The sequence below is a fragment of the Vitis vinifera genome, chromosome 17 (assembly GCF_030704535.1).
Source record: "Vitis vinifera cultivar Pinot Noir 40024 chromosome 17, ASM3070453v1".
NCBI lineage: Eukaryota > Viridiplantae > Streptophyta > Magnoliopsida > Vitales > Vitaceae > Vitis > Vitis vinifera.
Window position 1 is genome coordinate 16,471,916 of NC_081821.1, and position 135,635 is coordinate 16,607,550.

Genomic DNA, 135,635 nt, shown 5'->3' on the forward strand with positions numbered 1-135,635 from the left:
CTTTGGTAGGCTTTCTATTGCCCACTTGTTCCTTTTTTATGCTTTCTACTGTTCCTTGGATTGCATTGGTCTTGCTTGTTTAGAAAGAAAATGGACATATCACTGTCTAGATTTAGGGTTTCTCAGTTTCTTTACTCATTCTTATTGTTTTGTTTGGGGAGGAAATGGACGTGTTGATGTCCAAATTTTGGGTTTTTCGGTCTCTCCACTTGCTCCTATGTCGTCATTGTATTTATGTCATCGACTCACTCTTTTCACTAGCGTCACGATGGTGCGATGTGAGTGACTTTTCCTCTTTCATTGGCGAAGAAGCTTATTCTACAAGTTTCCGCAGCCAAATCCGTTTAGGCTCAGACCATATTCCATCAAGATTATTTATATATTGATAAGGCAACACCAAATGACAGATGGTTCAAGCGATTGGTTTTGATAACTGCGCTGATTCGCACAGGTTTCCACACGACCCAGATCCACTTAGTTTAATAGAAAGATGATGAGTTACTTTTACTAGCGGAAGGCCTTAGTAAGGTGGATGAAAAAAATACTAGAGTTGGGCCCCTTAGACAGGACCGTCCAACTGGTGTACTGTTTGAGTGGGAATTCCAAGTTGGTGTCCAGTGTTTCCTTGGCTAGCTCTTCCATCTCTGGTACTCAACGAACACTTCGTGCTAAAGGATTTGCCTTTCTACGAGGTTCCTTGTTGGGTGGATTTTGAAGCACGTCAAGCTTGTTTAGAGGAATGAGAGAAAAACCTCAAGAGGGAACATTAAGGTAAGCTCTACTGGTGGTTGTTAGTCTTCTAGCTTCATTGTCCGTCCTCTTACTTAGAAGAAGAAGATTGCAGCTCGTTCTGTCCAAAGGGTGAGAACTCTGTCTCCTAGCTCCTCGTCTTCATCGTCAACTTCATCTTCTTCATTATCTTTGTTCTCTTTGTCTTCCAACAACAAACCAGAAGCATGGGTTGGTTGGCTGGTGCCCCTTATTATTTGTGAGAAAGAGGAAGAGGAAGAGGAGATGGTCTCCAACATGAGCACTAAATTCCACGAGAGGTAGCGTAAGCGCAAGTTTGAGTCCATTGCTATCAATCCCTCTCCTTCAAAGAAAGCTTACCCGACACCTACTTTAAATTCTTTATACAAGCCAACACCATTGACTACTACAACAACCGTCACTTTGGGCCCGGATGAGAAACATTCCTTTGTTGATGACATTTCCTATCACGAGACAAGAAAACCCTTCATCATCTCAAGGAACATCAGTGAGGACTCATTTGAGTGTCAGAATTCTTCTCCTCTCCATCCAAAGTCAGACTATGTCCCCAACCAGGAGGAGGTATCCAAACTTCTAAGCTGAATCCCTTTCTTCATCAAAAGGGACCTCTAGTATAGGACATGGTGATGCTCTTTTCGGCTATACAACGAATCCCAATCGAGGTGGATGAAGATCCTAGCCAATCTTTCATGGCACAATTTCCGTATGGTACTCTGGACACTACCGTTGCCCACATAATTCACATGAAGGACTACACAACTTTTGAAACAGCGAAAGTGATAAGTCGTCTTTTTTTTTTTTTCACTTGTGACTTTTCTAGTTTTTCCTTTAGTTTTTCTTTTTTTTTTTGTCTCATAATGATCTTTGTTGCCTCTAGGTGGTAGCCAAAGTTCGTAACCTCATGCAGCACCGAGCGCACCTCTTCCAATTATTGGAAGCAACCGAAACCATGAGGGCATACATCACCCATACATGGACGAAAATGAGGAACTTCTAGCCGGCTTAAAGACAACAAGGAATGAGACTACTACTACCTGGAAACTGGCTGAGGAAGGTGCCGATCTATTGAGGAAGGCCAAGGAGGAGAAAGAGGCATTTCAGGCTAAAACTCGTCGGTTGGCTAAGGAGAAGGTAGAAGAAGAAGTTACTTGCTTGAGGCAGGAGCTACAAGATCTCCAGGCAGGGTTTGCCACTTAGAAGAAAGATTTGGAGGCAGACTACCAGAAATCGATGGATAACATATTCCTCTATAGCTACCAAAGTTATATGAAGAAGCATGACAGTGCCAATGATACTCCCAGCTTCCTTTTTGATGATGATGAAGATGAGTTTTTGGGTGGCCCTGCCTAAGGAGACGGATATGCTTCAAGAGGAAGACCTTCTACTAGAGATAGTTCCCCTGGTAAGCGGGTTTGATCTCTTTTTTATTTCTTTACTTTGGTCAGTTATGGCCTTGACTTTCATACTTGTAAATACAATGACTGCTCTTTTGAGTTTTTTTCTTCAAAGAGACTGAACTCATGAATTTTTCTTTAAGTGTGTTTGCTTTAGTCGTTTGTTCTTACTACATTATTTTAATAAGCAACTTTTATTGATAATATTGCTTTAATTTGGTTACGTTCCATGGGCGGAGTAGGGGCATGTCGTCTAACGTTTGGAGATGGTATGTCCTTGAGTTTCCTGCCTTAATTACAACATAAGGTCCTTCCCAATTAGCTTGTAGCTTTCCAATTCCTACTTTAGTCATGTTTTCAAAGACTCTTTTGAGGATCAAAGATCCTGACTGAAAAAACCGTGGTCATGCCCTTTTGTTGTAATGAATGATTGCTCTCCGATGGTAAGAAGTTATCTGGATAGTTACATCTTCTCACTTTTTGTCTGCCCAATCCAATTGTCTTATGAGTTCTTCATTGTTTTCCCTTTGATCCTGCATGGTTTTTTTGGCAGTAAGCATGCCAATTTCAGTTGGAATGATGGCTCCCATGCCATAAACAAGGGCAAAGAGAGTGACTCCCATATGTCGTCTGAATGTTGTCCAATAAGCCCATAAGATTCCGGGTAGCTCGTCCACCCATTTTCCTTTTGCTCCTTTCAACATTTTCTTTAATGCATTCAATAAGGTTTTATTTATCGCCTCCGCTTGTCCGTTACTTTGTGGATAGTAGGGTGTTGAGTACAAATTCTCGATGTTTAACTCTGAGCAAAATGTTCGAAAGATTGCGCTATCAAACTGGGGCCCATTATCCGTAACAATTGCTTGTGGAATTCCAAATCAATATACGATGTTTTTCCAAACGAACTTGGAGACATCTTTATTTTCTATACTAGCATACACCCTTATGGAGTTCAACTAGGACATATTTGACCTCTGTCTCGCTAAACACTTTAGGTATGGACCTCAAAATGATTGTTGATAGAATTGATCATTAATTAAAGTGAAGCGTGATGCTTGTATGCAAAGTTTGTGTGCTTGCTTCCCGTCTTATGGAATTTCTCTTGTCCGGACGTATTTTATGATGTCGAGCATTCATCATGAGTTTGCTTGACTGGTATTGCATATTGGCTCAAGAGTGATTAAAGGCGCGACTTTGAGGTAAACGAGCAGCATTATCGTCTTGTTTATAAGGAGAGAGGCAACTATTCTGGCTAGTGCATCGACCCTACCGTTCTCCTCTCGTGGCACTCGTCTAATGATTCACTCATCTAGTTTTTTCAAGCGCTCTTGCACCATGGCAAGGTATTGAGCCATGCATTCATCCTTTGCTTCATATTCTCGTTGAATCTATTTGACAATTAGTTGAGAATCGCTCCTGATTTTCAGCTTGGTTGTGGCTAATATTAGGGCGAAATCTAGCCCAACTAGGACGACTTCATATTCTGCCTCGTTGTTGGAGGCAGAGAAGTTAAGACGAATAGCTTGCTTTATCAGTTCTTTGGTTGGTGATTGTAGGATCAGACCTACTTTGGATCTAGACACTCTGGATGCTTTGTCTACCTAAAGTGTCCACCATTGCTCTCCAGGGTGATTGGATAGATGTGTTTGTTTTTTAGGGAGTTTAGCTATAAAGTCGGCCATAACCTACCCTTTCAAGGATAGTCACATTTGATACTTGATCCCATACTCACTCAACTTGATTGCCCACTTTAAAATTCGTTCAGATAGGTCTAGCTTGTGCAAGGTAACTCAGAGCGACTGTTTTGTAAGTACGGTAACTTGATGAGCCTAGAAGTATGGACGGAGCTATCGAGCGACATTCTTTAGTGCTAGATTAGTCTGTTCTACTTGGGAATACCAAGTCTCGACATTTGCCATTGCTTTGCTCACATAATAGAGATGCCTCTATTCTTTGTCTCGTACATGCCAAAATAGGATGACACTGACAATGTAGTCAGATACAACTTGATACATGTAGAGTTCTTTGCTGGACTTAGGGCTGCTTAGAATGGGAAATTCAGTGAGGTAGTGCTTAACTACTTCAAATGTCTGCTTACACTCGTCTGTCTAGCTGATTGTGCTTGCCCCCTTAGCTTGTCTGTGAAATGAGCTATAAAATGACCCAAAGTTATGAAACAACCTATGAGGCATTACAATTCCTTTTTGTTGTTTGAAGTGGGTGTTTCAACGATGACTTTCATTTAATCCAGATTAACTTCAATTCATATTTGGGTAATCCTAAAAACTTCCCTGCATTGATGCCGAAAGCGCACTTAGCTGGATTGGGCTTCATGTTGTATGCCCACATCAAAAAGAATGCTTCTTCCAGGTGCTAGATGTGCTTAACTCGAGTTTCGCTCTTCACAACAATGTCGTCAATGTAGACTTTCATAGTTTATCCGATTAGGGGCTTGAAGATCTTTGTCATTAGTCTTTGGTAGGTAGTGCTAGCATTCTTAAGTCCAAACAACATGATTGTGTAATAGTACAACCCTTGTGGTGTGACAAAGGCTATTTTCTCATCGTTTGGCTAGAACATAGGGATCTGGTGGTATCTTGAAAAGGTGTTTAGAAAGGAGCGCATCACATGCCCGTCAATGGCATCAATTATCTAATCTATATGGGGCAAGGAAAAGCTATCCTTTGGGCAAGCGTTATTCAGGTTGGTGTAATCAACATAAACTTACCACCTTCCATCTTTCTTTGGGACTACCACCACGTTCGCCAACCAGTCTAGATATTTAGCTTCTCAAATGAATCCAAGCGCCAATAGTTTGTCAATTTCTGTCTGAATGATTTTTTGTCTATTCAAATGAAAATGTCGAACCTTTTGCTAGATAGACCACGAGGTGGGTGAGATGTTGAGCCTATGGGAGGCTATGACCGGATGAATTCTCAGCATATCTGAGTGAGTCTAAGCAAAGATGTCCTCATTGCGTTGAAGAATATTCCCTAACAATTCCAGTTCATCCTTTGTAAGCAGAGAATTGGTGTAGGTGATTGATCTGTGTCATGTGAGAGGCATAGTGGTTGGAGCAGATAAGCCGCTTATGGATCTTTCTCTACTGAGCTTAGTAATTGCTATTACTCCTTTGCATTTGATGGTTCCAGATACGCCTCCTTGCCGGTTGGATGTCCGGGCTCTAACGCCACCTGATAACATTGGTGTGCAGCTAGTTGGCTGTCGAGAAGATCAACTTGTCCTTCTTCCATGAGATAGCTCACCATTTGATGGCACATAGAAGGAATGAATTTCATTCTATAAAACCATGCACGTCCCATAATGGCATTTTATAGAGACAAATCGTCGACCACTAAGAATTGTACGTTCAGTGTGACCAGGCTAGATTGGACGGGCAACACAACATCGCCCAAGGAGGTTGTTGTAGCTCCATTGAATCCGGATAATAGACGTTCAGGGTTTTGTAAGGCGGAAGGCAAGTAGCCATTTGCTTGTAGGCTGACATTTGCAAGAGGTCAGTTGAACTACCTGGGTCAACTAGGATTCTCCTCACATCAAATCAACCTACCCCTACTGTAGAATTAAGGCACCTTCGTGCGGTTGCAACACCCAATTGACATCTACTGGAGGAAATGTGATTGTGTCGTCGACTGGACTCACACTATCTTTTGTGAAGGTGGGCTAAACAAAGTTAATCTATTCTCTTACAGAGGCCACGTGGAGCAACCTTCACCTTTGCTACTTAGAGTTGTGCTTATCGTCTATTGAACCTTCGTGTATGTAGTTAATGATAGCATTAGGAGCTGCTGAAGATGCAGGGGCTAGGACAGCCCCTCTTGTGTCGTCTCTCTTTACCCGTTGGTTGTGCGAACATATTGTTTTAAGTGCTTGACCTTGATAAGTTTCTCCACCAAGTAATGCAGACTCTTGTATTGTTCGGTGGTGTGGCCAGGATCCTTATGATAGGAACACCTTCTATTCTGGTCTCGTCTAGTCGAATCTATCTTGATTGGCTCCAACCATTTGAAGTCGGATAGGTCACAGATCTGCGGGAGGAATCTCTCATAGGACATGCTGAGGGGGGTAACTCTCATTTGCTGCTGTTTCGCCTCTTGTTGGCTTGCCTCGATTGGTTCGAGGGCTTAGAATTCCCTACCTTATCATTCTTGGTCGGATGATTAGTGACCAAGACCTATTGAGAAGCTGCTCGGACATCATATTCGAGCATAGAATATTTGTCCGCTCACCTGAACAGGTCATCCATCCTTGCAAGCAGCTTCTTTGTGAGGAACTTAGAAAATGGTGTGCCTAGCCCAATACTTCGCTTGAAAATCTACAGGATGACGTCCATACTGCAAGATTCAACTTAGAGCACTGCTTGCCTGAACCGCTTCATGAAGTCTCTTAGTGATTCGTTCCCAATTGGTGTCTCAGCTGATTCATGTCCAACTGGTGCTCTTTGATTGAGGGAGTAATCAACAAAATTTATAACCTATATCACCATGCATTAGGATAGCTTTAGCTAATATAGCATAGTGGCTCTAGGATCGTTCTCTGGTAAGGGTTTTCAACTCACAACTAATACCAATTCAAACTTAAATTGGTGCTTTTTCATTTCAAGGTAAGCTTAAGAAATAAAACACAAACTTTGGTTAAACAGGGTTTTGTTTCAAGCTAACTAAAAAGAAAGTAATGGAAATTGCTTATGAAGAAAAACATTCCTTGGAGGTTTGGGTTCACAGGGGAGGTTCCTTATGCAAAAACAGAGCTTTGGTCATTTGGCTCATTTCCTCGCATTAGAGAATTAACATATAGTCAATTCTCTAACCGGTGTTGTACAGATATATCTTTTAAATGGATTTCAGCTCTAATTCCCTCTCACTGATGCAACTTGCAATGGCTCGTGCCTCTCACCTAGCATTTGCCATTCAAGGTGATCTTTAACTTTGGACTTCCCTTCTCAAGCTCGCAAGAGATAACTAATGGATGTCTCCTTGGAGTCCAAAAGCTTACCAAGTGTTGGCAATTCTAGAAAACCCTACCTTCACGTCACTTCCCAAAAGCTCGCAAGAGGTAAACTAGTGTATCTCCATGGACGGAGATCACTTGCCTTACCAAGTGTTGGCTCAAGTGAATTGAAGGTGTTTTAAGTTAACTAAAAAAACATAGAAATCATTAAAGGATCACATTTTCTCTTCATTAATGGCTGAAACCACAAAGCTATAAATTCTTGCACCTAGAACCTTTCCTGGCAACCTTAGCTCCAAGGAACTAAAAGTCTAGCCACTCATTCTCTGAGGAAACTTCCTCAGAGCTTGTTTGGCTAGTAAGAAAAATTAGAAGAATATATACAATCAAAACAAGTAGGTAAGGTAGAGCAAAAACTCTCAATTTTACTTCTTTTCAAAAACTATACAAAGTGTCTGTGTACAAGCCTTGTCTTCCATCCTCCCTCCCCTTTTTCTCTAAGGAAACCTCCAACCTTTAAAAAAATATGGGTTTATTTACCCTTTGTTCTTACTTAAAGACTAAGGAATCCTATGATAGGTGGGTTACAAGGAGACTTTGGGGATTTAGACAACAAATATCTAAAACAAAAAAATCTCAAAATGTCGGTCGCACATATCGGGAAGCTTCAGGAGAACACCGCGACATTGTATACTGAGAGAAAAACTCTCCGGGTAAGCGCTATCATAGGATCCAGACATGTCTAACCGGGGAAGTTGAAACGTCCTCCTCTCCCATCCGGCGTCAGGCGCCGGATGTGAAATATCCGGATAAGGTGGAACGTTGGTCGGACAGAATTCAGGATGTAAGATATCCGGAGAAGGTGGAACGTTGGCCGGACAGAATTCTTCCCAGGTGGAATGAGCTATGCCGCGCGTCGCAAGGGGGACCGTCTGCATGTGCAAGGGAGAGAGAGCCATGTGGCATTTTTTTGGAAGGATCCCACACTCCTTGCATTCCGGATTTGCTTATGGCAAAGGACTTCAAAGCTTTGGTTCTTCATGTTTCTGAGCTTTCCATTACTTTGCCATGGATTCCAAAGAACTCTCCTCAATCTCGAATTGCTTTGGTGATAAAAAAGCTATCAAAACACCAAAACTTAACACAATTTGATTAGAATTGATTGCAAGGGTCCTTAACATGTTAATTGGGTTAAAAGGTGATAACTACTACTCAAAAGTGTTTAAAAGAGTTAATTACAAGTTATCAAATAGCACTTTTTGAGTAGTAATCACTTAGCGACTCATTTTCCTATAACTTGAAGTTTTGTAGGGTGCTTATGTTATACTTTTGGCAAGCGGAATATAGATAGTGGCTGACTCATGCCCAATTGGTGTCTCAGGTGATTTGTGTTCAGCTGGTGCTCCTTGATTGAGGAAGTGATCAACAAAATTTATACCTATAACACCATACACTAGGGTAGCAAATACAAAGCTACTATAGTATAGTGGCTCTAGGATCGTTCACTGGGAATGATGAACAAGCAATCAAGGATACCAATTCCAAGTGAATTGGTCTTGTTTCATTTCACGGTTAGCTTAAGAAGTAAAACACAAAGTTTGATTGGTAAAGGTTTAGACTTAAACTAACTTAACAGAAGTTTGGAATAATTTAGGAAGAAAAGCATTCCTTGGAGATTTAGGTTCACTGGGGTGGTTCCTCATGCAAAAGACATAGCTCCGGTCAGATGGTTCATTTCCTCGCATTAGAGATTCAACTTAGAGTCAATTCTCTAACCGGTGATGTACAAAGACTCCTTCAATTAGATTTCACTTTAATTCTCTCACTGATGCAACTTGCAATGGTTCATGCCTCTCACGAGCACTTACCATTCAAGGTGATCTTTAACCTTGGACTTCCCTTCACAAACTCGCAAGAGATAACTAATGGATGTCTCCTAGGAGTCCAAAAGCTTACCAAGTGTTGGTAATTCCAGAAAATCCTACCTTGAAGTCACCTACCAGAGGCTCGCAAGGGGTAAACTAGTGCATTTCCACGGTTGGAAATCACTTGCCTTACCAAGTGTTGGCCCAGGTGACTCTAAGGTGTTTTAAGTTAACTAAAAACATTGAAATCACTAAAGGATTTCACTTCCTCTTCATTACTAGCTAAAACCACAGAGCTTTGCATTCTTGCACTTGGAACCTTCCCCGGCAACCTTAGCTCCAAGGAATTAGAGGTTTAGTTACTCATTCTCTGGGGAAAACTCCTCAGAGAATTCATAACTTAGTAAGAAAATGAAAATACAAAGTGAGAAGGTAAGGCAGTAGAAAGAAAAGACCTTTACTTGCTTACCAAATGGTTACAGAAGGAACTCCTCTCTGAGAACAGGCTCTCGAGAGGTATATATATCAAACCAATATAAAACTAATTGTTACCAAGATATTTGGTCTTTTTACTAACTTAAAAACTAAGGAATCATGTAATTGGTGGTTTACAAGGAGTATTTTGGGATTTAGACAACAAAAATCTAATGGAAAATATCTCCCAATGTCGGTAGCAAGCTTCGGGAGGCTTCAGGAGCCATTTCGCAGGAGAAAAGTGGTGTTTGCGAAATTTCGCAGACACCCAAGAGGGCTGCGAAATTATTTCGCAAGACCGAGCTATCTTCACAGGGCTGCGAAGTTGGCTTCCATCTTGAGGTTTCCAGCTCCCTTCTCGCGGCATGGTTCGTGCATCGTCAGAAGGAGAAACAGCTTACTGTACAAAAGTGCTGCGAAATTCTCGCAACAAAAGGCTGATTCCGCAACACTTTAGAGTGATTGACTTGTAATGGCTGCAACTTCTTCGTTTCAACTCCGAATCGCGCACCGTTTGAAGCATTGGATTTTTGACTTCCTGAGCTTTGAAATGGTATATAGCTTACATCATTTGGACTTCAGAAAGTGCTCCAAAAGTGGCTACTACGACTGTCATCAAGAATAGGCTTCATGGCAGATTCTCTTTGCTTTTTCTCCTTGCAATCCAGATTCACTCTTGGAAATTGAATTCTAAGCTTTGCCCAAGATTCCTCATAGCTCTCCTCATTCTTGACTTGCTTTGGTGATCAAAATACTAACAAAAACACCAAAACTTGCACAAAGTGATCAAAATTGCTTTAAAGGATCCTTAACATGCCAATTGAGTTAAAAGGCCTAAACTACTACTCAAAAGTGTTAAAAAGGATTAATTAAAGGCTATCAAATAGCACTTTTTGAGTAGTAATCAGTGGCATACAAAGGTTTCTGAGACATCCCGGAAAGTGTTCGCGGAATTCTATGAGAAGCGGTGGAACCAAGAGAGAGCTTGGTCATGTGAGCTGGCCGAAAAGACCTTACACATCAGTGCAGCATTCCCTATGTCAAGGGTCATGAGCTACCTAAAGTACATGATGTGGTCAAATGGGTCGCTTGTTTTGTTGTACATCATGAACTTGGGCACTACGAACCCTCTGGGTGGTTCATAGTTAATGATATAGGGGCCAAATAGTGTAGAGAGCATGTCATCGAACCATCAACTGATAGAGTTGGGCGGGGTTCACGTCATCAGTGCTTCTGCCTGCTGCTGTTGCTTTGGTGGTTGAGAAGGCCATTCAGATGTACTTGTCATGGCTGGCTATCTCAGACATGCCCTCAAGGTCTCTGACATGCGTGGTTGCCCCTCCATGGTTAGTACTTGAGGTCCCAGTCAAGCTCGCATCACGTCAGATAAATGCGACCTTCTGCCACACCTCATCTTTCTTGATGCCCAGGTTGAGCTATTACCTTTGTCCGATTGCATTTAGCGAGCTGCAAAGACTCCTTCTCGGATCATCTTGAGGTTGTTTGTTAGCTCTGAGTGTGCTGGCTTGGAGAGGGGCTCGCTGTTGACATTTGAGCCCATAACTCTTCATTCTCTTCTCTTAGTCATTTCGTTTAGGGGAGCAGAGTCTACATCTAACACTCATTTTCTTGTTGTCATCTCTTCATCCTTTCATGTCAGGAAAGATAGTCTTCATCAACCATAGCTAATGATTAGTTTCTACAGGGTGTTGACATCCTTAGTCGTTCTCATGGATGGTGCCAATGTTGGTGTTATGCCAATTGAATACAGGTCCGTCTAGCTTCATTGGAGTTAGACAAACTTATTCCCTACACAAAAGGATGTCCAAACAGGTGGTCTAGCTACACCCCTCCAAAGCTTAAGTCAGAAATCAACAAGGATGAATCCTACTGTTTCTAATGGCTATGTACAAACGTACCTTTTTCATGCTTCTCGAGGGGTCACAACTGATTGTGCATTCATGTCTTTCTTGCAATTATGATTGCCATTAGGGCAGATTAATTATAAGCCTTAATAAGACAATCAAAGCCTTCATCTTAGCATGGATTGGGCAATCATACCAAGCAAGAGTTGTTGACTTGTGCCATTTGCTGGTTGTCATGCAAAAATCTCGAACCATGTAGTTGACTGTGCATTTATATATGTCAATGTCACTAATCGACACTAATTTTTGGGTGTAAATATCATTTAGTCCGTTGCTCAGGCATCGGGTGTGATTGACCATTCGTTCAATGCCTAGAAACTTCGGTTGGGTTGGTTTGTCTGTTTGGAAGTCCCAATTGGCTTGGTCTGTCCACTCCATTTGGCATTGAGGAACAAGGAAATATCTCACCTTTTGCGCCAAACAGAGCTTATCTTGGTCTAGATGGATTATCTATTTACCTTGAACGACCAAAGGGTCTTGAGTTTGGGAAGGACATGTGGAGGGAAGCTCCCCACAACTTCTCCACATATTCAAAAGATTAATATTTACAATGAAGACTACGTTCTTGCTACTCTCTTTCCTGCTAGTTGCCCTCGCCACCCAAGTTGCACCTGATCCATTGCTTGACACTAATGGAAAAAAGGTCCAATCCGGGTGAATTACTACATCTTGCCAGTTATCCGTGGGAGCGATGGTGGCATCACAACGACCAGTGTCGGGAATGAGACCTGCCCACTTGATGTTGTCCAAGACTAGGTCAAGGCATTAAATGGTCTCCCGTTGACATTCACATCAATGAACCCCAAGAAAGGAGTGATCCGCGTAATGACCGATCATAAGATTAAGTTTTCTACTACCACGACTTGTGTACAATCCACAGTGTGGAAGCTCAATGAGTATGACCAATCTACTAGAAAATTATTTGTTACAACTGGTGGGTTTGAAAGGAACCCAAGTATCCAAAATTTGAGTAATTGGTTTAGGATTGAGAAGTATGAGGATGATTACAAATTGGTGTTCTATCCAACAACTTGTGATTTTTGTAGGCCTATTTGTGGGGACATCGACATTTATATTCAGGATGGATACAAGCGTTTGGCTCTGAGTGATGTGCCACTCAAGGTTATGTTTAAGAGGGCTTTAAGTTGGTTGATTTCCTTCAATGTAATAAAATATAGTAGATAAATAGTGAATTATATGCATGAATTCTAGCCATGTAATAAACCAAGGGATATTTGCCTTGATAATTCAATGATATATAGTTATTATATATTCACATACAAATCTTAATTTTAGGACAAATTCTAGCCAAACTCAACTTTACTTCTCTTTCAGTCTAAAAGTCCACATCATCATTTTAAGACAAATCTTAATTTATTTTTCCCTTTTTAACAAAACCTATCAAAATTTTTAACCATTTAAAAAAAAAATTATAACAAAATCTCAATTTTTTTTTTTAACAAAATTAATAGCCATGTTCTATGCATGTCACATGACTTGTTCAAAGAATAAAAATTATCTATGAATAGAACATAAGTTAAATTTATAAATTTATTATTTTATGTGGCAAGTTAATAGAAAATATAATTCATTTTATTCTGATTTTCAATTTGTATTTAACCTTTGACAATTTATGGCTATTTAGGTATAAAGGTTTTTATGGACTTTATAAAGCAAAGCCTAGATTTAGCTAATATGATTTTCTAAAATACAAATATTGTAAGAAAACTTCGAATTACCTTTTTAAAATGCCCAAGAAAAAAAAATAAAAAAATAGTTGTTTCACCTTTCAATTCTTCGCCTCCAGTAGTGAATAGAACCACATTAAAATAAAAAACAATTTTGTTTCACAGCACAAAAACCTTTTACCTTTTTTCTAAGAGAACTTTTCTTCTCGAGTTTTGTCTATCTTTCCTTTCAGAAAATCACTCTGTTCCACATTTTTTTTTTATTTATTAGGGTGGTTCTAGTCCAACTACCAAAAACTGCTCTTCTGATCTCTTATTTGGTTGGATTGGATTGGGTAAGCCTAACTTGGGCACCCACCCAACTCCAACAAATATAATTATAATATAAATTTTTTACTATGAAAATATTTTTTTTTTATTTCTAGTAATGTAATCATATAAATTTAGTATGTCGATATTTGTCATATATTACAAAAAATATTCAAGTGCAAGTAAAAATAAAAAATATAATTAAAGATCATTGGAGTTTTATTTACTTTTTTTAAAAAAAAAACACTAAGTTTAGCTGATGGAAATTAGTCATTCTTCAAAACTTCGAAAGAATTAAAAATAAATGGTATTTTGAAATTTGACTTGAAAATTATTTGGGAGTTGGCTCCATTTCTATGAAAATATTACTATTGATATATAGCCCCGGACCTGGTCAAATTGTCACCCATTCAAACAAAAACTGTCAAGACTTCCTTGTATATGCAGCTCTAGGGCTACCAAAACTACATAATTATTCCATGATATATATATATATATATATATATATCCACACACATATACAGTCGGTATCACTGATTTTCTACTTTAGCCATTGCTTGACAAATAATCCAATAGCTTGAACATTTAAGATAAGGTTTGGAATGGATGTGTCTCTTTTCTTTCATTAGCATTCTTAATTAGGAGAGTTATCCTATTTCATCAAAATTCCTTTAGCAAAATTCTAAGGTACTGAATTGGGATCATATCCAACTTGCAATCTCAACTCTTGAAGTACGTACGTAGCAAAATATGCATTAACCAAACAAGATCAAGGCACAGAGAAAATCAAGAAAAAATATACAGCATAACCGAAAAGGTGCTTTTCCTCTCATAAAAAAACCTTTTTGTTTTATTTCATTTAAACAGTCTAATGGTTGTATTATCAATTATCAAAAGTAAGAGATTCAAAACAAAGCATGGGACAGACTTTGTAGTGAAAAAGGATATATGACGTGTGAGGATAAGATGTTTTGACTTTGCAATGAAGTACAATTTGAATGCAAATAATTCAACTTCAAACTTCTCTTCTTTCACTGAAGCTAGCTGGAATGATTCAACTAGGGTTTTTGATCATCCATTTATGCATACAAGTTAAGTTAGGTAATAGTGATAAAGAATTGATTTGGGAACATCTAAATCTAGGTACGAAAGTTTCTTCTCTAGTTTTATTAATCTAAATGGTTTTAAAAGTCATGGTTCTACTTAGATTATTTTCTAGAGAAGCCTAGGGTAGATTTGCATGTAACTATATGATCCAAGGTTTAGAAATAAAGAAATCTAGGGTTCCCATCAAGTTAATTAGTATCAAAGCCCTAAGATAAGTTTTTCTTATAAGATCTACTCTAGGGTGTGCTAACTCTATTTTGTAGGGAATTTTTATTTATTTCATGGCCTTAGGGATAATAATAAATCTGTGCATGAATTACTATGATTGATGTTTGTTGAGATTGTTGTTTTTCTTTAGATGGGTTGTAAGCCTCATCAAAAGAAGCATGTGATTTTTCTTGTTTGTAAAAATCTTATTTTTCATATAATGGATGTAAACTTTGATTTAATGAAGTGTAGGTTTTTGTTGTAAAAATTGTTCTTTTGCCATTCTTTGTAACCCTTAGAGCATTTGGAAACAATCTAGATAATCACATCGTGGTAGTGCATGTTGTATTGCAAAAAAGATGTAACTTTTATGGAGAAAATAGTCGAAAAATGGTGTTGCAACAACTTTGGGTGTGCAGGAAAGGGATGTAGTGCTTGAGTGTCAAGCAGTCACTTATAATGCTCGAGCGGTTCGACTAATCGAGTGGTGCTTCAAGTAGTGGAAGTTGCTTCCAATGGTTGTCTTAAATTTTTGGATGCTTAACGGCTCCTTGTAGCATATTGACAATAAAGAAAAGATGCATGGAAGTTTGGGAATCTTTTGTAGTAGAATAAGGTTCCTTTGCAATTGTTTTTACTAAGCCTATTTTGTGTTGCAGGTATAATTTTGGTAAATTTGGATTTTTATCCAAATGGGTTACCAATTTTAAGTAGCAAGATCCCTAAGGCCATGGGAGCAACTGATTTATTTTATTATTTATTTTATATTATATATATTTTTATTGTGTGTTAAATACATAATAAAATAGAAAATGATTTTGGATATTTCAAAAGAAAAATAAATTTTCATGAGAAGCTTTTTCCATTGTCATTTTTCTAAACTAGTTGTTAGTAAAAGTCATATTGCTATTTCTTTAGGACTATCTACTTGGTTTTTAGATAGGTAGTTCTTCAGGCTCCCTCTTTCGTTCCTTTAAAGAGAAGGAGAATGACACCTATGATAGTCCTCCAAGCTTTCCTACCTTGAGAGAAAGAGGAAACCATCAAATCCTTCAGGCTCTCCACTCTAAATATCAAAATGAGGACTTTTGTGGATATGGATAGTCCAAGCATAAAGGAATAAGAGAGCAATTCTTTTAGTATAAAAGTTATAGTTTAAGAAATAAATGCAAATTTGGAAAATCTCATGAGAGATAATTTATTTTAAGAAAGGTTACCAAGATTATTCAAACTCTTTCTTTTCAAAAAGTTTAAGTGAGTGAGGGCCTTAGCAAAGGCCACAACCTTTATTGTTGAACCCATTTTGATTTAGGTTCATTATCACCCCACTTGTGGGTTGGGCCTTAAGAATCGAGGGATATGGACTCTCCATGAAGATGAGACTAGACATGTCTATAGTGAGAGCAACAACCACAATAGTGAGGTTCCTTACTTGGTGATATTCATAGTTCAAGGACAATGGTTATATGCATAACATGTGATATGGAGTGGTCAAATCACCCACTACGGTCCCACTTGCATAGTCCATGAGCCACAAAAAAGGTATGTTGATTTCATCTTTAGATACCTTTATGATTAAGGAAAGGAAATCAATATAAGAGGGTCTCTAACTGGTAATAAGATCATGACCTATCCACCATAGGCTTGATTCTTATGATACTAGGATACCTTATAAAAGGACATATAGTTTGAGCATTACATTTTTGCAAAATTAACAGCCAACTTGTTATGGATGTTCATTATATTAATGCATGCTTTTATTTCTATTACAAATATCATGTCATATAATCCAATTAACCTTATTCTCACCATTAATAAGTTGACTAGACTAAATTGCGGATTGGAAAAGGAATTTAGATATAATACTCACTTCAAAGGAGATAAAGTGAGTAACTTAGGAAATTGCTCCTTCTAGCCCTAATGAACATTTCACTCAAGAGGAGAAGGAAAATTATCATAGTTGGTAGAGGGTGGATCAAAAGACCAAGTGTCTTATACTTAGGTCATTGGATAAGTGTTGTTACATCGACATATGTCTATGCCAACAACTTATGATATTCTTATTAGTTTCTATGAGATGTTTGGTAGAAAGGGCAGGCTAGTTAGGCAAGATGCTCTTAAGATGATTATGAATACTAAGATGTCAAAAAGAACTCTTATTGGAGATCATATGATTTGTATGATTAGACTCTTTAACAAGATGGAGATCCTTAGAGTTGAAATCGATGGGAAAACCTAGGTTGACATGGTTCTTAAGAACTTACTGGATTCTTTCAAGTAGTTCAAGCTCAACTATTTTATGAAGAAAATGGTGATCAGCTTAACCAAATTGATGAGGGAACTCCAGATGACTAAAGAGATTCTCAAGGACTAGAAAGGTATTCATTTGGCAACATTTTCTAGAGCAAGTCTCAAAAATTGGTTTTTGATATTAATTCATAAGAACAATTCTATGTTGGTTTTAGTAATAAATTAAGCTTTGGTTTTTTAGAACTCAATGACCTTGTTCTTTGTGTTTTATAGCAATAGAATATGATTGAGAAGTAAAATTTGTTCCTATAATAACCTTACTCTTCATGTTTCCTAGGTTTCAAAACATTTTACAGACAAATAAGTGGAAAACTAGAAATTTGTTATTTAAAAAATCATCATATTTTAAGAACATATTCTCAAAAAACTATTTTAGTAAAAAAATTACCAAAAAAACTATTTTAAAAGTGGTTGCCAAATGGGCCCATGATATCCTAAAACTCTTTTATCCATGTATATTACACTCAAGCTATTATTCCATCAAACAAAATAATGTATATCGGTGCCTCAATAAGTTGTAATTGATCTCTCTCATGTCAAGAAATTAAAGAATATAGGTTTACTCAAAATATTGTTGAGCTCTAAAACTATCTGCATTGGTTATGAAATGATTGGCTATCATGTATAGGGATAAAGGTCAGAAATGTTAAATATTAGACTGGTATTCAAACTCAAGGAAATACTTAAGCATTCAACAAAGGAACTAGGAAGGTGCATGATACATAAGCAATACCATATATGAACATATCTAGTTTAGAATTGGTCTCAGGTCCATCTTAATCCATTAAGCAAGAGCAACTTTGGAGCATTAATCCATGTTTTCATCATCACTGAACTTCAATTTTATAAGGACATGTTTGGAATATTGGAATAAAAAATGAGAATGAAAAATTAATTCTATCCCCTAGGGCTACCAAACCTACAACCACTTTCAACGTTGGCATTAATTATTCCATGATATAATATATATATATATATATATACACACACATATACAGTCGGTATCACTGATTTTCTACTTTAGCCATTGCTTGACAAATGGATGAATCCTACTGTTTCTAATGGCTATGTACAAACGTACATTTTTCATGCTTCTCAAGGGGTTTTTATAAAGCAAATGGCACCATCGTCACAACTGATTTTGCATTCATGTCTTTCTTGCGATTATGATTGCCATCAGGCAGATTAATTATAAGCCTTAATAAGACAATCAAAGCCTTCATCTTAGCGTGGATTGGGCAATCATACCAAGCAAGAGTTGCTGACTGGTGCCATTTCCTAGTTGTCATGAAAAAATCTCGGACCATGTTGTTGACTGTGCATTTATATATGTCAATGTCACTAATTGACACTGATTTTTGGGTGTAAATATCATTTAGTCCGTTGCTCAAGCATCGGGTGTGATTGACCATTCGTTCAATGCCTGGAAACTTTGGCTGGGTTGGTTTGTCTATTTGGAAGTCTTAATAGGCTTGGTCCGTCCACTCCATTTGGCATTGAGGAAGAAGAAAATCTCTCCCCTCTTGTGCCAAACGGAGCTTATCTTAGTCCAGATGGATTATCCGTTTACCTTGAACAACCAAAGGGTCTTGAGTTTGGGAAGGACACATGAAGGGAAGCTCCCCACAACTTCTCCACATATTCAAAAGATTAATATTTACAATGAAGACTACGTTCTTGCTACTCTCCTTCCTGCTATAAGTTTCCCTCGCCACCCAAGTTGCACCTGATCCATTGCTTGACATTGATGGAAAAAAGCTCCGATCTGGGTGAATTACTACATCTTGCCAATTATATGTGGGAGCGATGGTGGCATCACAATGGCCAGTGTTGGGAATGAGACCTGCCCGCTTGATGTTGTCCAAGACCAGCTCAAGGCATCAAATGGTCTCCCGTTGACATTCACGCCGGTGAACCCTAAGAAATGAGTGATTCGCGCGCTGACCGATCATAACATTAAGTTCTCTACTGCCACGACTTGTGTACAATCTACAGTGTGGAAGCTCAATGAGTAAGACCAATCGACCGGAAAATTGTTTGTTACAACTGGTGGGGTTGAAAGGAACCTGGGTATCCAAAATTTGAGTAATTGGTTTAGGATTGAGAAGTATGAGGATGATTACAAATTGGTGTTCTATCCAACAACTTGTGATTTTTGTAGGCCTATTTGTGGGGACATCGACATTTATATTCAGGATGGATACAGGTGTTTGGCTCTGAGTGATGTGCCACTCAAGGTTATGTTTAAGAGGGCTTGAAGTTGGTTGATTTCCTTCAATGTAATAAAAAAAAGTAGTAGATATATAGCTGAATTCTATGCATGAATTCTAGCCATGTAATAACCAAGGGATATTTGCCTTGATAATTCAATGATATATAGTTATTATATATTCACACACAAATCTTAATTTTAGGACAAATTCTAGCCAAACTCATCTTTACTTCTCTTTCAGTCTAAAAGTCCACATCATCATTTTAGGACAAATCTTAATTTATTTTTCCTTTTTTAACAAAACCTCTCAAAATTTTTAACCATTTAAAAAAAAATTACAACAAAATCTCAAAAAAAAAAATTTTTAACAAAATTAATAGGCATGTTCTATGCATGGCACATGACTTGTTCAAAGAAAAAAAAATTATCTATGAATAGAACATAAGTTAAATTTATAAATTTATTATTTTATGTGACAAGTTAATAGAAAATATAATTCATTTTATTCTGATTTTCAATTTGTATTTAACCTTTGACAATTTATGGTTATTTAGGTATAAAGGTTTTTATGGACTTTATAAAGCAAAGCCTAGATTTAGCTAATATGATTTTCTAAAATACAAATATTGTAAGAAAACTTCGAATTACATTTTTAAAATGCCCAAGATAAAAAATAAAAAAAAAAAGAGTTGCTTCACCATTCAATTCTTCACCCCTAGTAGTGAATAGAACCACATTAAAATAAAAAACAATTTTGTTTCACAGCACAAAAACCTTTTACCTATTTTCTAAGAGAACTTTTCTTCCCGAGTTCTGTCTATCTTTCCTTTCAGAAAATCACTCTGTTCCACATTTGTTTTATTTATTAGGGTGGTTCTAGGAAGTTTTTGGTAGTTCCAACTCCCAAAAACTGCTCTTCCGATCTCTTATTTGGTTGGATAGGATTGGGTCAGCCTAACTTGGGCACCCACCCAACTCCAACAAATATAATTATAATATAAATTTTTTACTATGAAAATATTTTTTTATTTATTTCTAGTAATGTAATCATATAAATTTAGTATGTCGATATTTGTCATATATTACAAAAAATATTCAAGTGCAAGTAATAATAAAAAATATAATTAAAGATCATTGGAGTTTTATTTTTTATTTTTTATTTAAAAACGCTAAGTTTAGTTGATGGAAATTAGTCATTCTTCAAAACTTCAAAAGAAATAAAAATAAATGGTATTTTGAAATTTGACTTGAAAATTATTTGGGAGTTGGCTCCATTTCTATGAAAATATTGCTATTGATATATAGCCCCGGACCTGGTCAAATTGTCACCCATTCAAACAAAAACTGTCAAGACTTCCTTGTATATGCAGCTCTAGGGCTACCAAAACTACAACCACTTTCAGCGTTGGCATCAATTATTCCATGATATATATATATATAGTCGGTATCACTGATTTTCTACTTTAGCCATTGCTTGACAAATGATCCAATAGCTTGAACATTTAAGATAAGGTTTGGAATGGATGTGTCTCTTTTCTTTCATTAGCATTCTTAATTAGGAGAGTTATCCTGTTTCATCAAAAGTCCTTTAGCAAAATTCTAAGGTACTGAATTGGGATCATATCCAACTTGCAATCTCAACTCTTGAAGTACGTACGTAGCAAAATATGCATTGATCAAGGCACAAAGAAAATCAAGAAAAAATATACAACATAACCCAAAAGGTACTTTTCCTCTCATAAAAAACCTTTTTGTTTTATTTCATTTAAACAGTCTAATGGCTGTATTATCAATTATCAAAACAAAGCATGGACAGACTTTGTAGTGAAAAAGGATATATGACGTGTGAGGATAAGATGATTTGACTTTGCAATGAATGCAAATAATTCAACTTCAAACTTCTCTCCTTTCACTGAAGCTAGCTGGAATGATTCAACTAGGGTTTTTGATCATCCATTTATGCATACAAGTTAAGTTAGGTAATAGCGATAAAGATTACAATGAAATACTACGAGTGCTCAAACTCAAAAGGATTACTCAACCCACATGAGAGCTCTATAAATACACGCTCTTTCTCCATTCTCTTCTCATCATCATAAGATATATCTTCTAAAAGATCAACAACAATGAAGACCACATCGTTGCTTTTCTCCTTGCTGCTCATTGCCCTTGCTGTGAAGCCTTTTTCTGTGGCTGCTGAATCTGCTCCTGACCCTGTGCTTGATACTGAGGGAAAGAAGCTCCGGTCCGGAGTTGATTACTACATCCTGCCAGTTTTCCGTGGGAGAGGCGGTGGCCTCACCCTGGCCAGCACTGGGAACGAGACCTGCCCTCTTGATGTTGTCCAAGAACAGCAAGAGGTATCAAACGGTCTCCCATTGACGTTTACGCCGGTGAACCCCAAAAAAGGCGTGATTCGTGTGTCCACCGATCATAACATCAAGTTCTCTGCTTCCACAATCTGTGTACAATCCACTTTGTGGAAGCTTGAGTATGATGAATCGTCTGGACAACGGTTTGTCACAACTGGTGGGGTGGAAGGCAATCCAGGTCGTGAAACTCTGGATAATTGGTTCAAGATTGAGAAATATGAAGATGACTACAAGCTGGTCTTCTGTCCAACAGTGTGTGATTTCTGCAAGCCTGTTTGTGGGGACATCGGTATTTATATCCAGAATGGATACAGGCGTTTGGCTCTGAGTGATGTGCCCTTCAAGGTTATGTTCAAGAAGGCTTGAAGATCTGCTGATCACAACATCAATATTTGGCTGGCAGTTTATATGACTTCTGTGTTGAATATTAATAATCATATATGCATGTAATAAGTTCAAGGAGTACTTTTCTCCTATATTTCAATAATAGTTGAAGCTTTTCTTAACAGAAAATCAATGTTCAAACTTCCTCTTTGCATGCAGTTTGTATCATTACAGATATAAATTTGTCATTTTCAGTACGTATATAATTTATAGAGTACTTATAGTTATGAGGAAGTAATTTGAAAAAAAATATATATATCTTGCGAAATTATTAAAACCATCTCAATATTTTTTTACTGGTATCTCAATTTATCCTTAATTTTTTTTCGTTTTGGTAAAATTAACCTCTCATAATTTATCTTGAAATAATTTAACAAATAGTGGCATTATTTTTTTTGACCTTTAATTTGCACTCACTGCACTACTTTCAAAAAATATTCTTCCTACATGCCCTTGTAAAACCTTTGTCCCTCTCACAAGCGTCATTTCAAAATTGCCCTCTTCACTCGTATGAACTTATCCACTTTCCTAAATTTACCAAAAATATAATAATTTTTAAATTTTCATTAAAAATATTTCCAGTTTCAAACAATTATTAATAATGAATTTCTTTTGTTAAAAGTGAGTTATTGTTATAAAATATATATGATAACTTGTTACATTGTCAAAATTTGTGAATAATCATTTATATTAATGTAAATCTCTTTGTGACTTTCGAGGAGACATTTAATAATGAAATATGCATTTAACTTCTTTCTTTAACAATCTATTTTATCCTTCTCTTTCCACTTTATTTTCTACAACACATTATCAATACAAGCATACCACAGGAGCACAAGACTATAGCAAAGTCCAAAATCTCATATATTTTCAATGATTCCACAAGATAAGATGGATTAATCCCCCTAACTTGACTAATTGCATAACACATCATGAAGATGTATGTCTTGCTGACTGTGCAACAACACATACAATTCTTGGAGATAAAAAATATTTCTCGAACTTAGCATTTGCATTAGTCAATGTTAACACAATATCAAGTTCGGTAAACCTAATTCAAGGCTATGAAAGAGTCATTATTACTTGTTGAAACAAAATTTAATATTGAATATGCGTTATATTCTACCAAATAATCCCAAAGGAATTTGTTTAGTTTTAAAAATATTCACCGAAATAGATATCATATTAAAAGTACTATGAATAAAGGTAATATAGAATATCTCTACATTACTTTAGTTACTTTGGACAAAAGCATCTATTAGAGAAACTCTCTGCCTTTTCTTGTAGGTTGTATCACACAACCATTTAATCCATTGAAGCATATATTATAATGAACCAAAGGTTCTATGACCCAAATACCTCTATGCTTTGGCATGAACGACTTAGTCACCTAGGTTCATATATGATGTGCATCATATCACCAATAATTCTCATGAGCACCCTTTAAAGAACCACAAGATTCTTTTGTCCAAGAATTAATATAGTTGTGATATTTTTTTACAAGGTAAAATGATTATTAATGTTAATGTTACCAAAGTGTTGTCTCAGAATCTCCAACCTTTTAAAAAAGAATTCATGGGGATATACATACCCTCGTACTATTTTGGTATTTTATGGTCTCAATAAATACCTCTACTAAATGGTCACATTTTGCCTTCTTTCTACTCACAATGTCACCTTACTTGCTCAAATAATTCGTTTAAGAACACAATTTCTAGATTATCCTATTAAGAAAATTCATCTTGATAATACTAATGAATTTTCATCTCAATCATTAATTGACCATTATATGTCAATTGGTATTAACATTAAACATCTTATTTCTCATATCCATACCCAAAATGGTTTAGTTGAATCCCTTATCAAAAGACTTGAATTGATTCCTTGACCATTATTTCTTACAACCAGGGTTTAAAAAATCATAATTTTTTTTCTCCAAAATTTGGTGAAAAATAACCCAAAAATCAACGATTTCAGCAATATTTCAATGAATTCCTGATAATCGATTGAGACTAGAGAGCACGAATGGATGGGGAATGACATTGTAAAAAATTTGACGATTTTTTTGGTAATTTTTTTCACAAATCCCTTTTAAAAAAACATTATCTATAATCTTTAATTAAATTTCCCAATTTATCTTTTATTTTAAATTTATATCACCCTTTTATTTTATATTGTCCTTTTATTTTATTATTTTTCACATTTATCTCATTAATCCTATTTTTTAAAATTACTATCACTTCACTTTAATTTTTTTTTATATTTATCCTTCTAATTTTATTTAATTTTAAATGTTTTTATTTTAAAATATTAAAAATATAAATTTATTAAAAAATTGGCAAAAAATAAAAAAATTAATAAAGTTCTAAAATTTCTATAAATTAAAAATAATTTGATAAAATAAATTATTAATAATTTTTTTAATAATTTTAATTATTTAAATAAATTAATGCTAATAGAAAAAATTTATCACAACAAATTTGTAACAAAATTTTAGAAGTTAAATCTCAAATAAATATTTTTTTGTAAATGAAATTATTATTTTTTTTTAAATATAATAAAACATGTTTTAATAAAAATAGTTTTAAAATTTTAAAATAAATGAATATAAATATATTAAAAGAAATTAAGTTAATATTTTCTTTAAAAATTTGATAAACATTATCTTTGATAGTACCTATGTCAATTACACTTACAAAATAACTTTAATATATGTATTCTTGTTTATTTTATCATTTTTTTTAAAGTTTTTTCTAAGCATTTTCATGAATATTTAATAATTTTCATCCCACCAATATTTTTGTAAAAATATCCACTGATATTTTATCGATATTTTTGTAAAAGTCAAATACCGATATATTTGTATTTATCAATATTTCAAACCTTGCTTAGAACTAAACTACCTTTTTTTTTATTTGTGGTCATGCTACCTTTCACTCATCACAATCTTTCACCTTTATAACTTGTACTTAATAATAAAATGTTTCTCACTTACAATTTTTTAATGGAGCTATCCATGTCCCTGTTACTCTTTCTCAGATGATTAAGATGGATCCCCAAAGACATTTTGGCATTTATGCTAATTTTGATTTCGAATATTTGAAAACTCAAATAAGTGAAGTTTTTATGACATATTTTATCTATTACCATTTTGATGAGACAATTTTCTCATCATGAAAGTTATTTGCAACAGAACAACATGAAAATAATTAGGGAAACTTGTGCTTTGGAGTTGCTATTTGGGAATTATATGGTTTTCGGAACCCAACAATGGGAAAAATGAGAATTAGCTTTTAATATGAAAAGTATTATCGTTTTTGTGCACTCTGAGCTGGCTCCATCTTCTGTGCCCAAATTGACACTCCATTTCTCCATCTCAGCATCCTTAGCATCATCCCAACCTTCATGTCACTATGACCATTGAAATTAAGAAAAAAACACTAAATTCTGAATCTTTAACTTCTCAAAAAAAAAAAACACCCGACCCAATGACCCAATCTAAATGTTTTCCTCTCTCATTTGGAAACTTTCTCTCATCTTTCTTCATTCTCGACAACACAATACTTCTCTCATTTCAGTTCAAAAACCAAAATCCAAAACTCTAAGGCGGCGTTAAAACACACCTTTTGGCGTGCCTTTGGTTAAGACACCTCAATTGGGCGCTTACCTTAAGCCCTAGTCGCATTTGACTCTCGTCTAGGAGCCATGGGAGTCTAAGAGAATTCGGTAAAAATGAAATGGAGCTCAGGTGGAGAGAGTAGGTACCCAAAAACCAAAACCCTATCCTCCAAATGCGTCCTAGACTCGCAAATCCATGTCCAAGTAGCTCTATCAACAAGAAATGGCACCAAACATCTCTCTTAGACCATTGAATCGATGAAGCCCTTGAAGAACTAGAGGAAACAGTGCAGAAAATGAAGTGTGGGAGACTCCTAAAGTATTGGGTCCCGACAAACTGGTCGACTGGTCCTCGACCGATACTTAATTAGGGAGAAAACGATATTGGAAAACAAAGAATGTTTGTTCCCCTTTGGTATTTTGGTGACTGTACGTTAGGTACTACCTTAATAACCCTTAGGCACTACCTTAATCTACTTTAGGTACTACATTAATCAACCTTAGGTACTACCTTAGTTAAATTTGTGTACTACTTGTGTGAAGGGTCAAAACTTCATTTGTGGATATTACTTACTTCATTTGTGACCCTTAGAGCATGCCATTTTGTGATTAATTAGTGTGGTCAATTGGTTCACCTATGTTATTTTGATGATTGTACCTTAGGTACTACCTTAATAGCCCTTAGGTACTACGTTAATCTACTTTAGGTACTACTTTAACCGACCTTAAGTACTATCTTAGTTAAACTTGCGTACTACCTATGTGAAGGCTCGAAACTTCATTTGTGGATATTACTTACTTCATTTGTGACCCTTAGAGCATGTCATTATGTGATTAATTAGTGTGGTCAATTGGTTCACCTTTGGTATTTTGGTGACTACCTTAGGTACTACCTTAATCTACCTTAGATACTATCTTAACCAACCTTAGGTACTATCTTAGTTAAACTTGACATAAGAACTATTATTATCCTAAAATGTGCTATACATGTGTGAATTATATACGTTTTGTACTATCTTTTACAATAGTAATTCATAATAGCAACTATGGCAACTACAATGCTAGCTATTTACCCCATTTGCTCAAATTTGACATCCTTCAACCTGAGTTATGCTTTAGAGACTCATGGAACTGACCTAATAAAGCTAATCCGCCACTACAAAAAACTTCAACGATTGTGGGTACTAACTTTTAGCCTAACTATCATCTCTAAAAATCAATATTCTTCCTTTATTGGGATGTATGACAAGTTCCTATGATTTATGCAAATATTGGATTGCATTGGAGACAAGGGACTAGGAGTTGTAGCTTCTACTTCTGTGGACTTTGTAGATGCATTCTAACCTTCAAATTTTTATTGTTTTCTAGTAGTTGTACTTTGTTTAGGTGAATTGATTATTCTATTTTTAGTTAATGCAAATTTAGGGATATGTTGTTTAATTTACCAAAGATCTCTTGTTTGTAATTCTCATTATCATATATAGATCTTGGTTAAGATTTGCCTATTTCCTCAGCAATAATAATATCAGTTACCAATGGAATGAATCTTGTGTGACCTGTAACATCATTTTTGTGTAACCTTATAAATAATACTTTTGAGACCAAGAAAAATTATTATTTTAATAGGGTTATTGATTTATTGATAAATGAATATTTATTAATTTATAAAAAGTATTATATTTTTATTTTATAATATTTATACATATGTATGACTTATAAATAAGGTATTCTAATTACAATAATAATAATAAAAAATTAGATACCTCAAAGATAGGTAGACTCATCAATGGACCCTCTATCCTCTTATTTTCCATCTAATTTTTCATGTCCGTCATAGAATAATAAGATGGCTAATTATTCATTATTTTTTCAATCCAATTGCTCTTTTGATTTTGGAAAAAAAAATTATCTTTATCAATATTAATTTGACCAGAATGAAGACAAATTTACCTAAGCATAGCATTATGACCAAAATATAAAAATAATAATAGAAATAAAAACCCTCGTATGATTTGAAGCATCTAGTTACCCATTATTAAAACCCATGAAGTCTAGGTAGCAAATGAAGGAACTAAATCCTACAATAGAGATGATATTGATCCTTCAAATGATTCACATACATGAATAAATTCAGGTTGGTGTAAGAGGCAATAGTTATTTCATCGTGGACACAGTTTCTATTATTTGCCCTTCTATGCTTTCATGATTTAGCCACAGATGTCATTTTCTCTTTTCTCCCCACTTTCAGTTTTAGCTCATTCAACTGTCTAGGAGCGAGTTGGTGTCCTTTTTAGTTTTAGACATAAAACTGGTCGACTCGTTACCTCTTCCCAGATGGGGTCCGATCGAGAGATGCAAAACATCTTCTCTCTCTTCCAATAGCATTAATCACAAAATGGCATGCTCTAAAGGTCACAAATGAAGTAAATAATATCCATAAATGAAGTTTCAAGCCTTCACATAGGTAGTACGCAAGTTTAACTACGCTAATACCTAAGGTCGGTTAAGGTAGTACCTAAAGTAGATTAAGATACTACCTAAGGGCTATTAAGGTAGTACCTAAGGTACAATCATTAAAATACCAAGGTGAACCAACTGACCACACTAATTAATCACAAAATGGCATGCTTTAGGGGTCACAAATGAAGTAAGCAATATACACAAATAAAGTTTCAAGCCTTCACACAGGTAGTACGCAAATTTAACAAAAGGTAGTACCTAAACTAGATTAAGGAAGTACTTAAGGTACAATCACCAAAATACCAAAGGGGAACAAACATTCTCTCTCTTCCAGTATACTTTTCTTCCTGGTCAAGGACCGGTCGACCGGTTCGTTGAGACCCAATACTTTATGAGTCTCTCGCACTTCATTTTCTACATCGTTTCCTCTGGTTCTTCAAGGATTTTACCGATTCAATGGTTGGTGCTATTTCTTGCTGATAGAGCTATCCTAGACACAAATTTGTGAGTTTAGGACGCATTTGGAGGTTAGGGTTTTGATTTTTAGGTACCTACTCTCTTTACCCGAGCTCCATTTCATTTTTTTCGGATTCTCCTAGACTCTCATGGCTCCTAGATGAGAGTTATTTGTGGCTAGGGCTCAGGGCAAGTGCCCAACTGAGGTGTCTCAACCAAAGGCATGCCGAAAGTCGCGTTTTGATGTTGCCTTGGAGTTTTGGATTTGGGTTTTTGAACTGAAATGAGAGAAATTTTAGGTTGTCGGGAGTGAAGAAAGATGATATAAAGCTTCTAAATGAGAGAGCAAAACATTTAGATTGGGTAGTCGGGTCGAGTTAAGTCCTGCTAACATAGAGGTTGGGATTATGCTAAGGATGCTAAGTTGGAGAAACGGAGGGGCAATTTGGGCACAGAAGATGGAGCCGACTCAAAGTGCACAAAAACGATAATACTTTTTATATTAAAAGTTGATTCTCATATTTCCCATTGTTGGGTTCCCAAAACACAAGTTTCCCAAATAGCAGCTCCAAAACACAAGTTTCCCAAATAATTAAAGATAGAAAACATCCGTTGTCTAATTTTGTGGTCAAAGCTATTGATTGAGATATATATATTGATTCGTCCCCATTGCATTCATGCCATTTGATTTTGGCTCAGACGAGTGTTATCAACAAAATTTATAAAACCTAAATCACCTTACACTAGGGTAGCATAGCTAACATAACATAGTGGCTCTAGGATCGTCCATAGGGATGGGTTTTCATCGTACAATTGACTTAAGTGAAGGAGATAAAATGGTGCTTTTCCTTATAAAAATTAGCTTTTAAAGAAAATGGAATTGTGGTTGCAAAGATTGATTTTAAGTTAAGCAAAAATAATAAGTGAAGTTAACTATAAAGAAAAGGTCTCTTGGAGCTTTAGGTTACTAGGATCAGGTTCCTTAGGCAAATGGGGAGATTCCGGATCTTCTCCTCACTTTGGGGACAATAACATAAAGGATAGTTATCTCCCTAATCGGTTTTGTATTTAGCAATTAAGATCTGACCCAAAGGGTTCATGGAAAATGGTAATTGCTTCCCACTAATGGCTTCAAACACTAAAGACCCTCACCTTGAACCACCTTCCAATGGCTCGTAAATGATAACTAATAGACATCCATGGATCTAGCAATAAACATCCATAGAATCCGAAAAGCTTACCAAGTATTAGCCATTCAAGGTGATTTCAAGGGATTTAAGGTTAAACCTTGAAATAAAAACCATTGATGGTTAACAACTACTGTCATTTAAAGCAATGACAACTCCCACCTTTGCATTCAGGTCCTTCACCTAGCTTCCATCACTCCAAGAAATGTAAAACCTAGCCACTCATCCCCTGAGAAATCATCCTCAGAGGTTGTTTGGCTAGAAAGAAGAGTGAAAACAAAAATGAAAAGGAAAGGCAGAGCAAAAGCTCTGTATATTTCTTACTACGGGAAATTTACAAGTGTTTTATGAAAAACAACTTTTTCTCTCCCTTTGTCTCTCTCCTTATATATGATGTTACCTAAAAAAATATACAAAAAGATATAAAATAAAATATCTAGGTTGGTTACAAAGAGAAAATAGGAAATTACACAAAATATCTGGAGATAAAAATCTAACGGAGTCGGTGCACAGGAAGATTTCGCATACCATGCGAAATTTGGCATGGTGTGCGAAATCCTTTGGCTGCCTCAAGTGGTTTCACATAGTGTGCAAAATTTCGTACAACCATGCGAAAATGTTGGTTGTTGGATTTCTTCCTCTGGTTTTCTTCCTTGCATCTTTGAGTGGCTTGACAAAGCGCTATGAAGTGCTCCAAAGCTTGGATTCTTCATGTATTTGAGCTTTAACTTGCATTGCCATGGATTTCACCAAATTCTCCCTCATTCTTAGCTTGTTTCAATGATAAAAAAGCTACCAAAAACACCAAAACTGATTAGTAACCCTTGCTAGGTTCCTTAATGTGCCAATTGAGTTAAAATGTATTAACTACTACTCAAAAGTGTTTAAAACAGTTAGTTTCAAGCTATAAAAAGAGTACTTTTCACTACAAGAAAATTGACTTTCAACAATAAAATATTTTGTCACTGAAAGTCTAAATTTCGTCTACAAAAACATTCCCCAACAAAAATTCTTTCGTGCCTTGTTCGTCGCCCTAGACCCGTCACTAAAAGTTTTGTGACAAAAATCTTATTTCATCGCCCAAAGTTTTCCTTGATGAAATAAAATTTTGTCACTGAAGGTGTTTTCCAACGAAATATTTCATCGACAAAAGTAAGAATTTTTGTCACGACAAAAATAAAATGTGTCCCAAAAGTCGTCAATATTTAATGCCGATGAATTTTATTTTTGTTGCCAAATATTTTTGGTAACAAATTAATTTCGTCGGTAATAGCCTATCGTCTCTGTTAGTTGACTTGGCCATGCCCCAAGCCTTCGCCATTCACCCACAGTGTTAGCTCACTGGTCAAACATGTGACTAGTGGGTCACCCATCCTAAGATATCTTTGGTCGCAACACGCTTAACCATCGAGTATTTTATGACAAGGCCCCCATTTGTTCTAAAAACCAATTGGTGATTAGAACAGGGACCTTATATTATTTAAGTTCACTCTCCATAGTCCATTAGGGTGGTCGTTGGCCCCCCCATAAGGCCAATACTATTTATTTATTAAATAAGGTATGCAAGTCGACATGAATTTGACTTGAACTCAATTATACTCAACCCAAAATCATGAAAGTGTGTTAGATTCAAGCCATATTGACAAGTCATATCAAATTTTGTCACCTCTAAACAAACCTAATGTTGAATGAGAACAAATTAGAGAACTATAGTTTATTAATAGCTAGAATAAATTCAATTCTAGACTTATGGATTAAAGTGATAAATTTGAAATATAAAATAAAAGTACAATTGAAAGACAATGTTAGGAGAATGCCAAAGTGTAATACTCATATTGACATTAATAAAATAATGATCAAAATGAAATTAGGATTCTACATCATTTTTTTTTCTTTCCCTTTCTCATCTATTCCAAACAAAAATATCAAACATAATGAAACACTATAAATATAAATCATATAATAATTTATGATATATTTCAATTATTTTTATAACTATACTTATTTTAAATATTTGATTAAAAATGCATACAAGTATAAAAACTCCTTTACAAGTTAGTAGCCATAGAAGTTACTATTTTGCAGTATAATTTAAGATTTTATTCTTAATAACTAATCACTTTTGATAAATTAGTAATTGATAATTAAAAATAATAAATATATAATTGATGAATAAAAAATAAAGTAACCAATTATTAATAAAGATGTGGTTGAAAACTTTTTTAAAAAAAACTTTAAATTTATATAGAATTTCACATGTGCTATATATATTAGACATTTTTTGTTTTGTAAATATGAAAATAGAGCTAGGCATATAGTACTTGCAATATATTATATCATATAATATTTAACTTATACTTATTTATTTATTAATAATATATGATATCTTCATACACATAAATAATATTTGGAATTTTATGTAGGTAGAATGTTTTAATAGACACTAGACAATTTATTTGAGAAATTTAATTCTGACCAATTATTTAAAAACCAAGTAATAATTAAAAAAAAAATCTATAAATTTAAACTAGGTAACTAAATGTTAGTATAAATTTACTTCTTGAGTGGATAAGGTATAATTTTGAATGAGAACAAATTAGAGGACTATAACTTATTCATAGCTAACATAAATTTAATACTACTTTGGACTTGTATGGATAACTTTTACCTAATATAATAAAAATCATTTAGTAGTATTTATGTATGTGTAGCACCATAAAATAATATTGAAATTTAAATAAATTTATATCATAGGATGTAATCTTACATATCTTGGATTATTTATTGTTATTATTTATATATATATAAAAATATAAATAACATATTGCACTATAAATATTAATTGCTTAAATAATTTACATTTTTGTTATTTCATAACAATACTATTATTACATAATAGAACATTTAAATTTAAATAAATCTACATTCTAGTATTTAATTTTATGGATCCTTAATTTTTATTGTTATTTATATAAATAAAATATTATAGTATAAATATTAAGAGTCAACAAATATATATTATATTATTTCATAGTATAAATCATCTACTTATTTATTAATATTCTTTATTAATATCACAATTTAATAACATTATTTGGTGACAAAATTACTCAATTTGTCAGGAAAAAATATAATTACCTATGAAACCATTTTGTAAGCAAAAATAGATAAAAAGTTGTAATTTTTAGTGAGGAAATTATTTTCATCACCAAAAATTATAATTAGTGATAAATATTTTCGTAGGGAAATAGTTTATTTTTGTCACAAAAGTGTTTGTGCTAAAAAAAAAAGCACCAAATTTTCCCGCCACATCTTTCAACAACAAAAATTTCAAATTCGTTAGGAAAAGTTTGTAGAAATTTGGCATTATTGACAACATCTAAATTTTCATGGGTAAAAGTTACTTTTAGCGATCAAAGTAGAATTCGCCCCTAAATTTTTGTCACAAAAAGTACATTTTCTTGTAGTGTTTTGAGTAGTAATCATATATCAACATATATACTTAGGCAAAAAGGATATATGACGTGTGAGGATAAGTTGTTTTAACTTTGTAATGAAGGACAGTTTGAATACAAATAATTCAACTTCAAACTTCTCTCCTGTATTAATTTCTTCATTGATCGAGGCTACCTGATATGATTCAACTAGGGTTTTAGATAATCCATTTATATATAGAAGTTAAGTTAGGTAACAGTGATAAAGAATACAATGAAACACTACAAGTGCTCAAACTCACAAGGATTACTCAACCTACATGATAGCTCTATAAATACAATCTGTTTCTGCATTCTTTTCTCATCATCATAAGATATATCTTCTAAAAGGTTAACAACAATAAAGACTATATCGTTACTTTTATCCTTGCTGCTCATTGCCCTTGCTTTGAAGCCTTTTCCTGTGGCTGCTGAAGCTGCTCCTGACCCAGTACTTGACATCGAGGGAAAGAAGCTCCGGTCCGAGGTTGATTGCTACATCCTGCCAGTCATCCGTAGGAGAGGCGGTGGTGGCCTCACCCTGGCCAGCACTGGGAAAGAGACTTGCCCTCTTGATGTTGTCCAAGAACAACATGAGGTATCAAACGGTCTCCCATTGATGTTTATACCAGTGAACCCCAAGAAAGGCGTGATTCGTGTGTCTACTGATCATAACATCGAGTTCTCTGCTGCCACAATCTGCATACAATCCACTGTGTGGAAGCTTGAGTATGATGAATCATCCGGACAACAGTTTGTCACAACTGGTGGGGTTGAAGGGAACCCGGGGCGTGGAACTTTGAGCAACTGGTTCAAGATCGAGAAATATGAAGATGACAACAATCTGGTCTTCTGTCCAACAGTGTGTGATTTCTGTAAGCCTGTTTGTGGGGACATTGTCATTTATATCCAGGATGGATACAGGCGCCTGGCTCTGAGTGATGTGCCCTTCAAGGTTATGTTCAAGAAGGCTTGAAGATTTGCTGATGACAACATCAATACTGGCTAGCAGTTTATTATGACATGTGTGCTGAATACTAATTAACCATGTATGCATTTAATCAATTAAGGAGTACTTTTCTCCTCTATATATTTGAATAATAGTTGTTGCTTATATTGTCATATATAGGAAGAGTTAAATCTTTTCTTAACAGAAAAATCAATGTCCAACTTCCTCTTTGCTTGCGGTTTGTATCATTGCAAATATAAATTCATTATGTCATTTTCAGTTTGTAATAAAGGGCCACGAGAGTATATCAAAGGACTAGTGCCTTTTCACAGAAGCATACTTGGAGGTCGAGTTATATTTATAAAGAGTAGTACTTATAGTTACGAGGAAGTAATTTTTTTTAAAAAAAAATCTTGGGAAATTATCAAAAACACCGCAATATTTTTCACTAGCATCTCAATTCATCCTTGTTTGCGTTTTTCTTTTTTGTGTCGTGTTTCGTACATGGAAATGGAAATGCAAATGGGCAATGAGAATGAATGTTTTGTTTTCATTCTCATTTCTTCTTGAATAAGAATGAATTTAATAATTTCAATTCTTATATTTAGATGATCAAGAATGCAAAGTTGGAATCATTATTTGTTTCCATATTAATGTTAGGTAATAATGAAAATAAGAATGGAGGAAGAAATATATATATAAACATAAATTCATTTTATAATTTTTCTATAGAATCAAAACAAAAAAATTATTTCTAAAAACATATTTTCCAAACAAGGTTTTGGTTTTCCATTTTTTTTTTTTTTTGAAAACAACTTGTACTGAAGATCAAAATGTCTCCTATTAGAGATGAATTGAAATCTTGCTTAGGTGAGATTTTATTCACATTTGAAATTATTTTTTATTTCATTATTGTCTTTAGTTGAGTTATCCAAAAATAAAAATAAATAAGAAAATGGATAAAATGACTATTCCTACTCTTCATTTTTGTGTTCGAAAAATTCCTTTTGAAAAATTAACGTCTCATATATTACTTTGAAAGAGTTTAACAAATGGTGGCACTATTGTTTTACCTTCAATAAGCTTTGTCCCTCTCGCACGCATCATTTCAAAACTGTCATCTTCACTTGTATGAACTTATCCATTTTACTAAATTGACCAAAAAAATATTCATTTTTTAACTTTCATTAAAAATACTTCTAATTTTCACTTTTCAAATAAATATTAATACGACATTTCTTTTGTTAAAAATGAATGACAATATTTTAAAAATTTAGTAATGAATTATGATATTTTAAAATTGATAGAAACGTCCTAAATTTATTTTAAAACAAATATTGATACTATACAAATTACACTAGATAAATATGAAATGAATGGATAATGATTTTCTTGAATAAATAATACAATTATAATTTTTGAAAATATAAATAATAAATAATAAATAATAATGTATCCTTTTTATTAAAAAGTAATCATAGATATTTTGGTAGATAATATAAAATAGCAATATTAATACTTTAATTATATTTCTTATTCAAAATGAGCAATTAATAATATTTTAGAAAATGATAATGATTTATAATATTTTATTTAAAATAAACTATAAATAAATAACCCAATTAAATTTTTTTGTTCAACATGAAACAAACCAAGTTGTTTTTATAGGTATACATTTACTATATAGTATATAAGTAGTGATAAAGTGTATTTTCGACCAATTTGGTTGATAGAAATCTAGCATCAATTTTTGAGTTAATTTTTTAATTTCAAATTATTTTTAAAAGTATTAAATCATTCACATAGGCTGCACACACGAGAACCGCACAGGATGCGCACAAGCTGCATGCACGAGAAGCGCACAAGCCGCATGCATGAGAAGTGTACGCAATGTGCATAGGCCATGTGCATGGGAATCGCATGGGACACACACGTGGGTAGCAACATGAGGAGAGATTCTCTAATTTTTCTAGGCATGTTCTTCATCGCAAGGAATTGATTTGGGAACATCTAGATCTAGGTATGAGCATTTTTTTTTGGATATTTATTTTATAATGGTTTTTTAAGCCATTATTTTTCGTTGCATTAGATCTAGAGAGCCCTAAGGATAGATGCATGCACCCTATGAGATCCAAGACATGGGAACAAAGTAATCTAGGGTTCCCAACAAGCTTTTCCATACACTGCTCTATATAAAGACATTTTAAGGTTAGTCTTATATGTAATTCGATATGCTTAAAAAGCATCTACTAACTTAGTAGCTCAATACTTTTTGCTTATGTTGACCACCTTCACTAGAATCCCTTGTATCTCTCTATTTACTAGTTCAAATTGTCCATTTGCCTATGGATGGTATGAAGAAGTAACTCTATGTCTATCTCCACACATTTTTAGCAAGGATGCTAAGGTTTATCTCCATCTCTTGGTTTTAAGCATTAAGGTATGGTAAACAATTGTTAGACAACATCTAGCAATTATATGTTCACCTTCTCTTGCTTTAGCACCTCAAAAACTTCCAAGTAGTTGTTATGAACTTTATTCCCCTTCAAAACTTAAGGAAATGGAGTAGTAATTCTCTTATCTTTTCTTTCAGATTTCTCAGCTTTACCTTGATCTATCTTTCTTTTTTCCAAGAATTATAGTATTTTTCAATTCCTTTTTCAACCTTATTTTCAATTTTCTTTCATTCATCAATGTAGTTAAGGACTTTTGCACTTCTCAGTGGCACAACAACTACCACCTCTTGTTAATCTCTAGAAGAACTCTAACCTCCTCCTAATTCACAAATGGCTTTTGAATTTTAGAGAGTTGGAAATTTTCCTTTCTCCCCATTTTCTTGCATATTAAATTTATTCAAGGTAGTTTGATTGTTAGTGATAGCTTATGATGTTTGAGAATTGAATTTTCTTTCTTCTTCATTCCACTTTTTGTACTTAGCTACCGATTTCTTAAACTCCTCATTAAACCTTCCTTGTTATTCAATGAATACTTACATCATAGTTTCTAATGAAGATGATGATGATCTAGAGGGTTGATTGTTCTAGAATTGAGTTGAATATGGTTGATTGAGTTGATTAAAAAAACTTCTGAGAAAGAGAGAAAGAAAGAAAGACTTGTGTATTAGAAATAAGAGGAAAATGAGTTTTTAGAAAGAAATGTGAGGAATATTCATGTCCAAAAAGGGTCATGTCTCCTAAAGAATGACCGAGAGGGGTCATTTTTCTAATTTTATAATAATTTTGGCCCTTATGTCCTATATATATATATAGATAGTTTATGCATGTGGATTAGACACTAGGTCATGTTCCAATGATGATATTTGATTTGTTAGGATAGAGCCCTTAAAAGCATAACATGATGTAATAAATTTGGAATTCATTATTTATTTAATGATGTTCTAGTTTCACTTTTATCTATCCTTATTCCATGTATTATACTTTATGAGCATTCTTGTCTACTTCTTTTGCATTATACATGACTTAGGTGCATTAGCAGTTGTACAAAAGATCTAAGTCATAGGTTCCTTACAAATAGATGACTTGTTCACAACCGGTTCATGGGTTTAGCTAACCCATTAGAAATTGTAGTGCACCACCTCTTAATTATAAGGATGGTTGGTCTTGGCTATCAAGATGGGTTTCCCATGGTGAGTGTACTAGTGTGAATGGTTACACATTAAACAAGACCTATGGTGAGTCATGACTTAAGGCTGTCAAGTAGTCATGACCTCACCAAGTTGCTTCATTGTGTTGTCTCTCAACCTTGAGAGAATATTGAGTTTGTGTTAAAGTTAGCAGTGGCTTTAACCTACAAGTGAGATCGTAAGCTGATCATATATTCCCTATGGATTGGGTCACTATTGATAGAAACCGATAGCAATATGTATTCTCAATAAAGTCACCATGATATCTCATGGAATTGAGACAATGTGTCTCTTGGGTGATCCTAAGGAGGTGTGCTCATGAAAACTATAGTCATAGTAGTTCCTTAAGTGGAACTTGACATAGGCTCTTTAAAAGCTAAGACATGTCAGTTGAATACATAAAATGAGGATTTGTAACTGATCAAGGATAGTAAAGATTGTCTTGAAAGGCTGATAGCTTTCGCCTTGTTAGATTATGGACACTAGCTCATAGGAAGACTGAACACAATGGATAGTAGGTCACGAACTTGAGCACATTGTGTCTTGTTGTTATTTACATAGGATATTGGAGTTCAATTGATTCTCTATAGTGGAATGTTGAATCAACTTCAAAATTGGATTATGAGGGAGCCAATACTTCTATAAGTCTCAGTGGTCCCCACTCTAAACTCATATACTTTGTTGGCATGGATTATGAGGGTTGAATTGGCTATAGGTTCACTTTTATTCATAAGGATGTTTTGGTAATTACACAAGGTTGCACAGGGATAAGTGAACAAGGTCTCTAAATTGAGCTAATTGATTAAATTATTAGGCCTTATTGAGTTAATTAATCAATTAGGAACCATTTTGGGCTAAATTAAGTGACCCGAGCCCATGTGCACTCAAGTCACTTAAACCCAGTTAAGAACCCTATAAATGACCCCTAGGGGTTTAGGTTTCTATAACATTTATCTTCCGCCATCCAAAGAGAAAGAGAGTCATAGCCTCCACCCTCCTCCCCCTCCCCCCTCCCCCATTGGAAGTGTGCCAAGAACAAGGTTGAGTCATCAAGCTGAAGATCATGGGTTTATGAGACTTCCAACAACTTCAAAATCGTCTTCAACACTTGGAATTTAAGGTTTGGGAATATCCAAACCTAAAGATTAGTACTTAAACCTAAAAGATTAATTTTAAAAAAATTGGTATTGCTTCATTGCTTAGATCTAAGATGCCAAGATGATTCTTACTCACATTAAGCTTCCACATTATATCAGTTTACTTGACTTCAAGTCAAGTTGGGACTCTTCAATACCACCCTTGATCAACTTGCTACTCTAAGCAAAATTAAGACACCAACTCGAAGCTCCAGTTTAAATTAAACTCTTCCAAAGACTCACTACACAGTATGCAACATAAAAAAGAGGTTCATTTGAGGGAAAAATTATTATTCCCAATTTTTATTTTTATTTAAAAAAACAATTTATTAAATTTTCGCATAATGGAACTAAAATTGCCACCCTCTTATAGATTCTCTAGGGTTACCAAAGTTTCTAAGACATTCAACTCTAGTATTAATTATCATTGAATACTAATCATATTCCTACAAGCACTAAATATAGGGTGGTGATTCATGTTGGTAGGTCGTGTTCATGTAATATCAAAGGCTAGATACTTGACTAAAAGACAACCAATTATTAAACATGTAGCATATCATATAACCCGTTTAACCTATTTTGTAATCTTTAACCAATAATTGATTTATTTAAAATTTGATTGTGAATAAGATAAGTCAATTGAGTCATAAACATGTCAAGTTTGGAGGTAAATAATATAGACTTATATAAGACTTATAATCAAGTCCATTGACATAATTGTTAAATAAGTAAATTTGAATCAAACACAATTATACTCAATTGGAACCTATGAAAAACATGTTGAATTTGAATCATATTAGCGAATTATATCAAATTTTGTCACCCTTCATAAGAACTTAGAGTTCATTTGAGAGTGATTAATAAAAATGTTTTTAGTATACAATATTTTTGTCTAGTGCTTTTAGTGTGTAACATTTATTTTTCTATTTTGTAGCACTTATAATATAAATACTTTTATGGAGAACAAGTTCATTTATAAACCAAAAAAGTATTTTTGATGGTACTTTTATTAATCATTTTTATATAACAAAAAAGTGATTTTTGCAAAAGCCATATGTCAAATGCTATTAAAATCACTTCTAAGTATTTTTTAAAAGTGAGTTTTGAGACCTTCACAAACTTTTAATTGTTAGGAACCTTGGATTTCTCCATTCCTTGACCTTAGATCTCATAAGGTCCATGTAAACTATCCTAGATTTCTCTAAATCTATCGTAATGGAAACATATAGTTATAAAAACAATATTAGGATAAAAATCTAAAGATATAGTGCTCATACTTGGGTCTAGATGTTCACAGATCAATTCCTCTCGATGAAGAACATTCCTAAAGGTCTTGTAGCTTGGTGAATTATGAAAATTGATAGCCTTGTATTATGATTTACCATAGGTCTTGTCCAATGTGCATCACATATACTATTGCACTCATCATGAAAAACTCATCCTGACGGGCAAGACAAGTCATCCCTCCAATTAAAAGGTGGTATACTACAGTCTCTATTAGATTGCTCAAATCTATGAACCGATTATGGACAACTTATGTACTTACAAGGAGCCTATGACTTGTATCTTCTATGAAACTCATAATACACCTAAGTTATATACAATGTAAGAGACATGGGTTGAATGCTCAAATCAATGTCAATACATCAAAGAGATAGTAAGGAGACAGTTAAGTCTTAACTTTGTTACATCATGTCTTGTTTTTAAGGGCTCAATCCCAACACTTGTTTTTATAAGGAAAACACTTTCAAGTATTAAGAAACACTTTTATCCCTTTTAAAATCACTTAAATAGGATTTTACTACAATGTCATGTAATTTACTCTAGTTCAAAACAAATATAAGCTAAATCTCCAATCAGGTTCCATGTCATAAGTATTAGTTTCTATTCTTGTCTTGCCTATTAGCTAATCAATCAGTTCCTGCTCTTAAATTTAACTGATGACTCATGTGCCATGAAAATGTGTGACTTTTGGACCTTGCCCTGCAACTATGGTTCGATCATGAAGCCAGGTAGTTTGGCTTTATATATGTTTTAGGGTTATCAATGATGTCTTAAAATCAATCCTATTTTGAATTAGTATTTAACTTTTGCATTTAACACTAAAAGAAGCAAAAGTAAAAATAATTTATATTGTGATGCCGGATTAAATTTTATGTTTAGAAATTGTATTTTAAAAATGATTTTATTAAAAATAACAATAGTTATAATATTTTTTTAAATATTTTAATTGAATAAAATTTTATTTTGATTGAATTTAAGGAAAAACATGATTTTTCTTACTCTAAAATTTAAATAAAGAATATTGAGAAGCATAAAGTGTGAGATCCATGGTTACGAGCGAGAACTATTCAAATATTCTAAAAAATTGTATTTAACCATCAACTGTTACTTTACTATTTGAGAAGCTCTTTCAAACAAGACTATAAGATATCAGGGTCATCCTATAGTTCAAAAGGAGCACTATAAAATCATTTTTTGGAATTTGAAAAATAAGCATATCATCATCACTGTATAAGAATTGGAAGGTGGAGAGTGAAACCGCCCCACATGATCTTGATCTTGTTGTACAACACATAGAAAAATGTACATTTCTTCACGAAAAAGAAATGTATGATGTGCAAGTAGTAGATGAGGATGAGGGGCTTTGACTTTGGAACAAACCATTCAAACATGTATGATGAAACTTCCTAAGCATGCAGGAATGGTTGAATGAACTGAGTTTTTTTATTAAAGTAATCGAACTTGCACGGAGCATTTATTCATAAAAGTTCAATTTTGGGATTGTGAGAAACATTGAAAATTATGTCTAAAACGGAAAACCTAAATGCTTCCAAAGTCAAAATTACGGGTCTTGTATAACCTTAGACTTTTGTAGACTGAATGTATTTTGCTTGTACAGCAACTGGATATGCATTTCCCTTGCTTTTGAGGGTACTTCTTTTGAATTTTGTACCAAACTACCAATCAACTTTTGACTTTTACTCTACCTCTAAAAATTAATCTAAATATGATGATAAATGAGAAATTGACTGCAACCCATTTCTACTCTCTATCCAAGTGCTGGTTTAAAATATTGTCCATTAGACATAATTTCCCTACCAAAGACAAATGTTGCTTTTTGCTAACAACTCATAACTCTATTGTGTTACTCAACCCATCTCAAAACTCTACAAATACAAGTCATCTCTGCTTTCACTTCTCCACATCTCCCAGAAGATTAATATTTACAATGAAGACTACGCTTGTGCTACTCTTCTTCCTCCTCTTTTCCCTACTGCCCAAGCTGCACCTGATCCAGTGCTTGACACTGATATAAAGAAGCTCCAATCTGGGGTGAATTACTACACCCTGCCAGTTATCCGTGGTCGGGAATGAGACCTGCTCGCTTGATTTTGTGCAAGACTAGGTCGAGGCATCAAATGGTCTCCCATTGACCTTCACACCGTTGAACCCTAAGAAAGGAGTGATCCATTGCTAACAGATCATAACATAAAGTCATCTGCTGCCACTTGTATACAATCCACAGTGTGGAAGCTTGATGAGTATGATGAATCGATTAGAAAATTGTTTGTTACAACTGGTGGGGTTGAAGGGAACCTGAGTATTCAAACTTTGAGTAATTGGTTCAGGATTGAGAAGTATGACGATGATTACAAACTGGTCTTCTGTTCAACAGTTTTCTATTTCTGCAGGCCTATTTGTGGGGACATCGATCGACATTTATATCCAGGATGGATATAGGCATTTGGCTCTGAGTGATGTGCCACTCAAGGCTATGTTGAAGAGGGCTTGAAGTACATTGATTTCCTTCAATGCAACTGTTTTGCCAGCAGAAGGTTTAATGCAAACAATGTTAGATCAAGAACATAAAAATAAAATAATCACAATAATGGTACAAGAGGTTTTAACGTGATTCGGTTAACCATGCCTACATCCATGGATGAGAGAATCTTTCCATTATACCACAGAGAATATTACAAAGTACAAAACTAGATACAACTATCGGGTTTTCAAAACATTCCATATTTTCCCTTTCCTTGTATTCACACCTTAAATCACAAACCCCTCACTCCACTAGGTATTTCTTGTTCTTCCTCATATCTCTATCCACTTCATATAATCTCTACAAGCCTATCTCCATCTCATAACTTTTTTCCATCATGACCTAAAATATTTATAAAGATATTTCCAATAACTTTCCTTATTCTATAAGGAAATATAATATTACAATAACAAATCAACTTAGAAAATCTTCTATACAATATTCTTTCCAAAAATGAACTTTACTAATTAGGAATTTGAGACACTTTCCAACAATCTCTACCTTGGAGAAAATTCCATTAAGTCAATTTTTCATCTCTCTATGATAATCTCTTTTTGTATCACATCCCGACGAGAGAAAAATCAACTCCATCTTCAATTGAAATTCCTTTTGTCTTCATCTTATGTGTTCTATTCTCTTTGACTCTTCTACAGATCTTCAATCCAGAGCTGTAATACTAGTTTGTTATGAAAAAACCATGACAAAGAATAATAATAGAGAGAAAAGAATAAGAAAACAAAAAAAAAATACACAATGATTTATGTGGTTCAACTTTAAGCCTATATCCACAGGCGAAGACAAAGAAGAACTTCCACTATTGTCGAAGGAGATTACAACCTTCGAGTTCTCAAATCCCAAAGCCCCAATTTATACTAAAAAAAAACAGCTCTCACTATTTTGGTCAAAATCTCTTTTTTTTTTTTTTTTCTAATTACAAAGGAAAATTCCATATAGGAAACTAAGTTTATAATTGTCAAAAATATCTTTTCCTAAAAGAAGATCTCATAATAGGATATTTTATTTATAATAATAGAAAACCCATTTACAAGAATATTTTCTATTAAGAAACTATCAATAACTTTCTGATTGACTCAAAATACAATTTGTAACACTTTCCAACAATCTTTACCTTGGCTCAAATTCCTAAGATTTAAACAAACTTGAAAGTCTTCCAAGTTACTTTGCTCTCACAGCCTAAAGGGGCCTTCCGATATTACTAACACTAATTAAATCCAAATAATTTTTGAATTTAACTGTAGGGACAAGCTTAGTCATCATATATGTGGGATTGTCCACTGTAAGGATTTTTTCACTACAATAGCACCTTGTTCAATCACATCTCTAATAAAATATATTATGACATCAATATGTTTGATCTTCTCATGGTACATTTGATTTCTAGTCAAATGCATGACACTTTGGCTATCACAATACACAATAGTCAATTCCTGTTGTAAGCCTAAATCACTAACCAAACCCTTAAGCTAAATGGCTTCTTTAACTGCTTCTATGGCTACCATTTATTTTGCTTCAGTGGTTGACAATGTTGCTATAGATTACAAAGTTGCTTTTCAACTAATAACACTACCACATAAAGTGAATACATACCTTGTTAGAGATTTTCTATCTAAATCTCCCGCAAAATCAAAATCAACATAACCAACAATTTCCCTAGAGATGTCTCTACTTTTATCATATACTAAGCCGACATGTGATATTCCTCTTAAGTATCAAGGTATCCATTTCATTGCTTGCTAATGAATCTTTTGAGGGCAATTTATATATCTACTCACCATACTAATTGCATATGAAATATCTGGCCTAGTGCAAACCATGACATACATAATGCTCTCAAATTCACTAGCATAAGGAACATGTGACATGTACTCTCTCTCTTCTTCGATTGTGATGATAAAGCACTTGAAAGTTTAAAGTGAGTTGTTAATAGAGTACTCACTAGTTCTGACCCATGTATTCCAAAGCGTTCCAACACTTTTTCAATGTAATTTTTATGTGATAAGTATAATTTCCTCATTTCTCAATCTCTATGAATCTCCATATCCAATATTTTATTTGTTGCTCTAAGGTATTTCATTCCAAACTCTCCTTGACTTTGAGTTTTCAACCAGTTGATCACAAACATATTTTTGTAGGCAATTAACATGTCATCAACATATAATAATAAATAAATGAAAGAACCATCAAACAATTTTTTGTGATAAACACAATTATCATACTCAATCCTATGTGTTATGACATTGAGTCTTGTTTATATGTTAGCAATTTTGTTCCAATTTATGTTTGACCATAGAAGTCCTTTTAGATTGTAACTTGCTCTCCATTGAAGATTAAGGGTTGTTATTCATCAAATCGGGAAGTCACAATGACATTTAAAAGGGTTTAACTGGTGGCATATAAAGGCTTATTTGAGGTATAAAGGAATTGGTATCATTTTTTACCTTAAAATGTTTTTCAAAAACCAGGGATCGCTTCCCACTCAAGTGGTTAAAGAGCTCAAGCAATCATGATAGTCTTGCCAAGTTTAGAAATGTATTTTGAATGAATTTCAATCCAACTCTAATTTGGAAACTTGAGATACCAAAATCCTTATGGCTTTTGCCTATAAATACCTCCCTTGTAACCCTTTGAGGGTTAGAGTTTCAGGTTGGAGATTTGGGCTAAGAGATTAATGATCATAGAGATCTAATTGTTAAAGACCTCTCATTCTTTAAAGTTATTCTTTGGTGAGAAAAGCCTTATTGTCACACAATTCTCATTTTCTCATTGAAAGATCCAATTCTTTGAATTGTTGGTTGAAGACAATAATCCCTTTGGAGTGATCGACGGATTTACTAGGGAGCAACAAATAGTTATTGTGTCGTGGACGTATATCAAGTTGTAGGTATTGGAGAGTAAGTTTTTAGAGTAAAGTGGTCAGGTAAATATGTGTGACTTGATTTCGAATTGTGGATTTCGATTGATAAGTCCTAGACCTCGTGGTTTTTAATTTTCATGATTTGTGGGGGTTTTCCAGGTAAAAATCTTATGCCTCATTATCTATCTCTTTATATTTGGTATTACATTTGCATTGCCTAGAATAGGTTAATTTGTTTTGACGTAATATCTTGCAGGGCTATTCTAAAAAGTCTATATTTATTCTTGCATATATTTTGGTTAAAGATATCGAATATATTGAATAGATTGGTTAATTGGTTATTGAATTTGTTGAATTGGTTATCTAATGTTGGTTATACCTATAACCAATTATTGATTAGTTAGAAATTTTGTTAAGTTTGTTAGGTTGGTTATTCTTGTGGTTATTATTATCCCTAACATACTTCAACATATATTGTTAATCTTTGGATATAAAATAACCATAAAAATCAATTTTTTGTTGGGTTGAAATCCTTTCTGAATATCCAGACTATCCTTATAATATCTCAGGATAAGAAAAAGTTATTATAATTCATAAATATTGATTTAATTTTTTAAATCACCCATTCACACACCTCTCCCCCCTTTTTCCCCTTTGTGTGTTCCCTGTGGGACTTTCGGTTACTCAAGGGGTGTATTCAGAGCAATACCCATATTTTTTCAATTCGTATCAGAGCAAGATAAAAAAAAAACCGATTCTTATCCTATTGATTAAAAATTCAATTTTTATTGATTATATTGTTTAAAAATAAATTTTTATTAATCATATAGGATAAAAATCAAATTTTTATTGATCCTATAAGTTCGTTATGGAATAATCAAAAAGTGGTGCTTCTTTGAATAGTCCACCCTATTTTGATGGGAATAACTATTCCCATTGGAAAGCACGAATAATGTTTTTCCTCAAAATGCAATATAAGGCCATAGAACGTTTGAAGTGCTTAGTTGATAGAATACAAGGGGAAATTAGTCATCCAATTCTAAGGATTAGGATTGATAAGAGGAGAAAGTTTGACAATGTGAATGTTGACCTCTTTTGCTAGTCAAAATGAATTAAACATAAGTTTTCGGCCCTGATAACTCCTCAATAGAATAGAGTAGTTGAAAGAAATAATAGAGTGCTACAAGAGATTGCTAAGGTGATGATTCACATGCATAATACCCCTATGAAATGTTAGTTAGAAGCTATTAATATTGTTTGTTATACTGCCAATAGGATTTTTTTAGACCGTGAACAAATAAGACATCTGATGAATTATGGACTAGAAGAAAACCTAACCTTAACTATTTTAGGACTTTTGACAATGAGTGCTACATTCTTAGGGCTAGGGAAAACCTTGGAAAGTTTGATGTTAAATCTCATTTAGTTATCTTCATAGGTTATTCTACTTCTAGTAAAGCCTATAGGGTTTATAATTAAAATTCACAAGTCATCTAGGAATCTTCCAATGTAATTATTAATGACACTATCAATGATGTGTGATATTTAGTCCTTAAGCCTAATTATAAAAAAATCATAGGTAAAAAAAAATGGATATTCAAGAACAAACAAGATGAAAATGGGGTCATTATGAGAAACAGAGCAACACTAGTTGCCTAAGAATACTCACAAATAGAGGGGATTGATTATGAAGATACATTGCACCCATAGCAAGATTAGAATCAATTAGGATACTTTTGGAAATAGCATGCTCCTTAAGGATAAAGCTTTACCAAATGGATGTCATGAGTCATTTTCTTAATGGAATTTTGAGCAAAGAATTCTATGTTGATACCTAAGGGTTTGGAGGATCCTAAATTCCCCAATTATGTTTATAGGTTAAAGAAAGCCCTTTATGGATTAAAACAGACTCCTAGAGGTTGGTATGAGAGGCTCACAACCTATCTTTTGGAAAAAAAGTTTGAAAGAGGGAGAGTTGACAAAACCTTGTTTATAAATAGGTCCAATGATGAGTTGTCAATAGCTTAGATTTATGTTGATGATATTGTTTTTGGATCTATCTCTAATGACATTGCTCTTAGTTTTATAGAAGAGATGAAGACAAAATTCGACATGAGCATGGGAAGTGTCACACACACAATTCTGGGTCTAAGTTTTTGTGTCTATGCGGCGCCTGGACATGCTATAAGCCAACATAATGAGAAAAACTCGAATCTCTCCATTTCCCAAGCCCGGATCAGGTTAGGAACATGCATAACTATCAAAGGCTTTTTCTAAATCCTATGCACAATGAAAAAAAAAATCATTTTTAAACTTTAAAGGGATTCAAAAAGTGCTAATGAAAACTATACCTCATATTCAAATGTTCTTGAATCAAATCTACATGGTGAAGATGAAGAATGAATCGCAAAAGTCTCGTAAACTCGAAGTTTTTCATCCGATGACTCGAACCTTGATCTTGACACACTTCCTATTGAGATGGAAGAAATTGTGGAGGCAATAACTCTCTCTTTCTCTAGAGATGGAAGACAACTTTCTAGAAAAGTTATGGGAACCCTAATCCGTAGAATTATTTATAGGGCTTCCTACTAGGCTTAAGTGAATTGAGCTCACTAAGGGCTTGGGTCACTTAATCTAGCCCAAAAAAGTTTCTAATTAATTAGTTAACCCAAAAGGGCCTACTAATTAATCAATTAGTCAAATTTAGAGGCCTTGTTCACTTACCCTTGTGCAACTTTACATAATTACCAAAACACCCTTATGCATAAAAGTGAACCTAGAGCCAATTCAACCCTCATAACCCGTACCAACAAGGTATATGAGCTTAGAGCGAGGACTACTGGGACCCGTAGGAAGACTGGCTCCCTCATAATCCAATTTTGAAGTTGATTCAACATCCCACTATAAAGAATCAACTGAACTCCAGTATCCTATGTAAATAACAACGAGACACCAAGTGCTCGAGTCCATGACCTGCTATCTATTGTGTTCAGTCTTCCCATGAATTGGTGTCCATAGTCTAACAAGATGAAAGCTATCAGCCTTTCAAGACTACCTCTATCATCCTTGAGTTATAGATTCTCATATTTGTGTTCAATTGACATATTTTAACTCTCAAAGAGCTTATGTCAAGTTCCACTTAAGAAACTACTATAGCCATAGTTTTCATGAACACATCTCCTTAAAATCACCCAATAGGACACATTATCTCAATCTCAAGAGATATCATGGTGCCTCTATTGAGAATACCTATTGCTACCAACTTCCATAAATAATGACATAATCCATAGGGAATATATGATCAGTTTACGATCTCACTCGTAGGTTAAAGCCACTGCTAACTTCAACACAAGCTCAATATTCTCTCAAGGTTGAGAGACAACACAATGAAACAACTTGGTGAAGTTATGACTACTTGATAACCATAAGTTATAACTCATTATAGGTCAAATCCAATGCGCAACCATACACACTAGAGTACTCACCATGGAAAACTCATCCCAATAGCCAAGACGAGTCATCTCTCCAATTAGGAGGTGGTGCACTACAACCTCTAATGGGTTGCCTAGACCCATGAACCAACTGTGAACAAGTCACCTATTTGCAAGGAACCCATGACTTGGATCTTCTATGAAACTTCTAATGCACCTAAGTCACATACAATGCAAAAGATGTAGGCTAAAATACTTACAAGATATAATGCATGAAAAAATGATAGATAAAAGTGAATTGGAACTTTATTAAATAAATAATAAAAACCAATAGTGTATTACATCATATCATGTTTTTAAAGGCTCTATCCTAACACAATGTTCCTCCAAGCCATAAGGTACAAACTCCGATTGCGAAGCTCTTCCCAACTCATATTTTATTTATCTCCAATAGAGTACAAGAGGTTCTCTATAAGGACTCCCACATTAAGCTCCAAGTAGTTCACTTGCTTTTTGAAGGCACGTAAGCCTTCTTTTTATATAGACTACACCAAGCAGTCTAATCCTATTAGGGAACTAACTTTTGACTCCTAGTCCAACTTTGACTCAAACTCAATAGATGCCACATTGAGTAGGACTCTAAGTTCTACTCAATCTCAAATTCTCATCCATAGATCTTTGCCTCCTTGTCCATGGAAACTTAGTTTCTCATCCCAATTAGGAGTCTTTGCGTGTTAGGAGTCCCTCTCCTCCTGCATCATGCCTCAATATTCTAGTTTAACTAAAAGTCTTATGTGATAAAAGCCTTGCTCATGCAATGCATCAGCTCACTATGCTTCTTGTCGTAGAAGACTACACCTTGCTCAGGCTCATCCTGATGCCAAGAAGTGTCTAACTCAAGTCTACCTGCACATGACTTGTGCTACTACATCTGTGCATGCTAGACTCATGCATCAAGGCCCTTGCTACTAAAGCTATGCTCATCCCTATTGTAGTGTGGCTCCTTTGTCCTAGGCATCCCATCCAAGTTCCCACAATCCTCATGTCATTGTGCCCAAGGGTTGTGCCACATGAAGGCACCTCGCCTGTGCATGTGTATGAGTTTTAAGATGTTATCGTTCTAGCATGCTTATGTGTTGTTACCACCCATGTGTGCCAACAACTTGCACACCATTTTGAGGTATCTATCCCACATGTTGCACCTTGCATTACTCACAGGTTGCTCATGGGGCCAAGGTGTTGCCTATATGAGACCACAATGTCAACATGCTTAGTTTGAGGGGTTGATAAACACCCCTTCCTCTCCCCTTTACTTGAACCCTTTGACATCCTTGTCGACTTGGCTTGTAGGTACTCTTGTATTTTATCTTCAAACTATGATAGGGTGGTACCCTTTTCCCATCTTGCTTCATTTTCGGACGTCCCCCTCTAGTGAATCAAGAACTTGGTCCACTTAACCTTCCAATTTCCCATCTTCCTATCCTTTAGGATGCTCGCTATGTCCCTACTAAACTCCTAGATGTTAGGAGGTGGCCTCTTCACTTGCATTATATCTAGATCAAGATCCTCATGATAGGGTTTCAGGAAGCTTGCATGGAATGAAAGGTAAAGTTGTAGTCTATTTGGAAGCTTCAGTTTGTAAGTGACAACACCAATCTTCTTCACAATCCCAAAGGGACCATCATATCTCAAAATCAAACCCTTCTGATAATGTCTATTTTTTTATTTTTTTCCAAATCTGGGAAGTAAACTTAAGCATCACTTTATTTCCCACTTGGTACTCCAATGGTCTCTTCCCTTTATTAGCATACTTTTTCATCCGTCGGTTTGCCTTCTTTAAGCTTTCTCAGGCTTCATCAAGTAATTCCTATTAGGTCTTAGCAAACTGGTATGCTGCAAGACTCACACTCTATCCTGATTGAAAAGTAGCCAATCCATTGATATGCATATGTGGTTAGAACCCAATTGCCACCTCAAATGGGCTCTTCCTATTTGGAAAAATTTAATGCAGGTTGTAAAACAATTAGGCTACATCTATGAGCTCCAACCAATTCTGTTGCATAGTCGATACATAGTGCCTTAGGTATTCTTCCAACAAAGCATTCACCTTCTCAATCTACCCATCCATCTAAGGGTGATTGGTGGTGGAGAACTTGCATTATGTTCCCATCATCTTGAACAACTCCACCCAAAACTTGCATATAAACTGTGAGCCTCGATCACTCACAATATCCTTAGGTATCCCAAAGTATTTCACCACATTCCTAAAGAAGAGTGTCGTAGCTTCCTCAATAGGGCATTCATGTTGCGCTAGGATGAACATTGCATACTTCAAGAATCTGTCAACTACCACGATGATAAACCAATATCCTTACACCTTAGGAAATCCAGTATTGAAAGACATTGACATGGTCTTTTAGGGATAGGTAGAGGATGCAGCCAACCTGCTTCCTTCTTTCACTCTATCTTGTCCATTTGACCCACCAAACATGATTTCACATAAGCCTCCACGTCATTCTTCATATTGGGCTAATGAAAGGATTCTGAAATCAAAGGAAATGTCCTTTCTTTTTCGAGGTAACCAACCCACTTTGTATTGTGTGTTTCCTTTAGCAACTCCCATCTTAATTTGATAGAGGGAACATATAGCTTCCTACCCACATAATATAGTAGTCCATCATCCAATCGATAACGTCTAGTGTTGTCTTCCTTCACATGTTCCACTAGTTTGTTGTATGTAGATTCTTGTAGAGCTTTTTGCCTCAGTCTAGCAATGAAATTTGCCACAACTCTGGATAGGGATCCATCAAATTCTGTTACCTCCTGCCAACTTAGGGCATCTACAACCTAGTTGTGCCTATCTTCTCTATGTATCCGCATAAAGTCGAAGTTTGCCAAGAACTCTTACCATTGAGCTTGCTTAGCATCAGCTTCTTCTGAGTCATAAAGAATGTGTTAGCCACATTGTTATACTATGAACTTGGTACCCATCAAGTAATGCTTCCAAGTCTCAAGGCAATGGATGACCGCAGTCATCTCTTTCTCATGTGTGGAGTACCTCTGCTCTACTACATCTAACTTTTAACTCTCAAATGCCATCGAGTGCCCTTCTTACACCACTACACCCCTTAAATTCTTGTTTGAGGCATTAATCTATACCTCGAAATGAAGCTCAAGGTCAAGTAGTCTCAATATTGGCTCTAAGGTTATAACGTATTTGAGCCTTTATAAGGTAGTCTAACACTCCAGTTCCCACTTCCATTCCCTCTTCTTCTTCAACAAGTTAGTAAGAAGAATGGCTATCTTAGAGTAGCCCTTAATAAACCACTTGTAATAGTTAGCTAACTCGAGGAAAGAACATAGTTATGTTACTTTCATAAAGGCAGGCCAATCCTAGATTGCTGCCACTTTAGATCGATCCATCTATATTTGCTTCTTAGACACCAAGTGCCTTAAAAACTTGATCTCTGTTTGTGCGAACTCGCATTTCTCCTTCTTCACATACAACAAATTCTCCCTTAGTCTATGAAATACTTTCCCAAGGTAGACTAGGTGATCTTGTACATTCTGGTTGTAGATTATGATATCATCCAGGTAAACCACCATGAATGAGTCTAAGAAGTCAAATAAGACATTATTCATGAAGTTACAAAATGTGGCAAGAGCATTAGTTAGGTCGAAAGGCATAACTAAGAACTCATAACTCCTATATTGCATCACATAAGAAGTCATAGACTCATTTCCCTTAGCAATGCAAACTTGCTAATATCCCAATCACAAATACAACTTTGTGAAGTATTCAACCTTAGTCAACCTATCAAACAAGTCTATAACCAACGATATTGGATACTTGTTCTTGATAGTGACTTTATTTAGTGCACAATAGTCAACACACATCTGCAACAACCCATCTTGTGTCTTCTGAAAGATCACCAATGCCCCATATGGTGTCCTTGATGGTTGGATCAACCTTGCATACAACAACTCAGGTAATTTTTTCCTCAATTCCTCTAGTTCCGAAGGAGTCATGAGATAAGGGACTTGTACAGGGGCTTGGCCCTTAGCACTAGCTCAATCTGATGGTTAGTGGACCTCTTTAGTGGAAACTTCTTGGGCAACTCCAGAGGCATCATGTTTGCATACTCTTGTAGAATTGACACAATCTCATTAATAACTTCCACCATCTTTTCTAGCTTAATTTTTATCAAGGCAATGACATAAGTAAGTTTTCCATTCCTTAGACCCTTTTCCACCTGTAGGGTAGAGATAGTCTCTTCCTTAGATGACTTCTTAGGTGGCTTGTTCAATCCATGCACATAGCAAGGTTGTGTCTCATCCATTATGAACATTCTATTCAGATGTGGCAGTAGTGTTACCTTTGCCCTCTGGAAAAACTCATTGCCCAATATGAAGTCAAAATCATCCAATGACACACTTAGGAAGCTAAGGGTGCCTTTCTAGTTCCTCAATTATACCATCACATTCTTTTCTAAGTCGTGGGGCTCCTATGCTTGGCTATTTACAACTTTTAGCTTGCTATCATCCTTGTTAAGCTTTAAACCCAGCTTGGCTATTTTCTATGTTGAAACAAAATTGTGGGTTGCCCCACTATCTCCTAAAGCCATAACTTTTTGTCCGCCCATAGCCATCTCGACATGCCTTTATGGGTCTTTACTCATATTGCATTTAGAAATTGAATAGGGTTAACTCTCATGGGGGTCTCCAACTCACTGTTGTCTTCTTTAGCATCAATAACAATATTCAGCTTCTCTTTCTTTAGGCAGTCCCTCGTGATGCGGCTCGTCGCATATAAAAAAATTAGATGGCTTGGTTGTTTGTGAGGAATTTTCCTTCTCTCCCACTTTAGCCTAAGAAGACCTAGACTTTTTGTTTGTTTTTCCATCATTCTTCTTGGAAGGCTTGGACTCCCCCTTTTTACCCAACTGTTCATGTTGGTTCTTCCCTTTCTAAGCCGTAGTAGAGGAAGAACTTAACTCATTGTCTACCAAGTAATCAGTAGCTATCACAGCCGAAGGTAAGTCTCACACACCTTGCCTCCTCAATTTCATTTGAGCCTATCCCTACAGTTTAGACATGAAGTTGGATCTTGTCAACTCCAGACATGTCTTTAATGTAAAGGATCAATGAGCTAAATTCCTTGATATAGTCTCTAACAAAACCTATTTGATGAAGTTTCTTTAGAGGCTCCTAGGCCACTCACACCTTGTTTATGTGTCAAAACTGATCCTTCAGTCCCTTTTTCAACATCTCCTAAGTGTTGATCCTTGGTCTCCCATTCGCAACATCATCACTAGTTCTCGTGCGCCACCAAAGCTTTGCATCTTCAAAGAGATACATAGATGTGATCATTACTTGTTCATTCGCAAGGATATAGGCAGCATTGAAATATTGCTCCATGTCCCAAAGGAAATTCTCCAAATCCTTGGCATTCTAGGCACCACCAAAGGGTTTGGACTCAAGCAATCGCACATTTGTAGGGGCTAGTTTTGAAATGGATGGCGTGCCCTACAACATCACCTGCTTTAACAACATGATCTCATCCTCAAGAGATCTAAGGTGCCCCCAAAATTCCTCTATTGGCCACTTGATCATGGTTGTGAGGAAATCTATTTGTTTCTCGACATATTTAGCCCAACTTTCTGTGAGTACATGTTGTACTCCGAGTTCCTCAGTTTCTTTCACCACTCTTGCAAATAGAAGGGAGCCTGAATTGCAACCACTAACAACCGCTTCCAACCAAGCAACTTGCTCATGTAGTGCCTCTAAGACGTTACTCTTCGAAGCCATGGGCTCTGATAGCAACTGTCACACATGTAATTTTGGGTCTAAGTTTTTGCATCTGTGTAGCACCTAGACACACTCTAGGCTAACCTTCCTCTAAGATTTAAGGTACACACTCTAATTACAAGGCTCTCCCCAACTCGTATTTTATTGATCTCCTATAAAATATAAGAGGTTCTCTATAAGGATTCCTATATTAAGCACCGGGTAATTCACTTGCTTTTTGAAGGCACACAAACCCTCTTTTTATTTAGGCTGCACTAAGTAGTATGATCTTATTAAGGAACTGACTTTTGAGTCCTAGTCCAACTCTGACTCAAGCTTAACAGATGCCATATTGAGTAGGACTCCGACTCCTACTAAATCTCAAATTTTCGTGCCACATATCTCTACCTCCTTGTGCATGGAGACTCAATTTCCCACCCTGATTAGGATTATTTGCATGTTAGAGTCCCTCTCCTCCTACATCATGCCTTAGTCTCCTAGTTTGTCTAGGAGTCTCATGCGATAGGAGTCTTGCTCATGTGATGCATCAATTCATTGTGCTTCCTACTACAAAAAACCAAACCTTGCTTAGGCTCATCCCAATGCCAAGATGTGTTTAACTCAAGTCTGTCTACACATGACTAATGTTGCTGCATCTGTGCATGCTGGGCTCACACATCAAGGCCCTTGTTGTTGAGGCTCTACTCATTCCTGTTGCAATGTGGCTTTTTTATCCAAGGCATCCCATCCAAGTTCCCACAATCCCCATGTCATTGTGCCCAAGGTTGCACCACATGAAGGCATCGAGCTTGTGCATGTGTGTGGCTTTAAGCATGCTGGCACACCAGCATTCCTATGTGTTGTTGCTACCCATGTGTGCCAATAGCTCACCATTCTAAGGCGTCCATCCCACACGTTGTACCTTGCATTGCTCACAAGTTGCTCATGGGGCCAAGGTGCAACCTACATGAGACCACAATGTTGACATGCTTAGTTTGAGGGGCTGATAGTAGGTGAATTAACTTTTTTCCTAAGATTGCAAATAAGACAACTAAAATATGAAATATTTTTTTCTCAATCCAAGTATGCTAGGGAAGTTGTTAAGAAATTCGATCTAGAATCTTCTAAACACTTTAGGACATCAATGAGCACTACCACTAAGCTAAGCAAGGATGCATCTGGAATAGATCTTGAGCAAAAACTCTACAGAAGTATGATAGGAAGCTTACTTTACCTCACTGTGAGCAAGGAAGAAAATGTCGCGATATTTCGGCGATATATCGCCGAAATATCATGTCGTGTATCGAAGGGTTTTGACACGATATTTCATGAAGAAATATCGGTCCGGCGATATTTAGAGATTAATCTCGAGAAATCGGGAGTCAAACACGCTACAGTGGTACTACAGTGTCCTCCCATTTACTTGCTGTCGAGAGGATTTGAACCCTAAACCAAAAGGTTTGGGGTTCACCCACTTACCACTTGGGCTAACTTGCCCTTTGATATATAATATGCAATAAATTTATATATACTTAAACTCATTATATAAAGAAAATATAAGAATATTTTAAAGAGTAAATTAATTATAATTATTTTATAATTAAATGCAAAGTATTTTAATTAATTACCAAAAATATAAAAATTATATAATTTTCTTCATAGTTTTTTTCAATATCATTAATAATTAATTAAATATTAAAAAATATATATATATCATAATTTATTTTATATTGTTTAATACAATTGAATTAAATGGATCATATTTTAATACTAATATATATTTTAAAATTAGACATATTATAATCAAATATCATAATATTAGGTGTAATTTAATAATAAATGTACACTTATAAAATTCATATTTTTATCGATGCATACGATATTATTATCAAATATGATAAATCATGTTATACATATATCAAAATTTTGAATAAAATAACTTTAAAATGTCTATTATACTTCTAATTATATTATTATGAGGTTTTCCTTACATTTTCATGAGTTTTTAACAATTTTAAGCTTACCGATATTTTTTTCCAAAATATCCGCTGATATATCCATAAAATCGAAGTACCGATATATCCGTGATTACCGATATTTTCATCCTTGACTGTGAGTCATCTTGACATATCTTTTAGTGTTGAAGCTTGTGTTAGATATTAAGTAAACCCCAAAGAGTCACACTTAATGTTTGTTAAAAGAATTATTCATTATATAAATGGAACTCTTGATTATGGTTTGTGGTATCCGATGATTCTTCTCTTATGATTGTTGGATATCCGATGTTGACTGGCCAGAAACGTTGAAGATAGAAATAACACATTTGGTGCTTGTTTTTTTTATTGGAGATTGTCTTGTGGCTTAGCTTAGTAAGAAACAAAATTCTATATCTGTATCTATTGCCGAAGTTGAGAATATTGTTGTTAGGAGTTGTCATACGCAACTCCTATGGATGAAGCAAAGGCTTAAAGACTATGGAATTGAACAAGAAACCATGAACATAGACTATAACAACTCTAGTGCTATAAATATCTCAAAGAATCATGTTTTTCATTCCTATACTAAGCACATTGAAATTCATCATCATTTTATTAGGGATCTTATTGAAGGAAAGGTCGTTTCTCTAGAGTATGTCCCTATTGAACTTCAATTTGTAGAGGTTCCTTACAAAAGGTCAAAAGACCTCTAAAAAAATGGCTACGATGAGGACACATGTCCTCATTCTAAGCCAAGGTTGCTGAGGGACCTCTAATAATCATGCTCAAACCCATAATAATCCTCTAATGGTCTCCAAAATATAGCTTAAAAGTCAATAATGAGCCAAGTAAACATGAACCAATAAGAGACAATGAAAAATTGAGCAAAAAGAGGTCCTAAACACACACTTAAAAAATAAAAATAAAAATAAAAATAAAAAAAGCTAAGATGAAAGAAAAAATAATAAAAAAATTTATGTGCTAGTGGAAAAAATGAAGGGTTTATAAGAATATATGCATTATTTGTTTATTTTTGGGTACTCTATATAAGATGAGTGGGTTAAATTAGTACATCATTCACTTTCATCATGCACCCTTAATTTGTTTATTTATTTTGTAATTACGAGGTATGTTTAATTCCTTTAATGATTGTTGGCTCCCACACCTTAATTTTTTTTAACCAAACTACATCTCTCACTTGGCATTTGTTTTCTAACATAAAGTAAAAAGGCCTCAATATTTGGTGTAAAAATGTAATTTGTATTTCTTTTTTAAATAAAAATAAAAAAATTAAAACTTTATCTAGAATATAAGTTCAATAAAAATTTCCCATCACTAATTCAAAACTATTTATTTTAGGTAAGAAAACCAAATGCATATATTAATTATTTGAATAAAAAGCTGCAGTGTTTTAGCTTCCATCGTGCAATTCATTTAAAATCTTACATCTTCACATCTCAAGAAATGAAGAAAGTAAGCACTAGATGAAAGCATTAAATTGTCCATGGTGAGCCATAATGAGGACAAGGAGATGCACAATTACAAAATAAAAAATTGAGATATCAACGATACTTCTTTCATATATTTTTTAAGAGTTGGATCCATTTCTATGAAAATATTGCTATTCATATAGCCCAAAGCCTAGTCAAATGATCACCCATTGAAACCAAAATTGTCAAGACTTCCTTGTATATAAAGCTCTAGGGTTACCGAGCCTACCACCACTTTCGGCTTTGGCATTAATTATTCCATGATATTTTTATACATCACACAGAAATACATGCAGTCGGTATCACTGGTTTTCTACAATAGCCTTTTGCTTGAAAAATCTCCATAGTTATAGTTATATATATATATATAGCACAAACTTGGATTCTTTGTTGCATCAATAATAGAAAATCAATGGTAATATGGCTCAAATTGTTCATGTTTTTTGTTGGGCTACCCATTATGCATTGAACAAATATAAATTACCAGGCTACCAACTACGACTGGCCAGGAATGATCCAATAGTGTGAACATTTAAGATAAGGTTTTGAATGGATGTGTCTCTTTTCTTTCATTAACATTCTTAATTAGACAGAGAGTTATCGTGTTCCATTAAAAGTCCTTCAGGAAATTCATGTAGGAAGAGTGTAAATAATTTTTTATTTTATTTTATTCTATTAATCTTATATTTTTGGGAAGAATCGTTTTGGGAATTATTTTTATTTTATTTTATTTTATTTTATTTTTATTAGTCTTATATTTTTTGGAAGAGTCCTATTGGGATTGTGCTAGTGGAGTCCCATTCCATTTATAAGTAGAATCATCTTCCACTTTGAGTCATATTCTAATTATAAGTAGAGTCCCATTGGGACTGTGTTAGCAATCTATAAAAGCAGGTCAACCGTCACTCTCTAAATACGAATACCAATTTTTCATAGAATTTTTCAAAGGATTTTTCAAAGGATTTTTCAAAGAGTTTTTTTAGAGAGTCTCACTATACGAAAAAAAGGCTAATAATGACGCTTTTTAGGCATCAATAAATGTATACGATGACGCTTCTCGAAAGCGTCCTTTTCGCCTCTATCAAGGAATGGGTGCAGGCAACCATGTCGCTTCTAGACAGCGTCATTGTTGATTGGTTTATATTAACACGTTAAAAAACATCATTATTGATCTACCTATGTTAACACTTACACTAGCGCCAAGGAATGGCCAAAATATCATTTGTCTATTTCGACACTAAAAAAAGTGTCATCTTATGTGGATAATAATATTGAAAATCCCCCTATTGAAATGATATATTTTGTATGTCTTGTTATATATAATTTTGGCTACATGATTATTTATAAAGTACTAAACAATAACTTCAATATTAATAACTACATCTTCCAAAAGAAATTGAATAAATTTGGGAATAATATAATGATAAAGAACTAATGTCTACATAGTTAATTAATACGCAAATTTGTAAATGTATCAAAATATTTACAAGCATATTTTCCAACTTCAACATATATAAAACAAGTACACATGTACCAAAAAACAAGGTCTCCAAATTCCTTATCAAAAATAATATTACAAGAAGAATAAGAAGAAGCCAAAAGTATTTATAGCCAAAAGTATTTTTGTTGGTTGCATATCCACTCCCGAACTTGAAATCTTTTACCTGTATACATTTAAAAAAAAATTAATAGAAGAAACAAATTATGTTTAGTTAATATACATGCAATGAAAGTTAAATCTAAATCTATAAATGGTCCATGAAAGAAGTGCAAATGAGAATAACTTGGTATTTAATGAGATGTTATGCTTCAATGAAGATGAAAAATTGTTTAATTTGATACTTGTTTATAAAATATTAAAATACTTTTTTAGTTCATTATTAAGTTAGAGGAAACAAGTTAGGCTTTCAATGGTATAAATTCTACAATATGGAATGTAATATAATATTTTCTTATCTATGTCTAACATATCAAACTCATTTCTCACAAATAAATATATGAATATACCAATAGGTATGGTTTATAATTAGTTTCAATCATAAATCATCATATCTAGTAATATAAGACATTTAATATTAACCATTTGCAAATGCCTTAATTTCTTCTTACAACTTTCCTATATTACCAAATTTAGTTAACTAATAACATTCCATAAGGAAAAAAAGAGTATTAAACTAAAAATTAAAAGAGCATAACCAAGGCAATAGAAACCTACAAATCATTGGTTAAATGTCATAATAACAACCATTCTAAAACTTGCCTTTATTTTCAATTCCAAAATTATAACCCAAATATAATAATTAACCCTACACAAAAAAAAAAAGCTCTCTACCATCCCTCCATCCAACAACAACCTGTTGATGCAACAACAACCTTTCCAACAACAATAACTTCTCCATACAACAATAACAATTTCTCCATACAACAATAACAATTTCTCCATGTAACAACAACAACAACAATAACAATAACAATAACATTGATGATCGATGGTGATAATTATATTAGTAATAATTTGATTTGTTTAGTCCAAACATATAACAATAACAACTTCTCTATGCAACAACAACAATAATAATGACAACATTGATGATCATGATATAATAATTTGATTTATTGAGTTCACAAATTATATGCTTCTTCTCCATACAACAATAACAAAAATAACTTCTCCATGTAACAACATTGGTGATGATGTAATAATTTGATTTGTTATATTGAAATAGTTTATGTATAAAACTATTATATTCTATCACTATGGAGGAAAAAATTACTTATCATGAGGTGAGAACTTATGAGAATCATCAAAATGTGATCTACAACTCTTACTGGATTGAAATGAGGGCATCTGCATACATAAGATGGTAAATTAAAAAAATTAGTCCATTCAAGACTTTATTAATAATGAAAATCAAGCATTATAGATGTTAATTTATACCTTCAGGCATGGGTAAGAATCAATTGAGTTGCCAACATAACCCACTCAAATCGTACTTCATTAAGCTCAACTTCACTATACGATTTTTTCCCTTTAAACTAATAATTAATTGTACATACATGATGATTAGTTAAGTTAACAAAAAATTACTAAAGTATAGAAACTAATAAAATTTATTAATGAGTATATACCTTTGTGGATAGGAGGCTTGGATCAACAATTATATCTTTCATGTATCTCATCACATAATAACCACACTCCACACTTCCTAGTTGTCTTGGGCACTATAGGCACACATATGAATTATGGTACCATAAAAACATTAATATCATGATGTTTTATGTCATTATTATCTAAGTGACAAAACATAAAACCATATTCAAATTTTAGGGTTGATATAAGTGGTCATATGATATATCTTACTCTAACCAAGTAACTTACCACTACTTTTACCTATGTCGGCTCCCACTTTGATGATCTTTGTTTCTTTGGTGGATGAATTCGTAGTGCCCTACATGGAAAAGAAAATTAACATTTTAGATACTATGTACTATATTCAAGTATGGAAATGAAGACGCTTACATGTTAACAATTTCCTTAAGATCATCACATGGTTGCTTTTGCATCGGATCAAGGTAGTACGCAGTCATTGTCCTCATATCCAATGCCACCAAGACCCAGTGGAAACTACAATAGTACATTAGATATTATTTAGTAATTAGCATTGATTAAGCTATTTAACATTAAAAAAAAAACTTAATATTTTTCATAACTTACTCAGGGTTATATGGAATAAAAATGTAGTCAGCACGCTTTGCATGCATTAAACGATTTGCAATCAACCTTGACCTATTTTCCTTTGTTGTCTCACCCATTCCAGCTTTAGAGACTAAAGCTAGATTGATAAAAGCAAATCGTTCGGTGAGCCTTGCATCACTTAGCTTTTTCTGTAGGTGCCTGTTTAAATTCCACATACCTTGATAAGAAATGACCATTTTACTTATATATATATATATAAATTAACACACATTAGCAAGTTATAAAATTATTTACCATATATAATATATGACACAATTAGCTGACACTTCCTTAAATGAAATTATCATATCCATGTCTTCTTTCATAAGGAAGGTCTTAAAACTCTCACCAAATACATCATTTGGGACCTCCACACCTTGTGCTTTCCCCTCATTTAGCATAAGACCTACTAATGCATCAAAATTGTTGATATCTTGAGGGTTTTCACCAATTTTCAAGTCATTTTTTGTTGTTTCTTGTCTTTTCCCTTTGTGAGATCCCTATAAAAGAAAGCACCATGTTTTCAAATGATATACATATCTTTATAAACTATTGCAAATGAAAATAACACACCTTAATGAATTTAGTACTCAAATTGACTAAATGGGTTGGCCATAAAACTTGGTAGCCCACTGCCGCTCCAACTGTTGTAGCTTGTCTAGGAATGGGAATAGGAAGTGGTGTATTTGACTCATAGGGAGCATCCAAAACAACTAGGTAGTTGGGACCACAATCCATTACAATTGTTCCACCAGCCACTATATTTTCTCTGGTCCCTACTGCCAACTCACATTTTCTTGCCTTCAAAAGTAAATTAAATTGTTAATTTCAATATAAAAAAATAATCAATAAATGAAGTTTAAAGTGCATTGACTATGTTAGGGCTATATTTAAGACATAAAGTTACATATTTTATAAGTAATAGTTGTAGTGGAATAGAATATTACTAGTAGTAATTATACTGTAATAGAATCTACCTAAAATGTAAGTATTAATCTAACAAAAATAGAAGCAATTGGAATAAATTATTTATGAAAATTATCTAGGAATTTGTGACAATTACGTCATTGAACTAGGAAATGTAAACTAAAAATAACACACCTTCATGTGTGGTTCTATTTTCACAGGTAAGGTGTCCTCCTCAACTTTACGAATTGGTTTCTCCACTACTTCTGGTAGAAGCAACAGTTTTGATTTCATGTTGGAACTACTCACATCAGATTGTGGTGTAGCAACTCCTATCTGAGATAGTCTCGCTAACACATCAGCCTCAAACTTAACTTGATGTTCTTGAGTTGCTTTTAAAATATCCCTCACAACACGTTCTGACATACTATTGAAATATCGTCCAGGCATGTAGTGCTTCCCTTTAGCTCGAACCCGACCAATATACTCAGGAGTACCTAGTGCTTGAGAAAGTATGTCATTGCTCCCACTATAGCTTATGCCACTCTCTTGAGACTCTTTCATCAATTCATCCTAAAAAAAAAGGAAGTTATGAAGTTAACTTTCAAATAGGTAAAACCAAATAAGGTGTTTAAAGATGTGATTTTTGGGTACAAAATGTCTACTTACTATTTTTTCCACTACCGGTAGGATCACATCATCATAGTTGCCATCTTTTTTTTGCATTGCCTTCTTCCAAAGTAAACTTCTATCAATGCTTTCTGTGGAGCCAGCTTCAATCATCTAATAGAAATGGAAAATTAAAGATAGTTATTAGATGACACATGTGGTTTTATTTCTATTTTTTTGTCATAAAAGAAACAATTAAGAAACCTATTTAAAATATTCCTTCATTACTTATACAATCATATAAAATTAAACCACAATAAGAACTAACAAAAACTTACCATCTCTTCTTCAAGTCCAGCATACCCTTTTCTACTTAGATGATGATTATATATATGCTTCTTTCTTCTCTGTTTTTGTACTTCCCTATATTCCTACAAATTAAAATGGATGCTTAGTATATATATGTGGATGCATGTAGTATGTTTAATGTTAATTGTATTTTTACCTGGAATTTTTCAGACAACCTATTTTTCACAAAAATATTCCAATCTTCATCATCGATAAAATGATATTCAACTGGTGGTTTCTTAAGAAGCTCTGGCTCATCTTTGAAAGGAAGAATATGTTTCACAGTCAACATGTTCTTAAAAGATTGAAAACATTTTCCCAATGTAAGCATACAATTCCTTCTGCTTTTCTTGTCTAATGTAAAAGCAATCTACAAATTATAAAGTCATTAGTTTCTCAAAATTTGAAAGAAATATAGAGATTGTAGAAAACTTATTTATGTTAAAAAAAAAAAGTAACCTCAATAGAGTCCCACAACTTATCCTTCAATTGTTCAAGGACATCTCGCCATGTGTTATATTTGATTGGTACCATCGTACGTGCCAATACACCTAAGTAGCTTGTTAGGTGCACAGAAGATTCTCCTACATAGATACCATCAACATTGTACTTTATGACCAACTTTATCCCTCTATTTTCCTATTCCTTATAATCATGGATTTCCTTGTTGCCCCTCTATATTTTTTTTGTGAAGGGGTTTTCTCTTCCTTTGAATCCATGCCTATAACACATCAATGAGAAATGATAAGTATACCCATTAATTGCAAGTAAAATTGAATTTTTTATAACATGAACTCATATTAGTAACATGAACATACTAGGAACATTTTACATGCTAGATAACAATATTCACATGTTGTCATGAAATATTTAAAAATAATAATAATAAAAACTTACTAGAAGATCCTCACCAAACATTTTTCTTATGGAACTAGAAATCATAAGCTTTGAGATGAGACAAATTGATATCCTTGTATTACCCTTTAGATCACTCTGAGATATGTGTATAATAATAATCATGAAATAGGGAATCAATAAATTTAGAGACATGATGAATTTAATCCACTTAGAAAATAAATAAACTATTTATGAAATGCAGAATTTCAATATTAACAAGTTAATGGGATAGTTACAACCTTCACAACAAAACAACAAGGTCATAAATTTAGTTACATAGAAGATTTGTTATCAATCCAGAATCCCTCACAGTCTCCTCGAATGCAAATGACATCAGAGTCATCCATTGTATCAAATGATTCAACTTGTGCCAAGGTGGTAATGAGAGGATGGTGTTCAATAGAATTATCCATGAAGTCATCATAATCCTTTGCTGAAAATGAGAAGTCCCTTTCAGGAGTTGACAAAACAACTGACCATCTTGGATCAAGTTGGTCTTGTACATAGAATACTTGCTTGGCTTGGGAGGCTAAAATAAATGGATCTGATTTATGAGCCATCTTAGTGAAGTCAACTAATGTCAGCCCAAACTCATCAACTTTGATGCCGCTCTTATTATCAACCCAATTGCATTTGAAAACTGGAATCCTAAACATGGTATAATCAAGATCCCATATCTCAGTAATAATACCATAGAAACATAGCTCACCAAATACTGGATTCTTATCCTTGGCACTAGAAATTTGCATTGTTGTTGCTACAATGCTAACTCCACTATTCTGGGTAACTCCTAACTCATCACGGTCTTTTGTATTGTACTGACACCCATTTATAACATAGCCATGATACTTGGCCACGTAGTGGGTAGGACCATGTGCCATCCATCTTAAGGTTTTAGATATAGGTTCTTTGTCAGCAATGGCAACTTCTACCTGTTTGAATGGACCATAGTTATTAATATTTTTTATGATTAGTGCTAAGAATGGTGCAATTTTTAGAATAAATTCAATACCTTTTTTCGCAACCAATGAGTGAATGTTCGCATGTGTTCTTCTTGTAGCCACTTTTGTCTCTTAGATTGACGAGAATTGTTCAATTTCAACCATTTCATGTGTTCTCTATAAGATATGTATAAGAAAGTAACAATAAGTTTCCAAAATTAGTTTAAGTAATCGACACATAAAATAAAAATAGTTGACCCTTACTCGATATAAGGTTGGATGATAGTTGTATTTTCCAACACATAATAATGTGCTTGCAACAACAAATTACAATCAACTTCAGTGATATGACCTCCAGGAATAGGCGCCCCAACTTTATGGTCAACATTAGTGCTACTAGGAACTCCAATTGCTTCCACATTTGATAAGTACTCTGTACAAAATTCAATAGCTTCCTCTGCAATGTAGCATTCAACAATGCAACCTTCAGGGTGGTTACAGTTTCGCACATAACCCTTTAATACTTTCATGAACCTTTCAAATGGGTACATCCATCTAAAATAAATTGGTCCACAAAGTCTCACCTCTCTAACAAGATGAACCGTTAAATGAATCATGATATCAAAGAAGGATGGCGGAAAGTACTTTTCAAGCAAGCACAATGTCACAACAAGTTCATTTTGTAACTTATCCAATGTAGACACATCAACCACCTTCTTACATAAAGCATTGAAAAAAAGGCTCAATCTAGCAATAGCATGTTGTACATGCTTTGGCAAAAGTGATCGCAATGCCACTGGTAACAATTGTTGCATCAGTGTATGATAATCATGGGACTTCAGGCCATAAAGCTTCAAATCAAATCTTTCATTGACATAAGATTTCTAAAGTTTGAGCAATACCCTTCAGGAACCTTTAGCTCAGCTAAAGTTTGACAAAATACTTTCTTCTCCTTTCCAGACAATGTATAACATGCAAGCGGAAGGTAAGTTCGATTCGATTCAAACCTTGGTGCCAGTTCACACCTTAAGCCCATGTCCATAAGGTCTAGACGAGAATTGAGTCCATCTTTTGTCTTCCCTGGGATGTTAAGTAATGTACCAATGATGCTTTCACAAACATTTTTCTCAATGTGCATTACATCCAAATTATGACGAACATGCAAATATCTCCAATACTCAAGTTCAAAGAATATAGATTTTTCTTCCAACAATTGGTATAAGTCACATTGGATTTTTCATGTCTTCCCCTTTTTTTCCCCCATGAATTACAAATGGCATTCATTTTCAATAGTATTTCCTCTCCACTTAATGGTTGTGGAGGTGATCGAAACTCCTGCTCACCATTGAATGCCTTTCTATGTTTTCTAAAAGGATGATTGCATGGAAGAAAACGTATATGGCCTGTAAATGAGTTCTTTCTCCCATGCTTCAACCTATGTGAATAGGTTTTCGGTCCACATATTGGACAAGCAAAATATCCTTTGACTGTGCAACCAGATAAGTTTCCATATGTAGGAAAGTCATTTATTATCCATAATAGAATAGCCCTTAATGTAAAGACCTCTCTTTGATATGCATCATAAGCTTCTACCCCTATCTCCCACAAGGTTTTAAGGTCCTCAATCAATGGTGCTAAATAGATATCTATGTCATTTCCAGGTTGTTGTGGACCCGATATTAACAAAGATAATATCATAAATTTTCTCTTCATGCACAACCAAGGTGGAAGGTTATAAGTGATCATGACAATTGGCCAACAACTATACCTGCTACTCAAAGAACTATGGGGATTTATGCCATCTGCTAAAATGGCAAGTCTAAGGTTTCTAGGTTCTACAACAAAATCAGGCCATCTATGGTCAATTACCTTCCATGATGGCGATTCGAATGGATGACGCATTTTTCCATCAAATTCTCCACCTTCTGCATGCCATATGAGGTCTTTTGCAATTTTTGAGGACTGAAACATTCTTTTAAATCGTGGGATAGGTGAAAAATACCACATCACTTTAGCAGGAACTCCTTTACTCTTTTTGCTTCCTCTTCTATTCACCTTCCACCTTGAAGCTCCACATGTAGGACATGAAGATGCATCTTTTAACTCATTCCTAAAAAGTATGCAATCATTGGGACATGCATATATTTTTTCATATTCCATTCCCAATACATTCAATGTTTTTTTTGCTTCATACATAGACAATGGCAACTCATTGTTTACAGGCAACATATCACCAAGTAAGCTTAATAGCTCGGAGAAGCTTTTATCAGACCACCCATATCTTCCTTTCAGATTGTATAATTTAACTAAATCAGATAATTTGGTGAAGTTTTTGCAATCGGGATACAAAGGATTTTCAGCATCTTCAAGCAACCTTTCAAATAATTTTGGATTAGCCTTACAATCATCTTATGCAGCTTCAACCATTTCTACTGTATGATCCACATTACCAATATGAATTCTATCAAAACATTCAACCCTTATAGTTGGGGGTCCACTACTTAGAGCTGCCTCTCCATGCCAAAACCAAGTATGGTAACTTTGGTCAATTCCATAAAAGAATAGGTGTTCTCTAATCTTTTAAGGAGTATTGAAGATCAAATTTCCACACTATAGACATGGGCATTTGATGGAGTTTTGATTTGCAGAATTTTGAACTGCAAATGAAATAAAATTTTCAACCCCATCCTCATAGTCTTTTGATCTTCTATCTTTTGACATCTAGGAACGATTCATTTGCCTATAATAGTTGAACTCAATTCCTATACAGCAAACATAAGCAAACAATGGAAATGGAATAGACTTAGAAAAGTTACCTTTAGAAAACACTCAAAACTTTCAGTTTCTCATTTGTGACATCCAAAATTTCTTTTAAACTTTCTATGGACAAACAATTAGGATTCAAGTGCAATAAAAAATTTGAACCTCATCCTCAATAAAAAAAAAAGGATTAACAATATGATAATAGAACCTTTTGATGCATGTTTTTATGCCTTTTAACATGTCCATCATCCAAAATCAGGTAGTTGTTCCTATCCCATGTAGGAATACATAATCCTTATGTGTTAATTGCCAATATACTCAATTTCATTTTAAAGAAATTTTGGCAGCATTTCCCCATAGTTCTCCAAGTACACAAAATGAACAAGGTATAATATGTGACCTTGTTCAAATATGCACCCAGAGAACAAGAGGAAATACTACCAAAATTTCTAAAAAGTGAATTAAGCACAAGCAATTAACTTCATAGATATTATGTTTTCCTACACTGTCTAATCGGACAATTCAAACATCATTGCAAAAAAAATATCTTTATCACATTCTAGACATTTTAAAAGTTGTCAACTTGAAAGTGGCTTAGATAAAACCTTTTTCAACTTTGACAACTTAAATGTCTTTAGTATGTAATAAGAGAAACTTTTATCTTACAATGATAGTTGAATGGGAACTCTAAGGTTTCATGCATGCATGTTTGATTAAAATTAAAACACAATTACTTATTGAATAATCTAATAATTATAAAACACCTAAAGTTGTTCCATAATTATTGCTATATTTCATCATTAAATAAGATTATTATAAGAAAGCATACGTATGGCCCATGATTTGCGAATCAAGTCACACTAGTCTATGTCATAGCCTTGGGTCAAAATTTGGGCCTTGGTATCAAACTAAGCTGGGGAATAACTCGTACAATTCAGGTACTCAATAAGATTTAAACAAAATTTAAAATAACGCTTCCATTATATTCTTCTAACCACCCAAAGTAAAAATGGTATTATAATTAAAATATGTTGGTTTGTATAAGGAAAAATAGTGTACCTTCCTCACTCTGTCTTTGTCTCGAGTCTTGCATCACACACCTCTCGTAGTCCAATGTAGGTCACTGTCTCTTAAAATATGTATATGCAAAACAAATAATAAATAAAGATATAAAATAAATCCATTAGTAGATATTAACAAATAAATACAAAATAAATTAAAATAAGAAATAAACTAAGAAGAAAAAACATATAAGTAAGAAAAAAAAGATTTTCACATGTGCAACAATGGTTAGATATTTTTAAAAATTATTAAAATTATTAAAATCAAACTATTTTAGTTATTATTTTTTTTAAAATGGTAATTAATACTCATATAAAATAAAATATATGCATGATGAGAAAGGTAAGAAGATTATTCCTTGTGCCCCTTTTCATTTAAGATTATGACTTTTGGTGATGACCTAATGGTGGGTGAACCGTGAACCACACTATCTGACCCGGGTCAAGTCCTTAGGGCAAGAAAGATGACTGTAAGATGGGTAGAACTTAAACGAATGAGATAGAAAAGTCTGGTCTAAATTAAGGTGGCTTAACAATCCGTAATCATCTTGGTTAGGTTGTATCATATTGTGATAGAGAAGTTACAGGCTAGGTCTTCAGCATCCAGCAATTCCACCCTTTGATTTTTCCAACAAGTTGCACCATCTAATAATAATACCTATGATCCTATACCTTAGTTTTCATTCCTTATGTATACAAAGTATATATGGTTACACTACATTAAAGTTTTTTTTTTTCTCTAAAAAGTAATTAGTGTAAATTTTAAAAGTAGGCTAATATTCATTTTTTTTTCACTTCTTATTTTTTGTTTTGAAAATAGAAAATAGTAACAACTCTTATACAAAATATTTTACTATTTTTTGTTTTTAAAATAGAAAGTTAGAAATTGCATTTTAAAAGCAATATTCTATTTCAATCCACACAAATGATACAAGTTTTGAAATATTCCATTACCATATTTTGAGTAATATTTTTAAAGGGTTAATTTAATTCATTTCCCCTCAAGATTTGACTAAATATAATGGCACCCGATAATATGAAATTTGAAGAAGTCCATAGACTCTTCAAGTCTATAATTAGAAGTTCCTAGTAAGTTGTCACCCATACTAATGAAATTTCTTGAGTCAACATTAATCTCGAACCTTTTTGCTACCTTCATTACCTATTTTGCCCCTTGACCACCTACTTAGTCCTCTTTACTTTGACCATGTGTGTTTCTCTTACTTGCCCTTCTACTTTTATGAAAGAAGCATATAGAAGAAGCCCATTCAAGTTTTTAATTTTTCTTTGTTTGGATCATTCCTTGAAACCTTCTAAAATTTCCCTTGTACTTAGCCTCAACATTATAGGGTCCAATAAAACTCTTATAAATAAAATTAAAAGTGTAATAAATATTATAAAATTATTTTATTAAAAAAATTAATATATATATATATATATATATATATATATTATAATTATTAAATTATATAAAATCTTATTCAATAATAATATTGTGATATTTAATTATAATATGTTTAATTTTAAAATATATTTAATATTAAAATTATGATATATTTAATTAATATATTAATGATATTAAAAACTTTTTACAATTTAATTAAATAAAATAATTATTTACATATAAAATAATTATAATTAATTCATTGTTTAAAGGATTATTTTAATATTTTGTGTATATAAAAACTTTTAATATATATATATATATATATAATCATAAGGGTTTTGATTTCAACAAGGTATATTTTATTAAGTAAAGAAAGAAGGGCAGCTTCCTTGAACTTTCAATCCCAACTTGCAGATTTTACACATTCGGCATCACAGGTATATTGAGGAGGACAAGGAAAAGTGCCATCAACGTATCCTAAGAGGTCGTTGCTAATTAAAACAGGGAGAAATTTATCTTTCCAAAGAAGATAGTTGGTGGAATCAAGTTTGATTGGTAATATTCGGTGCAACAAGTAGAGTGGAAGAAGGCAGTGAATTCGAAATAGAAAACTGATAAGAATGTGACAAAGAAGAAGGAAGAACAGAAGGATATGATGGTGTAGAGAAATAAGAAGAAGAAAAGAATAAGGTGAAGGAATTTATTTGAGGAGAATAGGAGATGACAAAGTTGATACCTGAGTCAAGAAGGGAGGAAGAGCAGTGGTGGAGATGACAAATGGAGGTCCGGCAAGAGTGCTAGGAGGCAAGGACTTAAAATCTTGGGTCAACGATGATGCCACTAAGGACGAAACCTAGCTGGGAATATCAATATGTGCAGCAGACAACAGAAAAGATGATGTTTCAATGGATGAGGAAATTTCAGCAGTGGAAGATGGTGTCGCAGCTATGGCAGAGGAGATTGAGAGAGGATGCAGTAGGAAAGAAATTGCTAGAACAATGACAGCGGCAGGTTTAGAATCCTTTCAACGCACCAAATTTAGAGTCAGACTTAATAGCCTTTCAAAGACGCGGAGGCATAGAATATTCCTGATTAAAATATGTGAGAGCCTTTCAAAGACACAACCCTAGCTTTCTTTGAAACTTTCCACGACACCGTGTGTCTTCGGAAAAAGCTTCAACCATACTAAGACCTTCACCTACCAAACCAGGGTTTACATGGAAAACTGGGGCCATTCTCATCAGAAACAAATTATAAATTGCCTTTGAAATCATGCCATGGCACTCTTTCAACAATCAAGTCTTCCGTAGTTGATGTTATCTGCTAGCCATCCTTGGCCATCTCTGTTCCCTGTCATCCTCTTCACTACCAATACCAAGAAGCTACTAACAATGAAACCTAGCGAGAGAGTTGAGAGGAAGAGGTCAGTGCTCATAGTTTTCATCCCCTTGGGTGATTGGGTAATGACGAAATTGAGCTGACCAGTGTATATGAAGGCTTCTCCAGAACCCACCAAGAAGAACTGTGGAATCAGCAAGAAGACGCTAATGGGAAGAGTAGCAGTGTTGTCACCCACGACTTTTGCCACAGTTTTTGACTCGTGTTGCTAACAAAGTTTTCCACACCTACCAATTCCCACAATGAAAATGGGATTTCTCTATGCCTCCCTCCTCTCTCAACCCATGGCAATGTCTCTCCTCTTTATAGCACTAGCGTTGTCATTTCTTCCCCACACACAATCCAAGCTCAACGCCGCTTACTAGTACAAAACATGCCCTCTGTTCAAACCCATCATGCGGGAGATCATAAGCACCAAGGAAATAAACGACCCCACCACAGCTACTACCACTTTCCGCCTCTTCTTCCATGACTGCATGGTTGAAGGCTACGACACCTCAGTCCTCATCTCCTCTAACTCCTTCAACACTGCCCAGCATGACGCCGACATTAACCTCTCCCTCCCAGGCAATACTGTATCAATACATCCAAATTGTACGAGTCTTGCCTCTCCAGTCATCAGTCATCATTCATGACTTTGTAGGAGGGATGAGGTGGACCAAACAAGGCCTTCGGATGGGCCCAAATCCAACCACATCCAAGGTCCAAATTCCTATCCCCTAAAGTAAAATTTAAATTATTATTATTATTTACATTCTGTAGAAGTTTCTTCTTTAAATGGATTTTATTTTTGAGAAAACTTGCTATGGAAAGTCTGCATCTTGATTTCAACCGAGCCAAGCCCATATCTTTTGGACCTGGTGCCTCCCCCAATCCTTGACTGCCCAACAACTAAAATTCAAAACCAAGCCCACCAAAGAAAATTTTAAAACACACCATGTGTTTGCCAGTTGTTCCCTTCTCAATACCATTTAAAAATCCCCCATTCTGTAGCTTTCTCAACTGTTGCAGCCGAACCTGTCTTCTCCTTGGTGTACGAACACGGCATGTCCATACCTACAGGCGGCAGAGACTACACCTCCTTTCCCACGCCCTTGTGCTGGTGCGTGAGCCACCCACCACATTACCCTCAACCTCCATCCCGATCACCATGCTGGCTGCTACATCTCCATGGCATTACACTAGGCAAAAACAAGGTGGCACTTCCCACCACAACTAAAAGGAGAACCTGGAACTATACCTATTACAACTTGCAGCGTACCATACAATAACAAAAACAAAAAATGCATTGTATTTATTTGGGATACCATTACCCTGATTTTCTCCTCCCAAAATAATTTCCCCATCTATGAAACAATAATATTAGATTTTTGGAACAATGAAAACCCTTCCATTTGTCTTCATTTGTACTAATCCATTCAAGTTTGAGGAAAACAACATTACTTGAGAAAGAGATTTACCTGTAACTATGATACTCTGTAGTAGATTTTGACAATGGTAACCTCCCATGCATGGAAGTTAGACATGGCCATTCCAACGGATTAGGGCATTTTAGTGGTGGACTTTGCAAGAGGAATGGATTTTGGCAATTGATGTGGAGTCAAATGACTTTGCAAGGGGAATGGATTAGGGCATTTTAGTGGTGGACTTAGTGAGAGCTATAGGGTTTCGGGTTTCTTCAGTTGTGAAATTGTGGAGGGAATGTCTAGCGGGTACTCGTAGAAAGGGAAAAGCATTTAATTAATATATATTTAGAACATATATATATATATACTATTATTTAATGTCACCTAATATAAGCGCCATGAAATATCACAACTATGACACTACTATAAAGTGTCATGGAATAACCAGTTATTCTTATAAGTGCCACAGCAAGTAATGATACTTTAAATAAGCGCCATGAAATAAAAAAAAAACTAATATAAAAAATGACCCTTTTGAAAAAACGCCATTGTATATCCAAATATAATGATACTTTATGAAAGCGCCAAGGATTAAAGCGTCATAATTTTCTATTTTTGTAGTAGTGTCTTTTTATACATCTATCTTGAGGAATTTTTTTTAAACCCGAGTTGTACACATCTTGCTTACAGAGTGCACCCAAGGCGAGATCTGACTGTTGAATCCTGGAGGTAGACCAATAGTACCCTAGTGCATCAAGTTCGTCTTCGAGGAGAGTGGATCTATTTCAAAGACAGTGTTTGTCACGCCTCAATCGATAAGTTTTTCTTCTTATTAATTATGTTCTTTGTTTGTGTCTTTTGGGCTAGTCATTTGTTTCCATACCCTTAAATCCAACAATATTGAAATATATTCAAATGGAAGCTTCCCTAGTTCACACCCATCCTGACACCTCTAAAATTGATCCCTTTAATGGGATATTCTTTAAGAGATGGCAGGAAAGGGTTTTCTCTACAATTGATGTAGTGAACTTGGGACACATTTTGATTGAGTCAAAATTAGAAGATGGTTCTCATTTGTTACCAACCTGGGAAACTGGAAATAAACAAGTTAGGCATGCTATTCTGAGTACCCTTTCTAATGAACTTTTTGATATTTATTGTCAATTTAAATTTGCAAAAGAAATTTGGGATTCAATGAATAAAAAATATGTTTTGGAAGATGTAGGAACTCAGAAATATGCCATAGAGAATTTTAGAAATTTCCAAATGACCGAGGATAGAGATGTATCATCTCAAATCCATGACTACCACTTGTTGATTAATGAATTAGCTATCAAAGACATTAAATTACCCGAACCCTTTGTGGTTTTTTATTTAGTAGAGACTTTTCTAGAGTCTTGGAAAGATTATAAAAATAACATGAAACATAAAAGGAAACAGATGTCCCTAGAGGATGTCATAATCCATATTAGGATTGATGAACAAAATCGAAATAGGGACAATGTTGAGAAAGCTAAGAAATTGTCTTCTAAGGCTAATGTAGTAGAAGAAAAACCTAAACCCAAAAACAATAGGTCTAGGAAACAAAACTCTAGGACCAAGCCCAATGCATCAAACGAGGTCCAAAACTTAACTATTAAAAAAAAGGGTAATCTTCTCAATGTCTATGGCAAGTCTGGACACCATGCAGCTCAATGTTGCCATAGGAAGAGAATTGAGAAGTCCAATTCAAAGGCAAATTTGGCAGAGGCAGAGGTGATCACAACAGCAATATCCTCTGAGGTGAGCATGGTCACCAATATGAAGAACTAGGTGGTAGACTCTGGGGCTACCAGGCATATCTATGGGAATAGAAGTGCATCTACTTCCTATACCACTGTAAAGGAAGGAGAGAAACAAGTGTTCATAGGTGATTCTAGATCTACTCCAGTGATTGGAAAAGGGAAAGTTCTCCTTAAGCTAACCTCTGGAAAAGTGCTTGCCCTCAGTCATGTTCTTCATGTACCAGATATCCGTTAGAACCTGGTGTCATTATCTCTGCTTGGAAAAGCAAGAGTGAGGATCATATTTGACTTTGATAAAATAGGTTTAACCAAGAATGATGCATTTGTGGGAAAGGGCTATTGTAATCAAGGTTTATTTATGTTGAATGTTTATGATATTATCAATAATAATGCATCTTCTTCTTTTGCTTACATAGTTGATTCTTGTGATATTTGGCATGGTAGACTAGGATATGTGAACTTTTCATATATGAACAAAATGGTTGAATTAAGTTTAATTCCTAAATTGTCCTTAGAAAACCATGGAAAATGTGAATCTTGTGTAGAATTTAAAACCACAAAGAAATCTTTCAAATCTATGAAAGAGAATCAAATCTACTAATTTTAATACACAATGACTTAGGAGACCTAAAAAATACAATGACTATAGGTGGTAAACGATTCTACATGACTTTCATAGATGACTACTCAAGGTATACAAGGGTATATCTTTTGAGAAACAAAGATGAAGCAAGAAATGCTTTCATCAAGTATAAAAATGAAGTGGAAAATCAACTAAGTAAGAAAATTAAAAGGCTTATAACTGATAGGGGAGGAGAGTATGAGTCCAACCCCTTTAATTATTTTTGTGAAGATCATGAGATCATTCAAGAAACTACTCCTCCTTATTCCATTGAGTCTAATGGAGTAGCAAAAAGGAAAAATAGGACCTTAAAACAATGATGAATGTAATGTTGGTAAGTTCAGGAGCACCCTTGAACTTGTGGGAGGAAGCTATCCTATCCGCATGTCATATTCAAAATAAAATACCTTACAAGAAAACTGGTAAAAATCCTTATGAGTTGTGGAAGGGTTATGCACCTAATATAGCATACCTAAAAGTGTGGGGGTGTTTAGCTAAAGTTCTTCTCCTTGAACCTAAAAAATAAAAACTAGGTCCTAAAACCTTTGATCCAATGTTCATTGGCTATGCTGAGAATAGTACGACATATTGGTTTCCTGTTACTAAGTCAAAAAACAATCTTGTAGATGTCAATACTCTAATAGAAATAAAGAATGTAGATTTCTTTTAAAACATCTTTCCTATTAAACTAAATGGGGAACAACAAGTTTAGAAAACAAGTAGAGACAAGTCTATTGAACCTTCTGAATTTGAACCTAAAAGGAGTAAAAGATATAGGAAACAAACAAACCTTGGAGATGGTTTCTACACCTTCATAATAGATGAGGACCCTAGATCCTACAAAGAAGCTATAACTTCTCTTGATGCACCATTCTGGAAAGAGGCCATTAACAGTGAAATTGAATCAATCATGTATAACCGTACATGGGAGTTAGTAGATTTACCCCCTGGTGCAAAGACTATTGGTTGTAAGTGGATCTTTAAAAGAAAGTTAAAACAAGATGGGTCCATAGAGAAGTATAAAGCTCACTCAGTTGCCAAAGGCTTTAAACAAAGGAATGATGTAGATTACTTTGACACCTTTGCCCCTGTGACTAGAATAGCATCAATTAGAGTATTGTTCACTCTAACTTCCTTTCATAATTTGGTGATACACCAAATGGATGTCAAGACTGCATTCTTGAATGGGGATTTGGAAGAGAAAATTTATACTGATCAACCTGAGGGTTGTGTAGTTCCAGGGAAAGAGAAAAGGGTGTGTAAGTTGGTTAAATCACTATATGGGTTAAAATAATCTCCCAAACAGTGGCATAATAAGTTTGATCATGTATTAATAACTAATGGATATTCCATTAATGATGCTGACAAGTGTATCTACAGCAAGTATGAAGATAACACATGTGTAGTCACCTTCCTTTATGTTGATGACATGCTGATCTTTAGAACTAGCCTAGAGGTTGTGTGTGAGACCAAGAAATTCCTAGGTTCTAAGTTTGATATGAAAGACCTATGAGAGGTAGAGGTGATTCTAGGAATTAAAATAACTAAAACACCTAATGGACTTAAACTTTCTCAAGAGCACTATGTTGAAAAGATCCTAAGGAAGTTTGAACACCTTGATAATAAAAAAGTGTCAACTCCCTATGATCTCAGCTCATAGTTGAAGAAAAATAGAGAACATAGTGTTGCCCAAATAGAGTATGCTCAGATCATAGGGAGCCTAATGTACTTAATAAACTATACTAGACTTGACATTTCTTATGCAGTAGGTAGATTAAGTCGGTACACCCAAAGTCCTAATTAAGACCATTAGACTGCTATTCGTAGAGTCCTTAAGTATTTGAGAGGCACCATTAACTATGGTTTGTGCTTTAATGGATTTCCAAGTGTCCTTGAAGGATTTAGTGATGCAAATTGGATCTCAGATTCAGATGAGATGAAATCCACTAATGGATATGTTTTCATACTTGGTGGAAGTGCAATTTCTTAGAAGTCTGCCAAGCAAACTTGCATTACTTGGTCTAGTATGAAGGCTGAGCTTATTGCCTTAGAAAAGACAAGTTTTGAGGATGAGTGCCTTAGAAACCTCTTAGCAGATATCCCTTTATGGACGAGACCAACCCCGTCTGTGTCTATGCGTTGTGATAGCCAAGCTGCAATTGCTAAGGCTAAGAGTTAAATATTTAATGGGAAGAACAGACATATACGCCTAAGGCACAATATTGTGTTGTAACTGCTTGAAACAGAGGTTATATTTCTAGAATTTGTGAGGTCAGAGTTGAAATTGGTCGATCCTTTGACCAAACCACTAAATAAAAAACTAGTGGAAGAAACATCAAGTGGGATGGGGCTTATGCCTATTACAGAAGTCAAGAGTGGTGGTAACCCAACCTATTAGAATGGAAATTCCATGAAGTAGGTTCATAAGGGTAATAACAAATCACTTGTTGACTTGAGGTGCTCTATTAACTCTAATTGTTAAATCCTAGAGGTAGACCACTGGTATTTTAGTGCACCGAGTTCATTTTCAAGGAGGGTCGATCTATTTCAATGACAATGTTTATCACGCCTCAACCAAAAAGTTTTTCTTCTTATTAATTTTGTTCTTTGTTTGTGTCTTTTGGGCTAGTCATTTGTTTTCATACCCTTAAATCCAACAATTCGAAGGCACTGAATTGGGATCACATCCAACTTGCAATCTCAACTCTTGAAGTATGTAACAAAATATGCACTATGTCATAAAGCTATGATAATGAGATTGAATACAAAGAAAATCAAGGAAAAATATAGAACATCAAAAAGTTTGCCACATGACCTTCTTTATCGGCCACCATTTTTTTGTATGGTACCAAAAAGGTGCTTTTCCTATCATAGAAAACCATTTTGTACTTCTGTTTCATTTAAACAGTCTAATGGCTATATTATCATAAGAGATTCAAAATTTTGTATTATTTATTTTCTTTTATTTTCTTTTTTCTACCAAAAACAAAGTATGGACAGACTTTATTGGGCTGGAACGGTTCTTCTGCTAAAATTTAGTGACCTACTTTTGGAAAACCAACATTTTATATATCTTATACTCACCCAATGTGATTATAGCCCTTTGGGATTGGGTTTAACTAGTACTACTTCTGCATTCTGCATTAAAAAAAGTAGAAGCACCACTATGCAAATGAATTTTATAATTTATGAAGAAAAAAAATGTGGGGCCATGATTGAAAGATGTAATTAAATATTTTTAAATTTGATAAACTCTCCCCGAACAATACTAATTAAAGACAGAAAACGTCTAGCTGTATTGATTGAGCTAGGTCGATAAACAAACGTACTTAATTAGGCAAAAAGGACATATGACGTGTGAGGATAAGCTGTTTTGACTTTGTAATAAAGTACAGTTTGAACTTCAAACTTCTCTGCTGTAGTAATTTCTTCATTGAGGCTAGCTGGAATGATTCAAGTACAGTTTGATCATCCATTTATACGTAGAAGTTAAGTTAGGTAATAGTGATAAAGATTACAATGAAACACTACAAGTGCTCAAACTCAAAAGGATTACTCAACCCACATGAGAGCTCTATAAATACAAGCTGTTTCTGCATTCTCTTCACATCATCATAAGAATATTTTCTAAAAGGTTGACAACAATGAAGACTACATTGTTTCTTTTCTCGTTGCTGCTCATTGCCCTTGCTGTGAAGCCTTTTCCTGTGGCTGCCGAATCTTCTCCTGACCCTGTACTTGACACTGAGGGAAAGCAGCTCTGGTCCGGAGTTGATTACTACATCCTGCCAGTTATCCGTGGGAGAGGCGGTGGTCTCACCCTGGCCAGCACTGGGAACGAGAACTGCCCACTTGATGTTGTCCAGGAACAACATGAGGTATCAAACGGTCTCCCATTGACGTTTACGCCGGTGAACCCCAAGAAAGGCGTGATTCGTGTGTCCACCGATCATAACATCAAGTTCTCTGCTTCCACAATCTGTGTACAATCCACTTTGTGGAAGCTTGAGTATGATGAATCGTCCGGACAACGGTTTGTCACAACTGGAGGGGTGGAAGGCAATCCAGGTCATGAAACTCTGGATAATTGGTTCAAGATTGAGAAATATGAAGATGACTACAAGCTGGTCTTCTGTCCAACAGTGTGTGATTTCTGCAAGCCTGTTTGTGGGGACATCGGCATTTATATCCAGAATGGATACAGGCGTTTGGCTCTGAGTGATGTGCCCTTCAAGGTTATGTTCAAGAAGGCTTGAAGATTTGCCCACCACAACATCAATATTTGGCTGGCAGTTTAATGACTTCTGTGTTGAATACTAATTAACTATTTATATGCATGTAATAAATCAAGGAGTACTTTTCTCTTATATGTATTTGAATAATAGTGGTTGCTTGTATTCACATATATAGAAAGAGTTGAAGCTTTTTCTCAACAGAAAATTAATCTCCAAACTTCCTCTTTGCATGCGATTTATATCATTACAAATATAAAATCATTGTCATTTTCAGTTATATACTAAAAGGGCCACAAGTGTGTATCAAAGGATAGTGTGCCTTTTCACATAAGCACATTTGGAGGTCGACTTATAATTTATATTAAGTAGTTATTATAGTTATGAGGAACTAATTTTTATTTTTATTTTTAAAAAAAAAAAAAATCTTGAGGAATTGTCAAAGCCACAGCAATATTTTTCACTAGTATCTGAATTTATCCTCTTTTTTATTATTAATATTTTAGCAATGGTACATTAAAATGGGGAATAGAAATAAATATTTTGTTTTCATTCCTATTTTTCTTTGAACAATGCAAAGTTGAAATGATTATTTATTTCCATATTAATGTAAGGTAATAATGGGAATGAGAATAAAAAATAAATAAAATTAACAATGATATTTGTACATACAATCTAATTTTTTTTTTTTTTAAATGTCTTTCAGATTTTTTCTTTTTTCTTTTTTGGCTAAATAATAAAAGTTTGTTTGGAAGTGTAATTTAAAAGTTATTCTCTATGTTTAAAAACAAAAAAATATATATTTATAGAAATTTCCAACAATGTTTGATTGTTGTTCTCTAAAAATAGTTTTTAAGAACAAATAAAGAGATGTTTTTAGAAAATAAAGAGATGTTTTTAGAAAACAAGTAAAAGTTATTTTCATTGATTTCTAAAAATAAAAAGAAAATATAAAGAAATAAAAAAAATTCTCAAAAAGCAAATAAGATAGAACATGGCATATTTCTTCTTTCATTCTCTCTCTACCACCTAATATTAATACAAAGAAATCTTCAAATATGATATTCCTTTGAATTATATGAGTTTTTGTGATTTTTTTTTTAATTTCTCTAATTTTTTTTTATTAAACAAATAGATTCCAAATCAAACAACACTTAATTAAAAAATTTATTAATTTTTAAAAATAATTTAAAACTAAAAAACTAATTCAATTAATATTAGAAAGTTGTGAAACTTAGAATTGATCAAATTAACACTAGAAAGTTGTAGACCTATATTCATTTTGAATGACTTTGCTAGTTTTGTCTTTACATATAATCATAATTTTGTGAAATTTTTCACTAGGTAAATACATACTCTAAATTAAACAAAACTTAATATGTTGGATTCACTAATGATTTAGTTATTTTTTAAAATATTTAAAAATTTAAATAGTGGTCTAAAAATATGAGAAGTTTATGGACAAAAATGGGTCTAGAATAACTATATATATATATATATATATATATATATATATATATATATATAGAAACATATTTAAAAAAAAAATTAGAAATGAATTTTAAATTAAGCAAGACTTCATATTGAATTTATTAATAAGTTTAATAATTATTAAAAATAATTTGAAACTCAAAAATATATATACAATAACTACGACTACAAAATAATAGATCAAAACTAATACATTATGAGTCATAATTTACTATTTCTCCTATTCTCACATCTATAGTTTCTAAATTTTCTAATTAAGTTTGTAGCACCCCAAATTAATTTTTGGGGTAATATAGTAAATTAAATAAATTTAATAAGGGTAGAAAGACCTTTTCACATTTAAAAGTCCTAGGTATAAATTAGATTTTTCTTATCTTCCTTATTCAGAAAACCCTTTTATACGGAAGTCAAAAAGATTAGAAAGTGTAGGACAATGTGGGGCTAAAGATTTGGAGCTTTAGGGTTGAATATCAATTTTTTAGGTAAAATTCTAACCCATAAATTAATATTTTAGATTTGTTAATTAAGTCTGAACACATTAGATATTTTATGAAAAATCTTAATCTAGATTAAGGTTTGTTTATTTAACTTTTAGATGAAAGGTTTGGAAATTTGTGAATAGGAGTTGATTTATTGATAAAGATTGGAAATTTTGAATGTTTATTGAGTATATCAAAATAAAATAATAATAATAATAATAATAATAAATGGATAAAAATAAATATTGAATCTTGAAAGAAAAAAATATCATTATATGTGGGCTTAGGGTATTGGAATATATATGTGTAAACCCTCATTTTGGGTATGGAGAGTTTGGATATTTCGGAGGCCACCTTTTAGGAGACTTTGGTAAGAGCATAAAAATAAAGTAGGTTTGCTAGGTTATTTTTGGGGTGGTGAGTTGTCAAGGCACTGGGTAGGAAGAGGTTTTGGCAGCAGGTTGGTTATGGATAGTGGGTTGGTAGGGACACCTTTCGAAAGGGTGATACATTTTGAGGGATTCTCATTTTAGGAAGGAAGAAAGCCATTTTTTGGTGAGAGTGAGGGAGAACAGAAAAACAAAGAGAGGATCAGGCTAGGAAAGAATCGGATGGGGGCCATTTTTGAGGAAGGTGAACAGGTTGTGAGTGGGTTTTAGAGGGAGGAGAGAGAAAGTGTCTTGGGGGAAAGCAAGAAATTTTTACTAAGGAAAGTAAGAGTGAGGCCATGGAAGAGAGATCGGACATGAGACATTAAGAGAAGAGAGGATTCTATTTCTTTGAGGGGTTGAGCTTTTGAAAGATTTAGAGCAAAACAGAGAACTAAAGAGGAGGAAACAAGGAACACAAGAGAGGGATTGCAGTTTGTTGGAAGCCAAGCAACATTGCTCAAGGGAAAATTGCTCAGGTATGACCATTTTACAATTTGGGTTCACCATTTTTTTTTACTTTGTCATACTATGCTTCTTACTGATATTTGGATTTTGTTTTGATGCTTGAATGTGTTAAGTCTGTTTCTCATTCTGTTCATTTGGTCTCTGTTTCATTTGTGTGTGTTGCATGATAGTCATGCCATTATTCATGTTTTAAGATCACTCAAACCTTTCCACCTGCTCCTAGCTCTTTATCAATCTATGAAACAGAGCTAAGATTCATTGATGTTTGGTTTATTTGTTCGTTTATGCTCTACCCCTGTTTTTGTTTTTCCCTGTATTCCTCTGTTTCTGGTATCTCTAGGTGAGGATACAATAGCTATGGTTAGGAAACCATTGAGAAGTCTACGTACTCCTGGTATCCATCACCATTCGGTTGGCATGTCGGAGAAGTATTGTCACGCCCCAAATTCTAGGCAACCCAAAACTCGACTTGTGACCCTAGGTCAAAGGTTTGACCTTAAAGGTTACTCTTATCCACGTTGGCAATCAATCAAAACACCCTGAAATTTTATTTATTTTTTCAATAAAGCATATAATCCTAAATAAATTTATTAAGCTAAGATTTACTGTAACATATTATTATTATTATTTTTCAAAACCAACCATCACACTATCTCCCAATCATAATTATAATAAAACCACCAGTCATATTCCTACCCAAAAGCTCAAATATTTACAATAATCTCTAAGTCCAAAAAGAATATTTCTAAAATGTTTTACAAACTAAAAAAAAAATATAATTTAACTTACAAAAGCCCATATAACTCAAATTAGTACATGTTAAAAGGGTAATATAAATTTAAAAACAACCATTATTATGGTTCTTTTGTTTTCTGGAACACTTCTTGATCTTCTTGTGGTCCCTCAAAAACTATATCTGCATCTAAAAATTTTAGAAAATAAAAGGGTGAGCATTTCCATGTTGCTAAGTAGAGTGTGTTACACCCAAATGGGTTAGAAATTCTAGGTCAATAAAACACAATCATATGCCAAAATATAATATTACCTTTACATATATACACGAAAATAAACCCCAACTATACAAATTTAAACCAATCAAAATTATCATTTTCCTTATTCAATCATATGTAGTATATCAACAATTCTAAATTTACAAAATAAACAAGTCATTTTAGTCTTGAATAAAATATTCAAACACACACTTGATAAATAATACAAATCCTTCTTCCAAATGCAACCATGATGCAAATGCTTATATGCACTCACACAATGCACTGTCATTCTCATGCTTTCACCAAAGGATATGCGTCCGTACCAAAATACACTCCCCATTCGGAGTCTTCCCGGGGTAAACTTTTGGATCTTTCACCCTAAGGATTTCACTCCCTTCTTAATTTGCCCTCTCTAAGGTCATTTCATTTTCTTTTTTCTTTTCATTTTTTCCCTCTCTAGGGTCTTTTCTTTCTCATTTCCATTTCACATAACCATTTCTTTAATTTTTCTTTTTCTTCACACAATCATGATGCATATGAAGTGCAATCACATCATATTTCAACATTCATAATTTTCCAAGTCATAACTCTATTTACTCCAATTATGTTTCATAATTTCCAATAATCCACACAACGATTTTTCTTCACTTTAATCACCACAAATATCAAAGAAAATTCACAATTAATTGTATAGCATCAACACATAGTTTTAAACCTTAGCCATATAAATTATTTTTTTATTTCCTGACATACTTAATAATTTTCCAACAACCAACATAACCAATATTTTTTCTTCAATTAAATAACCACACATATCCAAGAAAATTCTCACTAATACAAATATCAACAAAGACGCAATGGATGTCATAATTTATTTATCTCCAATAATCTCAATAAAATTAACACCCAATACAACAATTTTTCACAATTACACCACCACAACATTTGGGAAATATTTTTCCAATAATTCAAATATTAACAGAAACCCAATTTATATCATCAATTTATTTATTTCTAATAATATTCATAATTTTAAAATAATCATTTTAAACATATTTCAATACTCAAAATTTTCAACAAATAATTTTCATTATTTTCAACACTAATATATCACCAATAAATTTATATAATTTCTAACATAACAACAATCATTAAAATATATTAACCAATATTCCAATAAAAAGAATTTTCACAACCACAACAATCCATTAAATCCTATCACAAGAACAACAATTAAATATCAGTAATTCTAATATTATTATCCTGCATTAAACTTTCATTCACTTCCCATTTAACATTTTCAAAACAAAACCAAATCATTTTACATGTTTAGGGTTTCCAAAAACAACCTAATTGAAAACTATATGACTATTTACTACAACCCAACAACTCACCCATTTCCATGGAGTTTTATGAAAATAATTAAAAGTAAAATGAAAAGCCCAAAAAAGGTCGAGAGAGAAATTTAGGAAAAACACACTTCTACCTGTACAGAAAAATCCAACTATGGGATCGAAAATCCAACTTTGTAGAAGTGTTCACCACGTTGAAGACTATCACCTTCTGAAATGTCGTCACAATTAGAGGTTGTTTCACCGTCGAATCGACGAAGGCACGCGACAAAGAACCTCCCCTGCATCTCCCCTACGTCTCCCTCTCCCTTCATTTCTTTCTTTTCTTTTTTTCTTTTGCCTCATACACCCAACAAGCCACTTATAATATATATATATATATTATACAAATTTGAAAATGTCATGTACGTTCTTTTGTTTTAATAAAATAAACTATTACTCTTTATTTCACATTCCACAATTATAAATTATACCCGACTTATGATTTTCCACCACACAAAAAATACTATTGTATTCGTAATTTAATTTACTACAAGTCCGCTCTTCAAAAAGTATAATTTGACTATAATTACTTGAAGTTTTTTTTTTTTTTTTTTTTACTCTGAAATTCACTTCAAACATGATATAATTAACTATTAACAAAATTCAATTCCATAAAAATATTAAAAACATAAAATAATTTTTTCGGCAACCAAGAAGTTGAAATTGGTAATAACCCTTAGCCCGTTAATTTTACCAATATTTATTTACCAACAAAAATTTAAGTGATATTCTAAAACTTAATTTCATAAATTAATTAGTAATTCAATTTATACAAATCAAATTCTCAACCCTTTGGTAGAACTTTTATTTAATTTACTTCATTTGTCAAATTATTTAATCGCATCAAAATTTCAAAAGTTAAATTCATAAAATTCACATTTAATTAATTTACCCCTTTTGTATATCTTTTCTAAATTCACATATCATAATTTAATCTTAATTTTATTTCAATTCAACTCTGTTTAATGCTTTGTAATTCTATAAAGTTTAATTCCAATTATAAGAATTAAATTGATTCGTTATAAAATTAAATTCAATTTCTTTTTAACTATCCATTATAACAATTTGATATAATATAAATTTTTACCAAGTTTTTCATACTATGATTTTTTGATAAATACCCGATAATAATTAAATTAATTCTCGTAACATACTTAATATTCAAATTTTTGAAACCTAATTTCAATTATTTGATGGCTAAATTTTTCATCAAATCTAAATTTAATTTTTGAAATTCCCACTCCTTATATTTGACATGGCAAATTTTTCAAGTTATTGACTTTTGACCAACTTTTCCAAAATCTCTCTCAATTAAATACTAACACATAGATCTTTACCACTTTTTTTTACCATTCGACCTACAATTTTATAAAAGACTTTATGCTCCTAGAATCTAATGTGTCCTTGAAAACCATTACATCCTCTCCTCCTAAAAAAAAATTCATCCTTGAAATTCAACTGTTGCTAGCTTAATAGTTGTCCCTTGTGAATTACTAAAAGCCTTTGAATCCATTCTAACTCCAATTTTCCTATAATTCACTAGACAAGATCATAATATAGTCCAAACATTTGCTAATCTCTTATTGCATTCAGATTTCATGGAACTGAGATTTCACTATGTAAACTTTATAATTGCAGACCTAGGTTGACTTTGAATTATTTTCTAGACACTCTTTAGGATTTTATTCATTGTGATTATTCTTTTTAATCATATAATATTGCATTTTCATTCGTACACCTCAAATATTTTAATGTGTATCACTCTTTATCTTATTTCATCTCTTCAAGCTAATCTATTTCTAAGTGAATTTTTTAACGTGTGCATGTTTTGTCATTAATTTCATACCATAATAGCAGTTCCTCACTTCTACCATTAAGAAATTATATCTTGCATTAGCTAGTCTTTGATTTCTTTCATTATTGTTTTGTTTACCCCAGTTTGAACTTTCCAATCTTATCGCACATGGTAATTAAGAGTTAGGCAACTCTTCACATCATATACAAACGTGCTTCATGATTAATACAAAATACATGTCGCTTTTGAATTCAACAACTATTAACCAAATAAACATTACTAAAATTGTAACAACTGGAAGTTGGATCATGCAAAAACATCTATATAAGCAATTACGATACTACTCATAATGGAAAACTCCCAAATCATACAAATGTTATGAGATACAATTCTACCTTTTTTTTTTTCTCACATCATATCACCTCATCTAAGTCTCTAGGACATCCCAATCCCTTGTTCGAATATTTCACTTACTTTATTCATTCAACTTAAACATTTCAACCAATCTATCACAATATAATCAAAATTACAATAAGGCATAACAACATGATTAGAATTTAATATCAACAAGTAATAACAACAAGAAGTCATACTCTATTCAATCATTATCAATAAAATTAATTACAAGCAATCTATGCACCCATTACATGTAATTTGCACGCTTAAGCTATTTTCAATACTTATTCCAATACTATTTCTTAAACACATAAATTGAAATCCACTTACAACTAATATGACATATCAAAGTATCAAAGAAGGAAAACATAAGAAAGTAAGTACACATAACAAACAAGCTTAGGTATTATCACAACATTGAGCTTTGATACCACGCTGTCACACCCCAAATTCTGGGCAAACCAGAACTTGACTCATGACCCCAGGTCAAAGGTTTAACCCTAAGGGTTACTCCTATCCACACTGACGATCAATCAAAACACACGGATTTTTTTTTCTTTTTCAATAAAGCGTCTAATCCTAAATAAATTTATTAAGCTAAGATTTACTTAAACATATTTTTTTTCATTCAAAACCAACCATCACACTATCTCCTGATCACAATTATAATAAAACCACCAGCCATCTTCCTACCCAAAAGCTCAAATATTTACAATAATCTCTAAGTCCAAAAAGAATATTTCCAAAAATGTTTTACAAACTAACAAAATATAATTTAACTTACAAAATCCCATATAACTCAAATTGGTACATGTCAAAAGGGTAATATAAATTTAAAAACAACCATTATTATGGTTCTTTTACTGTCTGGAACACTTCTTGATCTTCCTGTGGTCCCTCAAAAACTATATTTGCATCTAAAGATTTTAGAAAATGAAGGGCTGAGCATTTCCATGTTGCTTAGTAGGGTGTGTTACACCCAAATGGGTTAGAAATTCTAGGTCAATGAAACACAACCATATGCCAAAATATAATATTACCTTTACATATACACCCTAAAAGAAACCCCAACCATACAAATTTTAACCAATCAAAATTATCATTTTCCTTATTCAATCATATGTCTAGTCTATCAACAATTCTAAATTTACAAAATAAACAAGTCATTTTAGTCTTGAATAAAATATTCAAACAAACACTTGATAAATAATACAAATCCTTTTTCCAAATGCAACCATGATGCAAATGCTTATACGTAATCACACAATGCACTATCGTTCATATGCTTTCACCAAAGGATACGCGTCTGTACCCAAATACACTCCCCATTCAGAGTCTTCTCAGGGTAAAATTTTGGGTCTTTCACTTTAAGGATCTCACTCCCTTCTTAATTCGCCCTCTCTAGGGTAATTTCATTTTTTTTTTCTCTTCATTTTTGCCATCTCCGAGGTCTTTTCTTTTTCATTTCCATTTCATTCAACCATTTCTTTAATTTTTCTTTTTCTTCACACAACCATGATGGATATGAAGTGCAATCACATCATATTTCAACATCCCTAATTTTCCAAGATATAATTCTATTTACTCCCATTATATATCATAATTTCCAATAATCCACACAAATTTTTCTTCACTTTAATCACCACAAACATCAAAGAAAATTTACAATTAATTGTATAGCATCAACACATAGTTTTAAACCTTAGCCACATAAAATGCTTTTTTTTTTTCCGACATACTTAATAATTTCCAATAACCAACATAACCTTTTTTTTTTCTTCAATTAAACAATCAAACATATCCAAGAAAATTCCCACTAATACAAATATCAACAAAAATGTAATTTATGTCATAATTTATTTATCTCCAATAATCTCAATAATATTAACACCCAATACAACAATTTTCCACAATTACACCACCACAACATTTGCAAAATGTTTTTCCAATAATTCAAATATTAATAGAAACCCAATTTATATCATCAATTTATTTATTTCTAATAATATTAATAATTTTAAAACAATCATTTTAAACATATTTTAATACTCAAAATTTTCAACAAATAATTTCCATTATTTTCAATACCAATATATCACCGATAAATTTATATAATTTCTAACATAACAACAATCATTAAAATATATTAAGCAATATTCCAATAAAAAGAATTTTCACAACCACAACAATCCGTTAAATCCTATCACAGGAACAATAATTAAATACCAACAATTCTAATATTTTTATCTTGCATTAAACTTTCATTCACTTCCCATTTAACATTTTCAATGCAAAACCAAATCATTTTACACATTTAGGGTTTCCAAAAACAACCTAATTGAAAACTATATGACAATCTACTACAACCCAACAACTCATCCATTTCCATGGAGTTTTCTGAAAGTAATTAAAAGCAAAATGAAAAGCCCAAAAAAAGTCAAGAAAGAAATTTAGGAAAAACACACCCCTACCTTTACAGAAAAATCCAACAGTGGGATCGAAAATCCGACTTTGTAGAAGTGTTCACCACATGGAAGACTATCACCTTCTGAAATTTTATCACGATCGGAGGTGTATTCACCGTCGGATCGACAAAGGCACGCAACGGAGAACATCTCTTGCATCTCCCCTGCGTTTCCATTTCCCTTCATTTCTTTTTTTTCTTTTTTTTTTTCTTTTGCCTCCCACAACCAACAAGCCACTTATATATGTATTATACAAATTTGAAAATGTCACGCATGTCCTTTTGTTTTTAAAAAATAAACTAGTACTCTTTATTTCACATTCCACAATTATAGATTATACCCGACTTATGATTTTCCATCGTACAAAAAATACTACCGTATTCGTAATTTAATTTACTACAAGCCTACTCTTCAAAAAGTAAAATTTTACTATAATTACCTAAAGCATTTTTTTTACATGATATAATTAATTATTAACAAAATTCAATTCCATAAAATATTAAAAACATAAAATAATTTTTTCGACAACCAAGAAATTGAAATTTGTAATAACCCTTAACCCGTTAATTTTACCAATATTTATTTACCAACAAAAATTTAAGTGATATTCTAAAAATTAATTCCATAAATTAATTAGTCATTCAATTTATAAAAATCAAATTCTCAACCCTTTGGTAGAACTTTTATTTAATTTACTTCATTTGTCAAATTATTTAATCTCATCAAAATTTCAAAAGTTAAATTCATAAAATTCACATTTAATTAATTTACCCCTTTTGTATATCTTTCTAAATTCACATATCATAATTTAATCTTAATTTTATTTCAATTCAACTATGTTTAATGCTTTGTAATTCTATAAAGTTTAATTCCAATTATAAGAATTAAATTATTTATTTATAAAATTAAATTCAATTTCTTTTTAACTATCCATTATAATAATTTGATATAATATAAATTTTTACGAAGTTTTTTCTTACTACGATTTTTTTATAATTACCCGATAATAATTAAATTAATTCTTGTAACATACTTAATGTTCAAACTATTGACTTTTTACTAACTTTTCCAAAATCTCTCCCGATTAAATACTAACACGTAGATCTTTACCACTCTTTTTGACCATTTGACCTACAATTTTATAAAAGACTTTATGCTCCTAGAATCTAGTGTGTCCTTAAAAACCCAGGTATTATAAGTATTGCATAGGACCAGCAAGAGATGGTAAGAAATTTCTAGTTTTAGAGTGATATCTTTGCTTTCTTGTTGAGTACCAGAGCTAGTGGACTAGGAATTTGATCACTAGCAAGAATAGTGAGCATTTTGGGTTGAATAAGGGTCGTTCGAGAATCTACAGATGATGGCCACTTGTTGTTGAAGTTGAGGATGTGGGTGTTATAAATCTTCATAAATGCATGGAAGTGAAGCCCAAAAATTGGCTTCTTAGTGGAAAAATTGGTTCTAGAGAGTATATTATTTAGCAATGCAATGAAAATAAAATCGAGGGAATGGGTTATAGTATGGAAGGAAAGTCGAAATGGGGAGCAAAGTTCAAACCATGAAATATAGAAGGCGTTGACGTAGTTGTGAGAAATGCTCAAGGGAGTTCCAACTCTGCCATTATTGCTACAAGCAATGAAGTTATAAGAGGAATGGTTCTGCCTTTCCAACTCTTTTCACTTGCATTCAATCATGTGAATTACTATGTGGGTATGCTTGCAAAAATGAAGAACCATGAGCCTCATGTGAACAATCACTATGACCTAAAGGCATTTCTAGCTATTCAAGGGATCAATTACGAAAAAATATGCAGCTGCATCCACTTTTTAGAAGCAATCGTGGATTTCGAATCATCATGAGAATGTTTCACTTCAGCATTGTTAACTAAAGATCTCATTCTGAAGGCTAACACTAAGTTTCCAAGTGAACCACACATATTGCATGCCTCATAAGGTTTTCAAATTCTAGTGCATTCTTTTAGGCTAGAGACAAACCATGGCCTTTCATAAATTAAAAGAAAAAACAATCATCTTATGGAAGAGCTATACAAAGTTGATGTTCAAAAGATGTAAAAGAGTGGGTTTGGCATTGATCTACCAAGAACTTGGATGTTGATGAAAGATAACAAGATATTTTTTATTGGGCTAGGGACTATGCTTATAAAATCAAGTATTAGAAGTGTGAAACGAAAACCTGGAGCTTCCTAAAGCTCATCTTCATGATTTGGAGCCTCTCAATTCTCTCTCAATTGAGTTTCTTTCCACCTCGTGCCCTCATGCATGTAATTTGCATGGCCATCTTTCCTCCTTTTGGAGTAAGATTCCAAGTTGCTTCAACCAAAGCCCTCCATCTAATTTGAATCCCAAGCCGAAAAACTCCATGTAGAAAGCCTCAGGACAAGCTCACCACCTTCCCATCCTTCATACCCAACCAAACTCCATCTTTTCCATCTAATATAGGCCCTCGAACACCACCCAGCTTTGGTCCCCCAACACTACCAATATCCTCCATCTGCTTCCTGATCACTCCACCACATAACCCGTCTTTAGCTCTTTTCCTTCCATTTTCCCATGTGCATGCAATTTTGGCCATGCATGGCCATATTTTCCAAGACAGTCAACATACCCAGTTTCCAACTAATGTTCTACACCATCAGTCTCTGAAAGCCGATAGAGAAGCAACCCAATGCAATGGTCTATGATAGATGAGGGCCAGTAGGTCGGTGACTTGTCAAATGGAAATGGTCAATAAGTGGAAGCTAAATTTGAAAGGCTCCGCACCTTGAACAAGTTAAGTGATGTTAGTATATGGGAAAGGAAAATAATAAAAGGTCAAGTTAAAACTCAAAAAGTGATCATTTATTTAATGGAGTTGTATTTACATTGACTATCCAAGAAAGTCTTGCAATAACTGAATTTGAAGCTCAATTTTCTATTGAGCCAACACCGGATCAAAAACTGGCTTTCATAGATGCTGAGAATGACTTAAACAAATAGAGAAACTCCAATAGGTAGATTAGTTTGTGGGGATTAAAGTTGGAGATGCCCAAAAGTACAAGTCTGATGTAGCATCTGTCTTAGGCAAGCTGAATAGTTTATCAGTGTCATCCGACCATTTTAGTTGCCATAATGATTTTCAACTTGATATAAGATTGAAGTAGAAAGTGAACTAGAACTAAATCTAGCCAAGAAACAGAGATAGGTTAGCGAAAATCTCCTAAACGTAAGGTTTGGGGAGAAGATAGATGACTATGATGTTGTTAATAGAGAAAATGGTGTGTTAATATAGCAGTCACCTTGACACCCCTAGGCCCAATTTTGTACCCATGCATGGCCACCTTCAGTATGTAATCTCAAAGACCACTTGTTCTTATCTTCTTAATTCTTCACCTTTGCTTTCAAAAATTGATTTTTTAAAATACCAGTTTTCAAATAATTTTAATTCTTAATTTCTTTTTCTTTTTTTTAAATTCACCCTTAGACATCTTTAGGACTCCAAAGTCATTTCAATAAATTATTTGTTGCCATTTTCTCTCCAACAAGCATCTTTCACTACTTTCCTTACTTCATAAATGTTTTTAATAAGCATGAATATAAATCTATAATTCCAAATAATGGAATTTATGAAATTAACTCGTGCTAAAAATAAATTGGGCTTTGGTAGGGCCCAACATCTGTGACACTCTTAGCTCCAAGTGCTATACCTAATTGATACATATTGATATTGCCTTATTACATGATATATTTTGTACTAGTTGTTATGCACTAACCTTGTCTCTTATGATAGCACTCAACTTGCAGCTAAGGTACACCTCATACCCGATCATATTTATTTATTTATTTATTCATTATCATGCATGACTTGCTTTTATTCTTTGATCATTGTTTGGTACCTATGATTAATTGATCAGTTGCCACACTTGCCATAACTGATTAGTAGAAATGCATTTTTAGGGGCTTAAAGGGGTGCTACAGCTTATCACTGTACCACTCAATGGTAATCTAAAGTGCACAGTGAACGGTGTGGGTGCATCTAAAAATCCTATCAAAATAAGAAGAAAACACATTGGCCACACAAATATCCTAAAATCTAGCTTTGGGCTATACAAGTCTTCAAAGTTGGACTTTAATCAACATCAATCTATCGGCTTCCTCTAAAATGCTCCCAAACATAGATATAACCCATCACTAGACTTTACTCCAAGTCACTAGCTCAATCAAAGAGCAAACAAAGTAACAAGTCTCATATGGAATACAAGATCAAGGGAAACAAGTTTGACCAAGACTAGGAAACGGGAGATAAGGGGATAAGCGTGTGTCCCACGCTAACAAGCAACACATGCATCATGCAAAAGGAGAGCAGACATGCAAAACTAGTATATATCATCCAAATCTACACACAAACTAAGTAGGAAACATGATAGATAAGATAAGTATCCAACAAAAATGAATAGCATGCTCAAAGGTTATCTAGATAGTATATAGCAAAGAAAATCAAGATATCATGATGAGTGAGATATGCAACAATAATAATATACGAGTCAGAGTGAGCAAAGTAATCATACAACAAGGAGAGTCAATATGTGAGGACAATCAAGAGGATCAAACAATATAATCAATATGTCCATGCCTCAAATGAACACAATAGTTGAACATGCAACAAGGATAATCATATCAAAGCTCTCAATGTGCTATCAAAACTCAAGCATACATAAGCACAAAGAGAGAGAGGTACCAATTGATAAACCAATCAAACACCACATTTGCCTCAACCTAAGTTCAAGCTTGACCTTTTAGTGATCCCTAGTGGAGTCGCCATTTTGTGGACCTCGCATTTATCGCATGCATTCTCCACTTGAATTGTGAGACTCGCTTTTTATTTTGAAAATTGATTTTTGAAAAGTTTTTGGAGTCGCCTCTTATTTTTGTTTTATTTTTAAAGGGAAAAACAAAATAAGAAAGAAAAACCCTAAATGTGACTCCTTAAGAAAAAACAAGTTTGTGAAAAACCAAGTCTGGGTTCAAGAGTCAAGTTACCTATTGGAAAGCCGGAAGATGCAAGAGCCTTCACCATTAGGAAACCCCTTAGTATGCGAGGTAGTGTATGTGTGGAAATGATGACCACCTTGTATGGAAGCGTCTCATCTCTTTAGAGGCATGCAGAAGGTTGCGTACCACCGGAGAGTACGATCGCTTATATTAAGGACCCTTTAAAGACTACCCTTTTATTTTTAAAGCCACCTTGACCTTGTAGGATGATCTTCTTTTATTAGGATTTCTTCCTCACACGTGGGTGCACTTGAGAGCCTCTAAGATCGCCTTAGTCACCACCTAAACCTAGTACTCTTTCCTTTGGTCTCCAGTTAAGAGTGTTTAGAGATCAGTATGAGTTTCAGTATCAGTTGGATCACCTCTTACCTTGTTGCGTTAGATTCTTTCTTTCGTTTGTTGAGTTTAGCATGCTTTCTCCCTAAGGTTCCCATCTCATTTTCATGGTTTGGCACATCCTTTCACTTTGTTGTCACTAATGCTTTGGAATATGTTCATTGATCATGATCATTTTTTCTTACACCACACACCTATCATGGGTTCAATGCCCCATTCGTTGTTTGATCCTTTATTCAATTTTCAACTTGAGGCTCACATTTTCATTATGGAAAGGTGAAAGGCACGTTTTCATGTTTGCACATTCACACTTTTTTCAAGAGATTCACTTTGATCACCTTATCTTTTCTCTTTATGGAGGTCAAGTTGAAGGTTGAGTCAAGGATATGTGGTTACAAATGGAATGTCGATCTCATGATAGTGTGTTTCTCATACCTCTTTTATCATGGATTATTGATACAAATTCGCTAGTCACATTTGTAGCCATCTCATAGTGGACACATTTATGACTCTAGAGTTCCTATCATACATCCATATTTCGGGTTGCCACCTCAGGACCATGTGCTTGCATGTTATACGATTGTCTTTTAGGGTCTTATCTTGTGTCATTCATCCATTTTGTTTGCATTGTATGGAGTTAGTTTAAGATTTGGTTGAGTTTGGAGTTGCATTCTTTGAGGAGAGTTGGAGGTCGATTGATCATATCAAATTCATATCAGAGTTTAGATAGTTAAGTTGAGATGTCAGACAAGCTAGCTTCCATACTTGCTTCTATTCAGGAGTTCATGGCCGAGATGAGCAGACGCTTGGATCAGATAGAGAGTTCTCGCCATGATCCTCATCCAATTGGCATGGTCAATAATGAGATAGTTCCTCATGCATCTCAAACAACACAGGCTCTCTCACCTGAAGCTCCACATGGTATTCCATTCCATCTGGAAGATCATTATGAGACCATTCCACTACCTATTGTCCCGGTGCCACCTCCCATTGTTGCTACTACTGATGATACTAAATTGGCCGAGTAGGAGGCCAAGGTTGAGAGACTTGAGTCTAGGATGAGACAAATCAGATTGTAGGATGGAGGTTTGAATTAGGATGATAAGGATGGCATATCGATGACTAACTTGCCCGCCAAATTTCGCATGCCAGACATTAAGCGTTATAATGGGATTAGTTGTCCCAAGATCCACTTGAGATTATACAACACAATCATGAGAGCACACGAGATAGATAATGCACCGTTAGTAACTCTCTTCCCTATGTCACTTAGTGGGGCAGCTTAGAGATGGTTTGCCTCAATTGAGCCCTCGAGACTTCGCACCTAGGAGGATATGGCTTATGAGTTCTTGACTTAATTTGTTTTCAGTGTCGACATTGATGTATCTAGACGAGAGTTAGAGGCCACTAGATAGAGGCCAGACAAGTCTATTTCTTCTTTTGTCATTTGTTGGAGGGCAAAGTGGTTGGTATGGTAGACCGACCTAAGAAGTAAGATCAAATTGATATGGTTCTCCAGAACCTACGACCAAATTTTTCTAGAACCTCGTGGGCATTCCATTTCAAGATCTTAGGGGTTTGGTTCAGCTAGTTTTTAGTATTGAATAGGCTATTGCTCGAGGATTATGGATAGATATTGCTCATTCCCCTAACAATAAGAGGAAAAAACCAGTTGGATCATCTAGTAGATCTGGAGAGGTTATCAGTATTAGCTATCAGCATTAGAGGCCCTCACATCACTCACCTTACAAACTCCCTATAGTCAAAGCTCATTTCTCTCATTCGCAGTATCATTATCAGCTAGTTTATGTTCTGCAACCTTACATAGCTCGGACCAATTTGCAACCACGACCACCACACCTAAGAGCCACTACTCCTCTGCCGCCTAGACCATATGCACAGAAGCTTGCTAGACAGTTCACTTCATTGGGCATGACTTTGGTTAAAGCTTTTGAGAAGCTTAGAGACGTTGGCTTGATTGTCCATTTGTCACCACATCCCTTGCCACATCCTATTCCTCCTCATTTCCACTTACATGAGCATTGCTTATATCATCAGATTCACGGGCATGATACTGAGCGTTGTGTGGTACTTCATCATGTGATACAAGACTTGATTGATTCAGGGATGATCAAATTGTCTAGGCCAATTGTGACCATCAACCCCCTGCTTACACATTCCACACACGTAGTTCCCCCTCCTCCTAGTCTTTAGTAGATTGATTTAGATGTTGATGATACTGATGGTCATATGGTATTTTGAGATATTTCGGGTTGAGGACTTGGTTCAATTGACATGGGTACATCATTTTACAGCAGTTTAGCTTAGAGCACTTTTCATTTTGATTATAGTCGTCATCAGAGTCATTTCCATTTTGTTGAGTCTAGTTTTTAGTTCGTTAGAGTTATTTTTGTTTTGTTGAGTCCAATTTTGCTTTAGAGTCGTTGTTTATAATTCATGTTGAAAGTCTAGTCATTTGTAGTCCTTTATTTTTCACACATGATGTACTCATTGGTTCATTTAGTGATATGATCGTTTTATTATGAGTATGTGTCTTTCTGTTTCTCATGAGTATGCTTTACATATTTCGTGTTGATGTGTGTTATGCTTTCAACATGAGACATCTTTCACTTGTACATCATGATCACTTGGTCCTGACCTGTGATGGAGGATATTGAGCCTATTAACCTAGGATTAGGAGATCAACCTAGGGAGCTTGAGACTATGACCCATCTCACTTTCTTATCAGAGCAGTTCCATATCCACATCCATACCTTGACTTTTTGGACTTGATAACTCGTTCATGATGAGTTTTGTACAATATTACACTCTTGACACCATTGCACGACCCTTCCTTCATTACATGTCCTAGCCTAGTGCATCCCTTCTTTAATCTAACCAAGTAGAGCTTGAGATGATTTGACCTATGGTCAGATTTGCATTATGATGGAGGGGTTATGATGAGAGATAGATTTGATTGATCTATGAGATTGTTGACTGCTCTATGGATGGGAGGAGCATCTTTGTGGTTGTTACACGACATCTAGATTGAGCCATTACACATGACTTAGGGGTTTTAGTATTACCAGATAGATTGATTTCATAAGATGACGATGAGTGGTTTGTGATGATAGAGTTAGTTGATTGTTAAATGGCATTAATTATTATCACAGAGCATCCGGAGTGGGAGCTTTCCCACGATATCAAAGGGGTTTACATGGCTATGTTTGATGGATGCCAATCTTTAGTATTAACCATGTGAGATCTTGAAAGCATGATGTTCGAGGTTGTGGTCAAAGAATGGGTGGCCATCATTTCATGAGCTTATTTACCCTATCACCCTTACATATAGAGATACCCATTGCTAGCCCTTCGAGCCTCACACGAGCGCCATAGCCTTTTCTTTCATCACCTTATTTATCTATTACATTGGGTTGGGGACCTTATAGTGCTTGCATGCTTTGATTAAATACCTCATGAGTTCTAGACCTGACAAACATATTCAAGTCTCATCTCTCACTCTTCATTGTAATATTTTCCACTTTGACATCATCTCATCACTTTTTTCGACATCACATTTCACCACTTATGACATTCATCTTCTTTTTCTTTCTCTCATCATTGCCTACTTGGCAATTTCTTCACCTAGAGTAGTAGTTTTCTGCACATTATTGCATGAAGGATGGTCACATTCTTCCCCCAATTCACCTCATGGGTAGTGGTTCAGAGATCTTATTTTGAGGGGTGGTCTTGTCAGTGAGGATTCATGTTACATCAGTATGTGGGGAGAGTTTACTCATATGATTGTATTTTCAAGGGAGGTCATTCATTATTGATTAGAGTATGTGCAAAAATAATAATAATAATAACGCATTATTCATTGAACCATCGGCCATGTGTAAGGACGTGTTAGTTTACTTCATTGGGTTCATGTGTAGGAAAGAGTTCGTATGAGAGCTCTCAAAGACTTTCCTTTTACTCAATTCTATCTTGTATCTTCATATGTATTTCTGGTTAAGAGTATGAGTTGCCTATTTGATTTTTGTGAGAGAAACGAGTGACCTTTCTTTAAGATTTCTGGATCCCTGCCTTATTCGTCATTACATCCATTTTTATGTGACTTATCTCCATGCTTTGATACAAGTTGACCATCACTCACTTTCCTATCTTTTTACCTTCTTTTATCCTTATTCCATTACTCTTTTTTGCTCTACCTCATTTGATTTCTTTCTTTTATCATCCCACTTGATGTTTGACTTGGGTTCAACGTCCATTTATTATTCTTGCTTATTTGATATGTTCATTCCTTTATCATCATTTTTCATGTGGGAACCCCCAGGTCCATGACTCGTGAGGTTTTCTATGCATTGCATCTCATGCATGAGGGGTATGGGGATTATATCATTGGGATTATTGAGCTTAGTTTCCTCTTTGTTTCTTTTACCTTATTACCTTAGCCAAAGTTATGTTTTGTGTCTTAAGACCATTTTAAGGCCATGACTTCACACATTGTGTTTGACAACTCACACATGGGCTATCACTTAAGATTGGTGGGAGATTATTGCTTGGAGCATGATGGATGAGGACCTATGATATGATCTACACTAGGGCATACCTCACTCATCGATGAAAGATTTTTTAAGATGATACCTTACACTAGGGCATAGCTAGTTCGCCTCTTCACTTGGATTATGATGGATTAAGAGTTATGGGATGAACCTACACTGGGGCACAACCATTTCAAAGAGCATCTTTATTGGAGATACAATCATTATACTTGATATTTTGCATTGAGACACACTCCTCTCATCAATGGTTGATTTTTTAGATGACGGTTTATTTTTAAACACAATTGCTTCAAAGATTATGCATGGAAGACATAGCCACTCTATTATTTCTTATAGAGCATGAGGTGATTAGGGTATGTTGAGATTATATTGGTATATTCATAATTGAGGGATGAGATTGACCTTGTTCTAATGACACATACTAAGACATAGCCCACTCATCGACGATGGAGTTTGATTTGTCTTAGAGCATAGCCACTTCAAACAATTTATACTAAAGTCGACTACTTCATTCATTCTTATGAAGCATGTGGATTAGGAGTCTATGGATCATGTTGAGATGTTTTCATTTTCAACAATGAGAGTTGAGATTGATTGATTTGTTGACATACACTAGGGCATGGTCCCTCTCAACAGTTGTTGATTTGGATGCACTACTTTATATTAGGGTATTGTTGTAATGGAGAGTAGTTCTCATTGGAGCACAACCACCCTATTAGATGCTTTACACTGGGGCATAGCCACCTTGTTGGATGTTTTGACATCAAGACTTGACTTTCTGTTTATGATTGCTTTTTTCGATGGATTATGGAGTTATTGACACCTTGGGTTTAGTCTTCTCAGCATACTTGGATGATCTCGGATACATACCTACCTTTCATTTCATACTCAAACATTTCACCCTTGATACTTTCATGCTTTCTATTTTACCAGAGCTTAATCATTACCTTCTTTTAGCCTACACATTTCACCATGACACATGACCTTACACGTCACTCTCTAGATTAAGGGAAGATGTAAATCAATCCTCAAATTTCTTAGTCAAGTTTTCATGTACCTTTTGGAATTTAGGTTTAGCATCTTCCATGATGGTAAGGCCTGGTATATTATTGATTCATTAGTGATATTCTTTCATTTTGATAGCATATGTTAAGTTTTGATTTGCTTACACTTTGCATTTCGAGCATTGGTCATCATTTTTTTTTATCCATTTGTTAATTTTGTTTTACCAGCATGGTATCACAATACATGGTCTTGTTTGACATTTCCTATTCGAGGTTAGACTTTTTGATTGCATGATTGTTGAGCATATTCCAAAGTATAGCAGTTTAAATGGCATGTTATTTCATAGTTTGTTCACCATCACATACTGGGGCATAACCCCTTCTTTAAGTTCATCAGACCTTTCACATGCTTCACTTCCTCTTGACCTAGTTGTTGACCTTACGGGTTGCATACTAGGGCATACCCTACTCTTTGAGATCATCAGACCTTCAGTAGATTGCATCACCTTTTGACCTAGTTGTTGATCCTTATGAGTTATCATACTAGGGCATATCCCCTCCTATCGAGTTTGCTTGCATCATTATTTCAGTTATCATTTGGTTTTAAGCCACCTGATCAGATCATCATCATGTCAGTTCAATCTTTTTTTGGCCATAGACTACGCCTATATTGATCAATCATTTTCTTGTCAGTTTGAGTTTGGGACTACACTTATATCAATTGGTCATCTTCCATGTCAGTTTGAATATTCAGAGTCACACCTATATTGATCAGTCATTTGTCTTGTCAGTTTCAGTTAAGGTTTCATCTTTATCAATCGGTCATCTTCCTATCAGCTTGTGTTCAGTTTGAGTTCGGACCACACTTATATCGATCAGTCATTTTCTATGCCAGTTTGAGTTTTCAAGATCGTACCTATATCGATCGATCATTATCATGTTAGTTGAGTTTCAATTGTGGCTAATCTTGGTCATTTTCTATGTCAGTTTGAGTTTTTGGGACCGTACCTATATCAATCGGTCATTGTCTTATTAGTTGAGTTTCAATTGGAGTTGCACCTATATCGATTGGCCATTTTCGTGTCAGTTTGTGTTCAATTTGAGTTGGGACCACACCTATATTGATCGGTCATTTTCTATGTCAATTGAGTTTTCGAGACCGCACCCATATCAATTGGTCATTGTCTTGTCAATTGAGTTTCAGTTAGGACCACACCTATATTTGTCCATTATTATTTTATATCCTTATCATAAATTATGAGTGATATGTGGATGTTGGGTCAATTTTCACGCCCATCTCACCTCAAAGTACAATTCTCTCTTTAACAAATGTTGGCATTATTAATTACCTTTAATATGCAGTTACACTACTTCCAAGAAATATTCTTCATACATGCCCTTGTGTTATAACCTTTGTCCCTCTCATAGGCATCATTTCAAAATTGTCTTTTTTACTCATATAAACTTATCCACTTTACTAAATTGACCAAAAAACAATTAATTTTTTCACTTTCACTAAAAATATTTCTAATTTTCACATTTTAAATAAATAAATATTAATACCAAATTTCTTTTGTTAAAAATGAATGACAATATTTTAAAAAATTTAGTAATGTGTTAGGATATTTTGATATTGATATAGAATCGATACTATAAAAATTATACTGGCTAAATATAAAATGAATGCATAATAATTTTTTAAATAAAAATTGCAATGATAATTTTCTAAAATATAAATATTAAATAATAATATTTTAGTAGATAACATAAATAGCGATATTCAAATTTTAATTATAAATTTGGTTGAAAATAAGTAATAACATTTTAGAAAATGAAAATGATTAATAATATTTTATTTAAAATAAATTGTAAAAAACAACACAATTTTATTGTTTGTTCAAAACAAACCAACTTTTCTTTATTAGGTATACATTACTATATAACTAATGATAGAGGATTTTGGATCAATTTGGTTGGAAGAAACCTACATCAATTTTTTAGTCAAATTTTTGGTTTCAAATTACTTTTAAAAAATATCGAATCATTCATGAATGTAATGCATTAACTTTCAATTGATTTGAAGTCTGTTTGCTTAGTGAGAAAATTCAAAAAATTATAGTTATAAGCATAGATATTTCATACCAATTTTACTTTATGAATTTGTAGTACTAATTGACTCAATTTTTTAGTTTCAAATTATCTTAAAAATGACTAAGCGCATTAATAAATTCAACATAAAAAATTTTCAAAAAAGCCCATTAATTTCATTTTTTTAGTTTCAAAAAATTCTTTAGTTCCAAATAATCTTTCATTTTAATTTTTTTTTTTTAAAAACACTAACACTAAAATAATTTTTCATTTTCATTAAAAAAAAAACAAGATTAAGAGCTTTTTTGCTAAATAAGCCTATTTGAGCTTGTAATTTAAAAATAAAATTATTTTAAAAAATTAACGCTACGGGCTGTTTGTTGTTCTTGAGAATTTTTATAAACAAAGTACTAAGTTTAATCATTTTTAAAAATAGTATTATTATTCACATTGTATTAAAAAATATTTTTAGATTAATTTTTTATTACAAATTTATCTCACTTATAAATGAGATTTCATTTCCTTTGAAATCATTCTTCATTTCATTCTCATTGTCATTTAAGTTATCCAAATATGAAAAAAGATGAGAAAATCAATGAGATGTTCACTCCCACTTCGCATTCCATTATACTAAGTTTAGCAAATTTAAAATTAATTTCAAACTCAAAAACTAATCCAACGATACCAAAATTTCTGGCATGAAAACTAGTCCAAAATTGCTAGATAAATCTAATACTAGGATTAATATTATCTAGTTTGGTCCAGAAATTTTTAAAATTAATTAGCTCATTTTTTTAGTTTCAAATTATTTTTGAAAAAAAAATTAAATTAATTAAAAAAAAAACTCCAACAATTTAAACATCACTTGATTGGGAGTTTTGTATACTTACTGGGAAAATTAAATTTTTTTGATAAAGAAAATTAGTATATAAAGAAAAAAACTAATGAAGTCATTTTATTGGAAAATTGTGATATTGTTTTATGCCATTGTTGGATTCTAAATAATTAAATAATTTTTAATTATTTTGATGAAATTTGTAATATATATTAAATAATATAATTCTTTTTTAACAAAAAATACATGATTTTTGTTTTTTACTATTTAGCATTCATATTTTAGGAAAATTGTGATTAATATGTTCCTTCAAAAAAATTATTTATCTATCTATTTTGTATTTATTCCTATTAATATTCATTTCAAAATAAATTAAATATTTAAAATGTTATAATTTAATATTGTTATTCAATTTTAATGAAAAATGCAATCATCCACTGATGAGTTGTAAGTTGTTTTAGCCCCCAAGAAAGGTTGTACCACATTTTCTATAAAGCTTCAGAGGGAGAAATCCGGATAATTTGACGAGGCCATGAAAGCAGAATTTGTTAATGGAATAAGGTGTGGAGATACAATTCCAGAGAAGAAATTGTTGAGAAAATTTCAAGGAGTTCAGCTGCAGCCCTTGAAGAATAAAAGAATCTGAATCTCCCTTAGGCTACTGTGTATGAACTAATATATATATTCTGCTGAACCAGACAACAGAAAAATGAGTAGATTTATGGAACTTTGTTGATTACTATATCAAGCTGGTTGTCCATGGGAGCGGTCATCAGGAATCCACTGATCTCATCATCAAGTTCTCTGGTGGCTGCTTCCACAATCTGTGCACAATTCACTGTGTGGAAGCTTGACAACAATGGCGGAGGGACAGGACTATTTGCAGAGACAGGCATTTATCTCCGAGGTAAATGTGTTTGAGAAGGCTTGAACTCTTTCTGATCACAACACACAAGCCCTTTAGGATTGCAAGCTTACCATCCTTTTTTCTCTTTTATGCTAACTCCTACTTTCCCATACTTCCCTCTATGCCAAAAGACAGACTTTCTTATAGATGCTCTTGCATGCTAAAACCGACCAAGGCTTGTTAACAAGTTCGGCTCCTGTAGATTGTGTGGATTTTTCTTTGTAGATTAAGCAACAACAAAATTGTTAAAAAGACTAATGGATTCACCTAACCTCATTCATCTCAAATCAGACCTTCTTGATGCTTCAATGAACTAGTCTTATTTGTCCAAATCCTTCATCTGCTCTGTGATCGCTTCAAGAACAGTATAAACGTCTGCACGGATGCAATGAACTGCGTCTTCTGCAAGGAATTCATGAACAACACCATTCACCTCAACCCAACTACATCCGGGTTTTTTCTTAACCCTTCGGTCCCTCATCGCCTTTCTTGCCTTCAGTGCATCCTCCCACCTACTTGCAGAACAATAGATATTCCATAGAAGTATATACACCCCATCATCATCTGGTTCTAATTCAATTATCATTTTCCCTGCCATTTCAGCCAATGCCAAATTTCCATGAACTAAACAAGCACTAAGCAGCGATCTCCAGATCACAGAATCGGGTTTAATGGGCATATGCTCAATTAACTCTTTTGCTTCTCTCAAAAGCCCTGCTCGGCCAAGAAGATCCACCATACACCCATAGTGCTGAATCTTGGGCTTAATTCCATGGCACTGAACCATCTTCTGGAACAAGCTCCGGCCCTCGACAACCAGTCCTGCATGGCTACAAGCTGATAGAACCGACAAAAGTGTAACCTCATTAGGCACAACGCCTGACTTTGACATGTCTGAAAAAGCCTCAAGTGCATGCGTCCCTTTCCCATGAAGGGCAAGCCCAGAAATCATGGTAGTCCATGAAAACACATCCCTTTTAGGCATCTCCTGGAAGATCTTCAGAGCCAACACAAGGGCACCACTCTTTGCGTACATATCCATCAGAGCATTGTTCACAGTGACATCCAAATCTAGATTGGTTTTGTTAACATAACCATGAACAGAGCTTCCAAGATCAAATGCCCCAATATCAGCACAACCCGAAAGAACAGCCACTATGGTGATCACAGTAGGCCAATCCTTCCCTTCTGCTCTCATTTCCTGAAACAGTTCCAACCCTGGAATCGGGACCTCACCCTGAACGTACCCGGTGATCATTGCAGTCCAAGAAACCGAGTTCCTCATCGGCATTTCATCGAATATTCGACGAGCAGCCTCAATATCATTGCACTTGATAAACCCATTAAGCAAACTGGTCCAAGAAGACACATCCTTAATTTCCATGGTCTTGAACACTGAACAGGCCACCTCAATTGCACCACTTCTGCTATACATATCAATCAACGCATTGCCCACAATGGGGTCTGAACCCAACTCAAATCTAAAAACCATCCCATGAACTATTCTTCCATTACTCAGATCTTTCCTATGGCCGCAAGCAGATACAGCTCCGACAACACAGAAGCTATCAGGCCTGAGGCCACTGTGAAACAAGTGGGAGAAGATAGAGAAGGCTTTGCATGGCTGAGAAGTGTGCAAATAGAGAGAAATTAGACATGTCCATGAGACTATATCTGGGTTTTGAATGTGGTTGAAAACCTTCTGGGCATCGACTGGGCTGCCCAGTTGGGTGTAGGTGTTGAGTAATTTGCAGGCCAAGTGCTGGCGTTTGCTGCAGAGTAATCCTAAAGTTACTGCCTTTCCATGGATTTGCTTCAGCTTCTCAAGGCTCCCACATTTTTGTAGCAGGAAATAGAAGGTTTGAGTGTTCATGTGTGCATTCCTGTTTGTGTAGCTTGCGAATTTTTTAGCGCTCGGCCACCTCTCCGTGCTCTAACTCTGCATTAATCTCAATATATTCTTTGTCATTGGTAGGAATCTTGTTTGGATGTTGAGAAAAATGAAGGAATACAAGGGTACTAGTAAGTTCGGTTGTTAGAAAAAAAATCGACTGAATAAAGCCTAGCATTTGGATTAGGGCATTTTCCTTTGTGACCAAAAATCCCGTGCTAAACTTAAGTCCATGACAAGTGCTCAACTAGAAAGTAAAGCAAAAGACTTGGCACACACATTTAAAAAAATAAAAATTAAAAATTTAAATTTAATATATTTATCTAAAGCTAATTAGAATTTTGTTTTTTGAAAAAAATACTTTTATTGATTTATTTAAGATATTGATCAAACAAATCATCAATCGGAGGAAAAGGATACTTGTTCCTCATTGTCACCTTATTAAACTCTCTATAATCAATATAAAGTCTCATTGATCCATCCTTCTTCACAAACAGAACAAGAGCTCCCTAAGATGAAACATTAGCCCTAATAAAACCCTTATTTAACAACTCTTGAAGCTCCATAGGTAACCATCCTATATGAAGTCTTAAAGATAGGAATTGTTCCTAGTACCAAATCAATGGAAAACTCCACCTCATCTAAAAAGACATTAGGATTATCCCTTACAATGGGTATGTCTTCCAACTTTAAATCATTTTCATCACTCACCACATAAGACAAAAAGTCTTGACAACCCTTCCTGAGCAAAGAACTAGCTCATAAGGTTGAAATCATACGTAGTGGTTTTCCCACATGCTTCCCCTTAAAACTAAATTCAAGCTTACCAAGAATACTAAACATCACCTTTTTCCCTAAACAATCAACAGAGGCATTGTAGGAAGCTAACCAATCCATCCCCAAAATCACATCAAATTCCTGAAAGTCAAGGAGTACTAAGTTAACTAACATTTTTCTATAATAAATCATCATAAGACAATCTCTAAGCATACTACTAGCCACAACAGAATCTCCCATAAGAGTAGCAACAATCAAATCAAAGTTCAAGCTAGCAACAAGCATACCCAACAAACCAGTCAAAGATACTGAAATAAAAAAGTGTGTTGAGCTTAGATCAATTAAGGCTTTAGCAAATAAAGTGTGGATTCAAATAGTACTTATCACCACATCGGAAGTGGATTGAGCATATCAATAAGTCATTGCAAACACCTACCCTTAGGCCCTAGGCTTCTGTTTATCCTCCTTATTCTCCTTCTTAAGCTTCCTAGTGATAAACTTCTTATTCTTGGGACAATCCTGAATCATATGTCCCTACTTCTCGCAACCAAAGCAAGCTTCAGTCTCTTTGTAGCATGGCTTACCCCTATGTTTCTTAGCACAAGTAGGACAAATCACATTTGAAATTTGTGTTCTCTTCTCTTTATTCTTATTTCTAGTGGAAGCAAACCTTTTTTGTGCTTGGTTGCCATGAAGACCATCACTCGTAGTCTTCTTCGTCTGTTGTTCCTTGTATTGATGAAGCTCTTTATTATTCTTCTCTATAATAAGAGATCTATCCACATAATAAGAGATCTAAATAAACACTAAGCTTCAAAATAGATATTTTGTTCTTCATATAAGGCTTCAACCCATCCTAAAACTTTAATGCATTTTTCTCCTCTATATCAATAAATTGTGGGGCAAAACATGACAACTCTGTATATTTACCCTTATAATAGGCCATAATCATATCCCTCTATTCCAAATGAACAAAATCTCCAACCTTTTGTTGTCTAAGACTATCAAGGAAGTACTTCTTGTAGAAAGCCTCCTTAAACTGTCTTCAAACTATAGGTCCCTTATCCTCTAAAAGTCTTTTGGTCATATGCCACTAGTGATCTACCTCTTTGTCCAACATAAATGTTGCATAAGACGCTTTTTACTCCTCAGAGCAATCTATGACATCAAAGAGTTTCTCCATCTTAAGAATCCAAGCCTCTACCTCCATTGGATTTGAAGTACTAGAAAAGTAAGGAGGACCCAACTTCTTAAAGTCATAAAAGGAGCTACCCCTAGAAAATGAAGATTGTCCCTATACTTGAGTTTTAGTAGCTCTAGCTTAACGCTAAACCAAACTAGCCAAAGTCCCAAGATACCTATAAAGACCTTATGCATTCATGGGAGGCAAAACCTCAAGTGGAGGAGGTACATCATCATTAGTCTAACTATTTTGGGAAGATGTTGGTTTTCTTGGTGGCATGAGGTCCTATAAAGCATAAGGTATAGCTAAACTAGTCACTAAGAAACTAATTAAACAATTTAGAATTATAAGGAATAAAGGGAATTATACTAGATGAAGCTAAAACTTAAACTAATACGTAACTCATCTATCTCTAAAGTAAACTAAAATAAGTTCCCAACAAGATCATAACCTAGTGATTTAATTCCACTTTGTCACACCCTAAGACCCACTCCAAGGGCATGACAACCATTTCACACCTCAAGCCTAAAGGCTCAAAGTGTAAATTGACACAATCATTTATCTTGTACTTGGAAGTTATCAATTACCAAATTCCTATTCAGATTAGTAGAACCAAAACTCTATAACTTTCAAATCTCAACTTTAAACTAACAAATCAACCAAGATATTTTTGTCCAAACAAGTTCAAACTTAAATAATAGCTAACAATAATTTAATTCTAATATTTAACAACATCCAAAAAGAAAGTTTAAACAAATGTCCTAAACATGTAACTAAACATGTAGCACCAACTAATGGAGGAGAGTCATATCACAAAGGAAAGCACGAGTACCAATTCGAATCGATGGCTACGACCCTTCTAAGCCAAAGTTTGACAATCAACTTTCCACTTATCAAAAAGTGATTACATAAAAGTCAACATCCTCTTAGATTTCTTTTAAAGCTGAGACAAGCCCTCGCCTACAAAAGCCCTCTTCCTCAGAGCAAACACCAAAATGGCTTAACAACTCTAATAAATTAATAATATGGTGAAAAACCTAAGATCCATTAGGTTAACAACCAAAGGGGGTGAATGAGAGTATTTCAAAGATTTTAATACAAGAATTGAAATTTTATATTCAATTAATCCTTTAAGAGATTAAAATAACTAACAACAATCATCCACAAGTGAGATAAAGGATTTTATGTGGAAAACCCTTGTATAAAATGTGGAGATAAAAGACCATGGGGTCTAAGACTTCAAATCAATAATCCACTATATGAGATTGTAATACACAGTTTTACTTGATAGATGCTACCTAAGACTTACTCTCTAATAGCTATATCATGATCCATGTCTACGATGCAATACCTTGAGTGCTCTAATAGATTTTTCCCCAGATTTTAAGGGGATACAAGTTTTTCTAATAACATAGATTCATTCAACGAATCTTTAAGATCTTTTTAGGAATGTTAAGGCAAGTTATGATTTTTAGAATGAGAGCATCAAACCCTAAGACGCATTTAGGTAGGGTATATATAGGCCTTCGAGACTAAGGAATTAGATATCAACTTCATCCTAAAAATAAAATCTCAATTTTCTAAAATGTGGACTGCTAGAATCTGAAAAATCCAAGATTGTGTGCTCGAGTGCACTTAACCACCACTTGAGCACTTCGAGCACTTAAATAAGCCTTTGAGAGTTGGCTTCAATGCTCTAACGCTTTTGCCAATGCTTGAGCACTCTTACAAGTTTTCAAAAAGTATTTAAACCAATTTTGCTCAACTGTAACCTTCTAATCCAACCTATACCTTTTCAAAAACTAATTTACCTTTACCCAAACATTTTCAAACTTATTTGTGACATTCTAGTTGAATAATCAGCACCTTGAATCCTTAATGGAGAAAAAACCACTTTTTAAAAATATCCTACATTGAAATGAAAGGAACAACATTGTCAACTAATAAATAACAATGCATAATGCCTTAACATAAGGGTATTCTTATCTCTTAATGGTGTACCCTTATTGAAATGAATCACAAAATCATCAAATGAGTAAGGGAGAATGGCACCTAAGCAAAAGCCCTGTAATCAGTAAAGGACACACCATGAATGACCCTCATTGGCACTTGCTCCTAAGAATATGGTGATAAGCTAACTTTGTTAAACCAAGGTGACTTAAAAATAATTGTGTAATAAGAACACCAAAGTTTACAGCTCTAACCACTTTATGGTAACACTCCTATAATAAATGGGTCGCCTGGTACCCTCTTAGATTCTACACAAAATATAATGTCACAAAAACCCAAATGGATAACATAAATAACATAGTAGAAGAAGAGGGGTAAACATACCTAGTCCATAAGGAGCAATGGAGGAACATTCTCTTGTACATTCAACATCTTCCATTCTCCACCAACCAAATTAAAGCTCCAATCCTCCCACTTTTTCCTAGAGTTCGGAATTCCAAAAAACAAACTCTTTGGCTCGTTGTTTGGCAAGATATACTACATACCAATATTATGATGAATCACATGGTATAAGAACATTAACTCACCAAACCAATCCTATAGTTAGGAGTGCGGTTCATGAGAGTTATTATCATCAGAACACTCAAAGTATTAAATGGTGCATAGACACCTTAATAAAATAAAATAATGTTATCGAAGCGACAATAGAGGAAGACAAAGACCAACCTTCAAATGCTCAATAGTAATTAAGCACTCTTGACTTAAGAGGTCTAAGCTCATCTTTCCAAAGAAAGAATAAATGTTCAAACAAGGCAAGATACTATAACACTCCCTAATAACCCTTAGATCACCGTTTACTTTGAGCAAAAAAGATTGGCAAAAGAAGAGAAGACTAGAAAATTGTTTTAGAAAGAAAAATTGTAAGAAAATAAAAAATTGTTTATAAAGTATTAATGACGTTGGCTTACCATGACACTCCAAGAAGACAAAATGTCTTTAACTTAAAAAACATGTGTCCTTAACACTTAGATTTCCCCGCTCTTTTATTAAAAAATGTCTTAGAAAATATGGGGAAGACATAGAGCAAGATGAACCACTAGCACGTGGAGTGTATGGAAAAATGTACAAGTGGTTAGCAACCTAAACACTCGCTTGCCACATTATCACCATGAGCCCTACCCCATAACAATGTAATAAATACAAATTAAACACCATCATCATTACCTTGGTGTGGCATTCCTTACTATGGTAATAGTGACTCTCATCCAGGTAGGAAAGAAGCTCAACACTTCTAAAGATGACCCCTTAATAAAAATAAAACATCCAAATTCATTAGTGCACAACAATCATTACTTAAATGCAACGAAGACAATTAAAGTCACTTGATTATTTTCCAAGTAACTGTGGAACTATAATCAGTGCACCTGAACCCGACTCTTTACGAAACATAAGATTTCCATAAAGAAATAAAAAATAAAAAATAAAAGGGTTATTTGATTAAAAGGGTTATTGAAAATCTAAATTTGAAAATTTAATCCTCCGTTATTTTTTTGTTTCATTTTAACAAAAATACCTTCAATTTTTTTTTTATAAAAATAACCCTTTCTTTAAAACATAGATGTTAATACTTGAAATAATTAAGAGTATTTATGTCAAAAATAGGTTACCTTTCACATAAAAATATGAAAAAAGTGAAATTTAAAAAAATAGAAATTATTTCATCTCTTTTAACCAATTAATTCATAACAAAGTGGAAGTTAACACACAATGCTAAGTAAACAATCATTCTCTTTCTATCGAATCTTGTTGCTCAAAACTATGATTACGATGAAAATAAACAAGTTAGGGGTAGGTTTGAGTTTGAATTTTTTATTGGGAGAATAATGTAAATATGCAACAATGAGGCATAATTAACAAAATCAAAACCCAAAAAGGTCTTTTTCAAGTAAACTACCTTTTGACCCCAAATAATGCCCATTTAATGCACTATAACAATGCACCCCCCTTAATGGTCAAAAATGCTCATTGATGGGTTGTTTGGCTTCTACCCACAACAACCATTGCTCCAATGTGGTAGCCACGTCACCTTCTCCACAAGCACAAAGTTAAGTGCTGAATGAAACCTAATGATATGAGATTACAAAACCCAAACATCATTCTTGAAAAAACCCAACCCACATAAACACATCGTTTCTTTAAAACATAATAAATTGAAAGAAATATTCCTTGAAACCCCAAGCTACCGGACCAATCTGGTGAAGCCCTAAGGCAAGGAGAAGTAGTCAATAATGGAGGCCCAACAATGATATGGAGACAGTGCCAAAGGTCAACCCTCCCCTTCTTCAAATTTGTGCAGTTTCTTTCGCGAGAATTCGTTGTCGTACACCACACCTTGGTAGAAGGTATCATCTTTTTTTCCTTATGCTCTGTGTTTATATCTTTGTTCAATGTTGAATCCATGGCATTAAACGCTTTGTTGGTTGTTTTGAGTTGTCGATAAGGGAGAAATTGTTTTGACATTTTTCCATCATTTGGAAGTATCCATGGTTCAATGGTGGGACATCCATGAGTTTGTTTAGAATTAGTGCACCACAGTGGCCATCTAAAATGTATATTGTTTTTTTGGGTATTTGTTAGGGTTTTCATCAAATAAGAAACAAAGCCACGCATTTGGGAACTCTGTAATGGATTACAATGTTCATGTTTGAGTGAGGTTTTTTTGGTTAAGATTTTAGATGAAAGGCAAAGGAAACTTTGTATTGGGAACTTATTTTCATAGATTTGTTTGGAAAAGTTAATACTTTTTTATTTCCTTTTTTGTCAATGGGTTTTCATTTACATGGTTAAGAACATACTATAGCGGTGTTTATTTATTTTATACATATTACTGAGATGTAATTGTTTTGTAATTTAAAATCCATGCTATTTGTATTGCACATATTTCCAAACTTTCAATTTTAGACCATATACATGTATATTATAATTTAATTTTGTATTGTCTATCATGCATCTATGTTTTTCTTACATAGCAGGTGTTTTTCAGAGCATTGTCGAATTTTGGAGTACCTCCATGGCAATCTAAATGTAACAGTGTTTATGACCTAAAGTCCAACATCTGGTGAAATAATGTACCATGTAGTTGTTAGCCATGTTTAGGATGATTACATGCACACCCAATCCTTTATTGTACACGTAACATTGTTTTTAGCTTTCCATGCCTAGTGTATTGTTCACTTGGTTTTGGTGATTGTTTGTATGTTATTGTGTTACCCTCATTCTTGGGATTGTTCATTCAATCCCACTCTTATTGTGATTTAAAATCCATATAAATTTAATTGCACATATTGTCTTAATCAAATTAAACTAGGATATAAATTCTTTTTACTCCTGACATCCACCTATACACCAATTTCATGTATATTATAAGTTAATCCTTTATTGTTCGTCATGTATCTATGTGCTGCTTATATAGCAGCCCTGAGTAGACCGTAGCCAAATTTTAGAGTACTAGCATGATAATGTACATGTAATAGTGTTTATGGCCTAGAGTCCCATCTCTAATCAAATGATGTATTGTTAACCTGGGTTTTGTGAGTGCTTATGATTTAAAATCCATACAAATTTGATTGGACATATTGCCTTAATCAAATTGAATTACGATATAAATTCTCTTCACTCCTAACATCCACCTACACACCAATTTCATGTATATTATAAGTTAATCCTCTATTGTCTGTCATGCATCTATGTGCTGCTTACATAACAACCCTAAGTAGACCATAGCCAAATTTTAGAGTACCAACATGGCAATGTAAATGTAACAGTGTTTATGGCCTAGAGTTCCACATCTAGTTAAATGATGTACCATGTGGTGAAATGATGTATTGTTAACCCGGTTTTCATGAGTATTTGTGATTTAAAATCCACGCAAATTTGATTGTATATATTTGCCTTAATCAAATCCAACTGCGATATAAATTCTCTTCACTCCTAACATCCACCTATACACCAATTTCATGTATATTATAAGTTAATGCTCTACTATTCGTCATGCATCTATGTGTTGCTTACATAGCATTCCTGAGTAGACTATTACCAAATTTTAGAGTACCAACATGGCAATGTAAATGTAACAATGTTTATGGCCTAGAGTCCCACTTCTAGTCAAATAATGTACCATGTGGTGAAATGATGTATAGTTAACCTGGTTTTCATGAGTGTTTGTGATTTAAAATCCATGCAAATTTGATTACACATATTGTCTTAATCAAATTCAACTGCGATATAAATTCTCTTCACTCCTAACATTCACCTATACACCAATTTCATGTACATTATAAGTTAATCCTCTATTGTTTGTCATACAAATATGTGCTACTTTCATAGCAGCCTTGAGTAGACCATAGCCAAATTTTAGAGTACCAGCATGGCAATGTAAATGTAATAGTGTTTATGACCTAAAGTCTTACCTTTGGTCAAATGATGTACCAGGTGGTGAAATGATGTATTGTTAACCTAGTTTTCGTGAGTGTTTGTGATTTAAAATCCATGCAAATTTGATTACACAAATTGCCTTAATCAATTCAACTGTGATATAAATTATCTTCACTCTTGGCATCTACCTATACACCAATTTCATGTATATTATAAGTTAATCCTCTACTGTTTGTCATGCATTTATGTCCTGCTTACATAGCAACCCTAAATAGACCATAGCCAAATTTTAGAGTACCAACATGGCAATATAAATGTAATAGTGTTTATGGCCTAGAGTCCCACTACTAGTTAAATGATGTACCATGTGGTGAAATGATGTATTGTTAACCTGGTTTTCGTGAGTGTTTATGATTTAAAATCCATGAAAATTTGATTATACATATTGTCTTAATCAAATTCAACTGCGATATAAATTATCTTTACTCTTGACATCCACCTATACACCAATTTTTTGTATATTATAAGTTAATCCTCTACTGTCCGTCATGCATCTATGTCTTGCTTAGGTTTGGGATTGAATGCACACCCAGCCCAAAGATTAACATTGTTTTGAGCTCCCATGGCCAGTGTATTGTTTACTTGGTTTTGGTGACATGCACCATCTTAGAAAGGGTATACATATATTTTTTTTTTTAATATACAAACTATAATGGTCTGTTCACCTCGTACGTTATTTGCGTAAGCATCATTGTGTGTTTTATTTGAATAGAATTGTAAGTTATAGTTACAACATATTCTTCAGCGCACGCAACTTTGATTATAGTCATATTGTGCTTTTGTTTCCTATGTCAGCTAATAACATTAACTTTAACTTGTATGTGTATTAATATAATGGCACCTCGGTCAAGATGTTCACCCCAACGATTTCTAGCAGTCATGTAGCGGGTATCCGATGAGAGAAAGGAAATGATCCACGATATTGGGTTCGATGGGCTGTTGAAGATTGGTTGTAAGCAGATGAATATGTCATTCTATATGTAGCTCATACAGAAGATTAATGTGGCTTACTGCCAGTTACAGATCGAAGGAGGTGTCGTCTTTCCCATCACCTGCACACATGTAGAACAAGTATTTGGAATCCCCCCTAGTTGAAGGAAACTAGTCCTGGACACCTACCGTCATCGTGATGGTCGTGTTCCATCCATTCAAAAGATTGAACGTTTGATGGTGGAGACAAAGAATGCCAAAGAATTTCGTCAGCTTTTTATTATTTTCGTGTGTGCTACAGTTTTGGCCCCAACCTTGTTCTTGGAGGGTCACCATGCATTATGGCATGCCACTCCCAAAGTAGTAATAGGACAATTGCTTCTTAAGGAACTTATGCATGGGGTACATGATTACCGGCACAACAGAGGCACTAAATTAAGGGTTGCTTGTTGTTCCTACAGGTTCATTCTTCCCAAAAAAACCACATCTTATACCAACTTCACTTGTCATTTTCATGTCACCATACAATTCGCTAATACTTTGTTTCATTAATAACACTTCTACATTCATTTCTCCAACTTCCCACCAATGCATATTGGTAGTGCAGTACCTCATTGTGTCCATTGGAATGAAAATTTGATCAAGAAACGGTTTCAGATGGGGATGGTAATGCTGAGACAGTCGGGCCACGTACAGGTGGTACCCATACTCTATAAGTATCCTCATTTCATATTATTTACATTATTGTCGATCAACTAATTGTCAATTCAACTAGTTGCATTGTCCTATAGTTCATGGTTGCACCAATTGAATAATCGACGCCTAAGAATAACACCCTCCCCCCCCTCCTCCCCTCCACCCGATGTTGACCCCTACGCCAACAATGCTCCTACCTCCCTACAAGTACCTATGAGATATCGAGATTATGTTATTGAATGTATTCCACTTTCCATTAGTGTGGTTATGTTCTATTACCAAAAAAATATGTAAGGTAGTATAATTTTTCATTATTGTAGTAATTAATTGCTCGCATGGAGGTGAGGCAACAAGAAATATAGGCAGCACAACTATGCATGAACTTACTAATCTCTCTCCATCTTGAAGATATTAAATCTCTAACAAGGTTCCAAGCAGGCCCCTCCACTGAAAACCATGATTTGCTTAACCCTAATAATGCTTCAAAAGCAGCAGATGGTGTTGATGCAACATTTAGTTCAAAACCATACATCCCTGAAGCTCCAATTTCTTATTTAACCCTTGAATGATTGACTAGCAACCATTCAGATGTAGTCACAACTGGGCCTTCAGCTACAGATGACACAAATCCATTATGATCAACGTCGTCATCTTCAAAGACTGCACCTTCCAACACCATCGCTCCAGTAGTCATTCGCAAAAAAAGGAGTAAGACGACCAAACGGCATATCCAACACTACACCCTTCCATGCAAGTTGTCTTTCGTTACATACTGCCTAGAAAAATGCAACAAACTCAACCATGAGGACACAAGTATTGTCAATTATGCCTTTGACGCTAGCCAGGATCCAATGTGAGAAACAAAAATTTCCAACTCTTATGACAATGATTTGATGTAGTTTTATTTTTTTCTTCGTAATTGTCAATTTTTTGTAGTTAATTTGGTTTCTTTTTGTTTCATCAATAATTTCATACAGGGAGGTTTTGTGCGCATTTAGGTCGTATGGTCTAACATGCAAGCAATTGTAGTGCCTAGGTGGGAATGGCATAATTGATACATCAATAAGTCAAAACTTACGCCTATTTCCATTTAATTTACAATCCCATTTGATCAATAGTACGATGGGCTGAAAGCAATTACAACTATTTGCATTCCATTCTATAGGTGGTCACCACTGTCTGTAGGTACCTCAATGCGCTTGAAGGAAATGCCCCACATAGGCAATTCATACTACCATCTTTTGGGGTAATTCGAAAATTTGCCCATATGTTCTATTTCTCATTGCATATATTTATGGTGCTTTGTATTCAAATATTAAAATTATAAACACCCACTCTTGTAATGAAATAGGATATGCAAACATATCCATACTGTTACAGATTATGACCAAGTATTGCATTCTTCCTTTCTGTTATGCTGGTTATGCATCCACATTTACATATAAAAATGTTATAAGGTTTAAAAATGGTGAATGCATTGACATTTGGTTGCAGTTTTTCATCCCTATTATGCAATTCAAGTAATGGCTTGTGATTGTCGTGAATCTTGAAGCAAAACAATTCGATATACTGTCTTCTGCACACATGGTTGACCTCATGCACTATACCTATCTTGCAAAAATATTTTGTTCTTCCTCAAGGTGTTATTTGGGAAGGCCTATGCTAGGCATGGTGTCAATTTACAAACCTTGCAACCACAATGTGCAAACTTACCCCACCATGACAATGTGTAAATGAATGAAATAACTATATACATTTCCATATTAATATTTTTTGAGAACTTGATTGCATCTTTTGAACAACATTTGTGTGTCCTTAACCATATATATAGGATGCTTAAGGCCTCTGGCTCGTAATTTTACACAAACTCATGTGTGTTGTCTTTTGCATGTACAATAAAGACATTCACCACCGTTGCATATATTTATAGCCTATTTTGTTGAATACAAGTGAACCAGTTAATGGAAGAGCACTTATCAATGGGTTCTAAGTGTGTGGCATTCCATCCTTGGTGACAGCTGTGATAGTAACGTCTTCACTATTTTGTACATGTAAATTTGGGATGACAGCAATCTCAATAGGTCTATACACCTTGTAAGGCATGCTCAACATATATACTATTTGGACTAAACTTTTTTATATCTTTTTGTTATATTCACAACATTAACAAGCACTTTTATCATGCACCGAATTAGCATCGGATGGCTTTAGAACATCTATCTATGTGATTGCTTCAATTTGAGTAAAATGAAGTTTGAGCGACATTGTTCCCCAAGATATTTCTCGACCATATACCATAAAGCTAGAGACATAGGGAACTAATGATAGAATCTAAGAGAATTCCAACTAGCATATTTTAGTAATGTATATGCAAACATGGTATCCGTTTATTTGTCCCGCTATTTTGGGGAAGGTTGTTATGTGGTTGCTAAGAATGGAGTACTATAATTTGTGTCTTCTTTTAAATGAGTCACCCATTTACACGTAAAGTGCATGCATTGTTTATAGTTGTAGTGTCAATTACATTAAATGTTACACTCACCTTGAAGCATTGGTACTTTTTTAATCCTAAGGTGTGACCATGCGAAAAATGTATGTTCACGAGGTTAATTGTTGATAAAACAAAGGCTATGAATAAATAAGGAAAATACCCAAAAGGGGGGGTGAATTGGGTTTTTCAAAATCTTTTTCCACACAATAATATATGCACAAAATAAATAAAGGAAAGAGATAAAGTTAGAGAATTCAAACTCAGATTTATAGTGGTTCGGCACTCCCTTGCCTACATCCACTCTCCTCAATCTCCTAACCGAGTGAGGGTTCCACTAACTTGAAGCTTCAATCAAGCTCTCAATCGTCTTACACTTGGATTCCGGCTCCGATGGGCTCTTACACAATCTCTTCAAGATTTGAACCACTTAAAGGCTTTCACACTCAGTTTACACAAGGATGAAACTCTCAACCTAGCTTAAGGAAGGCTCAAGTACAAGAGAAAGCTATGATGAATTGCAAGAGTGCACTAAGAATATGCAAGTGATGGTTTAATGCACTAAGAAAGAATATGAGAGCTTTTTAGATCAAGAACAGGTAGGTAGGCTTTGAATGCAATTGTTCTCTTGCTCATAAATGAAGAGGAGCTCTCAATTTATAGGTTTCTAAGCTCGGGAGACAAAAACAGCAGAAAGTAGCCTCGACCGGACGAGCAAAGGGTCGACCGGATCACTAGCCGTTGGAGCATTTAATGCATAGCAGGTTACCGTTGCCTCGACCGGACTTCGACCGGACCTCGACCGGACTTTGACCGGACCTCGACCGGACTTTGACCGGACCTCGACCGGACAAGGGAAACCGGTCGACCGGTTCCCCAACAGGTTGAGCCGGTTGGCCATAGCCTCGACCGGATGAGCTTTTTGGCCCTGAAAACCTATCCTTTTTTATTTCCTTATTTTCCAATACTTAGGCAAGGTCTTTAGGTGAGTTAATATGCCAATTTTGAATCAATTTGCCTAAGGTATATTTGATATAACTCGGTTTTTAAAGAAAATAAAGTTTTAAAGAATAAACCGAGTTTTCTAAGATGCATGAAAAGGTATGAACATCCTAAGTGCATGATTACTACTCAAAAAGAGCATATTTTAGATAATAATTCTCATGAGTTTCACATCTTTTGAGTAGTAATTATGCCTAAAACACTCAATTAGCATGTTGTTGCCCTTGCAAGAGTTACTAACAAGTTTTATGAAGTTTTGAAGTCATTTCAAGGTATAATTTTGATAAATTGGTGACAAAAGAGATTAATCAAATTGAAGAAAACAAATAAAGTTGATGATGATCCAAATGCATAATGAAAGAAGCAATGCAATCAATTTGGATTGGGATTTGGAGCTTAATTGAAGATGGTGGAGATGGATTAAACATGAAGAAATGAGATAAATTGCAAAGAGGAGCCGGAATAGCATGATTTTCGATTTCGCATGACCATGCGAAATTTTCGCACAGTCATGCGAAATGAGACAGAAAGGTTGTGGCTGCAGCACCAAGGGAAATTGTGACAAAGTGATTTCGCATGACCATGCAAAATTTTCGCACAGTCATGCGAAACGCTCCAGAAGAACGAAATTGAAGCTTATGGATTCTCCACTTCGCACCATCATGCGAGATTGCTAGGGGCTAGTGCGAAAATGCATTCTCTCCAGATTCCTTGATGAAGAAGCATCCGGAAGACCTCTAAAATGTTGCCAAGTGTCCTTTTTACTTTGGCCTATAAATAGAAACGGGATTTACTCACTTAAGGACCTTTTTTGATACATTTTCTAATTGTAGAACTTTTCATACTTCTTTTCTCTATATAATTCTCCATTTTCCTTCAGTTTCTCTTATTTTCTCGGTAGCCAAACATGTCTTGTGAGATCAAATCTCAAGCATGAGTGGCTAAATCTCGTTTTTCTCGGAGAAGGGAGGATCTAGAGGCAAGATCTATGGTGAATTAGAGAATTGAGCTTGAATTGCTAAGGTAATTTGATCCAATTGATTGATTAATTAAAATTTGGGGATTTTTCTCTTCAAATTGTCTTGGATGATTACTACAATGCAAGCTAGGTAGATTCATCAAATTCTTAATGCTAGATTTGATGAGATTGAATAGTTGCATTGTGTGAATCATTGGAAGATAATTTAAGATGAATTGAATATATGATTCAAATTGATCTCTTGGATTATATTACCTAATTTGAAGATAAATTAGATCTAGATCTAAAGCTAAATCAAAAATCGGTTTTGATGAAAATTTAGGTTTTCAATCTAACTTGATGAAAATTAGATCTTAACACCTATTCATTATGGAAATTGCTCTCTAGAAAATCCTAACTCCGAGAATCTCACATCTTATTAATTTTCTTCTCTTTTACACTTCATTTTTCTTTCAATTTGAATACATTGTTACCTTGAGATTTTATCATGCATTTTTAAACCAATTTCATTTGATCACAATCATTTCTTATCATCTCATTCAAGCCTTAATTACCAAGAATAATCCATCCTTGTGGACGATACCTAAAAACCATTATACTACAGTAGTTTGTACTAAAACCACTTTTTGATCGGGTACAAATTGCTATAGAATAGTGAATTAGGTTATAAATTTTGTTTTGATCCAATAAACGACAAAATCTGAGCGATCAGTGCCATCATGCTATCATCTTACATTCATTTCCTATGATCACAAGTCTTCCAAATGATCTCGATCCCGTATTCGTTTGGTCCTTGATGAATTTTTTAGATTATGCCTGAGATTCTTAACAATTTAAAACAATTAGTCACTTAACCATGGTTTGTTATCATCAAAACCTGATTAGGAGAACCCTTGGGTTAACAATTGTTACTTGTGATGCATTCATTCTGCTCCATGCATGAAAAGATCTTCCTATCTATGGGAATATTCACAACCACACGAACTAGTGTGTTGCATTATCATTATCATTAGGTGGGGGTGGTTATGACACCATAACTTGCCATATCACTTTTGTTGCACCAACTACCACTTATACCAGCATGTTAAATGAAGCGGTACTTTTGATTTGGGATAATGTTACTTTGCTATAATGTATTGTTACTATTACACATGATGAAGTGTTGCAAATATGGTATGTTCAGGGGTACACTACCGATAGGCTACGTGTCATTTGACATTCATCTCCAACTATGATCGCACACAACCAACATAACACATGTTTAATTTCACTAGCACATTTTTAATTGCATCTTCGATGTCGCCATTCATATCCTTCATATGTTATAGAACAACTTCATAATGCATAATTTAAACCCAACCTTTATTGGTTTTTTCAATACACTAGCTATCATCTTCATCAGACATCGAAAAATCAAACTAGTATGTTGAATTATGATGGAATGCATTAAGTTCATAAGTAAATAGTACTCTATTATTGTCCTCGGCAATTTTGGATGATAGGCTAAGAAGGGCATAACGCGCCCGCTGGGTAACCATGCAATTATTCTCCTCCCTAATTTTCACAACCACCTTTACACATTTTAGAAGGGTATGTCGAGGCATTGATAATGATTGATGACATACCAATGACAACTAAAGTGCTTATAGGTCATCAACTAGTCATTCGATTCCTAAAAACAATGTTTTTATTCATGTCTTACCATGACATAGTATTCCCTTCAATCGGTTAACCATAAATATTCGTAGTTGTATGTTGTGGATAACACCCATCGATGATTGTTTGCCTGATGCCAAAGCATTCTAATGTCAATTGGATCAGGCATGTTAACAAATGCTTTTCGCATCTGAGTATGTTGTTATATAATATGGTTGCTTGTTTCAATGCAATAGATGGGATTGCACAACTAGCAATGACAAACTATTATAAGACGAATAATATGGTATATGATGTGAAAAGCTGAATCACATCATCGAAGGATGAGCTCCATGTAGACGTACATAAAAATAACACTTATTGGTATGAAATGGTAACGACAGTTATTTAAGTTGTTAATGAAGGCAATATACAATTGTTTCACATTAGGTAACAAAAAAGTGATGGGAAGTAGGAATTGGAATACCGATTCACATTTTTGCTTTACTTATAGCCCCCAAGATATTTTCAGTATCATTGGTCAATATTAGGAATTGGAAGATGAGTTCTTTTATCCTTTTCATCCACGAGATCCGTTGTCAGAAGAAATTACTACTATAATGCATAAGAAATGGAACTACAGAGTAAACCAGATTGAAACACTTGTTAATGATCTTACTCACTTAGGTGCACCACTCCCTAAATGTCATTCAACTTCGATGCATTGCAACAATAAGATGGAGCTGCGCTGAGCAATTAACATGATCCAAGAAGAAAAGAATCGAATGGGAATACGTCGTAATAGGTACTACATGTTGTGTGAAGTGCATAGGCAAGCTAAAGAGGTAAACATAGAAGTAGATCCCATTGTAATTACGGAAATAAATTCAAAGCTAGATTGTTCATCTAATATTGAGGTATCAGACGAGGAGAAATACGTGTATCATCCATGCTACACAGCCATCATAAATATAAAAATTTTAGTTCTATTCTACCAATATATGCTAGTCAATCTATTGTGTTGGGCTTGATTTAACAAATATGTCATGGTCATTGATAAACACTTGCTGATGTTGGTGGTTAAGGAGGAGGAGGGAGTGAGGGGCTTGGGTAATTAACGTTCAAACCTGTATAGGAATAAGACTATCTTATATGTTTAAAAAGTACCTAATTGAGACCTTTGGCAACATGTGAACGAATATATTCTCCATGTGAGTGTCAATGAAGAGATGTAAAGTGAGTAGATGAGCACTTTATGTCCACTTCAATGCATGAAAGACAGACAAAAACCTAAGGAATATATTCTCTCACATGACTACATAGTAAAGTAGTGGGGGAAGGAAATGTGGGAGTATAAAAGGGTTTTATAAGGGTCACCATTTGTGCAGTTCCCCAGTACTTCAATCTAGAAGAAAGTGGTGAGTAGATGTAACCAAAAACAAACACAATTTCTATTACATGATCTTGCACTATAGTGGGATGACCAGAGAAGAAGTCGTCTACGTTGTTTTTGTCAGACGTTAGCCAGACATATACACATCATGGTTGAAGTGTCAACATCAAGTGGTGGGTTATAAAGGTAATGTTCACAAATCATATAAGGTCATTGACAAAGCCTGAAAGGCCTGGATTTTTTATGCTCCTCGGTGGAAAAGGGAAGAGTTGACCTGTATGGAACTAGAGGAGCAAGTGAACCACCATAATGCAACTACAACCAACATTGAGATCAATGAGAGAAGGGAATGAAGGAATGGCTTTAATTTTTTCACTACTCTTTGCATAGGATGTGTTTCCACACTTGTTATAGTGTGGATAATTCCTAGAATTATGTATGCACTTTAAGCCCCCAACAATAAACCCTTATGTCTATAAGTGTTGGTGCCTGAAATATAGCGAATTGGAAGTATTTCAATTTTCTTGACCGAAATTTGCTCAAGTGGACGATCGTTGCTATGCTAATGGGTTATTTGTCATTATGGCTAAGTTTGACAACATGGTGTAGTCCAGTGTTCCAAACTATGTTGAAATCATTTCTATGTCACAATGAAGAAAATAGCAGCCATCATATAAGTAATCGAAAGTGTCTCTGTAATGTAAGTTATAGAGTACTAGCAATACAAATAATGGGGCGTAATGAAATAATCCAAAATAAACTTGAACGACTACTGAATGTTGTATTTTCCAAGTATGCAAAAAGACAGTTTAAGTTAGGCACCAACACTTATACAGGCGATGGGAACCATTTTACATACATCACCCCTGAGCAATTGACATGTCCTACCATGCCTAACAATCATAATGTCTCTTTTTGTGTCTTTCACAGATGATGATATTGCTTAACAAACTAAAACTTTAATGTGGTTCGTGATGAAGTAGAGTCCTGCAAACATGAAGTAAACTTAAAAATGAAGAACATTCATACATAATTTTCTACTAAGAAGGCATACCAATAAAATATAATCTACAGTCCACTTATGTTGTAAGTCATTACCAAACACACATAATAAAGATCATTATGCAATCTCAATGGGAACAACATGTGTGATCTACTCATCAACCATTAACATGGGATGACATTATCAATGAGCTTAGGACCAGATAGTGGTAACCAACAATTTTAGCTAAATTAAGCTACCAAATCAATTACAATCTCATGGATATAACTGGTGGAGGAAAAAAAATATAGAAATGGATACTTACAGCCAGAACCATCGACAAACCTCTAATTCCTCTACATGGTAATAGGTTATTGCAATTGGCACGGTTGTGACCAGGATCATTGCAACAAGAACAATGGACAATTTTCTTAAACATGAATTGTGATTCAATGAGATGTTTTCTAGGTCTCCCAAGAAGTCACCTAGTTAATGGAAGGAAGAAAGATGAGAAAATCTGTCCCAAGAGGTCATGGACAGAGCCATCAAGATGTACTACTAGCAAGTCATATGTGACTAAAGTATGTATATTGCCTGAGTAAATCATCTCCTGATATGTCAACTTAAAACATTCATCAACATAGTCAGAAATATTTAATCATAATCTATGTATTGTTGCACAAGCATGGTCACATGGGATTCCTGACATTTTCTAGGCTTTGCAAGTTTAGCTTCTACAATTCAAATCAACATTAAGGTACGCTCTTCTTATGGAGACTTTGATGGAACCACCTATATATACATGTGTAGGGTAGGTTTGACACTTTGCAATGTTTACAGCAATTTTCTCGGCAACCTTGGGCCAAAATGACCCTTTCCATTTATGCATGGCACTATGGTGGTCATCAAGAAAAGATCCAACCTTATCCATATGCTCAATGAAAAATACACAAATGATGTGATGACGATCATGTCATATCCATGAATTGAAAGACTTAGCCAAATTGCTTGTCATTTTATCCCACTGTTTTTTTGGAAATTTACACATACACTAATGTTCAAGCTAGTTATCTTCAACCCATTTTGCTAATTCAGGGTTAAACGTCCTCAACATTTCCATTGCGACAAAGTAATCACACTTCAAGCGTGCATATGCCTTCGCATCAAGCATTTCCAAAGCATTGTCCTTTCCTTTCCTTCCCCTTGTGTTATGCTTTTTAAGAAAACTACTAAAGTTCTCTTTAATGTGATGACAGCAATAGGCATGGTAATCAGATTTGAAAACCTCCAAAACACTATGAAGAATACTTTAGTGCCTATTCGAAATTATTACTACCTCTCTTTTACCAACCACAACCTTCAACTTCTATAAAAAAACAAAGCTAGTCTTCATAATTTTCTGAACTGAACAAACCATAAGCCACAAGAAACAACCCATCATCAGTATCGTATGATCAAGCTGAAAACAATGCACCCTTGTAAGGCCCACTCATATGCGATGAATCTATAATGGGACGACAACCCATCTTAAAACCATGAATAGAGACCGCATAGGTAATAAATAATTGTAGGAAGTGATGATCCTTGTCACACCTAAATTCAACTATCAACCTAGGATTGGTTTCGACTAGGCGATCACATAACCTAGACAACAACTTATATGAGAATTGTGGGATTCCATGGATTTTTTTTCTTTGACATCTATTTCATATTCCATGCTTAGGAATAAGTCAATGTAATTCCATATTGTCGAACAAAGTCTTCACATAGTTTTCCTAGCAAATAACTAGGACTACCTCTACATCATCCACCATGCATCCACCTTGTTTTGTATGCACTGTAGGCTGACCAAATAACGCATCTTCTACAAACTGGTTATGTATGTTCCTAAAAGTATGAACTTGGACCACTCATGTAGCACTTACAGCGCGAGCTGTAATTTTCCAAGGACAGGTTTCAACGTTGCATATCACTGTCGTATGTTGTGGAGAATTCCTCTTAAACTTGTAATGAAAATGTCCAGCCAACGACATCAAATAAACAGCATCGCAAAACTCTTCAACAATACTGAAGACCTAACCACTACCAATGATTGTTTTTTCTAAATAGACGGTTTGTGATGAGGCCACTGATAATTGACCACATAGTTGAGAGAATCCATAAGATTGCATTGTCAACTGTTCATTCGCCGTCAAACATGGGATTTAGCCAACAATGGCATCATTACACCTGCATTAGACATTAAGTGTCAACAACCAAATACAGATTAAACATTAGTAAAGTAATAATACACAAGATATTGAATGTTAGCAGCAAATTAATTCCATTTTTCCACCCTAGATTTATAGGGGGAGTACAGGGACAAGAGCTTCAACAACATCATTTGTACGTGAGGTCAATATATATGCATGCGTAAACCGATCAATAAAGCCAACCATGTTTGTAAAGTCCTCCTATGTGTGCATTGGTTGAAGGGCAAATAGGTCAAATTCGAGCATGTATGAAAATGTAGATAATTCCTATTCCATGTTCATTTTTTTACACACCCATGCAAAAAATTCATGATAGGTCATCCCACGGTCTATTGAAATGTCATCCCATCTTCCACTCTTACATTCGACATTCCCATTGCTGCCCTTTATTTGCTCTTCTCTCGTATGAAGGTAACAATATGTTCTATTAGACGATTCTATAAATGACCATAACAATTCTATATTTCTACTACCTATTACAAACAAGCAACAATTATAAGAGGACTAAGTGACAAATAACCAACATACAATGACAACTAAATAATTAGGGTAAATTCAAATGTTTAATTTAAGCTACTTTATAGGTAACAAAACAGAGGGCAACATAAATGATTAGAAATCAATTTCTCAACTTTCTATCACAAAACAACAACTTTTGTATCTAAGGCCAACAACATTCTACCAAATTCCCTAAATCAACCATGACAAAAAAAAAACTATAAAATGGCCAGAATAAAGTAATATAAGAAAGGTGGGAAAGTAAATGAACAAAACCAAAAAGGAATAGGGACATTACTAACAATGGGATGAACCAAGGGAAATAAACTCTAAAATATCAATTGATGCCACCAGATCATGAACATTGGGTGGCAATCATCGTCTTTCATTTACACTCCAGCAAATACATTAATTGTAATGAATAAGATTTGCAAAACGTTCACTCATTCGTATTCAAATTTTGAACCGATTTCATCTTCCATCCCTGACCACAAGTAATGAATTAGTGAGAAGGGTGGGTTCCCCCCATAGTCGACCATGATGTGCGCAGGGATCGAACCTCACCGCAAATAGGATAATAAGCTGGCAACTGTCTACAACACCTAAGGGTTATGAATCCATGAGGGATTTGGTGTGTGGTTTAGGGCAACAACTCAATAGATGACCCCTCTAGTGGGTTTCCCTCTAAAAGAAATGTTCTTTATTTTTAAAGAAAATGTTTTCTTATGGTCAAAGTACCAATTATGTTGCAATTGTTGAATTAATGTTATATGGACTATACCCTTGTATGTGTACATTTAATAGTATGTTCTATTAAATTGCCTGATATGGTAACCGATGTCTAAAGTGACTCGATTTTTGCGTCAAAGCCATGTTGTAATCATTTTCATTCACGTGCTTATATAATATAGTGAAAGCCTATGGACAATGTTCTGTACTCAAATTGAATTGTGTTAAATAAGATGTTGCCATAAACATAAGTGGCCTTCCTCATTAAGAAATGCTTTGTTCACAATGTTTATGCTTACATCAACAAATTCATCAATTACTAGGGTACACTTATGTTGTTGCATGAACTTAAAAACATGTCATTCTCAATTCAATTTGATTAACAGGCATGACATGTAATAATGTTTAGGTCTTATCATTTAAAACATTGAGAACTTGTTACTAAGCAATTCGTACTAAGAACAAAAAAAAATGTAATTAAAAATTAAATAGATATTCATGTGTGTATTCCACCAACACATGTTTGAAATTGTAGTTACAATCAATGAAGGAATCAAAATGTTGCCTACCTATGCTTGTATGCTCACATTGTTATATGAAAAACTTAAACAAGTACAATATGACACCCGACTGTTCATTTCAGAATGACCATTAGATTTAGCATAACACAATAGTCATTCATCAAAAATTACAACACATAACACAAAGTCATGAGAACAACTTACAATTTAAAAAAGGTGAATAAAGTACCAGTTTGAAAATGTTGAAGGTAACAATGAATGTAATTCAATGTACCACTTTGGATAATGCACACAATTATATTCAGGCACACAAGATAGGTCATTCATTAAGCCGCACAAATAAATCAACAAGACTACATCAGTTACTTCCTCACATGAATATACAAATACATTTATGTTTGTAAGAAGTAAGCATAAGAAATATGCAGTTAGCCACCAATGTTTCCAATAACACTAGGTAACAAAAAAAAAAAAAAAACCAATGTTTTCGTCCAACTTACACTTGCAAATGCAAGCATATGTGCACAAAGAAAATAATGTTTGCTATATTCAATAATATTGTTCAGGACTACAAATGTTAATTTCATAGTCAGTGTTTATAAATTTTCATTTCCCAGGATGCGAAGAATAGCAGTGTGCGTGTGACAAGATTATTGAATTGAATGCCAATAGGTTAACTCAAGGTACCACTATGTGTTTCCATTTTCCTTTACAGCCACCAATGTCTGTAACTCAGGTAAATCACTATATGATACATAGTAATGAGGGACCATTATGCTGAGGTCGACTCTTAATGTTGTTATGACTATAGGTTGGAGTTACTGGGGAGAGAGGAATATGCTAGAGAACACACTTGATCAAACTTCATTTACATGGCCACGTATCAATTGAACTACAATCTTGAATTATTCGAGGCCTAATTTCCCTTGTGTCATTGCATACACGTAGTATTGTTATTGTAAGGAAGAAGTATGGGTGATTCATGTTTTTCACATATGAATAAGAGCTTGAAAGAGGATGATTTATCGGGTCATTAGATCTATTTAACCAGCTAGCAATCTATTTTTGCATGTACAAGATTGCATACATGCCACTATCATACCTATAACAGAGAAGATGATGGTAGAGCATAAGGAAATTCATTAATTATTAAATGTGTAGTAAGTTTTAAAAGGTAAGTCAGAATTTACTTACACATTCTGATGGCTGACTAAGTCAAGAAACTGTGGTTTGAGGCTTTTGACATCTAGACCATTTCTGACATATGCTTTCCCAATTAAAGACTTAAGGAATATTGCAATCCTTTTGGCAAGTCGTTCAAAGTGCATTTGCTTAAAGGATGTTGTTGAGGATAAGATGTCAATGGGTTTTTCCGAAAGATTCAGACACAACACTATCCATTGGTTCAATTCACATACTAGGATGAAGTACTACTTCGATATGTCATGGAGAACAGTGAAGGCAAACAACATTAGAGGAATGAAACTATTATATACAAACATGAATAACATTAGAAGAGACAAAGTCATTTGTACAAGTACTACCATACCTGCTCATAATGATCTAATCCCTTAGTATGTGTGGATAATCGCTTACGAATAAGGGATTTAGGTGCATTGAAGGCCATCATAGCTCTAACTTCCTGTGTGTAGTAATACAAAAGATAAGATTAACATGAAAATGAAAGACATAGTAGAAAAGCATTGTAACAAAGGTAAGTAAAGTGTTTGTAATACCCCAAAGGATGTTGACATAAAATGTTTGTGCTCATTACTGCCTTCCAAATAATTCAAATATATGTAAACCATATTAATCAACTATAAACGAAATTAAGTTAGCTTAGTCATTTTCAAAAAATATTTTTCCTTAAACTTCTATTTTTGTAAAACATTTATCATTGCAACTAACACACCGCCAGGTCAAGGGCACTATGGCCACTTAGGTAATGCATCTGTAGTCTAGTCATAGAGTGTCCACCATACAAACATAAGACTTCCCTACAATACAAAAGAAACGCATACGCACAACACTATAAATGAGCATATGAAATAAATAATAAATGAAACACTATAAATGTAGTGGAAATTGAAGTAAGGTAGTATTCATTCTCACATTCGATTTCTTGTATCATCAAAGACATAATCTGCAATTTTAAAGTCATCCTTGCTAAGGGTGTATTTCGTTACACACTCAAGCACAAATGCCAACTTGTAGAATGCTACTCGCTGCCCGGTATGTCGGATTGCCATATTTGATGGTAGTCTTCGAACAAGTCCACCTTTATTGTCCATTCTTTCTTCTTTGTTAGATTAAGGACGTATGAGGTTTGGAATTGGGGGATGTCAGAATCATCTTGTTGCCTTAGAGATACGTGGTTTGATGGTCTAGTATCATTGTCCCCTCAAACTATTGCTTCATCAATAAGCCTTTCAATTACCGGTTTTGCTGCATCAGTCATGTTTTTTAAGGGCTGGAAATCTTCATCTACAGGAATTGAGGGACTAGGCTGCAACTTTTTCAAAGCAATAAGGTTGCACCTATATGCTGCTATCATATTATTCATTTGGGCCTGTGTTGCTTCTATTTGATGACCAGTCACCTCCATGCAAGCAACAATATCCTAAATGAATAAGATGTTATACAATTCCCTTCAATATTGCAAGGAACATAATCAAGTGCATACATAAAAGAAATTGTAAACTAATAAAATCACATATTAAATTGTGTCATCATATAACCTAAATAGACTCATTCCCAACACCCGTCTCTACTGCAACATTGTTGTCATTCGTTATACCATTATTTTCAACAGCTTCGTTAAGTGGGGCATGATGGAACTGCAGAAGAGTCCCAAAAAAATCCTTTTTGTGAATACGAGAAATATGCAGCCAAAATACTATTGCTTACATTTTAAAATGTGGTACTAATTAACTCATTCAAGTACCTAAACACAAGCTAAAGCTCCAAGCATTTTAACATCTAGTTTTATGTGTTTTCTCATGAAGACATTTGTCTAATGTGCACAGTGTGGCAAAGAACTTGGTACTGTCATTGACAAAAAGTGCAAACAAGAAACATAAAATACCTATGGACAAATCACAATTTGTAATCATGAATTGGAAAATAGACATCACCTCACTAAGAAAAGCAAAACTAGTCATTATTATGTAGCGATGGGAGATACTAACCTACAAGAAGAGCAGACATCCCCTTACATAGGACCCACCATGTTGCCTAAAATCATTAACACCATTAATGAGATGGTCTAAGAGAAACTACCCCTAATTAAGACAGCCAGAGATGGATTCAACTAGTGCATGCTAAAGGTCATGGTAGCCTTCCAATCAGGTTGTTGATGCCAAGATAGTGGCATAGGAAAATATGATAAAAAGTTGCTTGAAGTCATCCTCATTTTCACTTTCGACCATCTACACTTGAATCTCATTAATGGAAGGGACCCTATCGTCATTGTTTCTAGCCCTTGGCAAGTTTAATGTCCTTCTGGTGTGGGAAAGTCCAAAACTACTTCCACATCACTAGCAATCATTGGAATTGCAGCTCCTCCATCCAAATCAATGTGGCAGTATGCCACATTTATCTTATTTAAAAGCCACATACATAGCAGCATATGAAGTTGGGTGCAACCCAACTGGAGGAGGCCATTGAATCTTAGCTCCCTAATAACTTATTTCTATCTATTCGAAAGATGTTTGACTCCATTGAGAAATCAATACCCATAACATCATGATCTGAACAGCATTTGAAACACATTGGAACAAAGTTAATTGTAGTTTTTTTTGGACTAAGTAAAGCATATATAATCATGATAAATTAATGAAATAAGGAAAATAATATGGTTATAAAGTCTGGCCTATATTGTAACTTAACATATATGTTACTAAGATTAGTACTCATAAAAGAAGTGGAAAATAAGGGAAACTGCATTTAGATGGCAAAAAATTGAAATACTGCTTATATACAATAAAAAGTCACATCAAAACTAAAATAATTTCCCATGAATCAGTTTAGCCAAGAACGAATATGCATATAGAGACCTTTCGCGGAAAAACAAGAAAGAAGATTAACCAATCAAATATTTGAATGTGATTAGTTTTCTATGTAATTGGGATGGGAAATGATATAAACATTGTTACATGTAAAATAAAGGCCTTAGAGTGTATTCAATCCCAAACGTGCCTCACAACTGCATTGTGCATCATTTGACCAAACGTGGGACTTTAAGACATAAAGACTGTTACATTTAGGTTGCCATGGTGGTACTCTTAAATTTGTCAATGGTCTGAAAAGGTCGGCTATGTAAGGACATAAATGCATGACGGACAGTTGAGAATTAAACTATGATATACATTAAATTGGTGTATAGGTGGATGTCTGGGGTGAAGAGAATTTATGATATAAATATATTTAAGTAAGGTAATATGTGCAATAAAATTAGCATGGATTTTAATTTACAATAGGAATGGGATTGAATGAATGATGGAACCAATGAGGTTCACACAATAACAAGATGGTGCATGTCACAACAACTAGCTAAAGAAGAGATTGGGCAAGGAAGCTTAAAAGAATGTTACATGTAGAATCAAGGCTTAGGAGTGCATTCAATCTCAAACGTGTCTAACAACTACATGGTACATCAATTGACCAAATGTGAGACTTTAAGGCATAAAATTTGTTACATTTTGGTTGTCATGATGGTACTCTTAAACTTGGAAATGGTCTAAAAAGGGCAGCTATGTAAAGAAGACATACATGCATGATGGACAATAGATAATTAAATTATCATATATATGCAATTGGTCTATAGATAGATGATTGGACTTAAGAGAACTTATGTTGTAAATAAATTTGGGAAAGGCAATATGTGGAAAAAAAAAATAGCATGGATTTTAAATGACAACATGAATGGGATTGAATGAAAAGGGAAACGAATGAGGGTCATACAAACACTCAAAAAAACTAGCTAAACAATAATATGGAGATGCAAACAGATATCCTTATAATAGCACAACCCAATGTTATTTATCTTACTATGATGAGTACCCATAAAAGAAGTGGAAAATACTGGAAACTAGATTAAGAGGGCAAAAAATTGCAATACTACTTATATACAATAAAACGTTGCATCGAAACTAACAACCATTTCCAATAAATTGGTTTACCCTAAGATATTATGGATATAGATGCCTTTCGTAGCAAAACAAGAACAAAGATTAACCAAACAAATATTTGAATGTAATTAGTTTTCTATGTAATTGGGGGTGATTTAAAATTATATAAAGCATACAATAATATGCGATATGTGATGCCAATCAATATGTACTTTGTTCAATACATTTCCAACAAACAAATTCCTAATTGAAGGTGAATTTGCAATGACATGACATTTGTACATATTTCAACCTACATTCTTACTTTCAGGCAATAATGATGTTACATCATGATTATACAGTTGTACCCTAAGTCAATATCATATCAGAAATGTCACCAAGACTATATATCATTCAACCAACATTACCAATTTATATCTAAAAATGTGATATCATGAAATTACAATTATTTTACCTTCAACATAACAAGCCTTGGTTGCCATGCTATTGATGTAGTTACATGACATTAGGCCAACGATAGAACAACGATGTTAAACTAACATAAAAAGTGTATACAAGATTCAACCTATGTGTTGCTCAAAAGGTTCAACTATATAATAGGGGGAAAAAATATGGTACCTTGAATAAACTTTAACACAATTTAAAGACATGAATAACCTACATCATAATACCAACTTCACTATTCATAGATATGATTGTTCACGCCTACTATTGTCTAATGCCCTAACTATGAAAAGGAACTACTAGGAACGAAGCCATAATGAATCTATACCCCAACTCACATGAAGATCGTACATTATTCAACCAACATTGCTTCTGCTATCTCAAAACTCTTAATTCAACCCCCCATCAATGTACATTTTACCAACTCAAACAAGGATACAAAACCGAGTAATTATGAATCCTATCTAACATGAGGTACATTGGTGCATCATGTAACCTATATTGTTACTTTAAGGCCAAAACAGTGTTACTTTTATATGAAAGCATTATAGACAATCAATCTTCTTAATTCTAGTAACACTC

At 34.2% G+C, this 135,635-nt stretch overlaps 6 protein-coding genes, 1 long non-coding RNA gene and 3 pseudogenes across 8 annotated transcripts; 6 read left to right on the forward strand and 4 right to left on the reverse strand.

The window, feature by feature from the left end:
• The first annotated feature begins 11,950 nt into the window (after positions 1–11,950).
• LOC100854292 (kunitz trypsin inhibitor 5-like) lies at positions 11,951–15,211 on the forward strand (annotated as a pseudogene).
• Positions 15,212–18,683: 3,472 nt separating this feature from the next.
• LOC100853945 (kunitz trypsin inhibitor 5-like) lies at positions 18,684–19,279 on the forward strand (annotated as a pseudogene).
• Positions 19,280–21,258: 1,979 nt separating this feature from the next.
• Positions 21,259–22,118, forward strand: LOC100246827 (kunitz trypsin inhibitor 5). Its single transcript, XM_002266266.4, has one exon. It carries the CDS (start codon positions 21,360–21,362, stop codon positions 21,969–21,971), a length of 612 nt encoding a protein of 203 aa, XP_002266302.3. The 5' UTR covers positions 21,259–21,359; the 3' UTR covers positions 21,972–22,118.
• An 11,111-nt stretch (positions 22,119–33,229) lies between these two features.
• LOC100854356 (kunitz trypsin inhibitor 5-like) lies at positions 33,230–34,159 on the forward strand. The gene is made up of 2 exons (XM_010665609.2): positions 33,230–33,234; positions 33,535–34,159. The coding sequence occupies exons 1-2, from the start codon at positions 33,230–33,232 to the stop codon at positions 34,157–34,159; spliced, it is 630 nt and encodes a 209-aa protein (XP_010663911.1).
• Positions 34,160–40,871: 6,712 nt separating this feature from the next.
• Positions 40,872–42,707, forward strand: LOC100854390 (kunitz trypsin inhibitor 5-like; annotated as a pseudogene).
• Positions 42,708–61,687: 18,980 nt separating this feature from the next.
• On the reverse strand, positions 61,688–62,215 carry LOC104882420 (uncharacterized). The gene is made up of 3 exons (XM_019226448.2): positions 62,012–62,215; positions 61,817–61,921; positions 61,688–61,745 (listed from the first exon to the last, which is right to left on the reverse strand). The coding sequence occupies exons 1-3, from the start codon at positions 62,206–62,208 to the stop codon at positions 61,688–61,690; spliced, it is 360 nt and encodes a 119-aa protein (XP_019081993.2). The 5' UTR covers positions 62,209–62,215.
• Positions 62,216–62,519: 304 nt separating this feature from the next.
• On the reverse strand, positions 62,520–63,502 carry LOC132252840 (uncharacterized). The gene is made up of 2 exons (XM_059734200.1): positions 63,134–63,502; positions 62,520–62,833 (listed from the first exon to the last, which is right to left on the reverse strand). The coding sequence occupies exons 1-2, from the start codon at positions 63,500–63,502 to the stop codon at positions 62,582–62,584; spliced, it is 621 nt and encodes a 206-aa protein (XP_059590183.1). The 3' UTR covers positions 62,520–62,581.
• Positions 63,503–63,648: 146 nt separating this feature from the next.
• On the reverse strand, positions 63,649–69,696 carry LOC104882421 (uncharacterized). Of its 2 annotated transcripts, none has more exons than XR_788129.3 (3): positions 69,556–69,696; positions 63,886–63,978; positions 63,649–63,721 (listed from the first exon to the last, which is right to left on the reverse strand). It is a non-coding gene; the product is annotated as an uncharacterized LOC104882421 (long non-coding RNA). The 2 variants fall into 2 exon arrangements; XR_002032268.2 differs by lacking the exon at positions 69,556–69,696 and adding an exon at positions 64,053–64,177.
• A 10,070-nt stretch (positions 69,697–79,766) lies between these two features.
• LOC100250188 (kunitz trypsin inhibitor 5) lies at positions 79,767–80,594 on the forward strand. The gene has a single exon (XM_002270075.4). It carries the CDS (start codon positions 79,799–79,801, stop codon positions 80,408–80,410), a length of 612 nt encoding a protein of 203 aa, XP_002270111.1. The 5' UTR covers positions 79,767–79,798; the 3' UTR covers positions 80,411–80,594.
• A 24,805-nt stretch (positions 80,595–105,399) lies between these two features.
• Positions 105,400–106,953, reverse strand: LOC100260323 (pentatricopeptide repeat-containing protein At2g29760, chloroplastic). The gene has a single exon (XM_002266562.3). The coding sequence runs from the start codon at positions 106,951–106,953 to the stop codon at positions 105,400–105,402; it is 1,554 nt and encodes a 517-aa protein (XP_002266598.1).
• Between the last annotated feature and the right edge of the window lie 28,682 nt (positions 106,954–135,635).

Bases quoted from the DNA above. Each gene is read 5' to 3' on its own strand.
- LOC132252840 (XM_059734200.1), bottom strand. From the start codon at position 63,502: ATGAAAGAGTCTCAAGAGAGTGGCATAAGCTATAGTGGGAGCAATGAC. The intron at 62,834-63,133 runs GTGTGTTATTTT...TTACTTTTGAAG, and splicing joins AAATAGAACCACACATGAAG to GCAAGAAAATGTGAGTTGGC.
- LOC100246827 (XM_002266266.4), top strand. From the start codon at position 21,360: ATGAAGACCACATCGTTGCTTTTCTCCTTGCTGCTCATTGCCCTTGCT.
- LOC104882420 (XM_019226448.2), bottom strand. From the start codon at position 62,208: ATGTGGAATTTAAACAGGCACCTACAGAAAAAGCTAAGTGATGCAAGG. The intron at 61,922-62,011 runs GTAAGTTATGAA...GTACTATTGTAG, and splicing joins TTTATTCCATATAACCCTGA to TTTCCACTGGGTCTTGGTGG. The intron at 61,746-61,816 runs GTAAGCGTCTTC...TTTTCCATGTAG, and splicing joins CTTAAGGAAATTGTTAACAT to GGCACTACGAATTCATCCAC.
- LOC100260323 (XM_002266562.3), bottom strand. From the start codon at position 106,953: ATGAACACTCAAACCTTCTATTTCCTGCTACAAAAATGTGGGAGCCTT.
- LOC100250188 (XM_002270075.4), top strand. From the start codon at position 79,799: ATGAAGACTACATTGTTTCTTTTCTCGTTGCTGCTCATTGCCCTTGCT.